Source organism: Pyxicephalus adspersus, chromosome Z, assembly GCF_032062135.1.
Source record: "Pyxicephalus adspersus chromosome Z, UCB_Pads_2.0, whole genome shotgun sequence".
NCBI classification, from domain to species: Eukaryota; Metazoa; Chordata; class Amphibia; order Anura; family Pyxicephalidae; genus Pyxicephalus; species Pyxicephalus adspersus.
The window spans coordinates 14,998,106-15,142,284 of record NC_092871.1 but is presented as its reverse complement, the minus strand read 5'-3'; the positions used below and the strand labels follow the sequence as shown (position 1 = coordinate 15,142,284).

The 144,179-nt window shown below is 38.2% G+C and overlaps 5 protein-coding genes and 4 pseudogenes across 6 annotated transcripts in view; 4 read left to right on the top strand and 5 right to left on the bottom strand.

Annotated features, from left to right (window-relative positions):
• Positions 1-4,608: 4,608 nt before the first annotated feature.
• Positions 4,609-4,732, bottom strand: LOC140344663 (U2 spliceosomal RNA; annotated as a pseudogene).
• A 3,622-nt stretch (positions 4,733-8,354) lies between these two features.
• LOC140343575 (olfactomedin-4-like) lies at positions 8,355-13,380 on the top strand. Its single transcript, XM_072430289.1, has 5 exons — positions 8,355-8,510; positions 9,665-9,811; positions 10,337-10,549; positions 10,863-11,013; positions 12,222-13,380. The coding sequence occupies exons 1-5, from the start codon at positions 8,454-8,456 to the stop codon at positions 13,058-13,060; spliced, it is 1,407 nt and encodes a 468-aa protein (XP_072286390.1). The 5' UTR covers positions 8,355-8,453; the 3' UTR covers positions 13,061-13,380.
• A 5,403-nt stretch (positions 13,381-18,783) lies between these two features.
• LOC140343310 (olfactomedin-4-like) lies at positions 18,784-24,136 on the top strand (annotated as a pseudogene).
• A 3,886-nt stretch (positions 24,137-28,022) lies between these two features.
• On the top strand, positions 28,023-33,138 carry LOC140343906 (olfactomedin-4-like; annotated as a pseudogene).
• Positions 33,139-34,624: 1,486 nt separating this feature from the next.
• Positions 34,625-91,680, bottom strand: AXL (AXL receptor tyrosine kinase). Its single transcript, XM_072429378.1, is given in 20 exon segments — positions 34,625-37,905; positions 39,957-40,093; positions 42,907-43,066; positions 43,355-43,464; positions 43,620-43,741; positions 48,247-48,339; positions 49,040-49,117; positions 51,693-51,788; positions 55,029-55,120; positions 55,215-55,350; positions 56,168-56,185; positions 56,266-56,410; positions 56,495-56,634; positions 58,720-58,915; positions 66,634-66,749; positions 69,133-69,213; positions 75,769-75,951; positions 78,176-78,276; positions 81,367-81,571; positions 91,217-91,680. Coding segments are annotated over 20 exon segments (2,679 nt in total). The 5' UTR covers positions 91,281-91,680; the 3' UTR covers positions 34,625-37,499.
• A 6,385-nt stretch (positions 91,681-98,065) lies between these two features.
• LOC140343902 (large ribosomal subunit protein uL2-like) lies at positions 98,066-105,841 on the bottom strand (annotated as a pseudogene).
• Positions 105,842-112,277: 6,436 nt separating this feature from the next.
• Positions 112,278-124,584, top strand: LOC140343638 (uncharacterized). Its single transcript, XM_072430412.1, has 5 exons — positions 112,278-112,384; positions 117,552-117,810; positions 119,720-119,753; positions 122,031-122,151; positions 122,222-124,584. The coding sequence occupies exons 1-5, from the start codon at positions 112,336-112,338 to the stop codon at positions 122,515-122,517; spliced, it is 759 nt and encodes a 252-aa protein (XP_072286513.1). The 5' UTR covers positions 112,278-112,335; the 3' UTR covers positions 122,518-124,584.
• Positions 124,585-126,387: 1,803 nt separating this feature from the next.
• On the bottom strand, positions 126,388-132,436 carry LOC140343584 (cytochrome P450 2G1-like). The gene is made up of 6 exons (XM_072430299.1): positions 132,213-132,436; positions 130,920-131,082; positions 129,884-130,033; positions 128,731-128,891; positions 127,213-127,389; positions 126,388-126,841 (listed from the first exon to the last, which is right to left on the bottom strand). The coding sequence occupies exons 1-6, from the start codon at positions 132,381-132,383 to the stop codon at positions 126,614-126,616; spliced, it is 1,050 nt and encodes a 349-aa protein (XP_072286400.1). The 5' UTR covers positions 132,384-132,436; the 3' UTR covers positions 126,388-126,613.
• A 6,542-nt stretch (positions 132,437-138,978) lies between these two features.
• Positions 138,979-144,179, bottom strand: part of LOC140343583 (cytochrome P450 2G1-like) — a 40,138-nt gene continuing 34,937 nt past the window's right edge. For both annotated transcript variants that reach the window (XM_072430298.1, XM_072430297.1), the window contains exons 7-9: positions 143,222-143,409; positions 142,461-142,602; positions 138,979-139,420 (exon numbers count right to left, since the gene is read on the bottom strand). In XM_072430298.1, the coding sequence (XP_072286399.1) occupies positions 139,239-139,420; positions 142,461-142,602; positions 143,222-143,409 (512 nt within the window). In that variant the 3' untranslated portion in view covers positions 138,979-139,238. The remainder of the gene's footprint in view (positions 139,421-142,460; positions 142,603-143,221; positions 143,410-144,179) is intronic.

Sequence of the window (144,179 nt, the reverse complement as noted above, 5' to 3'; positions counted from 1 at the left end):
TTAATAGATTTCTTCCTACCCATGAATACTATCTAATATGCACTTTTGTTCTATCCCTTATGATGTCATAAATAATGGTGATGTTGGAGATAGTCATCGCCCCATCTTCAATAACAAGAGGACCATTCTAAGCTTGAGTCATTAGTTGTGAGTTCCATGTACCCAGAAACATAAAGAAGCAAAACAAGTAACACAAATCTTTTAAAAAAAAGCATATTGAGCCATAAATAGGAAATGATAAGAATCAAATCACTGAGCAAAGCTGTAACAACATGGAGTCATCTTCACTTAGAAATCAAGATTTTTTTAGGTTAAGGAAGGGATGTAGGTCTGATGGTGATTAGGTACTCAACCACATCTGTGACTGGTAAAAATTGGATTGCAGACCATACAATTTTTACTGCCTGTACTCATAGCTCAAGTCATTGTTTACTCACCCATTGTTATCATGATTGGCTTTCTATGTATTCATTTCACAATGCACTTTGGCCAAGTTTCACTTCTGCAGGGTGCTCAAGTTTTCCTGGATACCTTTGGGAACATTGAAAAATTTTGTGCAATTGACACGCATATAGGGTCATGTCCAGACCGTCAGTTCCTGTTTTGGCCACGTGTTTGGATATTTTGGGTGAAAGGCATATTCAACTTCCCATTTTTGTACTATTACTCATAGAAGCTCTAAATAATCTTTCATTTTTCTTTATTTGTTGCCTAATTCTAAAATCATTTAAGTTCTAAAATGTGTAGAATTCAAATGTGAAAATCCAATGAAAACTTTCAAAATTGGTGCAATACATAATTCCTGCTGTTATTGACTATCGAAATAAATGTGTTTTTAAGTGAATGAAAAAATAAATATTTTTCTTAACTGAACAAATTGGGGGATTTTTACAATGAGGTTAAAATACTAAGCAGGATCCACATAGTACTTTGCACTGCCATGCTATAGGATCAGTGCTGCATAAATTATGATTGCAGTTTTTGGTACATTTTGTACTACGTAGTGTGGGGCAATGCACCACAGGTTGGGCAACTAGGTGCATTGGGTGCCATTTAGAATTAGTAAGGGGCATTTAACTTGGCTTAGTAAACCTCTGCTGCCTTGAACTATCCAGTCATGTGCAAATAAAGTCTTTGAATAATCACATTTCTCTCCCAGCAACCCAGAATGGATAAAACCCAGGAAAGTTGATTGCAGGTCAGGTACATGGTAATAATTACAACAATGATTAGCAAAGTGATTTAACCACTATCCAAATCTAGAAAAAAAGGTGTTTAGATATGATTAATAAACTAGTCCTTAAACTCCAGCCTATTACAAAATTGCTGCCATCAGTGTTCACTTTCTAATATTTCAAGTTGTATTTATGGCTGTTATATTAATTTTTTTCTCTGTTGGCTTTCTTTTCTGCCATGTGAACAGAAGTTTGTAATCTCAAACTTTTTTAGAATTCCATTATGTCGCCAGAGTAGGAATAGCAAAAAATAATTTCTGCTGTGAATCTCTTAGTAATTGCCTGACATTATACTATGATAACATCCTGCTTGGTTTATCCTAATAACCCCAGGCAAAAGGTTGTTTAATGAGGTTTAGTTCAGCAAAACTATTTTCTCTACTCATTATAGTGTAAATACAAAACTAAGATTACTGTCTCCAACAATTCTTTTTATTTGCTAATATATCTATAATGAGAATTTAACCTGCACTGCTCTGTTACAAAAAAAAGTTTTGGGTAGAGATTTGCTTTAGGTTTGTTCCTAACATCATGATGTGGTAACCCACGTGGTGCCAGTGATTCTTCAAAACAGACAATGGTACAAGCACTGTTTCAGGTGAGTTTTGGTGTGCTGAGAGCCCAGAATGTGCTGTGGATAATGAAAAGTACATTAATGCTCGGCATAACCTGCCTTTCCTAAGAATTGGTTGAACGATGTTGGGTAATTATATATTTTAGCACAGATAGGTTGTAGATCCACATAGCCTACTGCTCCTTATGTTTTAATACCCCTGTACACCTTTCTCTCTTTACTCATCTAAGTTTGGCAGGCTACCAGAAGTGTGCAATGCCAAAGGCAATCCAATGTACCAAGGCAATGTTTGATTATCTATTTTATAAAGCCCATTGTTTATGGTGGCCCTACTTTACAAATATGATAAACATGATGGATGGATGACAGGGGCACACACATGATGCACCATCATGGCAGACATTAGGAGGCTTTTGGTGCTCAGTGGATGTGCGGTACAATATTACACACATCTCCATGCAGTCCCAAGAGAGTCAAACAATACAGGAACACTGTACATTACCTTGACATTTGCCAATGAGGCCTGATTTATTAAAGCTTGGCTGAAGAGATTACACTTTCATCAGTGAAGCCCAGCTACATCCATCAAACCTGGAATGGATCTAGTCCAGGATTGAAAACATTTGCTAACAAATAGCAAATCCGTTCTCAGCTTTACTGATGAACGAGTATCCTCTACAGCCTTGGAGAGCTTTATTAAATTGGGCCCATATTCTTTAAATAATTATCAAGAACTTCTGGGACCTGTGAATGTAAATCATTTCTTTTTTACTATTGCTATTCAAAATGAATTGCTTCTGATGTTTCTAAAAATCAAAGTACTGTTTTTCATTCCATCATATTCCATATCTCTTTTTCTGTTTGCAGAAAGGTTAATAGTTTATAAACTCTTCTAACATTCACAGTTATCTCAATTTTTTTCTAAGATCTAGAATAAACCAGTTTAATCTATTCATGATCCAACAAAGGTAGTACATTGTTTCAGGTATTCAATGTATGATTGGAACACAGTCAAAAATAAATGGTTGCAGTGTAAATATATACATGCCAAAGCCCAACAGCTAACAAATAAAGTGATATTGTTTAGTTTGCTTTTAGGGTTTTGCTGAGGATTTTATCATAACTTTTTAAAGTTGTTTATCTATATATGTGTCTAGGCTATAGAAAGTGCAATTCAGTAAAACATTAATACCCAAATGTTACAAATGGGACTGGGACTACCATATCTGTTCAAAATATAGTTAGAAAAACATTTAATTAAACACAAAAGTGATACTTATGTGGATTGAGAATTCAAGCAATCTGTCTAATCTGGCCCATATATAAATGTTACCAATTTGATATAACCAAAAGCTGTGAATACAGCAGAATATCTGCACCTCTGGTAAATGTACTTTATTTCTTATTATTATATAAGATTAGTCAGTATCATCTAAGTATATCACTCAATCAAAGCACAGGTGGTCAGAACCACTTTCAAAAAATTCTGTGCAAATGTAAATGTTGGTAAATGTTGGTAAATATAACAATGACAATAAAAGACACAAACACACACACACATATATTTATATATATATATATATATATATATATATATAATATTTACTATCAATACATTTAAAAACTAATGGATGGAGTCAACCACTGGCTTATATGTATCTTGGATACTTCAACAGTGGGATATTCCTTTTCTCAATCCTGTTTCTGTCCATGTGTTAGATTTAGATCCATCAGATCTCCATATAGCAAAACTGAATATGTAACATGGTCACTCAAGGGGTGCTAGCCTAGGAACTTAGCTTGGACCTTTCACCAAAAAGTCTTCACGAGATAAAGGGAAGTTTGTTTAACTCTCCATCATCTACCAAACACATAAATGCAGACTGATGTGTAAATTAGAGGTTTTCTTTTACATCTGTCTTTGTTGTTCACCTTAATCAGCTGTTTTACTTTTTAAAAGGCGAGCACCCAAAATAAGCAGCATGTTTTTTATCTCGTAACAAAAACCCTGTGCTCAGAAAAAAAGTGTAAGTGCAAAAACACCACATAAAAAAATGTGCACTGGCTACTATTTGTGATCCCTCATCCAAAGAGGAAGGGACACTCAATTTCCCCAAGCCCCCTGAAGCAAGGCTCCTTACGAGGGCTGGGTACAAAGGCCACCCAGCCGAAGCTGGAGTGGACCTACTAGCCCATCTGGCTGAAGTCAGACGGGGTCCTTTTCTCCATGGGACTGCATAGGCAGTCCCAACAGATACTAGGCCGGGAGCTCTCCCGAAGAGAGACTCCCGGTAAGGGAGAGTACCTGACCATAAGGCCAAAGTACTCCCCAAGATGTAAGGGCTAGCCCATGGGGGAATAGCACCCTCCATCAAAAGTGGCACACGAATACCACACCAGTGACAGTGACTAACAAAAAAAGACATAAAGAAAATGTGCTCAGTGCATAATACACTGGGCAAAGATAAAAAATTGCCCATCTGCACTAGCCGCAGCTAATGCAAAATGAAAGCGATTGTGCTAAATCAGCAACGTGACATGTCTGTGTACTCAGAAAGTGAGTTCACCACGCCCAAAGTGATTTTAGGGTACCCCTAGTTCGCCACTCCAGGGGGACGACACTCAACGAGACTCGGCCCGCTCTCAAGACCTGGTAGCCAGACCAAGGGTTCCCTGCTCCAACCAGCGGGATAGTCCACTATCTGGGAGCTCCTTATCAGGGCAGGCTGCATGCCTCTCTCTGGTGGACGCTAGCCAAATGAATTAGCATAGGGTGGCCCCTTACAGAGCTACACCATCAAGCAGTCCATCCTAGCAGAGGTACTAGTGCACTGCATTCTGCCAGGAATACAGCACCGTTCCACCCTGACACTGGAAGGATTAGGTACTACACTTGATCTTAGCCAAAAGGCAGAGAAGCAATTACATAAGCAGCATGGGGACAAGTGATGATACCTTTCACTTTTTTTGTGGATATGGAAATCCATTTTAGCAGTCCTATTTAAAGAATTATAGTTCCTGCAAAAGCAATCACAGCTGTACATTATACAATCAGCATGAATAGGATAGGTGTTTGTCCTGCCTTAATACATAACAATAGTAGGAAGTGTATTGTTTGGTATGAATCATGCATATAATAAACAAAGTTACTTCTGGCTAATTGAACAACAAACAAATAAATAAATTACATTTGAGGGTTAGATTTAAATTTGATGGCTATGTTTAAAGATGTGACAATGTATCTGCTATAACACAGGGTATGTCTGGCAAATTGGGGAGTACACAAAAGAGAATTCAGATCTAGATTTAAACTAAATGTTATAGTGTGACAAAATGTCTGCCATAAGCCAACTTGAGCAGCTAAAGGAAAGAGAAATAGCCAGCAGTTTCTACAACAGACAAATAAGATTAGGTATAGGACATTCTTACCTATGAGATTTATATGATAAACACCTGGATTACCAATTCGGGTATACAAACATACATTGACTGCCCATAGGGGACCAAACAAAACATTTCATGTGGACAGCAATAAGTTTAAAGTATATTTCTTTATATATCATAGGACAGCATATTTATAGGAAACTCATACTGTAAAAGATATTTGACTTTGCATTTATGACAGTCTTGAAAAATCTGCAATCCATCGTGTATACTGGTTAGAATATTGGGCAGAAAATGTGAAGGAGCCCTGTATAGGGTGCTAAAGAAGCATCAGCTGGAGGTATTTGGAAATTGTGTAGATAGAATGAGGTCCACAGGACTGGACTGGTAGATAGGAGGTGGTTGGGCCCTCAGATTGCCACTGGCTATTAGTGTGAGATTTACATTCAGTGTAGATTATCTCTTGACACAAATGAACTCATTCCTGGTGCTTGGGGCAACCTATTTCCTAGGAGTACATGTGTGCAGGTTTGTTGCTTGAAGCAAAAGCTAAGAAGTCTGGCTTACAAGATAACCAACATAATGATAAGGTAAAGGAAAGTAATTACCCTTTACATTTAGGTAAAGCATATACATAGAAAAAATGTTTTTACAGAGCCACCAATGCTTGTTAATGATTTACTGTGCCACTGGGGAGAATATTAGTGAATTTCCTCTGGGAAATCTGCCTACAGGAGCTGAGGCTTTTCAAAAAATAAAATAAAAAAAACATGCATGGGTTTAGCTTTTCCCTATTGCATTCCAAATTCAATAACAACTATACTATACATACACCTATATATGGTTGCTGGTATATTCTGCAATACATAGCTGTTTTCTGTTGGGTTAAAAACCCAAATACATTCTATGTGGCATACAAGCAGACAGTACTGAGAAGTCTTTCATATCAAGGAGCTCCTATCATTTTATTATCAGCAATTTATATATAAAGAGCTCAGCATACCATTAGCCTTCAGGTCTAATGTGCATTTTAAAGAACTACCGGTCTGCAAATTTACAGTTTTTATCTGTGTTGAAATATTAGGAAATAAGTTCAATATTCAATATACTTGTTCTTTTTTAGGTTTAAGCTCTGTAGGGAAATCAATACAGGTTTAAACCACATGCACTGTTTGCCGGCATTCACCCTCCATATACATTTATGTAACTAGTTGTATTAATGGAAATGCAAAGTTATGAAAATCAGGCTTCTGTAAGAGAAAAACAAAAGAATTTCATACCCAGCACACTAAGGGCTATTTTAATCTACATGTGCAGTAATGGGTCACACCAAGTTAACTGTCACACCATAATGCGGTCACTGAAAAACAGGCCTTTTGTGAGTTGAGGGGCAACGCCTTTGGCTAAATTTTTGCAGTGGGCTGGAAGATAATAAATAAGAACAAAAACAAAAAAAATCCACAGAGCCCCCAATTTCTCCAGCGATGTCCTTGTTTGGATCCCACTGCCTTCGTCCTGGCGGGTGCTACCACCTTCCTCTGTCTTTTTCTGGCTACGTCACCCGATCTCGCACTAAGAAGGCATGAGATCGGGTGACGTTGACTGCTGTAAACGGGGAAAAAAGAGTGCCGATCGTACTGCGCAAGTGTGAGATCAGCATTTTTTGCCCATAACAGGTAAAAAGCCCCTTCTGCGCATGCTCAGCCAGAAGCCTCCTGGGATGTGTGACATACACCACCTAATACATGAAAGATGATGAAATAAAAATATGGCTTTATTTAACAATGTGAGTACTTAAGACATAAGTATTTAGGAAGAATTTAAGTACGAATGTGATCGCATTTTGTAAAACCAAAGATAAACCAATTAACAATCAATTCTGCTAAGATGCTGGTTTACTGCTTTGTGCAGAGGAGGATAATTGGTGACATTCCTTTACATACAAATAGATGTTATTCTGGACACATAGCCTCTTAGTACCTGCAGGGCTACTCTTTTGAGTTTCAATAATTACAGGACAAAGGAAAATCCTCACAATTTTGAAATCTGGACATTTCCAGTTTAGTTTTCATTCCAATGCAACCTCCTGTGGCTTCCCTGATTATAGATACCCAGTAGCTATTTTAGTTGGTATAACTACCCTGTATGAACCATTGCTCTTGGTAAAGCAGTTTAAACCAGCTACAAATCTTGTTATCTATTTCTCATGGCTATGTAGGGGATTCTGTAGACATGTTTGTCTAGAATATAATGGCACCAGATCTTACATTGTTTGCACTAATGTGTTTTATAAGCATTTGATTGTTACCTGATCTACCTAAAAAATGCATCATGAAACTTTCAATTAATTTTTTATGCCTTTTTTGGCTATTTGTGGTTACCCTATAACAGTAAGTGCCTGGAAAAGCCATTCATACCATAATCAGAAGGTATCACTTTAAATCAACAAATTGATGTTTCATGTTGAAACTTGCATGGGGTTTTACTGATGGGGTTTATACCTAATTTAATGTAAAATTAAGCTTCTCTGTCCACACTCCATTGCCGGCATCTTGACCCAGGTTCAGGTCTTAAGCCATCTAGATTGGTCAGGTTGGAATGGTGTGATTGCAGTTTATGCACATGGGAGTTCATTCATTCCCATAAGCCATGCACGCCAGGATCACACACTAACATGCACATTTGCAGCTCTGTCACCATTAAACAAAAGACTAAAAACAGGCAGGGACATTTGTTTTATTGCAGAAGAGTCATAGCCTGTCCCTTCTGCAATAAAGAGGTTTACTTATGCTAAAAAGTGTGCACTAAACTTGTGCCAAAGAACAGTCAGGGCACCTTTAAGCGCTAAATAAGAATGGACCACGTCAAATTATTTTAATATATAGGTTTCACTATTTACATAGCTGTGTCTCTCCTGTAATTTGTATCTTTTATATGCATGTGCTAGAAGGCTGGATTCCAGGAAACAAGAAGGTGGTAATTCCCAGACATGATACGAATTAAGACAAAGGTTTACATTTTACTGCACACATATTTCATATGCTGATTTGGAAGGACATTACTACACCTATGTCAACAGTGTGATTTCTCAAGACTTGTGCACAAAACAGGGTGTGTGTGCCTTCGAAAGAATCAGTGGGGGGGATGTACAACTGTGGGGGGAATGTGGAAATTCCGAATGGTCACTCCTCCCTAAAATTTGTCCTTATAAATACACCAAGCAGTGTCCTAGGACATGACAGGGACCAAGAAAGGACAAGATGCTTGCACTCCTGATCTTCACTGTGGGCTTGCTCCACGCTCATGCAGTCTCTATGGTAAGTTTCCAGCATATCTGCCAGACTTTAAATCTTATTTTAGCTTTCTAACAAATATTGGCTGTCTTGTTATGTTAATAGTTTCTAAAATACACTAAGAGTCAGTCTAACAAAGAGCAATATTTTAACTGCTAATATTTAACATACTATGGCATGTAATATTTAACATGTTACATGCCATAGAACAGTTACATAGCTCTGTGTTTCGATTCCTGGCCAGCGTATCTGATTAATAAGCTTATTCATTAGGGTCCAAACTCCTATTTTACATTTAGGGTTCCACCACAGATCCACCACCACCCTTTGTTCTGTTTTATTGAGTTTATTGCTACATTCATGGTAGATTCCATATGATCAGCTACTACTGCATTGTGAATTATAGAGATGACTGTCAACTGCAATAGATGCCATAAGTTCATTATGCATTTAGGAAATAGTTATATTACTGTATCACCATCCATTGGACCAAACCCTTGTAGTGCATTCTTGGGAACAAAGCTAGAAGCTATGGCAGGGAACTCATACTGCTGAAACCCCCATGTGTTAAAAATATTTACTAAATGGCTTAACGGACTATATCTATATATGAATTTGTGCTCTTTGATGCACTGACCCATGCACTTGTCTTGTCTTGAAAATCTATCCAGAGTTACCTGCAGCTAACTGTGAATGGTTCATTAGCATCATATTTTAATTAGTCACAAGCAAAATTTGAACAGTTGCAATCCAATGGGAATTTAGTATGGTGGAACACCCTTATAACTTTTTCAAAGTTTTCTTTTCCTTGTAATATTATTCTATACAAGCATGAAGAATGATGGGCTTATGCTTTATGCATCAGTCGACCTCGAATATGGTTTGGACAAGTGCAAACCCCAGTTATTTAGAAATTTGTTTTACCATCCTATTTGCTGCAGAACAAAAAGCCAAATTTAGAGAGAGAGAATACAGCTTTTCCTCTAACACTATATAAAAGGTTTCTACTTTTACTAAATCCACTCTTTAAGATGATTGACCAGACCTGATGATGATCCTTATATATGTGATTGTACACTCACTGGCTGAACTATTTAATAGGAAATACTAATTTTAGAATAATTTTCGGATAAATATTTTACTTTATACTACCTAATTCTTTACATTTTCTTACGCAGATGAACAGCACAGGTACGGTGAATGAAGAGGGAGTCTGCCAGTGTTCTGTCATTCTTCCCGACAATACATTCCCTGCAGATCGTCTTGAAGTTCTGGAGGTATCCAGCAGAGAGTTGAGCACCAGTGTCCACCAGGAGATCATCAAGGTAAGCTTATGGCTACTAAGTTCTTTTTAAATTTTCAATTTTGTTTACAAGAGCATTGGGCTATTTAGTGTTACCTGATGATGCATTGTAAAAGTTGCCTAAATTAGAACTGAGCTTCTGCCAAGGGTCCAGAAGCACCAACTGTGACAGCTAATTATTTGTTGCACAAGAAAAATAAATGTGTGGAATTTTATCATGTGTCACTACTAAACTGATAAATGTCACGTTGTCTTACGAAATAAATATCCCTTTGTATTTCTTGTACGAGTACTTGTTTTGTAGAAACTTTAAATACTAAAGAAAAATACTAAAGAAACAAGATCAGATTTACAACCAAGCAGCGGTCTACACAAAGGTTCTGTGTTGACACCCATTGGCATTACAGCCTGGTAACCAGTGTTTATGGGTCTTAGATATACTGTATTCATCTTTATTACCACTGATTATCTATTGCTTTAAAATGCAATTCCTATGAGTTCTAGCTTCAGTTATACAAAGCAAATAATAACTAATTTTCTTTCCTAGATACAAAACTACCAAGCCACATTGACTGAATACATATTTAAGCTGAAGAACCTGACACGGCGTGTGGAGATCATTGAGCTGGGTGGTATCTCTTACACTGAACTAGACTTTGAGCTACTTAAAATAGAGATCAGAGAAATGGAGTCTTTAGTGGTCAAACTCAAACAGTCTTTCAATGGGTCCAGCACCTTGGTGGAATCACTCTTTGTGGAGGTAAGTTGATAAGTGCATCAGATTTTAAGTGCACTTTTTGAAATAGGAGATCCTCATCCAGTTAAAAACAATATTTTTTGTTTGAGTAAAATATAAGCACATTTATTAGTCATTTTATACTGTGGCTTCTGTCCCAGTTTTGTAGATTCCTTTTACATTCTGTGTTATCACTGCAAGTTTAGGTTTATCACCCGCTTATCTATACTGTGCATCTGTCTTCTGTTCTTCTGTTCCTATACACTGCACTTTGTCTTATCCATCTACTGTTTGATCTGTCTTTCTTGACTGAATTCTTGCTTTCTTTTTATTCAAGATCCACAATATCGCAGCCATGGTGAACCAGCTGGAGTCATACGACAAAAATAATGTCTTGGCCGTAAGACGGGAAATTGCTTCTCTGCGTAAGAAACTGGAGGATTGCAAGAAGAACCAGGATATTCCAACTCTACCTCCAGTCAGCTATGGTGAGTCAGCATCTCTAAACTTTTTATTAGCCTTCAGCTGTCTTGAGAATCTAAAATCATTTTGGCTGGTTTATGCCTCTATGCAAGTGCAAATTCTAACCTCAAACCTATAATTTGCTCTCTGTAGTTTATTGTAAATCACAGTCATTTGCTCACCTTTGGTCTTTTAGAACAAAATACTTTCAATTGACTTTTTATCTGTTCAGAAGGTTAAAAAAATATCTGATCTTGCCAGATATCCAGTGAGCTTGTAACTGCAGCATGAAAAAAAAAAAAGAATGCATCTATCATATTAAGACGATAACAGTAGTCCTAAACTGCAATATATTAAATATTTGCTCTCATGTGTACAGATATTTTAGTTCTATGCTAGCAGTATTGCTGACATGACAATAAATAAAAGTCAAAGGGTTGAAATACTGATAATCTCCGGAAAAAATACTATCCCTAGTGCTAGATACAGGCGCATAAACCTAAACTTTCCACATAATCTCTGCTAACAGGGGGGATAAACCAACCAGAACTCTGTTCTTCTCTTTCAGCAGTTAGATATGTAAGCTTTAGATTACACAACCAAAAATACTGATTGTCCAAGGTACATACAATATATATATATTTGTCCATGACATTTTTTAATCTTTATACTCATATTACTCGTTATTAATCTAGCACAGTACCATGGCTAACACAGACTTGGGCAACCATTAAAGAAAATTTAAACTTCAACTTTTAGACAGTTGTCCTCATCAACTGACACCCTGACCTGACTTTGTTGGCTTGGGACACTTTTTTTTCTTCCTACTGATCAAACAATGGCACCCTATTCCTTCCAGTGTGGCCAGCGATAGGGCACTATTCACTCAACAGATACCAAGGATGAGGCACTATTCCCACAAAGATGAAGTATTAATTGTTGTACCAATAACGACAGGTGCTACTTCATTTTTTAAATGAGCACTGAGCCTGGAGGATCATTTACTACCACTGGCCAACTTTCCTTAGAGCATGTTTTACTCTCACTGACAATAGCTCGGGCCTTCTAAGGCTTTAAGGACAATAAACTGGCCCACTGATTAAAAAGTTTAAATTTGATTTATCTCATTAGTTTCTTCTTTCTTTAAAAATGATAAATATTGTACACTTTTTCTATTTGGGAAATCAAGAAATTAATGGAATGAGTATAAATATATTTATTTTTTATTCCTCAGGAACCTGCAATCATGGTGGCCTTAAAAACATCAGTAAGCCATTTGTTGTGCAGTTGAACTGGCTGGGATTCACATACAAGTTTGGAGGTTGGGGCAAAGACACACTGGTAGGTGCTGGACAGGATTTACACTGGATGTCTCCTCTAAGCACAGATGCTCGTATTATGAACATTATACGATCCTACCCAACTTATGAAGATCTGTTGCTCTACAAGAGACCTTCAGATATGGTCCTCAGCAAAACGTTGCCCCGCAACAACATAGATTATACTAGCTGTGGTCAAGGCGGAGGTATGATCTTGTTCAATAACTCCATGTATTACAACTGTTACAACACAAGAGACATCTGCAAATACAACTTAAACACTGGTACAGTGGAGAGGAAGACTCTGACCGATGCCACTTTCAACAACCGCTTTTCCTACTCATCATCTCTCTGGCAAGACATTGACCTGGCTAGCGATGAAGATGGGTTATGGGTCATCTACTCTACAGAGGAGAATTCTGGAAACATAGTCATAGGTAAATTAAACCCAATCACTCTGTCCATGGAAAAAACTTGGGTTACTACCCAGTACAAACCTGCTGTTACCAATGCTTTCATGATTTGTGGGGTTCTTTATGCAACTAGAACCCTCAGCACCCGACAGGAAGAAATATTCTATATGTATGACACCAAGACAAACAAGGATTTGAAAACTAGCATAGTTTTTGACAAGATGATGGAGAATGTACAAAGTGTAAACTACAACCCTAATGATCACAAGCTCTATATGTACAATGATGGATACTTGGTTACTTATGATCTTTCCTTCAAGCCAAAGGAAAACCTGTCATAAAAGTTGCCAACTTTATAATGACACTGCATTTCTTTTATTACAAGTCTCCTTTAAGGATCAGCATCTCAGCGCCATGGTTTGGCTAAAGTCATTTTTTGGGGTAAATATGCTTTCAGTTGTGGTTTTAACCACTATTGATATATCTAGTCATTTTCATTAAATGTAATGTGAAAATGTTGTTTACTATATTGTATCTGTGCTTTCCGAGTCAGAACACTGGAAGAAAAAAAAAGCCATTTTCAATGCATGAACCTTATAGTATACTGTACAAACAGGGTAATTTTGTTCAAATAATAATAAATAAACTGGTATATCCCAAATATCTCTTTGTTCTCTACATTATTTTTATATATTGAGAAACCTATTCTTTGTCTAACAAAGGTTATGAATTGCTTTATACCATTTAATGTATGATTAGAACACAGTCAAAAATAAATGGTCACAATAAAATGGCATGCATGCCAAAACCCAACATACTACAAATAAAGTGATATTGTGTCTATTGCTTAGCTTGCTTTTGGTCTTTTGCTGAAGCTTTCTTTACAACATTTTAAAGCTGTTTATCTATATATGTGTCTAAGCCGTGGAAAGTGCACTTCAGTAAAACATTTACCTGAATGGGAACATTTTGCAGAATTGGAATTACAGTTCTGCTTCAATATAAGAAGAAAGTTTGTAGTCGGACTGATACAGACTGAAGATCGGACTGAAGTTAAACACAAAATTGAAACTAATTTGGATTGAGGATGCAGGATTTGACACATCTAAGCTGCCCAGTGTTAAAATGTAACCAATTTGATATAGCCAAAAGGTATAAATAATGCAGATTCCACAGTAATGGTCTCTACAATGCAACACGGGTCAATCAAGTTACCAGGTGGGGTTAAATGTAATTTATTTTTGGTTTACACTTTTACTTAAGATTAGCCAGTATTGTGTAAATCAGCGGTCACCAACCAGTGGTCTGGTCCGTGAGAAAATGTTGGTGGTCCATGGCTCTGGTCCTTCTCCTGACCCCGCTTAGGGGGGTAAACATGCCAGAGCCGTGGACCATGTCTCCCGTATGGATCGCAGGCTCAGGGCGCAACCCGTCTCTCTGGACACAACCTGCCCACTCTCTTATCGCAGGTCCAAGCCTGGGCAGGTTCTGGTATCATGACGTCACGATGAGGGACGTTTCATGCCCTTTGAGTGACACACGGCTCCACGCGCATGAACGGTACGGAGCTCGTAAGTTTAGTGGTCCGTAGATCCGAAAAGATTGGCGACCACTGGTCTAAATTATATCACTCAATCAAAGCATAGGTGGTCAGTACTACTTCCCTGGTGAAGAGCCAGGTCTAAATGTAACTACGCCAGGCTATTAAGTAAATGAAACACAAAAACATAGATAATGCATTTTTACCATCACTATACCCAAAACATAGGTGCAGCCTGGATGCTGGAGGCAACCACTGGCTTCTATGTATCTTAGGTTCTGTGTACCTGGAAGATTTAGACATTTCCATTGTGTGTTTCAGATCCTGCCATTATATTCTCTCTAATACAAAATTGAATAAGCAACATGGTGGCAGAAGGGGTGCAGACTCTGAAACTTTTAGATATATACACCAAAAGGGTCTCCTGGAGATAAAGGTAAGTAGTTTTAAATTTCCACCATCTACCAAAAATTGTCTCTGTTGCTCACCTCAATCAGATGTTCTTCCATATTTGTTGAGCAGCTCTGAAGCCAACCATGCTTTTTTGTGCTGCTCCATTTTTTTTTAATTTTTAAGGGTGACCAGTGCACCCAACACGGGCAGCATGGGGCAAATGGTGATTTAACTTTTTCTTTGGATGTTTAAATCCACTTTATTGGGCTTATTTCTTTATTACTTGTTCTGCAAATGTGATCATATCTGTACATTATACATTCAGAAAAGTATTGTATATAGGAATGTCTTTTTCCTGCATTGTTACTTAACAGTTCTAAGAATTGTGTTGTTTGGTATGAACCTTGTGTTTTATAAGCAAGGCTTTGTCTGGATACTTGGGGAATGAATAATGGGTTACAACTAAAATTAGATTTCAATGAAATAACAAAGGTGTGACATAATGTGTCTGCTATAACACAATATGGTCTGCTGTGAGTAAATAGAAACACACAGCAGTTGCCACAAAAGTTTTGTATGATAAACACCTGGACTTACAATTCAGGTATGCAAACAATGGCCCTGATTTATTAATGTTCTCCAAGACTGGAGATGATAGAATATCATGGAAGAACCTGGGTGATTCAGCAAAACTAGAATGCATTTTCTAAAAATTAATTGGCTTTAAATTGACAATTTTTTTCACGTATGGACCGGATTAATTTCAGGATTGATTGATCATTAGGTTTTCCTATGTTAGTCTACATTCTCCAGTCCCGGGCAGCTTTACTAAATCAGGTACACTGCCCCTGATTCATCAAACAAAATCGGATTATCGGTCGCGCATTCGTATTAGCGATCCGGAATCGCGCGCGATCGCGCTATTCAACAACCGGAAAAGCTCGCGCACGGAGCCGCGCTTATCCGACAGCTTTTTACTCAGAAATCCGGCCGGCAGATTCAGGATGCGAGTGGACGCGCGCACTCGAGTCCCGGACCGCGGTAATCCGCGATCGCGGGTCGCGCGTATTATCGCGCTTCCCGCGATCGCGGATTTCAATGATGAATCAGGGGCACTGACTCAGCATGGTGTACCAAACAATTAATTTCCAGTTAATATAAATATGTTGAAATTATTCAAACAAAAGACAACCAATTTATAGGAAACCTATACTATGAAAGAAATGCAGGTTAGAAGTTCTGACAATATTTTGAAAGTATATAAATCCAGTGTGAACATTAGTTTAGTATTATTTTCTTCTTGGGTTTGGGTGCTAGTAGATGTAAATCCTAACTGAATGACATTTTGTTTGCAAAAGCCCCATGCATTGTTTGATATATAGCCCCGTACAAGAACTATTATTAGTTTTATCAGCCTTTTTTCAATTCAGTAGTTGCTATTCAAACTGCCTATCTTAAGCAGTCTCTTGTTGTGTACATCCACTTCAGCACCGGCTGCATAGTATTTCCCATGGTGGGTTTCTTAATATAGAGAACAGAGGACTATGTATGTCTGTGTATGTGAATTAGCATGGGTGCTCATGGTCTACAATAGGCACATATTGGTAGAAAGGGAAAAGGTGTTTTCACTCTATATCAGTAAGTGCTTGCACAAAGTCCTCCATACTCAGGATGGGCAGGTATCATTTTAACAAAATCCACAATTTTTTTCATGGTAAAGCTTCTAAGATGTTTAAGAAACTAGGTATATATCTACAACACGTTTGAAGTTTAATCAGCTCGTTAGTTTGACACAAGGTCACATCCCTAAATCTTTGAACAAATACACGATCTAAGGAATTACCACTGCAACTGGGACTTTTAAGGCCAATGAATATTGATTACAATATTATAAATTCAAACCAAAATTTTATTGAACATCATTAAAACAGACATCAATTAAAACTTTTAAAAATGTGAAGCAAATATTGTTAAACATTCCTGTCCGGGTAACCTCAACAAAAATGTTACCCTGTTGGTTCGACACATTTCGCGGGGTGTATCCGCTTTTTCAGGAACAGAAAACACAGGACCATAACATCTGATACATCCAGCACATAGAACTTACCTAGCAGGTGAGGATAGCCAGGGACAGTGACTTTAGGGCTATTTTTCAATCAGCAATTATTTCCAATATCGTGCCACCATTTTCTCTTTTAAATATATCCTTTTTGTGGGAGCTCCTTAGAAGCACACCATATCCATATAGTCCTTAAATCACCGGATCAACCTACAAGCTTGTTACTTGCCAATATGTAGTTCAAAATAGCTATCTTCATATTTAACAACGTTTCCATTCCAATCTCCGGATGTCCATGCACGCCAGGATTGCTTACATGCACATGTGCAGCTCTATATGCACATTAAACAAAATATTGCCTGCTTGCAATTTCTTGTTTTTAAAGTTTATTTCCACTTAAGGCTAAATGATATATGAGACATTTTTTAATCAAACATCCATTCTGAAAACTAATATCATTTAGATTAGATCAATTCTTTTTTGGGTGAGATCATTTCTGAGGTTTATAAGACATGCAAGGATTTATTTTTGCTGAAAATTGTTCATTAAACATTCTGTGTCAAAGTATTAAATAATGAACTGTATGAAAGTTTTTTTTATAAAGCCATTTACCCTTAAAATATGGGAATATCTTTTAAGTATATATATGTTTTGGTAATTTTCATAGCACTTTTGGAATTTGTATTTGTTTCACTCTCAGGCTTGGTTCCAGAAAAAAAGTAGGTGACAATTCCTGAAAATAAAATGGGTTAAGACAAAGGTTTACATTTCTTTCTGCACACAAATTTCATATGTAGATATGGAAGGGCGGTAATACACCTTCAACAGTGTTACTCTATAGATTCTGGCACAAACAGGGTGTGTGTATCTTTGAAAGAATCGGTAAGGGGGAGTGTCACTAGTCACTAGTCACTCCCAAAATTTTTGTCATAATTTCTCATAAGTAGACCTGGCATTGTCCTGGCAGGGACAGCAATAAGAACTAAGAACAGCACAAGATGCTTGCAATCCTGATCTTCACTGTGGGCTTTCTGTACACTCGTGCAGCCTATGTGGTAAGTATCTAGCATATCTGCCCTGTTTTTAGATATCATTAAAGCTTTCTAGTGATTTTGCCTGTCTTGTTCTAATTTAGGTTTCCAAAATACACAAAGTGTCAGACTAACAGAGAGGAATATTCCTGCCTGGCCTGTGTACCTGCTTAATAGGCTCATTCGAAGTAGGGTCCACTCTCCTATTTTACATTTAGGGTTCCACCAAATGTGGACACAGATCTACAACTACCCTATGTTTTGTATCTTAGAGTTTAATTTTATATTCCTGGTAGATGCCATATTACCGGGTGCTACTAGCATTGTGAAATAAACAAATCCCACTGGCTGTCAACTGCAATGAAAGCCAACATGTTTGGATTTTACATGCAGTTGTGAAATGGTTATAGAACTGTGTCACCGTCCATTGGACCAAACTCTTGCAGTGAATTTTGTTGCATTATTTAGGAACACAAAAATTTTGCGATGACTAGGAAGAACGTCTAGCCCAGTGATTTTCAACCACTGTGCCGCGGCACACTAGTGTGCCATGAGAGATCTTTAGGTGTACCGTGGGAAATTATCTAATTACCATTGTCGAGTGTCTGTGCTGTAGTGACTGGCAGAGTAATGTAATACTCTTCCATGTCAGTGGCAGTAGGTAACAGTTTTCTTGTTTATTCTTAGAGACAAAAGAATTAGCTACAGAGTGTCATTTTGTAACATTTTTGATTTGTGGTGTGCCGCAGGATTTTTTCAATGTAAAAAAATGTGCAGTGGCTCAAAAAAAGTTGAAAAACACTGGTCTAGCCCTTTTGAAGAATGTCAAGTTTGCGTTAACATCCAATCAGGTGCATGAGAACATTTTGGAGAAAGAGAACTGGGTAATCATTCTCTACACCTGTAGTAATTCTACTTTTTAAGATGACTGATCAGCCCTGATGATGGTCCTCATGTTTGTGATACAGCCTGGCTAAACTATTTTTTAAGAAATACTAATCGGCTGGGAAAAATATATTTACATGCATTTTCCTACACAGGTGAACACTGCAGGTATAGTAAATCAAGAGGGAGTCTGCCAGTGTTCTATTGCCCTTCCTGACAATACATTCCCTGCAGATCGTCTAGAAGTTCTGGAGATATCCAACCAGAAGCTGAGCACCAGTGTCCATGAAGAGATCATCAAGGAAAGCTGAGGCCAACTGGGTACTTTTTTAAAATTAAAGTTTGTGTACTAGAAGGTTGGGCTACTTTGTGTCACCTAAGTTGCATTGTAAAAGTTGCATTGATTAGGACTAAGCTTCTGCTAGGTGTACTCAAACCACCAACCATGACGATTAATTTTCTGTTTAACAGGCAACAGTGGAATTTTATCACATGCCACCATAAATTGCTAGATGTCATGTTGCATTATGTATTGGATAACCACCACCACAATGTAGCTTTATTCTCACCTTTCCCTGATCTAGAAACTTATTACTGAGGAGGCTGAAAACAGCAAATTTTCCCTACCAGGTGAATACATGATCTCTGCATGCCCATTTATTCATAAAGATAGCTAATCGAAATTAGGTAATTTTGATTGGAATAATGGGAGAGCAAAAGTAGTGCAACATGCATACGCGTTCTGGCTCAGAGTGCCCTGTTGTCTTTCCAAGGATATTATAATTAGAATGGGGACAAGTGATTGAAGATTGATGGTGGAACTAGGTGTCAGGTGGAAGGACTGGGAAAGCAGTGCATTGCCACCAAAAGGTGGGGGAAACTGAAGGCCTGCCATCACTAAAAATGCTTGTTGCACAGCTGTTATGCAAAACAAGTGTACAGATCAGAAAAGCTGCAGAAAAGTCAGGAGTTTGTGTCTGTCTACTTGTTTTGTAGCAACTCAAAATACTGAAGAAAGAATATCAAAATTATACCCTAACAACTTTCTTTACAAAGGTTCTGTGTTTTGAAAAGACACCCGATGGCATGACAGTCTGTCAACCAGCATTTCTGGAAAAAGTCTGTTTGTGTGGGTCCTAGATGTACTGTGTTAGTCATTAATAACACTGATTATCCAATATTTTCTACCCTTATTTATACAGAGTAAATAGTAACTAATTTTCTTCCCTAGATACAAAATTACCAAACAACATTGACTGAGTATATATCTATGTTGAAGAACCTGACGCGGCGTGTGGAGATTGTTGAGCTGGGTGGTATCTCTTTCACGCAACTGGACTTTGAAATGCTTAAAATGGAAATCAGAGAAATGGAGTCTTTGGTGATCAGACTCAAAGAGTCCTTCAATGGGTCCAGCACCTTGGTGGAATCACTCTTTGCGGAGGTAAGTTGACAAGTGTAATGTGTTTCAAGTGCATTTTTTAAATAGGTGATCCTTTAAACACCCCTGTTTTTTCCTAGGGTCTTTGTCCTAATTGGTTAAATTCCTCTTACATTCTGTGTGATGACTGAAAGTTCAGGACACTGTAAGGCCCTGGTCCAGCACCAGCGCTCACCAGTCCCTCAATCTAGCTCACCACTTTTTAATATAGTTGAAGAGTGGTGAGCTAGAATGCAAGCGCCCGCTCGGGTCAGTCCCATTGGCATACAATCTCATAGTAAGGTAACAGGTAGAATCAGCAACAGAAAATCCAGAAAGTCCATCAAATCCTAGCAGCCAATGACACACAGAATAAAGCCAGGGACTAATCTAACCCTAATATCCCCTTCAGCTGTGCACAGCCTCATAGTGTCTGCTGTGGATGCACAAAAAGATACATCTCAGGCTGCACAGCTAAAAAGAAGCAGAGGATTTTGTGAGCTGCTACACAGAAGCCAGTAGTTGTGTTCTACTTGCTGCTGCGAGCGACACCTCTGGATCGTCCAGATAAATATTTCCAGTCAAGATGTTCAGTTCAGTTAGTCAAGATGCTATCCTACCTAAACCAATGTATTTAATTGTGACTAATGGGAAATTATATCTTTCATAGTCACCAGTAAGGATGAGCGAGCAAGAGAGATTTTTAAACTTGATCTAAACTCGATCTCGCTTACCTAAATAGGAAGGGAGAACTGCTGGTGTAAATTCGCCGATAGAGATTGAATTTTCCTTAAAAATAAATTTTTTTTCTAAAAAAAATGTCCTCCGGGCTGTGCTGATTAATGAATTCAGCCCTGGGAATCCACTGCGATCTCTGGGCACTAGAGGTTAATTAACCTCTAGTGCCCGGGGATCGCACACAGGAGGATTCCTGGGAATCCTCCTGTAATGATTTCCTGGATCTTCCAATGGGTCCGCGAAATCTGTTCACGGACATTTCATGGACTCATCGGAAGTTCGAGGAAATTTTGCGAGAATGCCAGAGGCACACTCATCCCTAATGACCAGCTTCAGCCTTCAGTTAAGACTGCAAACAATATCATTATGCTAACCAGTCCTACAGCTATCATTACAATGTTCAAGTATCTAGGTAATTAGCAATGAAAACAAATATATAGGAGTATAAGACCCTGTTGGGCCTTGCGCAATTGCATTACTCTCCTTGTTCTTCCTACAGGCAGCTCTAATTGAACCAGTTGCGAAATGAGACCCACACACAGTAAACACCTAAAGCTGTTGCTGTTTTTAACCTAAACGTAAAACATTAGGTGAAAGTATGCAGTCTAACAACACCAGACAGTTTACTTGCTACCAGTTTAAAGCATTATTAGCATTGTCAATAAATACATTTTCTCCTTATTTCTCTTTTCACTCTACTTTTTTATATTGGGCATCTGTCTTTACTGATCCTCTGTACTCTTACAACTCATTGTGGTGTGTCCACTCTTTGATTTTTCTCTATTTCTATATATTTTTTATTCCAGATTTACAATATCTCAGTCATGGTGAACCAGCTGGAGTCATACGATACAAATAACGTCTTGGCCGTAAGACGGGAAATTGCTTCTCTGCGTAAGAAACTGGAGGATTGTGAGAAGAACCAAGGTGTTCCAGCTCCACCACCTGTTAGCTATGGTGAGTCAGCATCTCTAAACCTTTCAATTACCTTCCACAACCAATAAGAAATGATTAAGGTTTATTTGATCCAATTAGGTTTTACTGACCTGGGAAAATAAAATATTTTTGGCTGGCTTCTACTTCTATACAAGCCTGAATCCTAACCACAAAGTCTTGTAATTTGCTCTCTTTTGAGCTACACTACTTCAAGCTGCACTATTTCATCCACAGATGCCTATGAAAGGCAACTTTTGTTTCCTAAAGATACCAGTGATGGACGTTATTCATCCAACTGACACCAATATTAGGGCACTATTCCTCTTATTGACCAAGTGATGCGGCACTATCCCACTGCTGCTAGTGATGTGGCACTATTTCTTCAGCAGATACTAAGGATGGGGAACTATTTGTTCTACCAGTAACCACAGGTGTTAGATAATTCCTGAATCTCTTTGCTTACCATTCCTTGTGAATTTTTTTGATTTTTGCTGACCACTGAGCCTGGAGGATTGTTTTCTCCTGGTGATCACTTTCTTCAGGCCCTGTATGGTTTTAAGGATATATATTTGCCTACTGATTAGAAATTTCTAGGACTTTTACTTTCAAATAAAAAGTTTTCTCTAATAATTATGTGAAATGTAATTATAATATAAATCACTTGGGTTGTGTTAGATATACTTTAACTCATAGATTCCTTTTCTAAAAACAAAAAAAAAAGGATAGTAACTTTTTTTTCCCAGAAATCAAGATATGAAATTGATAAATTAAGTATAAATATTTTTTTTTCATTCCACAGGAACCTGCAATCACGGTGGCCTTAAAAACATCAGTAAGCCATTTGTGGTGCAGTAGAACTGGCTAGGATTCACGTACAAGTTTGGAGGTTGGGGAAAAGACACCCTGGTGGGTGCTGGACAGGATTTACACTGGGTGGTCCCAGTGATCCCACAGATTCTCGTACAATGAACATTATACGATCCTACCCTACTTATGATGATCTCTTACTTTACAAGAGGCCAACAGAAAAGGTTCTAACCAAAAATTTGGCCTACAACAAAATAGATTATACCAGCTGTGGACAAGGTGGAGGTATGATCTTATTCAATAACTCCATGTATTACAACTGCTACAACACAAGGGACATCTGCAAGTACAATTTAGACACTGGTACAGTGGAGAGGAAGACTTTGACCGATGCCACTTTCAACAACCGCTTTTCCTACTCATCATCTCTCTGGCAAGACATTGACCTGGCTAGCGATGAAGATGGGTTATGGGTCATCTACTCTACAGAGCAGAATTCTGGAAACACGGTCATAAGTAAATTAAACCGAATCACTCTGTCCATGGAGAAAACTTGGACTACTACCCAGTACAAACCTGCTGTTACCAATGCTTTCATGATTTGTGGGGTTCTGTATGCCCTCAACACCCGACAGGAAGAAATAATCTATATGTATGACACCAAGACAAACAAGGAGTTGAAAACTAGCATAGTGTTTGACAAGATGATGGAGAATGTACAAAGTGTAAACTACAACCCTAATGATCACAAGCTCTAAATGTACAATGATGGATACTTGGTTACCTATGATCTTCTCTTCAATCCACTGAAAAACCTGTCATTCAATTTGCCATGACTATCTAAAACATAATTGCTGTTGTTAGTATTTGGATAGATGATGCTTGTGTGAACCATGATTGCAATGTAAAAAAAGGTAGCTTGGTAACGTAGCAAAAGGCAAACAATTTGTATTGAAAAAAATGCCCTGGGGTGATCTCACTGTACATAGGAACCCTAATTTTAAGAATGATTTTTAGTAACAGCCACTATTGAAGCCAACCTAAATAAAAATATGATAGTTTTCATTATTGACTTCTGAAGGTGCAGATTCAGGGATGTAAGCCAGCTCCTGGGTTTGCTAGATAGTAAGTGACCTAACTAAAAAAGAATGCAGTTCAGTGAAGGTGAAAAATGTCTGAATTTTACCTGTTCTTTCCTAGGTATAAAAGCCTGAATCATAAAGACTCCAAAACCATAGTAAAAGTTGTTGATATGTATAAAGCACCCTGCATGAGATTTCAGTGCTCCAGCTGGGTCATCCTGGTTTTCTTGCTTGTCCCCTTTCACACATATTATAAAAGTCAGGAATTTCTTTTCTTACAAGTCTAATTTAAGGATCAGCATGATCTGTCATGGTTTGCCTAAAGATACAAAACCAATCCAGAGCAGAACATAATCATTCTAGCACAATGCCAGCTGATGTTCAGATATGCTATATCTGGTCAGTTAAATGTAATGTGAACAGGTTTTTTACAATGTTTTATCTGTGATCTGGAAGAAAAAAAGCCTATGGGCATTTTGAATGCATGAACAATATACTGTATTATACTGTAACAGAATAATTTTGTTAAAATACTAATAAATAAACTAGTATGTGCCTTATATCTCTCTAGTCTGTGCTTTATCTAGTTCTATATATTGAGAAACCTATTCAAAAATTAGTGAATTTCTTTGGATCATTTAATGTATGAATGGAACACAGTCAAAAATAATTGGTATACACGGTATAAATATACATACACACATATAGAGAATGCAGGCGTTTCATCTGTTTAGGCTGGCCAATGTAAAAATGTAACCAATTTGAAAAAGGTAAGAAAAATCAAGACAAATGCCACACAAGGTAACATGGGTCCTACAAGTTAGCAGATGGTGGTAAACATACTTGATTCTGGTATAAATTTTCACTTAACATTAGCCAATATTGTCTTAATGATATCAACCAATCAAAGCATAGGTGGCCAGTACCACAACCCTTATAAGGAGCCATGTGTAAATGGAACTACCCCCAGGCTTGTAAGTTTAACAGTAGGAATGAAACAAAAAACATTGATAATGCATTTTTCCTATTACTATACCTAAAACATAGGTGAACCCTTGTCTGTGGAGTCAACGACTGGGTTCTATGTAACTTAGATACTCCAGCAGTTAGATATTCTAATTCTCAACCCAGTTCCTCTCCACCAGGGGGAATTAGTTTCAGATCCCATCATTATATTCATCATAATGCAAAATTGAACATGCAACATCTTCACAGAATGGGTGCAGATCCAGCAGAACTTAGCTTAGACATTTATTCAAAAGAGTCTACAGGAGGTAAAGAAAAATTGGCCGAACTCTCCACCATCTACCAAGAACTGGAGCATAAATGCAGACTGCAGAGTTTTTTTCACATCTCTGTTGCCAAACCAGCTGTTCTTCCAACTGCTGAGCAGTTCTAAAACCAACCATGCTTATTTGTGCTGCCCAAAATGTAGCTCCATGTACATTGATCAATAAAGAGCTTCAATAAAGAGCTGTCTGCTTGCAAAATCTTGCTTTTAAAATTTACTCCACTTTGATTTTCACCAAAATGAAACCTCCATTCTGCAAACTAAAATACTTTATTTAGATGAATTATTTTTTGAATGCAATCATTTCTGAGGTATAACAATATAACACATGCAAAAGGTTTGTTTTTGTTGAAAATTGCACATTAAACCTCCGGTGTCTTTTAGCACTAAATAAGAATGGACCATGCCAAAGGCCAAAGTATTATTTTTTATGAAGTCATCTAACATTAAAAGCTAAAAATGACTTTTTAATATATATATATATATATATATATATATATATATATATATATTGTGACACCAAGGCAGAGTTGGAGGTGGAAGAGAGTTTTATTTCCCCAGGATTCCTCTTGTATGTGAAGAATTTTGCCCAAGATTCCTGTGTGAAGTAGCAGGTGGAAGACTCTCACCTGTGAGATATTTGATGAAAAAGCTCTGAGGTTGGGGATATAACATAGAGCCAGGAGCTCAGTCAGGAGCTTAACTTGGAGAGACACAGACAGGGGTCTGTGCGGGCTGAGCTAAGCTTGGAGAGACACAGACAGGTTTGTGTCAGTGCAGCTCTATTTGGAGAGACACAGACAGGGGTCTGTGCGAGTTCGGCTTGGTTTGGAGACACAGCCAGGGGCACTGTGTAAGTGAGCTCTGCTGGAGACACAGACAGTCAGTCTATGAGGGAGCTTGGCTGAGAGACTCAGGAAGTCAGTCTGGGTGAGTGAGCTGAAAAGTGAGCAGAAGGTTGCTGAAAGCTTTGTTTGGAGCTGACAGGGAGAAGCCCTCCAGCTGATAGACAAGAACGTCGGATGTATAGTAAGTGCCCGACAGGCGAGGTTTTCTTTTGCTATTTTTGTTATTTTATTTGCAACCTTCAAATTAACCTGACTACAAGTCAGCTTAACACCTTTACCTCAGTGTGTGACCTGAATTGAATGAATCAGACAAGTGTCCTTTGACCCCAGCAAAGGGGATCCTGAGCTTAACCCCTCACAATATAAATATATATATATATATATTTTTTTTTTTTTTTTTCCTGTATTTATTTTCTTTTCATTTACCTGGCTGTGTCTCCCTGTAATTGTATTTTTCATATGCTTTCACTCTCGGGCTTCGTTCCAGGAAACACGTAGGTGACAATTCACAGACATAAAATGGGTTAAGACAAAGGTTTACATTTCTTTACTGCACACAGATTTAATATGCAGATTTGGAATGACATAACTACACCTATGTCAACAGTGTGATTTCTAAAGACTCAGGCACCAAACAGGGTGTGTATGTGTCTTTGAAAAGGATCAATAAATGGGGATGTACAACTGTGGGGGGATGTGGATTCCTAATTGTTGCTCCCCCCAATAATTGTCCTCATAAATACACCGGACAGTGTCTTAGGACATAGTAGGGACAGCAGTAAGAACCAAGAAGGGAGCAAGATGCTTACATTGATGATCTTCACTGTGGGCTTGCTGCAGACTCATGCAGCCACTACAGGGAGGTGCTGAGAAGTTCCTGGCTTTGCCCCCTTCCAGATGAAATAGAAAAATGAGTGTGGGGGAGTATGGCATCCTAATATCTTAGTATGTAACTGTGCAAATATCAGGTCATTGCATTTCCTAAAACTGTTTTTTCTTTTAGTGAAAAGCTGTGACGGCAGAGGCACAAGCATGTTTCACGTCGTTGGACTTACGGGCCGTCATGAAATTTTTGTTTCTCCAGGGAAAGTCAGCAAAGGACATTCACACTGAGATGTCACAAACACTGGGGGAGAAGTGTCCTTCTTAAAGCACTGTCAAAACCTTGACATCTCGTTTCAAGACTGGGCATTTCACTGTTAAAGATGAGCCCTGCAGTGAGCCCCCCCCCCTAACCTCAACTGACCCGGCAACCTGCGTTTTGAGGACATTTCTGACGTCAAAGATGCCACTGAGAGCTGGTTTGCAGCCCAACCAAAGTACTTTTATTTCAACAGTTTAGTAAGGCTGCAACTACGCTGTACCAAGTGCATCAGTATCAGGGGGGAATATGTTGAATAAATGTGTTATTTCATAACTCTGGCTCTCTTCTTTTTGGGAAAAGCCAGGAACTTTTTAGCACCCCCTCGTATAGTAAGTATCCTGCATATTTGCATCTTATTAGAGCTTTTTAACAGGTATTACCTGTCTTGTTCTAGTTTAGGTTTCTAAAATACACAGAGTCAGTTTAACAAAAGGCAATATTGCAGCTATTATTATTTCACCCCCCAGCAGTTGCATAGCTCTATAGTTCAGTTCCTGGCTTCCATACCTGCTGAGTAGGCTTTTTCTAAGTAGGGTCTACTGCTACCCCATGTTCTGTAATATTGAGTTTAATGATACATTCATGGTAGATCCCATATTCTCAGATGCTACTTGCACTGTCTTATAGTTGTGTATTGAGCAAAGCCTTTGGGTGTCAACTGCCATGGATGCCAAAGTGGTTGGAGTTCACATGCGGGTATTAAAAAGTTACACCACTGCATCACCATCCACACGAGTAAGCCTTTGTAATGCATTTTGTGGCAATATTGTGAACAACCAAAATTTTGAGGTGACCAAGAACAAAGCTAGAAACTATGGCAGGGGAATCCTTCTGCTGGAAACCACCATGTGTTAGAAATATCCACTAAATGGCTGAACAGACTTTACTTATATGGGATATCATACTTTTGGGTGCTCTGCCCTTTAACCATCTCCACAATATTCATATTGTCATGAAAATGTGTCAACAGCACCTAATTATGAAGGGTTCGTTAGCATTATATTTTAATTAGCCACAATCAATAAGTACAGCCCTGTGACCGTGGGAACCTGCACTTCAATGGAATTCACAAAATCGGTCCGCTGAACTTTTGCGGACCCATCGGACGTTCAAGGAAATTTTCGCAAGAATGTCAGAGGCATTCTCGCTCATGCCTACTGATGATACATTCTCTGCAGATCGGCGGGACGCTCTGGAGCTATCCAGCCAGAAGCTGAGTGCCAGTGACCATGAAAAAATAAATAGGGTAAACTGTGTTTTTTTGTGTACCATAGCATTGGGGTACTTTGTGCCATTACAATGTTGCATTGTAAAAGTTGCTTTGATTTGTTTCTGCTGGGGGACCTGAACTCAAACCACTATTTATGACAGTTAATATTCTGTTGCAAAAGAAAAAGCATGAGTAGAATTTTGCTATATGCTGCTATTAAATTGCTAGATGTCATGTTGCCTTATGACTTATGATGACCCTAATTCCCTCCTACCCAGTCCATTTCAGTATTTTACTCCTAATCCAGAAACTTATTACTGAGGAGGCTGCAAAACAAATTCTCAAAATAGTCCCACCTGGCTCAATACAAGCTGTCTCCAGACCCATTTATTCCTATGGGGAGCTAATTTAGATAAGGGGATTTTCATTAGACCAATGGAAGGGCAAAAGTAATGTTCACAAACTGTTAAGCTCAGGGGATCTCTGCATGTGCCCCTGTGGTTTTTCCAAGGATATTACAAATGGGTACAGGTGATAAAAGACTGATGGGGCAACTAGGGGTCAGGTATGGGGACTACAAAAAAAATGCATCACCACAAAAGGTGAGAGAAAAAGAAGGGCTGCCATTGCTAAAAATGCTTGCTGCACAGAAAAACAAGTGTACAGATTAGAAGCTGGAGAGTAGCCAGGAATCCTTGTAACTGTATTTGTTTTGTAGCAATTAACTGAAGAAAGAATGCCAGAATTACAGACTAGCAGCTTTTGTTCACAAAGGTTCTGTGTGTTCAAAAGGCTCCCATAAGCATATTAGTCTGTCAACCAGCACTTTTGAAAGAGTCAAACTGTGTACTGTACTGTAATGTAATGTAATATATGAATCATTAATAACACTGATCATCTATCCCTGTTACTCTGGATGAAGTCTCCTCTTGTCTTTCAACTTCCCCATCCACTTCCTGTCCGTTTGACCAAATCCCCTCTGATCTACTCGGTGCCCATTCCTCCACCCTGGCCCCTGCCCTAACCGAACTATTCAACCTCTCCCTTACTACTGGTATCTACCCTTCTGTATGCCATTATTCTTCGTATCCTGAAGAAACACTCACTAAACCCTTCCCTACCTTCCAGCTACCATTCTATCTCTCTTTTCCCATTTGTTTCCAAACTTCTTGAGTGCCTTGTCTATAAAAGATTCAATGACTACCTGAACAGCAACTCCCTCCTTGATCCTCTCCAGTCTGGCTTTTGATCTGCCCAATCCAATTAAACTGGCCAATGACCTTGTCAGAACTAAGTCACAAGGCAACTTTTCCCTCCTCCTCCTCATAGATTTTTCCTCTGCTTTTGACACTGTTTATCACCTCCTCAACGTGAAACTCAACCTTGATAAAACAGAACTCATTATCTCCACCACCCCCCTCAATTTCCAATATCCCCTGACATATTTCTCAGTATCGCCTCGGGCATGTTGTCTTGGCGTCTCCTTTCATTCTGCCCTCTCATTTAACCATATTAAGAGCATTTCCAGGTCCTGTCACTTTCACCTGCGCCACATCTCCAAAATCCACCCATACCTGTCCCCAGAAACCACCAAACTCCTTGTACATGCTCTTATGATCTCTCGTCTGGACTACTGTAACATCCTCCTCTCTGGTATTCCAATAACCTGACTCTCTCCTCTACAATCTATTATAAATGCTGCAGCCAGACTCATCCATCCTTCAGAACACTCGTCTTTTGCTGCCTCTCTTTATAGTTCTCTTCACTGGCTTCCGTGTTAAATCAAATTCAAGCTCCTGTACTTTTTCTTAAAACCCCTTTACAGTTCTTGTCCCACTTACCATTCTGACCTGATATAAAAATACTCTCCCAGCTGCTCTCTTCGCTCCTTCAATGACCTACTGATGACTTACTCAAAATTTTGTCATACGCACAGCTTAAAAACTATTCTAGAGCTACTACAATTTACTAGAATGGTCCTCTTTGGCTTGCTCCTACTTTCTGCTCCTTTAAAAGAGCACTCAAAACCCATCTTTTCAAACTAACCTACTTCTTCTGTATCCTAAACCCTCACTACGTAGCCACTATTCCATATCCCCCACCTTCTGTGTGCTACTACCCCCAATTCTTAGAATGTAAACTCTTCTTAGCAGGGTTCTCTCCTCCTGTGTGACTGTATCTGTCTGTCATTTTCTCAGTGCTGCATAATATGTTGGTGCTATATAAATACTGTTTATTATTATTAGTAATCATAATAATAAAAATGTTATTATTATGAGTTCTAGCTTCAGTTTTACAGAGCAAATAGTAATTCATTTTCTTCTCTAGATACAAAATTACCAAGCCACATTGAATGAGTGTATTATTAAGCTGAAGAACCTGACACGGCATGTGGAGACCATTGAGATGGGTGGTTTGTTGTACACTGAACTGGACTTTGAGATTGTTAAAATGGAGATCAAAGACATAGAATCTTTGGTGATCAGGCTTAAAGAGTCCTTTATTGGGTCCAGCACCTTGTTGGAAACACTCTTTGTGGAGGTATTTTGAAAAGTGTAATGGATTTCAAGTGCACCCAGTTAACAAACAATATTTTTGTTTCAGTTTTGTGTAAAGTTTAAAACACTGTAAGGCCCTGGTCCAGCGCCAACACTCACCAGACGCAAGTTCCCTATTTAGATTCACACTCTTCATCTATAGCAATTTTTGTCGTTTTGTCTGTTGTCATCCATCGTCCGTGGATCCGCCAGGACGGTCGTTCGGATGATGGACGACACCGACTGTACACACGGCAGATTTTCGCCCGATATCTGGCCGATGCTGATTATCGGGCGATAAAAATCTGACGTGTGTACGCAGCTTTACCTTGAAACATCTTGCTCGGCGAAGTTGTTAATTAAGTTTCTTGTTACTGACTAACTACTAAGTGTCTTCCACCTGGTTGTCTGACTATATAAACTGTGATGTGAAAATAAAGTTCTGAGACAGGATATAACTATATATGCTTAAGTTGCGTGTTGTGTTAATCACTGCTCCCAACGCGATGAAAACCGAGGTCACGATAGAGAGGGAAATATTGGTCTGGGATCAATAGGAAATCGCCTTAACAGTCAGCAACTCTCCAATCAGAATGAAATTTCTATAGATCTAACCTAAGAAAATAAAATCTTTTGGCTGGCTTCTACCTCTATGCAGGCATAAATTCTAACCACAAACTTTTGTAACTTGCTCTCCTTTGGTCTGTTGGTATAAAATGCTTCCAATCATATATTTGTCTGTTTAGAAAAGTAAAATGATATCTAATCTTGCCAGAATTCAGGTGAGCTTGTAACTTCCTGTTGGTAACTGGCAATGCAGAGGGCTTTTATTAAAGATAGACTATCATGGGTGATCCAGCAAGACTGTAATGGATTTCTTAAATTCATTTGCTATTATTTGGCAAGTTTTATTTTTATTCTTGGGCAAAATCCTTTCCAAGTTTGCTGGATCACCTAGGTTCTTCCATGATTGTCTTTCTTCTCTAGTGTTGGAGAGCTTTGATAAATTAGGAACAGTGTATCCACTGTCCTGAAATCCCAAGGCATCTTATTAACCATGACCATATTACCTCTGTTGACTACAGGATACTTTTTTCCCCTATATCGCAAGTAAAAATAAAAAACAAACAAAACGAAAAAGCCTGAAAAACAAAAGAGCACACCTATCACATTACAGCACATGTTAACTACAATATATAAATTATTTGCTTTTATGTTTGCATAAATTTTACAACTGAATTGCTGGAATTATTAAATAAGTCATAGGGTTGAAATACTGACGTTCAAAAACATAGGCTGGTCACATAATCCCTGCTACCCTGCTTTGCACATTTTCATATCATTTTTTATACTCCTTTTACCCATAATTAACCTAGCACTGTACCACAGCTAATGATAAACGTTTAGGTGAATGTCATTTTACGACAGTCATCCTCATAAACTGACAGCCATGGGTCTAATTTCACTGGCCCTTGGGAATCTATTTCTCCCACTAACGCCAATGAAGGACCATTTTTTCGCCTAAAGAAGATAAGAAAACTATCCCTTAAATTCCCACCAGCAATAGGGCAATACTTTGGATGGGGCACTATTCCAACAAAAATGAAACATTATTTGTCCTACTAATGTCTGCAGGTGCTAGGATTGTTTACTCCCACTGGCCATTTTCCTCAGGGCATTTTTTACTTTGACTGGCCCACTGATTAGAAAGTTTCAGTATATATAATTTCTCATTCCACAGACACCTGCAATCATGGCCATCCTAAAAACATCAGTAAGCCGCTTATGGTGCAGTTGAACTGGCCGAGATTCTCCTACAGGTTTGGAGGTTGGGGTAAAGACACCTTTGTAGGTGCTGGACAGGATTTATACTGGGTAGCTCCTCTAACCACAGATGCTTGTACTATGAACATTATTTGATCCTACCCAATTTATGATAATCTCTTGCTCTACAAGAGACCTTCAGATATGGTCCTTAATAAAATTTGCCCCGCAACAACATAGATTATACTAGTAGCAGTCAAGGTGGAGGTATGGTGTTGTTCAATACCTCCATGTATTACAACTGCTACAACACAAGGGACATCTGCAAGTACAATTTAGACACTGGAACAGTGGAGAGGAAGACTCTGTCCGATGCCACTTTCAACAACCGCTTTTCCTACTCATCATCTCTTTGGCAAGACATTGACCTGGCTAGCGACGAAGAGAGGTTATGGATCATCTACTCTACAGAGCAGAATTCTGGAAACAAAGTCATAAGTAAATTAAACCCAATCACTCTGGCCATGGAAAAAACTTGGACTACTACCCAGTACAAACCTGCTGTTACCAATGCTTTTATGATTTGGAGTTGAAAACTAGCATAGTTTTTGACAAGATGATGGAGAATCTACAAAGTGTAAACCACAACCCTATGATCACAAGCTCTATATGTAGAATGATGGATACTTGGCTACTATGATCTTTTCTTTAGACCACAGGAGAACCTGTCATAAACATTAAACATCTAAATATATTAAAGTTACTAGATTTTGGGTTGATGATGTTTGTGGGAAGCATAATTACAATAAATACCAAATTACTATCTCTCCCAATTTATAGAAAACAATTGCCCTGGGGTGATTTCACTGTTAGTGGGAACCCTAGCTGATTCTAACAATGATAAGTAACAGCCATCATTAAAGTGAACCTAGGGAACAATCATGTGATTTGCCATTATTGACATCTAAAGGTGCAAATTCTAGTGATATTAGCCAGCTTCTGGCTTTGCTAGACAGTAAGTAGGAATGAGCCTCTGGCATTCTCGCAAAAATTTCCCTGAACTTTAGATGGTTTTGCAAAATTTCAGCAAACCGATTTCACGAAACCATTGGAAATTTTAACCGTAGGATTCACAGGGAATCCTCCTCTTTGCAATCCCCGGGACACTAGAGGCCGCATTCATTGCGAAGATGTGTGATCCCCGGCACTAGAGGTTAATTTTTAAATATGACCGCGATAGGCGAATATACACTGGCTGTTCTCGCTTTAAATTCAGTAAGCGAGAATGGACGAATTCGCTGCGAGATCGAGTTTTAAAAACTTGCTCGCTCATCCCTAATAGTAGGTAACCAACTGAAAGAAGTATGCAGTATGTGCTGAGTTTTATCTAGGTTGTTTCAAAGTTAGGAAAGCCAAAAGCAGGACAAAGAGCTAAACCCGAAAAAAATCGATTGATAAGTATAAAGTGCACTATATGAGTTTTCAGTGCTCCAACTGGTAAGACAGTTGGGCCACCCTGGTTTTCTTCAAGCTTGCTTGTCCCCATCCACACACTATTCACAAGTGATTAAACCCATCATATATTTTGGATGAAGAAAAACTTCAGGGAGTGGGAGCGAGCAGACATGCAGTGCTAGAGCTTTGATTTCTTAGAACTTATTACCAGGAAAATTGTGAAAAGTGAATGCACGTCTTTCTGGTCACCAGCTGGTTTCTTTATTTAACATGACAGTAATATTAAAACAAGTCCTTATACGTCTCCTTTAAAGATCAGTATGATCAGTTATGGTTTAGTATCAAGACATAAATATAGTTAATCCAGCCTGATGCAGATTTTGGGGGACCTTCACATGTTTAATTATCTCTTGAACCACTAATGTTTAATTAGGTCAGTTTCGCTAAAAGTAATGAATTCAATTTATTTAATTTACATTCAATTTACATTCAGGTTGAATGACTAGTTTAGGACTAGGAAAACAATTCAGGGTAGAAAATGAGTGGCACAAGACATAGGGTCTGGAGTGAAGACAAAAAATAATCAATAATCTGTAATAGCTTGATCCTACTGTCTTTCAATATATATATAATATAAACACAGGTTTATTAAATTAAAAAAAAAATTATTATACTGAACACCATTTTTACAGGTATAAACCCCATTAAAAGAAAACACATTTTGAACAATAGTAGGCCCCTAAATAATGCCAAGATTTTCAAAAATTGATGAAAAATAAGCATTTATTCAATGTTTTAAGCTTTTCTATTAAGAAAGTGTACAGAAATATATATTTCATTTAATATACAAAAAATAGGTATGTACAGTACAAATTATATCAAAACTGCTTGTAAAAAAGTAACATTTTCTACTTCAGGATCATTTTATCTGTAACATATGTCACTTTGTCCCAAAAAGGTGTTTTTTCTCTCACGCGTATATTTTCATTAACGTGGTAACAGCTAATCAAATTGCACTCGTGCCATTATTATGGTCAATCAGTCCATTCAAGAGACATCATTAGGTTTTGGATAGAGCCTGATCGGCTGATACCTACTGGCTTTTATATTTTTGGGTACCGGTGATAAGATCTCGATTTCCCAGCTTTTCCTAACTACTATGGAGACCATGGACGACTTCTCTGTCATGAATTATATCTGTCATTGGATTTTATTTTTTTCCCTTGAGCAGCCCAACAGTACCTTAAATATCATATTTCGGTGGACTGGCTCATAAAAGCATTGCATTGTATGCACACAAGTATTTTGACACAGCCTAAAAAAACAGTATTAAATGCAACGAATCAACCGACTATTGATCGGCAACATAATAGGACTAATCACTGATCTGTATAGTGTAAACATAGTGATTTGGAAAATTTAAGTGCTCTTCAATAAATTTCTCGCGCTATTTTTCTAGTGCACATTAAAAGCTAAAGCTAGGAATCTGATTGGTCCGTCACTTATCCCCTTCTTCCAGTCTTACAGAAAGCCATTGTTCTGAGACTTTAATCTCTCTTACTCTATGTACTCGGTAAAAACACAAAAGTAATTGAAGATTGAAGGTACTTGGACCATGGCCTCCATCTCCATTTTACTCACATGCTGGCATCTTTTATTACTCAGCTAGTGATACTTTTCAACTAAGTTTCATGTAATGGCCGTTACAAAGTATTGTGTTAAGGTTCCTTAAAGGATTCTCCAAAACATAGAACAAACAAATACACCTTCAATGCAGACACAAACCGCAAGGGTATAATCACCAAGTTACATTAGATGATGGTGGACCTTTAAACCCGTTGGTGCTTGGTATTGATTGATATTGGTAATAATCCAAAAGGGAAAATGTAGTAAAGGATACAGGCTAACAGTTCAGACTTGATGTTTTTTCCTATAGAGGATGTTGCCTCTCCTGTTGTATGAGTATATCATAGTTTTTAGCCATATCTCCACTGTTTCAATTTCCTTGACAGCAAATAGGTGAGCTTTTTAATACATTGGGGTTGAGTCCATCAAGGGCTGATTTGTATGTTGAAATGATATAAAGACTCCTTTTAGCTTTAGGTTTGTCAACTTAAGTAACAGCTTAGTAAATGTACTTGTACTCCCAGCATTCCTAGCCATAGGATAATAATGGGTTTCTTCGAAGCAGAAGGGCTGAAGGTAGCCCAGGACTGTTGTAAACATTTTAATCCTGGCTGTAAAGATTAATGAAATAAAAAACAAATACTGGAACCCAAAAGGGTTCTGGGTATATGGCAGTGTTATTGAGCTGGTTTCACCTACGCAACTCTAATATAAAAACATGGAAATAGAATACAATCATTGCAAGAAAGAATAATTAATTGCAAATCATGAAGTCATAGATACAGAAAGAATGTATCTCTGTCTTCTGCTGAAATATGTCATAGATGAGATTTATGAAATATGAAGTTTGATTTCCCAATGTAGCATGACACAAGGGGAGCTATGAGACATGGAATCTGTCCCCTCCATTGCAGGGTGACACAGACAGAAGAAATCTACATGGACATAGACACATGGAGTCTATCTCTCACACAAGAGGGTTATAGGTAGAGGATAGAAAATAATTTAATTCTGTCCCACCAACAGTGATTCTAAAGTAGAAGCAATATAAAAATATATTCTTTTCTTTAATGTCATTCCCTGACTGCATTTGTTTATTGCCATGGTAGAATGTGAGAAATAGTGCAATATCAATATCAGTGTAGATTGTGACTATAATACTGAATATTATTGTGCTCATAGAGGTCAACTAGGAAAGTGACACAACTTAATTTCTTCAACTAATGTAATTCCCACTATCACTCCCTTTGATCCCTTATGTTGTACAAAGATTCTGGCTGGGTGTATATACATGATCAATGTCAATGTAGGAACAATGATCGGTCCGAGGCAAACAGTTTTTTGAAATGTTGGAAGTGTCATGTTTCTTTTTACCAAGTCAGAGTAATTAGTAATTAGAACCAATGGCTAATCCACTAATTCTCAAACTTAATTACATTCTTGAAAACACATAAGTAGAAACTGGACTATACAAAACAAAAGAAGTGCTTTTTAAAAAAAAAAAATACTACCAAATTGGTAGACCAATCTGGATAACCAAGTTGGAAGCCCCATTGTGACAATATTCAGTTCATTTTAGTGCGCTGTAGCTTGTAATGTTCTGTACCTGTTCTGTTTCTAATCTTTAATCATGAAACATTCTAATAGGAATGTGAATTTGATCGTTTTAGCAGAGATACATATTCCATTACATGGTTCTTCATACCACGACGTTATAAAGAGTTGTCCAGACAGCACCATCATGGCTGCTTAGGCGTCACACTTGGTCTTTGGTCACATGTCTCTGTCCACAGAAAATGCTAAGGCAGTATATGTCCTTTTTCAACAAGGATGATTGTCCAAAGAGACTATAGTTGGAAGACCAGTGAGACTTTTTGCTACGTAATGCCTCTGTGGAATGAGGATGGCTGGTTAAAACGTAAAAACTTTACTAAAGGCTAAAACTCCATGAAAATGATGTTAGAAACATATTGTCAAGTCTTGTAAAAAATTGACTTGGTCAAGTTTCAGTTTATTATCTGAATCCTTGACCAGCCAACAACTCCTCCAATGTCCCTTCTTCTACAGTTGAACTGTAACGTGGATGATCCATTGTTGTAATCAAACGCGTTGCTTCATGTCCTGGACACATGACATACCGGTTGGTGTTCTCAGGCTGGTGAATCTCTGCAGTGACCGAACTAGGCTTTGAGAAAATATCATCTCCAAAATCCTTTGTGTCTAAGCCACCAACAGCTCCAAGTTCCCCATCATCGATGAAGGAGGAAGAAAAAGGCTCTTCCATGTTGACATAGAGAATCTCCTCAGGATCTTTGGCTGGGGGTAAATTCTTGAGGATTTTCTCCAATTCTCTGTGGAGAGTCTCAAATGTGGGACGGTCTTTAGCATTCAGCTGCCAACAACTGGACATTAATTCATACCTTGGGAAGAAAACAAACAATACTGGTCACATCAGGTACAATTTGACTAGATGTTACATTAAATGTAAATATTGGTGAGCAACTGAAATGAAAAACATCATTCTGCCTGGGCTCCTAAATGGGACCATTTGGACCAACCCCAATTATAGTTTTGGCAATGGGGAGAAGTCAAATGTTCCAGTTTTCTATTTTGTCTGAGATACTTTTGTTTGAGTTTTTGGATCTGCACAGCTAATGTTGTCTTCATAAGGAGCTTCAACTTTCATTGTTGGATTAGTATTTAATACTATGAAAAACAGAACAGGAGAAGTGGAAATCCAAGTAGATGTTACCACCCAAAGTCACTGATAGGTGGTAACAAGGCTGGGAGCTTTGATCTCTCAAAGAAACAATGTTTATTTCCAATTTCAAGACATATAGTATGACCAGAGGTGAGAAGAAATCTTCCTAAAGTAAAAGTAGACACCACCTTGGATAGCTGTCAACAAAACAGCATCGCCATTGCGAGCTTGCCCTCTACTCGTTTACTCTAAATACTGAATTTAAGCAATAAAAATTGTAACTGTTTGAATTATCCCTTGTTTTGGGATATCTGAACGCTCCTCAACAGGAGGAGAGATGCTAATAAAAACCCAGCATTAGTTTTATTCTAATGTGCTTAGAGTTGCAATTAGATTATTTGAAAAAAAAAACTTATGAGCAGTTCTAGCAGGTGCACCCACAGGTTTATTTTTTATATTACTAAAATAGTAATTATTCTACCATATTCAGACCACTGCCAATCACAGGAAGCTTTAGAAGTTGTGGCTTTCGGTGAGTCACCATGGATAACATTGTGAAAGTGATGGCAACAAGCCTTATTGTGGATAAAACCACTGAATCAATAAATACACTTACTACTGGTAAATATGTGGCCTGGATTTAAAAAAATACTGCCGGCAAATTCTTGTCAGCATCATTCCAGCATAGGAAGAGGATGCGGTCTGTTTTCAGAGCGTGAATGGAAAATTTCATCAGTTGGCACTGACCCACTGCAGATGGCACTTGCTGGTCTGACCCATCTGATATCAATTATGGTGTAACTATAAGTGTTAGGAAGCTTTCATAACAATTATCTACTACAATATTATGAACACAAAGTATATGAAATTCTCATTTGTAGGAAAATCTATAGAATGTTCAAAATTATTGTATAGGGTGAATGAAGAACTAATAGAAGACATGTTTACGTTACTATTCATATTAACATTTGGGAATTTCAAATTCCACAGGGAGTATTCTACCAGTGCCACTTTATTATATATAAAATGATTATGTCACTGTAAAAAGCAGGCAATCATGCATGATATAATAATTGTCACTGACAATTAATACATCATGCATGATTGCCTGCCTTTACTGTTCTTGTATATAAAAATACTGGTCCACGGTAAATGTAGCTCTCAATATCACCACTAGGAGGCAGGAACAAGCCATTCTACTGCACCAAATGTTTTATGGAATTGGCACAATTATTTCTTCTCAAAGGAAGCCTATACTGTTACTATTCAGCACTTACTGATTTTTCCTTTTAAATATGCTAAATGTTTAATTGTTGTTAATCCAAAAGCACAAAAAAAAAAAAAAAAAAAAATAATACCATAACTCCCTGACCTATATGCAGATAAGCAGCTATAACTTATAGTAGTTGCCAGGATTTGTTCTAGGTGACTTTTTGACTGCTTGCTGTGGCTTTACCTTCTGTATTGAACCTTTTTTATTAATGTATCTCAAAATATTTTCAAGGCTGATTCATAACAAGTAATAGTGCCCCTTACACAGGCCACGGATGGTCTCTAGCACTTTATTGCCAACCTGCAATTGACTGCAGGAGTAAAACTGTGGTTGTCAGAAGGTGACTGGTGGTTTCTACTGGTTGGGTAATAATAAAAGCCACAGCTAGTAAAATAGGAACCATTCAATGCCACGTGAGTTCCTTGAGAACAGTTTATGAAAAGCATCCAGCATATATGTATTATGCATGACAAATAGTGCAATAATACATTACTTACAATCCATCCAAGCAATCTGGAGGTTGCTTCAGACGGTTTCCTTGTCTCAAGTAGTCATAAATTTCACTGTTCTCCACTCCAGGATAAGGCGTTTGGCCCCTTGTGGCAATCTCCCACATGGTGACACCAAAGGACCACTAAAAAGAAGAAATTCTGGTTAGTCAATATATCTAGTAAAAACTTACATTAGATTGTAAGATTACAAGTTTACAAAACTATATGTGGTTAATAGTCATATACATTCAGTATGTTTACCTTTTTTTATTCTATAAAATATAACAATGACTGCAATGGCCCCCTTTTTGCACAAGGTTTACAGTGAATCAATGCATTGCACATACAGGTTCACATTAGTGAGTCTCATTCCCCTTCCACTCCCCTTTTGCTTGCATACTAAGAAGCAGCTTTGAAATGAAAGTGTCATCACATGCCATCATGTTTCGGGGTTTCACAGTCCTCTTCATCAGGGCATTAGCAGCAAGCAAGAAGGAGGATTTGGATTAGATGAAAACAGAAGCAATATAAATTTTGTATTAGCTGAACTTTGAAACAGGGGGAATGCACACTTAATTTAAGATTTATATTAGTCCAGTTTGCACATTATCCACATTCCCTCCTTGTAACCTATGACATGATGAAGGGTGACTGAGGAGTCCCTGAACCATGCTGGCCTGCATGTTTATATATTCTTTTGAAATAAGATTTACACTGGACTTTGATTTAAACTGAACTTTAGTTTGCTCATGTCAAAGCTGCCTACCTGCATTCCAATCTTTCCATATGCAAGGAAAATTCATATCTATTTGAATTGTAACAAACAAAACTAGTTTAATCAGTTCTAATTATACTTTTTTTCCCACTTTCTCCCAAAGGACAGCATTATTGTCTGATTGGTTGCTTAGTCAGCCAATGAGTTGGAGCAGTGGTCCCCAACCATTTGGAGCTCACTGATCACTAAATGCATTAATTCCAGGCCGCTCATGCGTGGAGAGCCTTGTGTCACTCAAAGGGGAAGAATTTTCCCCCCAGAGTGATGTCATAATACCAGAACCCGTCCACTCTTTCATCGCAGGTCTGCCCACTGCCCTGAGCCTGCAATCCATACAGGAGACGTGGTCCGCAGCTCTGGCTGATGCACCCACCAAAGCACAGTCCTTCTCCTGACCCCACTGGGGGGTGCACCGGCCAGAGCCGCGGCCCACCTGTCAGACAGCCCTGGGGTTGGAGAGTCATCAGTCTTGTATGACCTTTCTTGCTGTGAACTTGTGATTAAAGTGGTGGGATTTGAAGAATAGATAAATGTAACTAATCGGTGAAGCTGACATTACAGTGAACTTTTTGCACTGTTAAAGTAGGAAAACTCATTAAAATAAATTAATGAAAATTAGTTTTATGTGCTGCAAAATTGAAAGTACATGTAATTGTTAGCACCGAATCTTGTAGGAAGTTGAGGACTGTTTGAACTGGTGTTAAAATAACAAGAAGCTATAAAAATCCAGTGCAATCTGAAGTTTTATGATCTCACAGATAAATGCAGTAATTGTGGATATAATATACATTTCACAAGTTTATCTGATTGGCTGCAGGAACCATGTTTGTTTTTCTTTCCACTAAAGTTGAAGAGTTCCAGGCTCTATGACATCATCACATACTTAAACCAGCCAGAGATGGGCAGATTACTCGCTGAGCCATGGCAGGTCAGACATCTGTCTGTTCTTTACACATGTCTGCACCATCTTGACCTGAAATGATTTTCCATTTGACTGCATTTATAGATGTAAACATGGTATATTGTTTTTCCCTTTAGTTTCATACAACTATGTTTGTGATCAGAAAATGTTTATACCTGTTGGAAACAGTTTTATTACCCAGTAGGAAACTCTGCTTGGTCTGACAGGTGCCTGCAAATTGTCAAGCGCTACTTGAACTAAGCCTATTACTTCTAACTATTGATACACCAGAAGACCACTTTTCTCTGTAGGATCAGATAGGATGGGGAAAAGTTAAACTGCTTAATTATATTCTTGTTAATGTTTCTGTTAGGGACATATCCCCTCCAGGTGAAATACAAATAAAGGTTGATTTCCCTATTGGGACATTTTTAGATGCAGACCACAATACAAACCTGATCATCTTCATCTGCTTTAGGTAAAGCAGAACTAAATCAAAAACACAAAACTCACACTCACCTTTTTCTTCCACAGAGCAAATGGGGAAAAAAGAGTGCTGATATCACTGCGCATGTGTGAAATCAGCATTTTTTCACAAAAAAAAAAAAAATGCCCTTTCTGCCCATGCCTGGCCTGGGAGAATAAGCACCCACAAGCCTCCTGGAATGCGTGACATAGGTATCTTGAAAAGGCTCTGCGCTCCCATTCTGTCTTTATCTCTGTGGCTATCAAGACAGAAGAGGAGGGGCTTTACCCTTTTTGAAAAAAAAGGGCTACAAAAATAATAAAGAAAAATAATATAATTTGTTTTCCACCTTTTATGTAAAGTAAAAATTCTGGTGATAGGTCTGCTTTAAATACGTGTACAATGGTAACCAAAATGCATTTCAGGGACATTCCATCTTATCAGCTAGCAAGCAAGAGGAAGAAGCTGGGATATAGGTGACTGTGTACTGTACCTTTGTCCATTAACGTTTTGTCCTGTACCGTTTAGGTCACCGATCTCGGAAGGGATGTTGATGGACATATGTTACCTTAAGAGATTTAACTAGCCACTACACATCTTTCTTTTTGAGTATGAGTATGTTTTTTCCAATGCACAAAAGTTCGACCTGGAGCTCCCCTTTCAACTTCCATCTAGTTTTTAAAAGCTGCAAATCTCCTAACTTCTTTTTTGGTACAGGCGTAGCTCACAAATTTTAGTTAGAACTAAAGCCAGAGGTTGTTTTGTCTGTCTAAATAGCCAGACCATTGATCCATCAGTAGATTCTTGTACTCACCACATCACTCTTGGTGGTGTAGACACGATCTGCTAGACTTTCTATGGCAATCCATTTGACTGGCATTTTGGCAATCCGGCCTTGGCGGTAATAATCGCCGTTGTAGATTTTCTTGGAGAGGCCAAAGTCTGCCACACAGACATTCATGTTCTCATTCAACCTATGTAGAGAGAACATAAATTTTGAGACATGATAGTCCAGATAAGAGTCATGTAGGAAATGTAGGGTGGAATCATGAATAACAAGTCTGGCCAACAGAAACACTGGGAAACTAAAGTTTGCCAGAAATTATGTTGTGGCTGACAATGTTTGTTGTTCACTGCCTTAGTTCAAAGCTTTTGGACCACATCTATTAATTCTTTAAAAAAAAACAACTTGCATCCTATAAGCCAGTTAGAGGTAAACCTGGTGACCAACAACAAACATTTCCTCCTCTATATGTCCTTACATGCAGTTTCTGGCTGCCAGGTCCCTATGGATGAAATTCTTGCTGCTCAGGTACTCCATGCCACTAGATATATCCGTCATGAACTTCACCAGCGTCTGGGTTGGAAGGAACTGTAAAAAAAAAAAATTGGGATGGTTTTAGTATAGATAAATATTACTGTTCCTCCAAAGAACAATTCTTTTCAGCATTAAGGTGGCTAATACTCGCCCCAGATTATACACAGAGCCTTATAAATCCAAATGAAGGTGTCCAATCATATACCTACCAGTGGGGCATCACCCAGTCGTGAGTATAGCAGAAAGCTGTGCAGATCTCCATGTTTCATGAATGGCAGAATGACCACTGGAGATGGATAGCCTTCATTTTCTGTATTCTGCAGACACACACCTGTAACACCAAGATAGGGCAGAGATCAACCAACAATCTCAGTTTTTAGCACTTTGATACTTTTATATGGTCTTAAAGTGCCTATCATACCTAGTGATATACAGTAAGTCTTATGTGCCCTAGAAGTGCCATGCAGATATGTAACTTTCTGTATCCATTTCAACAAAAGTTAAGTTCATACAGTGCATTTCCTTTTAGATACAACAAATACTTAAAGGTCTAATGAAACATAATAAAGACAATCAAAGAATGCAATTTATAAAGTTGATGAAATTACTGTTCTGACTTAACTTATAAAGCAGGGAATCTGAAATCCTCTGAAACATTCCCTGGTGGAGAATCAGTTACTGCCACTGAAACACATGGGTATGGAAGAATCCCCAACAGGGAATGCTTGAGGGAATGTGTGGTTTCCCTTTTTATAAATATAGCCCAAAGTATATCCAAATCCAAGAACTAAAGGTGCACAAATTGTAGCTTTCCAGGCCTTGCATATGTGGCTGTATTAATTTCAAGACTTCTTTACATTTCTATCTAGTGATCCTGCTAGTAAACAGCAAATAAATTATCATTTTATTAGATTAATGGCAAGATTATTATTAAATATTATAAAAATAAATATAAAATTATAAAAAGAGAAGATTGTTGATAGTGTTTACATATACTCTTAGGTATAAGATGGAATAAGTTTTATTTATATAGAACAAATGATTTTTCGGGTATTTTTTAATACATTTCTTTACTTATTTTTTGCACTATATAGCACAGATGTTTTTATGGCATGTTCATGACATTATTACTAATCGTTATGTTCTGGGATGGGTACATTTTCTGCGTAAGATGATGTTGTAATGAAAACACATCCTGGTTGAGAAAAACACTGTGGTAATGGAGACCCACCCAAAATCAGATGGTTCTAACCAGAGAAATATATTTCAGTACAATCTAGGGATCTGCTCTGGGAAATGATAGATTGCATTGAGGAGGAGGGTGGACTGGGCTAATCCACTGGCAGATGTTGGATTACAGCAGCAGGAGTAGTACTCGACTTCTGTCACGAGATGGCAACAAAGGACACACTTTTCTTGCCCCCTCCCTCCCCAAATCCAAAAATGAATACTGCAATATGACATTAGCACATAAACTACATAGAGATGCTAGATTTTTGTTGCATCGTCATGATCGTCCCAATTTGAAATCTAGCATCTGTATGGCTGTGTCCTGATATGGCTTAGTGATCCCTCCTGTCAGATCAGCTGCTGTTTTTTATGGAACAGGGCACAGCAGGGCGCCCCTTTCCCATTCAACCCTCCCCATAAAACAAACAGCTCTGTCTGAACAATGCTCATTCATTCCTGCAGTGATCTAACATGTGTACAAAACTTTTGAAATCTGTGGCATTTCACAATTTTTACCACTACGTATAATCATTTCCAATCATAATGAGTCATTTTAAAAGATAACAATTTTGTTTTTATCATCTGAACATGTTGGTGTTATAATTGGGCTGATACACCTACACTCAGCATGAGAAGTCATTTTGCGCACTGTAAGCCATTTTTTTTGTGTTGTGAAAGCTGGTAAAAATGTCATGAGTTATATTAACTGCATTTAGGAGGGGCTGTATTGGGTGATTAAGTATTATGGTCAGAGAAATGGGCCATGTCAGTTCCCAGAAGTAGAAAAATTTTGTGAACTTTTTTGAAGTTAAATATTTAACCAGCAAGCAGCTCAGTAATTCACCAGACCGGGCAACGTTACTTGTGTTTATTGGAATGCGGTCTATAATTCCGAGCAAAGTGACGGTATTGCTTAAAATATATATCTAAAGACATTTTTTTCAATGTAAATTGGATAGGGAAAAGCTAAAACCCTTTTAGGGTTTTTTTTCCACATCTGTGTCCCATAGAGGAGTTTTCCTTCCCTTGTCCCAATAACGCAACAGGCAGGGAGAACTTTTTCACCTTCTTTGAAATACACTATAAGAAATGTGGCTGCCTCCAGTTATAACATTGCAATGCTGACCCCATTTATTACATTAACTGGGGAATGAAAAGAAATGTGTGTCCCACCACATTATATATAATGAGAATGTCATACATTGCTTTTTGTGAAACGTCTGATGTATTGGACACTGTGGGAAGTCCACTGTACTGCGTCACACTACACATATAAAAGCATTATAAAAAAACTTCAGTTTTGGACAGAAATGGGATGATATAGAATGTATGCCATGTTTTAAGTGCTTTCCTTGTATGTCAGATGTCCTTTGGGTTTCCAGAGGGAAATTTTCTCCCGTCTTCCTTCCCCATGGGACTCATCACTTGAACAGGAACTAGGGAGATTCCACAATTCAGATACAAACAGCAAAAAATGTTAATGCTGGATTCACATTGTTTCAAGTATGTGTTGGAGTGGTAATGCAAGTTAGTAAGCTGTTCCTTTCACACTAAACCGCAGCGCAATAATGTGAACCAGCCCCATAGAAAAGAATGGAAAGATATTTTCATGCAGAGTATGAATAGGCTCTAAAAGAGGTCCTGACCCTTCCCACGCTCCAAAGCCTAAACTAGGCTGCCATTGGGCTCTAATGATGTCTTTGTAGTAACCATATTGAGAGTGGCAAGTGAATCCTTTACATGGGATAAAACTAGTTACAGCAACCAGATTTAATTTATTCTGCAACAAGTGTCTGCAAAGTTGAAGTACCAACTAGTATAAGACTTCCAAAAAGTGACGGCAAAAACTAAGTCACAACATCCTTTCCAGGTTAAACTGCAAAGAAAAACTCTATTCAGATTCTATTCAGATTGGGATCATGACAATAAATCTCAAGCTTTCCGTGTTTACCACTTTTCAAGGACATAGGAGCAAAAAAAAATAGATATTTTCTCATTTCTGTACTATCACAGTACTCAGTGTCCTTGGTAATTTATCTCAGGGAACACACAGATTAATAACGTCTTTCCGCCGTCTCCATGAAATTCAGTCATTCAGCATTTTGAAGACTTCAGAATTTATGTTAATATGATTGATTTTCTCTGCTGTCAGTCAGTGTGATTTGTGATATGATTTGGTGTTAATTAAAGATTTTTATCTGGCATATAGATATTTGATATGGCTTTGATATTTCACATTACAATATGGTCAGGAATTTCAGAGAAAAAAAGCAGCTGAAAATATGTAGCCGTACAAGAAACGTCAAGATTAGCATCTAACTTCAAACATTCGTATCTTTGAATCTACTTATTTCACTGAAGGTCAATTCTGTGGATGCATTCTATTGTAATTTGCTCAGGTTTTTGACAGGTTTACTATTACAAATTCTTTGAAAACACTACCTAGATAACTTCTTACATTGTCTTCCAGACTGTCTATCAACATTGTTGTTTATGTATCATTTATTTTATTTATATGCCAGTAGTGCTTACAAAACATTATGTCATCCTTATTGTCTGAGAAATCATTATACTTTTAATGAGATGGGTACATCATTTCTCTTAAATACAGGAAACACCTCTAATAGGTTACCAGGTCTTTTGTAAAACACCAGTCCACAAACATTTTCTGCACCCTTCTAAGAGAATTTCTATGTATAGTGAGTGGACCATTAACCAATGTTTTTATAACATTATCTTTTACCAGGACAAGTTCCACCATGATTGGTGTGTAGATAATAATGCACATATAAGGGTAGTAAGGATGAAGCTTCAACCACAGGCTAAAAACACACAAAACTTAGTGTGGTCACCATGAGAAATTTTTGGGTCCTATATTAGATAAGTTTTTTGGGACCCCCTCTCCCATGTGTAAAAGTTACAGCATTGCAAAAGTCAAGCTTCTTTGAGTGGGGCCTAATACAGAAGTACCCCTTGTACCCTCCTGATGGTAATTAGATACGTTGTGCAAGCTGGAACCTACACCATGGGACAGTTATTAGTGGAGTATCACAAGGTTCTGTACTAAGCTTTGCTCTTTTTAAAAAGAACACAAACTTGTTGGTGGGTGGTGAGCTTTTGCCATTAATTGGTACCTTCACACTGATCATGGCACATACTAACCCATGTGCATCTGCCTTACTGGGATAACAGGACCAGGGCTTGGTAGGTGCCATCCTTGGTAAGTGCCATCAAGTTTGCCTATTGGATGGCCACTAAAATGTTGCACCGCCAAACTCCAAGGCAAACTCTACACTACACAGCAAGTGACTTTAAATTAGTAGGAGACAAGTCCGAAATTAAAAATATTAATTTTTTAAAAGTGTAGCTAATTTTTTGAACAGACTTCGCTCAGAGTCAGTAAACCTTAAGCAAACTCAAACATTCTAAGACAAATATAAGTTTATATTCAGAAAAAAAATATAAACCTTCAAGTAAAACAGAAACATGCATGGAAAAAAAAGCAAGCAAACTTGTTGGACTACTTGGTCTTTTTCTGCAGTCATTCCCCTATGCACGCTCTTATAAATGTCTACGTAGTTTATGGATCAATGCCATATCACTCACCAATGAGACGCATGACATTGGGGTGATCAAATTCTTTCATACAGACGGCTTCACTTAAAAATTCTTCCATTTCGGTGCGGGTACAGATGGCAACTGGGAGGACAAAAAACGAGTTTAAATATACAAGGCATAGCTCCTATTGGATGTTTACATATACAAGTTGTAAGAAGATGAAATATGTAATGGCAAATTTGCAGGGTTTTTGGCTTATTATACCCCTGGAAATGGATAACTGGGACTGGATAGGACCATAATTATTGTATTGCTGCAGAATTGCAGCCTTTTATTTGAGATCCAGGCCTGGAGTGTCCTGGAAACATTGGGTGGGCCAGGCACTCCTCCCTTGTTTAAAGGCAGATAATGCCAAATACCCTGCACATTTGGTTTCATATATTTCATCGTCAAGAAAAACAGACATATAGATGCATTCACAGGTAAATCATAACATAATAAATTGGTCTTAAATATAATTATTTTCCATTAGGTCCCTGTTAATGGAGCAGGGTGACCCAGACTTCCCTTTGCATGGTGACCCAGACAGAAGTCATCTAAGGAGGCTATAGTAAATGGAGTATGTCCTTCCAACTGTGGGGAGAGATAGACAGAGGGGCACAAGGAGATATGGAGTCCGTCAATCACACTACAGGGTGATACGGACAGAAGGGAGCTCTGGTAAATGGGAGTTTTTCTATTCCACTGCAGAGTGACACAGGCAGAAGGGATCTATGAGACATGGAGTATGTTCTCCACAGTAAAGGGTTACAGAGACAGAAGGAAGCACACAGCTACTTACTCTTCATGGTCTTCACAGCCACCTTGAGGATGTAATCATCTTGGTTTAGCTGGCCCTCCATGACTGAACCAAACTCTCCTGTGGAATAAAATAAGTTTTGATTATATACCTGCACCACAACATACCTCTGAAATATATATTCTTTCCATGACCATACCCGATTTTTACCTATGAATGATTATCTGTGCAAAAATAACTAATTTAAATGAGTTATATTAAACATAATTCCAGCCCAGCACCACCTAAAGTTATTATACAATACATTATAGCCTTTGAACATATCTACATACGTATTACAACAAAGCATGAACATTTTGTAGCACTATACAGTGTATTCAACAATCCTGATGTACAACTTTCAAAATAAAAGCAATCATAGGGTTCAACATGGATCAAAACAATACCTTTTGGTATTGCTATTGGCTAAGGCAATCCTGGAGGACAGGACATCAGAGCTAGCCTAGTAATGTTGATAGGGCTGTCCTAAACTGCACAGACAAAGACAAGTGCGAGACACCCTACTGCATCCTCCACCATAGGACAGCAGTTTTCCCTGCTCGACTATGGCTGATCTTTAAATGACCACTGAATCATTGTACACATGCTAATTTTTTTACCAAGATGATCCCAATTGTGTCTAGTGACAATTATATAATCTGTGTAAATAGCTTATTTTTTCAAGTCCAGAGGACACAAATGTTAGGACTATAAATTGCTGCAAAATCAACAAATATTTTCTGTGCTGCAAAATATGTTCTTAGCCTGTAAAAAGACAAAGGACTGGTAAGTAATAGTATTATTTTTGGGGGTTGGATAAACTTTAAACAAATCCTTTTTCCATATAGAATCATATTTCCATATGTCATAGAAATAATAATAAAGACCCAATTCCCTTTACAAAACATTTCTTGCTTGTCTTGGGTCATATTGCCTTAAATTGGCCCCTGAGGGGTTTATACTCTTTACAGGCAATAAACATACCTGATGTCTAATACATATGGTGCAGATTAATTCTAGCTAGAATGGCTATAAATAACAGAGTTACAGTAGCTGTCCCTATTTCCTTTCTTCCTTGGGATTTATAAAAATTCAGCAGTCACTGAGTTAACAAGCTGCCCTGAAAGAATAAGAGGGGCAAGCCTGCCTGGAGTCCATGATCCCAGGAGGGAGACAGAGGAAGCCATTAGAACAAGGACTGTTTTCCGATTGCTTTTCCAGACTGTGTAGGATAAGACAGAGAACGGAAACAGAACTTTTGAGTCTCGTGTTACCGTGTGACTGTTCCCACACATAGGAAAACATACTGCAACAGACAGGAGGGATTCATCTCATTAAAATAAAATGTCTATTTCTAGAGGAAGTTTAAAAAGCTAAACAGATGAATCCCAGCAGCTCTTTCTCTGAGCAAGTTGCATTAAGGATTATGAAAAATGTGAATGAATATTATTCAGTACAAATTTTTTTATGGGACTAAAAAATGTTAAAAAGTATTTTTTGTACGGTAAATATATTGCTAGATATATGAACATATATCTATACAAATAGAAACATTTAAAGTAGAACTAAAGTTTTACTTTTAAGTTTGTAAGATCAGGCAGGTCATTGTTGCAGAAAGCGATGTCCCTTTTGCAATAATGCATTTTACCTGCCTGATCACTCAAGGTTTTTGCAATCAAAGCTAAGCTGCACGTGTGCAGTGCCCAGATGCATGCCAGGGTTATGTCATCCCGGCACTGCCAATCAAGATGGCCAAAGATCGTCCAGAAGGGGAAGATGGTGGTGCTTGGTGCTGGAGAGCGAACAGATACATTTTCTGGGTTTCGTTCCACTTTATTATTTCCTATTTCTAGCCAGCAGGTTGAGCTTGAAGTTCCTTTCTATAGATTCACCAATCTGGTGGTCATTGCTTTGCTGCACAAGCCTGCTCTTTACAAAAATAAAGTTAACAACAAATCATTGCCCCCCAAGGGGGCAAAATCAAGACACCAATGACAAGCCTGAGGGGAAATCCTCTATTTTTAAAATTTTGCTTTACATTCTTGAACTATATTTTAGTGTAGAAATCTAACTTGAAGATAAAGTGATTCAGCTTCATTTCACAGGTATTCAGAGGGCATTCATCACCCGTGTCTACTTGCACAATCCTTTTACTTCCCGACTCTTTTAAAATAGAGTGTATTCTCATTACAAATGACAAAAATCCAAAAGATGTCACCTAAGGAGACATAAGTCTTGATGCTTGCCTTCCCACAAATTTCGTACGCTGATTATTAGCAATTTGGTCTAGTTACCAAAAAAATGGGATTAGTAGGCTCCAAATGTTGCCCCATTTTGCACACATGTAAATCCGGAATAAGGTTGTTGCTTCAAAAGGTATTTATTCCACTTGTATACTATTTTTTCAGAACATACAGAGCAGACCTTTAGTAAATGTTTATCTTTAATAAAGTCTGCTCCAGGTAGCTGGTCACTAGGATAATACCATGGCAAAAAAAAGCATGTCCAAATAAATTCTACCCAAGGGTCATGGACCACTTAGGTTTTAAATTTGAGTGTAAATGCTTTTAAATAGCTCAAGAATTTTCTTATTGCTCTACCACAATGAGCATATTGGGCAATTATGAGAATATTTCTTATTAGTGGTTTTACCAACCTTCTCCAAGTGTCTTTCCAAGAGTGAGTTTGTGCCGGTCCACCATAACATCCCGGAGCTTCTCTTTCAAGTCATGGCTAATTCCAAGTCGGTTCACTGAAAGTTAAATAATTAGTTAGGGATTTATTTTTAAATAGGATTCACACACCTTTTAGCAAGGATACCCACAATTTGTAATTGGAATAAACTAGACAAATATGGTCATCTAGGTCTAGGTGACAGTTGGGTAAGTCTTGAGTGCAGTAGTTATTTGTAGACAGATTTTCCAGAGGAAAAACAGATGAGCATTATCATAAAGAAACATTTTCAAAAATTAATATATATTTGAAATGAAATGGGGAACAGGGATTCTTTATTTTTAAAACACATAGCTGATTTCATATTTGGATCTGGTTTAGACCTAGGATGGTTTAGATAAAATGCAGCCCTGGGCAAATATGAAGTGGTGGTTCCAAATGCCTTTAAGTTCCCTGTTCCCCTGCCCTACCCTAAAATATGGTTTTATAGTCATATCCCACTTCTTCAAGAGACACCAGACTTGATTGTTCTCAAAAACTTTAGTTAGCAAGGGAAGAATTTAACTAAAAAGCTCCGGAATATGAAATATTTTGTATCTTTTATACATGGTTAACATATTATACAGCTTTTTACAGTATATACCATTTCATTTATTCTTGGATGTCATTGTCTTTAAATAGGGTGCTGTTGATATTGATCAGTATTAGGATACAAAAAGCTAACTAAACTTTTGTAAAGTAGTTATATCTTCTCAGTATTACAGTAACATCTGGAAAATGACTATAGAAAAACTGATTTCTGTTTATTCACAAAAAATCCCCCAATTGCTTCTTAGTTTACAATATTTATTTCCTAGAAAACCTGCTTTCTGCCTATCAGAAGCCACATCAGATGTTCAATGAAGTAACGGGGTGACCATAGCCGGGAGGAGGGTTGCTCAGTAACTATGGAGCTGTCTCAGTCCCATTTCTAAACACAAAACATTAGCAGGAATTTCCTGATGTTCAGCCAAATGGCCTGAGTGGAGACAGATTCCCTGCAGACTCCTACAAATCTTTTGTCCATGGATCTGGTCTACTGGGCACCCCACCTATCCCACAGCTACGTTCCCCATAAGTCAGTACTTCTCTAAATACACTCATGGATCTATCCTGACATCTGGCAATGACCGCAGTTCAGAATAAAATATTCGTATCTTATGTAAGACAGCATTTGACTCAATTTTGCAATTCATTTTGTTGGAAATAAACAAAATGTTCTCAATGTTTTTACTGATATTTTGAAGCCTAATCTGTAACTAGCTGACTTCATCCTTGAAGGTATTTAGGCTTAACGCCAACGCAGAAGTAATTGGAGACTCAGCAATTAACAAGGACATACGTCGTCTAAAAAGTTTCCTCCCTGCACTACTGGATCACTTCTTAATATCCTTCAATCAGTCCTGTTACTGCTGTGATTATGAAAGTGAACAATATTTAAAATTATTCTATCAGGTTGTCTACCGTATACTTTCTGCTTTTCTCTGATTTCAGTTTCTATTCACCTGGTTTCACCCAGATGACTGAAGAGTTAAACATATGCAAGCACTTCATCAATCTTACACATGGCTTTCTCCTTGCCCCCAAATATTGCCATTGGTGCTGAAAAGGGGAAATTAATTGTATACTTCCCATACCCAGAAATACCAGCCCCCCCAGGTGACCAAGAATAGATAGAATGTAAGAAAGGGCATAGGTTACTACTCGGGTCACATTAAAGGAAACCAGTTTTTGAGCTCTGCATGGGCACAGCACATTTTGACTCAACTTGGGGCCATTTTAAAGTTGCAGGTTGACTGCAGCATCCTACCAAAGGTTCAACCATGCTTCAAACTGCTCCTACACTGAATAAGGGATGGCAGTTACCAGTGAACTGGTTGGTCATCAAATAACAATGGCATATGTCATCCATGAAATTTCTGCCCTCAACTACTCGATAACTTCTAACCATCCTTCAATCAATCATGTAACTGTTGTTGAATACAATAGACCTTATTGGCTCTTAAAAGCTCTTACTCAACAGGGAGCCAGCTTTTTAGGGGAGCTGTTTGTTTTCTGATGGACTTTACCAATATTCTGTCAACTGACACTCAAGTAGAATGATGATTAGAATAATTGAATACTTTTTAAAAAATATTACTTATTTTAGAACAAATTAACCTAGTTTTGGATGACATAAAAATATAACAAATATACTAATAATAAGCCCACCCATATCTGTGATAGAGTGTTTTTGTTAAATTGAGGCCAGAAGCATCCTGGAAGTCTCACAATGGCATCATCCTTTAAAATCCTAGAATATTCACATTGTATTCCTTTTAGAATGGTACATAGCTAGTATTACATTGTATTCTAAGTCAGAAAAAAAAATCCATCACGTGCTGTTTTCATTATTGCTTAGTCATGTCGTGGAAATAGTGTGTTATTTCCAAGATAATGCGTGGGATGCTATTTTGCTGCCATCTGTATGTCATTGACCCTAGCTGAAAGAAGAGTCTGCCAACTCTCCATCATACAAATAAATGGAAAAAATTCTAATAATGTATGTAGAAAATATTTTTCAGTTGACATAGCACTTATTGATGACATAGTTAAGAAGTTTGCAGCTGTATAACATACTGAATTGAAGGGCAAAAAGATTTCACAGTAACAGGGAGATAATAAATGGGTATGCCAGTAGGGATGAGCAAGCAAAATTTTAAAATTCTATCTTGCAGGGAATCGGGACATTCTTGCTTACCGAACATGAAAGCGAGAAAGGGCTGCGTGAATTCGGCCGTTGAGATTGAATTTTTTGGGACCTGCAAGAGCAATCAGGGGATTGCTCTTGCAGCCCAGTAGTATGTGTTCTTGAATAGAGATTCTCTATCCAAGAACACAGGAGTCATGTGACTGTGCTTATAATGAATGAATGCAGCAGTGGCAATCACTGTTATTATTCCCACGGCTTTATTCATTGATGAGTACAGCCACGGGACTCATACTGACAGGGGGAGTACCGCGGCTGCATTCATGAATGCAGCCACGGTATTCCTCCTGTAATGATTTCCTCGATCTTCTAATGGGTCCGTAAAACTTGTTCACTGAAATTTTGTGGAACCATTGGAAGTTCGAGGAAATTTCCGCGAGAATGTCAGAGGAATTCTCGCTCATTCCTTTATGTCAGTGTTCCCAAAATTCGTTATTTCTCCAACTTTATAGTTTTAGATAATGCTTGTAATGCATACTCTGGAATGATTTGAAAGTCACTCATTAGACTGAACATTTAAGGCTGACTTACATGTAGCTTCTGTGGTTCGTCTGCTATACGACTTCTTCACGCGATATCGCACCACAAGTTCTCCTTGTTCCACAGTTGGTTCAAAGGCCTCCCTGTAGATGTACAGAAACATCATCAAGAATATATATATATGTATCTGTGTTATGCCTCCTTATTTCATGTATACCCCAGATTATTAACACTTACCCATATCGTGTTTCTTTCCTTCGAAGACGAGCCAGAAAGATAAGAAGCATGATAGCACCAAATACTGCCACAGCCACTACCAGAACCACGTACCACCAGTGCCAGGAAAAAAGGGAGTTTAATGAATCTCTGACAGCTGTGAGAAAAGATAAATGTTCTATGAAGCTATGGGACACAGTTTTTGTCTTTTATTATTATTATTATTATTATTATTTATAAATAGGATTTATATAACACAAACATATTTTGCAGTGCTGTACACTAAATACGGGTTGCAAATGACAGACAGATACAGATAGTGACACAGAAAGAGAGGACCCTGCCCCAAAGAGCTTACAGTCTAGGTGGTGGGGGAAGTAACACACAATAGGAGGGGGGATATGTAGTGGTCCGTGAGTAGTAACGGTTTAAAAAGACAAAAAGATGAGTAGGCAGGTTTGAAAAAATGGGTTTTGAGCGCTCTTTTAAATGAGCAGAAAGTAGGAGCAAACCAAAGTAGATGAGGAAGACCATCCCAGAGAGTTGGGGCAGCTCTAGAAAAGTCTTGGAGCTGTGCGTGTAGTAGGAGGAACAGTCTCTTACACTGCAGAGTGACGCAGACAGAATAAAGCAATTAGAGATGGTGACTGTCTTTCCAACCACAGGGTGATATGGGAAACTATGAGACATGAAGTCTCTATCTTTCATCTAAGGATGGAACAGATATACGGGTGAGATGTGGAGTCTGTTCCTCCTATTACATGATGACATAGAAAGAAGGGGCCACAGTAGAAAGACACAAGAAAGGGGGAGATATGAGGCATGAAGCTTGACCTTCTCAATACAGAAGGTGATATAGAAGGTAACTGCAGATCTGAGGCCATTCTACCCATTACAGCCAGCTATAGTGACAAATGTAGATGCTGAATTAAAGCCCACAGAAATACAAATTCCCAACTCACTCTGAACCTCACCTTGAGGAGAATTTGAATCTGAAATAAAAAAATATATACATTAGACTCTATAAAGCAGAAAAGCAATCATAGAACATTCAACAAAAGATAATATTTACCATAATTTTGGAAGGAAGCAATGATAGGATCACTCCATGGGCCATCACCAGCAATGGTATAAGCCGAAACTCTCACGGTCAAATTGTCCACTGGATGCATAATTTCCAAGGTCACTTCACTATTTATCCCAGCGTCCATCACAACCTACACAGAATTTTATGTGAAGGTCAGGAAAACATGCAGCCAGGTGTAGTAGCACCAGTCAAAGTACCAGAACCGAATGCCTACCTCAGGTTGGTCCTTGGTTTGATATGCCAGCTTGTACCCTTTCAGCACACCGTTGAGTGGTGGTCTTGGCTCTTTCCACTTTACAATTGTAACAGTCTCATTCTTGATTGCTGTGACATTTTCAGGTGAACTAGATGGAACTTTAGAGAGAAACAAAAGACTTTTATGAGTGTGGGATTTAGCTGTAAAATGTGCTTAATCAGGAAAGTCATACAAAGAGTAACTTTGAATGAACTGTATGATGGGTTGGCCCCCTTTATCTACTTAGAATGTGAATATTTCTGTAAATTGTTCTCCAAATTTACTATAAGGCTATGATAATGTTGCAAAATGTGTTCATAGTCTGCTTCATTACTGCCAATCGGAGTCATTAGGTGATCAGAAAAAAGAGCAGTTCCCATAATGCACAGATTGCTTTATTACCTAGATTTATGGATAGATCTTGAAAATGTTACCCATTTATTTACTTAACCACACAATTTTAATGATGTGCACAGCCCAGAAACCCATGGAAGTTCACTGGTTTCTGGTGGCCATATCACTAATCTATTGTGTCATTTGTCTGGACCCTTGTAAGGTTGGGTAGACATCTGCCTACATACTCTGACCACTTTCTATGCATCTAGTCAGCTTCTCTCCTTCTTGGACCTTAAACACAAGTGTGAACATTTATATATATATTATATATTTATATATATATATATATATATATATATATATATATATTTGTGTGTGTGTGTGTGTGTGTGGAGAGGAGGAAGATGTGCTACAGATATTTTCGGTGCTAGCTAATCAAACATGGCAACAGCTTTCCAGCCTGTCTGATTGCTACTATCCTGGCAGTGGTCTAATGATCTCCCAAAACATGGCTAGAGCAGGAGTATCATTTAACATATTTGGACATTACCCTTCACACTGCCTTATCAAATAAACTATGCCTTGAATTGCATATACGTCATAATGAAAGAAAAAACCACTTGGTGAACCTGCCAAGTATGAGGTGGCATATAGTGTATTTAGGTGACCTGCTAAACTTAGCACATGTCCTTATTGCACCTTAAAATATGTCTAAGCACAACAGGTGGGGAATCTTAACTTGCCCAAATACTCTCCAAACCAACTTTACTACTGTGCTAAACTCTTTTTAACTTTCTGAGACCTTGAATTCCATGTGTTGTGTATCATAATAACAGCTAATTTCCATTTTACATTCTGGTCACGCATTGAGTGTAAAAATCTGGAGCCTTGGAAAGGCAGTGAGACTGAGAACAAAGACAAGTGGTAACAAAAAAAGCTGAAGTGAAATAAATAGACATATCAGAAAGAGAAGTGGTGAGACGCTGGGCCCACCACTGGCGGAATTGTGGCAAAGGGTGCTGACACAGACAGAACTGCTTGTGTCTTGTATACTAATTAACCTGGGGGCCCAAGCTGAAAAGAAGCCCCTCTGAAGGGTTTAGTTGCTTGGCTAACTCTGCCAGGAGAAACACAGACACCAAGAAAACATAGTTACAGAGTTACAGGAAGCCTGAAACTGAGAGGGAAAGGTAAAAAAACTCGAGATGACACCAATACATGGAAAGAATGTCGAGTGGTACAAAGGCAAGATGGTACACCTATGGAAACAGCTGGAAAATCAATAAAGTGGTGATTTTAAAAGAAGCTGTGAAAGCAATTGAAAATAAGCTTATTTTTAAATATTATTAATGGATGGTCTTGATTCAGTACCTGGTTTCAATGACTTGTCTCGGGAAATGTCTTTGGGTTTTGAAACTGAACAACTAAGCCTAAATATACTTTTAAGCATTTGAAGCTGCAGAGAAATCCACCAAATCAGTGCCCCCTCCTCACCCTAAAATCCTGTATTACAAGAGGAATTATTTAACTGTAGGAAAAACTAAAACAATAAGGATCTAAAATCTCAAAAAAAGATCCTCCAGACTTTACCCCATCTATCTAAAACTTACAAATGTATATTTTAGGTTATATAGGAGGCAAGGTGGTATCTATTGGGAATGTTATTATTATGATGTGGTTATTATTGATGGAATAATTGCATTAAATTAAATGAAAACAGTTAAGCAATCTCTAAGCTTTCCTTAAAAGAAATATTGTTAGCCTCAGCAAAGTCAAAGATAGACAGTCAAAAGATTTGTTTGCAACTACTACTACTGAATTTCATGTATAACCAAACACAAGATATTTCAGCATAGGTATATTCATACTTCCTTCCATTGTTTCAATTGCCACCCAATCAGTCCAGTGGGACACCCCTTCGCTGTTCAGACAGGCCACACGGACATCATATTTTGTGTAGGGAGCCAAGCCGCTGATCACATGGCTTTAAGGGGGCACATTGATGTTTTGGTTATAGATCTTGTGATGTGGCTCTGTTCCAAGATGGTTGTGTGGTTTGGTAGCCTAAAAAAGAAAAAAACAAGAGTAATTTACACATCTCAAACAACACTGTAAATATGATTGGTTAAACCTTTGCAAATGAAGAAGATGACATCCTTCTAGGCTGCCTGTTCGTTAAAGTTTAAAGTTTTGTTGATGAGTACTATACTATTAATTCATTTTAGCTTTTTCTTTGGATTTGCACCAATCCTTGTGAAGATGTTAGTCATTCTGTCAAAGGCTGGTTTGCCAAGTAATAGTACCGAGTAGTACGGTTTAGAACTATAGAGAGAGGAGAGGAAGGAAAAATGGGAGGCACCTTGCTGAGTCCTTCTCCACAGGATATGACAACTTTCATCCCTATTCATTCATTTATTGATCCACCAAGGCCAATCACTAAACAACTGAACACATTTAGCCTTGTCGATCGTTCGTCTTGTGAGATAATCATCTAGGATGTGTTCATACATAAAATAAGTATCTTCCTTATCTGAATGGCTTTAAAATTGAACTACTTTAGATAATACCTTCTAAGCTCACGACTAACTTGTCCAGACAAAATTAAGCATTATAAAAAGGTTGTAAAACTCAAAATTGTATTATAGTTAACATGAGTCCTACCCAAACACATACATTAAAAGAATGCTGGATTCTGGCTTCTCTACATTCTATAAAACTCTTGATTATCTGACTTCTACATAGTATTGCATAGATTCTGAAGGTATTGTCAGATTACTGAATAATTTAAAGTATATGTAAAGTATATGCATATATATATGCAAAAACATTGTTCTTTAAGCTGAATACACATGTCAAATAACTTAAAACCTGCCATGTATACAGCTGTACCCAAACATCATCATGGTGAATTGCTAAATGACCAATCAGAATTGACCACTGGTAACTGCTATGGAGGAGCACTGTGGGATGCTGCTCACTCGTTCCTCCTCCACCTCTCTACATAGAACAAAACAATGCTGTGTGCACACTCACAAAACATTTTTTCCAGGGACAGTGATTTTACATGTGTATATAGCATTAGTTTTGGATGTGAGAGAGGGTGAAAACCTTATCAAGTTTTATTGTTGTGTTTCAGTTAAGAAGATTCATTACTCAATTTCACCTGGTACCCACTTTCATTGAATCAGAAAGTGATGGGAAAATCAAAACCGTGTCATCAGAACAGAAGTAAAACTTTAAACAGTGGAACCAGCTGCTGTGATAACTGTTTAAGAGGGGAATTCCCATAACTTTGGGAAATTTCCTATAACTTCCTATTTAATTTCTGGGACAGGAAGTGAAAATGATCCCAAGATTATACAGCAACAGTTAAGGAGATGGGTTTCAAACCCTTCCCTTTTCAACCTAAAAATGGGTGGCTACACTTGCAAAAAAGGAGCATCTAAAAAAGCATCTATAAAGCAGTTAATATGATATTCTCCAAAAATTCACAGTAGGTCAATCTTATAGATGTATGTGTTAAAAATAACAGTAACTGACTATCAGTGAATGTTTAGTGAAAATAACATTCATTTATTTTAGGCCCCTTCGGCACATTTCTTTATTTTGTGTAGTTTAGTATAAGTGATGTCAGTAAACCACAAATGTTGACTGACAAATTGCTATTATTAGAATACAAAGCAATTGTTGTCACTCTTCCTCTTACTGTGCTAAGATAAATTTTGGTAACATTAAAAAGTCCCAGAGAAACCAAAAAGGTTCTGCTAAGGAGGAAATGCCAGTGCCAAGGAAATCTTAAATGTAGAATTCAACATTTTCTAAATATTGGATGAATGTGTCATAAACATGCTGTAAATTATCGAGTAAGAACATTCCTGTTCCTGAACTTAAAGACCTATTTTTTTTAGAAAAACTACAAAGATGTAACACAAATCAACAAAATACAACAGTTTCCTGGCTAATTGAAGTGCGTTTATTGCTCCTGATTATTTTGGTATTGATTGATTATTTTGGTATTGATTATTTTGGACATGATTGCAGTACAATTCTATCATAGATTTTATAGCAGTTTTTCTGGACATTTATAACATGGGGAAGCCTTGAAATATCTTTCAGGTCTTCAGGGAACCTCTTCTATAAATACTAGATCCACAGCTCACACTACATTAAGCTGCGTACACACTTCCAATTTTTGTCGTTGGAAAGGATCTTTCACGATCCTTTCCAACGACAAGGGTGTGCACGATGCATGAACGGTGCTGTACATACAGCACCGTTTATGCTCTATGGAGAGGGGAGGGGGAGAGCGACGGAGCGGCACCCTGCTGCGCGCTCTCCCCTTCCCTTTCATTAGGATCGGCTGTCGTCCATCGTCCTTGGATCCGGCAGGTCGGTCGTCCGGACGATGGACGACACCGACTGTACACACGGCAGATTTTCGCCCGATAATTGGCCGATGCCGATTATCGGGCGATAAAAATCTGACGTGTGTACGTAGCTTTAGTGTGATGGTCAGTGAGAAGAATGCCTCCTACATTGTTGGCCAGTGGAAAGTTTATCACCCTTACAGATAGCCAAAAGATCGCTGGTATCAGTTAAACTGACCTGAGAGAACCCTAGAATTCCACAGAACCCTGGTTGAGAAACACTGCTCTATAGTCTAAATACACTGAACATCTGTATCAGGGCATGGCACTGGAAAGGGTCATAAAACTAAATAATATGGCTCCCTTCTGATTGATGGGGTGAACTGCAGGACTATGCTGAAGATGATTCTAAAGATAGTAGCTACCAACCATTCATACACATGAAATGACTTTTACTTGAGTGATATCTACCAACATCTCCAATTGGTTCATGTCCATTCAAGTACCAAAAACTAGTGCCTTCCAGTTGGTCTGCTACTGAGTTTTACTTAAAGTAAATTGTGTTCATTCCAATCAGATCGTTGAGTGGAACTAAAAATCGTCCTGTGTGTACAAAGCCTTGGGTCATTTTATAAAGGGGCATTTGTGATGATTCACCACTGTTTACCTCCACCACCACTTCCATTGTGATCTAACCTAATCCCTATTTAATGTACAGGGTAGATCAGAGGATCTGACATATATTCACCCTACATTTGTTTCACAGCTGTCAATTTCTGTCACTTGTCATTTGCTAAAGGAAATCCTTTTCAAACTTTGCATTATTTGGGCTGTAAATACTGGCAATATTACTAAGTGTCAACAAATCTGCTGCAAATATTGTTATTCGTGAATAAAACCCTTGTATGATTCTAGCCCATTCTATAATGACATAGACAGTATAATATAACCAACCAGTGTTTGTGATCCTAAAGCAATGCTATTATATCCCCTAAAGGCCTAAAACATTACTTATCCAACATAACCTGACTACTGGATATGATCCTGATACAATTGTTTCCTATACAAACTTTAAACACTACTCCTCCAATATGACCTAACCCATGATGTAATAGCCTAATACAACTCTGTTATATTTTACACAGATAAAGGACATTACTTCTTCAACATGACCAGATAGCTGGATAGAATCATAAAAAAAAATGTATACCGTATAAAGACTATAAAAATTATATCTCCAACTAGACTTGACCCATGGATGTAATATCTTAATACATTTCTTTTATACCCTATATAGACATTGGGTCTGATTTATTAGGGCTCCCCAAGACTGGCGAAGATAGGCCTGGATCACTCTTAATAGTCTATTTTCTCCAGTCTTGGAGAAGAAACCAGGCCCATTGTGGTTGCTCTTCCAACATTATCTCACCAATGGATATATTCCTAATGCAACTCTGTTATATCCTTTTACTGACATAGAACAACATGTCCATGGAATATGATCTGAATATTTTTGTATATCCTATACAGAGTTTGAACATTACTCCTTCAACATGACCTGACCCATGGATATAATATCCTAGCATAATTCTGGTATATTCTATGAAGACATTGTTGTTGCTTAAACAGACATAGGACATTACTTTTCTAATATGACCTGATCACCCAATATGATTCTAATACAACTGTATGTGCTATACAGACATTGAACATTGGTCCTCCAATATGACCTGACCCATGGAAGTAATATCCAAATATAATTCTGTTACATCCTATATCTTTATAAAGAACTGACCAACCTTATATATATCTAATACAATTCTGTTATATCCAATACAGACATACAACATTACATCTCCAACATGACCTGACCCATGGATGTAATATCTCAATACAATTCCGTAATATCCTACGTAGACATTGTTGTTATTCATCCAACATAACTTGACCAATGGACATAATCTTAGTACAATTCTGTTCTATCCTTTACAGACATAGTACATTACTCATTTAGGACGAAAACTGGATATGATCCTAATATAATTGTATATCCTATAGAGACTTTGAACATTACATCTCCAACTTGACCTGACCCATGGATGTTTTAACCCTATATATTTTTTTTATATCTTACACAGATATAGAACATTACTTCTCCAACATGACGTGACCATTGGATATGATCTTAATACAATTTATTCAATATGACCTGACCCATAGTTGTAATATCCTAATATAATTCTGCTATACCATGGACAGCTTTGTTACCAATATAATCTAACATAACCCCAATACAAATCCATTGTTTAAAAAACAAAAAAACATAAAATATTACACACCCAACAGGACCTGACCACTGGATATAATCCTAATACAACTGTACAGACTTTGAACATTACTCATGCAACAAACCTGACCACAAGACATCCCAATAAAGTTGTGTTATATCCTACACAAATATTGAGCAGTAATTCTCCACCTTGACCTGACAACTGGATGTGAGACTTACACAATTATTTTACAATTCTAACAAACAATACACTTATAACATGTCTCATCAAATATTTGTCATGCAAATTTGCAAATTCCTAATAGACTGAGATGACATCTGGTACATATTGCACAGAACAATTTCCTAAAAACATGCTGTGCTCTTTTTACAGGACCCCGAATAGTTTCATTTTTCACATGTCCTGAAGGAATGCAGAAGTAAGAAATTGCAATCAGCAATAAACATTTCCTCTTTCATTGTCTGTTTACACACGAGAACCTATGGCTTTGTAAATTCAACAGATACACAGGAAATGGTCGGCTCACCAGCACTGCAAAGTATATCAACCTCCAAATGTTATAGATAGACATTTTTTCCCCTGTTTATGGTCATTTGAGAGATTACCCTTTAACTCCTGTCCAAGAATCATAGTTGGAAGTGAGAAAATCTCTAGAAAGTTAGTTTTTCTACTGGTGACCAGGGCAAAAAGAAAAGGTGAATTACACCAGCAAGAGTATATACAGCATTACATGGCATGATATTTGATGCCTTCTTACTTTACCCAGAAAAAAAAAGTTTTATATACACTTATATAAACAAATTTTCAATAATCTACAAAGTTGTCTATAACCTTCAGGTAAACGCTTGGCGATACTTTTCTTCATCTACAGCTTGATGAAGACTTGGTGCTGAAAGTCTATGCATATATTCCAGTGCTATACTATTAAAACATTTAGCATTGCTTCTCTGATCTGGGCCTAGAAAATCAGGATTCGCTGTGGAAGGATAAAAGGCAAATAGTTTTCCTCTCCTTAGGATACCTCATTGGTCTTGTTTTCTGGTGCCCCTGGGCAGTGGACCAAGCCACAAGGCAGTGTGACTAATATTGGTTCATGCTACCTATATTTTATGTTGTTGAAATAATATGAATATGAGGCAGACAATATGGGGATTTTTTCAGTATACTGAAGATCCATATTATGCAATAAACTAGGCAACCTGTTGATGGAGAATTTATGAGCTGAAAGAGAACCTGTTTACAGACCATTAATTCCAAAAACAATCTTCCAATAAATGTATACATTCATGTTATGTAGTTTATGAATATTGTTAACCTCTATGTACCTACTTTCTGCAAACCTCATATGTTGATTTTGATATAATTTGACTTCTTTTTGAAGAAGTCATATTTGCTAGCAAGTTTAAAGACACATTTTAAATCAATAATAAAAGCATTTGTGGAAATGAAAAATAACACATTGAAAATATTTTTGTGTCTTTACCTGTAATTTGTTTTGGGTTGGTCTCCCTAAATAGCAAAAATTGATGTACTTCACAATTAATTTGTGTATCCAAATATGCCCTAAATTGTCTGTAAAGATCATTCAGATTACACTCATCCTTCTTCTAATTCCTAAACCTGCCAGCCTGCAATTATGTCATCACCCCGCCCTCTACACAGTGCTGAGAATGTGTTAAAAGACAGATTACTCAAAGGTATTTGGTAACACTCATCAGCAGGCACCATTGTTACCAATAAGTAATGATGTTCCCTGTCTCACAAATTTTATCTGTACAGCTCACCAGAAACTTGTCCCAAGGAATGTGACGGGGCCATTACCTCCCATTGTGTGGCATGCAGCTACTCAGTGGAGGTGCTTTAAATGCAGAAGGCAAAGGTTATGCATTTTAATGGCAGGTCAAGTGTTGTTTCCAGGAAGTTCTGACAAATTAAACTTGCGCTGTCCTCAAACTCCACTCCGGATCTAGGGGGACCCGGCAAACTCTAAGGGGTTGTACACATTGGCTGATTTTTATTTCCAGTCCAATGAATATTTGATAAAACGATCACATGTGAAGTGCATTTAACATTTGAATGATCGACTAATGATCAAATCAGACGTATTGGTAAATATTCTGCAAATCTGATTAGGAGCTTTTATTTGTCCAATTTGTCAGTGACTGATAAACTGAAAAACTGGAACAAACTGGAAAATAAATTAGACTCATCAGTTGACTGGAAAATTGTCAGCAGATTTGCTTGTCCGTAAGACAGGGAGTATGATACTAGCAGGATCTCAAGGTAAGCATAAAGAAAAAACCCTTTATCTTTTGATCCCACCAATATCATTATCTTGGTCCTAGGGACAAAGGAACAACATAAAGACTGTTAAGCTGAAATATAATACATTCTGGTTCATGGGTTTAGATATCCAGTGTCACAGTCATTAAAACACTCCGTTGCTAGAAGCAGAATCATATACAATGAAGAAAAAATACTAGTGTTGTTTTTTTAACTAATCCATAATTCACTAATCTCATTGAATTATTTCAATAAAAAACACTAAATTGAAAGGACAATACTATGATTTTTTAATGATAATAATAGGGTTGGGTTTAAGGGTTGATAATTTGCTGTACAACACATCTAATGGCTTCCCCCAGTAGGCTTTCTAAAATTGCATGCAACCCAATTGAAGTACTGTTTGAACATGGGTTTTGTAGAGATTTAGGATTAGGGTCTGAATACTAATAATAGGTAGGATGTAAAAATTTCTTGAAACTGACTTGACTTTAGAAAATGCAATAAAATGTAATATAATGTATGTATATGAAAAAATATAGCTATTATACTAGGGTTTCCCAAACTTTTAACTCCACCCTTGGACATAAATTTTCAGGCATAAGTGAATTCCTATTAAAATTATTACCAAGAGGTTAGTGGAACCAATCCCGGCTAAAAGATTTTTGATGTCATACCATTGGGTCTACCAAGTGGTGCTGGACTCAAAACTAGACAACCACTATTAGATGGAAAGTCACCTCAAGATGGAACACCTCAAGAAAGCTTTTTGATCTTTGGAGGAATCCTAAATTCAGCAAAACTGATTGTGAATGGCTGGTCCATATCAAGATGCCTTTACCTGCACAGTACACACGTACACCTGGTGGGCTCCACTCTTTCCAGGTAGCCATGATATCTCTAGCTCAGTAGTACTCCGTGTCACCAGTCTTAGGTCCACTGGTTTCCTTGGCAGAACTGGAATTGATAGACACATGATAATTGCTTAATAAAAATTAAACATAATTCCAAAAAACAAAAATGGTACAAAATATTCTGATACTATCAAGAAAACAACAATGGGTAAAAGTGTAAAACAGGTTTGGTTTTTGCACATAACAGCCAATATGGTGCCATGTTTCCATATAATGGAAACAAATTATAATCTAAAAAGAATTATGATTGGCTACTATAGGCAACTATACTATGTCCATGTTTAATTTATCAGCCCCAAAACTCATTAGCCCACAGTGGCCAATCACAAATCGGCATACTGCAGTCAAATCAGTGTAAGTAGACCATTAATGGGAGAAGAATGGGGGGCTGCCATTGCTGACATCTGTCTGAAATAGCAAGTTCCTGACCAACTCTTTCCAATGCTTTCTCAATCGCTTACCTGAAACAAGTATGCAGATTAGGAAATTTGGAGAAAGTCAGTGTCCTTATCTGCATATTAGCTCTAGGTTCTTGTTATAATAAAAAAAGTTAGAAAATCAGCATAACTGCATGGCAACCAGTATTTTTAGAAGGCTTCAATAGCATCCCTTATGTGTTCCTTGTATAATATTTCCATGTAGAAATTCCTGATCAGTCGCTACCTTGTTGAACAGTCTATTATCTATATCTACTGATATAATACTGAATGTTTTATGATAAAATAACATCTAATATATCCCAATACTGAGGCACACCCACACACTGTTCTGATTATGAATTCTTTCATACGATTTGCCAAGGTCACATTTTTGACTGATTCTTCCCCACTGATGGTATTAAAATATTTGGCAAGTCAGTCGGTGAAGTGAATCCCATACTGCTGCTGGTTCATTTATTCAAATATATTTCAAAGCTGGGAGGCAGCAGGTGGGGAGGGAGATCACAGTTTAGAACAAATCCTTGTGAAATAGTGATATAATGAATCACAGAAGACAGTTATTAGTTAACAGAAGCCTTCATCCTCCCTCCTTTCCTCCCATGGATGCCAATGGAGTTAGTGGGCACTGTGTCAGACCACGTTGGATCTAAACAAATGAATCAGTCACATTTTTCCTGCAAGAATCTTCCACAGAGATGTGTCACCAGCTTTGGAAACAGGTGGGAATGATTAGCGTGAAGCCGCAGGTCGCGGGTTCATGAAGCGGTCTTTATACCACCACCTTCATGTGTAAACCATAAAATCATACAGAGGAGCTCCGACTGCTCTGTAATCATGGTATCTCTGACTCATCTCCCTCCATGATATAATCTACATCTTAAACCTCTTTCCAGGCTCTTTATAAGGTTTTTTTAAATATTGGGGATTGAATGAGATCTTTCTTAATGTGTAAAATGTGGGACCTGATCCGCCCACTGCATAACACTAGACCTTAACCAACTTCAGCATCACCAACTCAATACCGTACCAGATAAATTGTAGATACCTACCAATCCTCTGTGTAAAATACAAGATCTAACCTAAGACCTACCCATTCGGTACAATAGTGGATTCAATTCACCTCTTTACCTACTCACTCTGTACAATACATTATCCAATGCCCCCCCCCCCCCCCCATCTATCCACTATACAGTATGGGATCTAATGCCCCAACCTATCTAGCAACACTGTACAGTAAACATTTTTAATTCTATTACACCCATGTTGTACAATACAGGATCTAATGGGACTTGCTGCATACCCACACACTTTCTAGGCCTCCACCTACCCACCCGCATAGTACAAAACAGGAACAAATGCCCCTTGCTGCCTACCGACACTGAACAGTACAGGCCTCCATCTACCCATCTGCACTGTACAATACAGAATTCAATTCCCATTGCTGTCTACCCATACTGTATAAAACAGGCTTTTATCTACCAAATAACACTGTACAGTGCAATATCTAATCCCCCAACCTATCCACCCATACTGTACAATACAGGAAATATTCCCGCACACTGTACATAACACCATACACTCACCCACTTTGTCTAATAAATCATCTAATGCACCTATTTACACTGCCCTGTACAATATTAGACCACCTGCATACACAGACTTTGTATGTTTTTTATTTTTTTGTATATTGTGTACAATTAGTCTCTAATAGGTAAGCAAACACACAATACAATGTGTAAATTAATTTTTCCCAACCCCAGATATCCCTACTGAAAGTAAATCAAGAATCAACTCCCCCCCTCCCAACCCATACACACACTGTTCAATACAGAAACTGATCTATCTCTGAAACCTAATACAATAACTGATCTGAAAACCTCCAAGTAAAAAAACCTCTGTATTATACTAGTACCCCATATGAAATATCAACCAGTTACATGTAAACAGTGCCGTGTTGTGTAGGATCTATCAGACTGTATGGCCTACCTTTAATGGTTGCAGTCCTGGATGTGGTCACCCCTTTATCATTATGAGCTTCACAGGAAAACAAGGATGATTTATTCAGACCTAAAGAGAGGATAAAAAGATGATAAAAAGTTTTAATTACTGTGGTGTTCAGTATTACAATAATATAATATTCCTAAATCATTTCCATTCCTTTCAAGGATGAGAAAGAAATGGTAGGGATACTCTAGGACACCTCTGCCTCCCAAAAACATGGTGGTGGAGGGGAATGATTTGTAGTCCACCAGTAAAACTGAGAACACTGCAAATAAATAACTGCAGAGGCAGAAATCAAAAAATGTATCAGTTTGTGTGGTTTCTGGCCAGATCAATGGATTGCATTTGTCATACAAGTAAAAATGCTTTCAATCATATATTTAAATTATATACATAACCAAATGGGATGCAATACATAATTACATCGGTAGGGAGTGCATTCATTAGCAAAGCAGAATATGATCGTGTGCAGACGACTACATTTAAATATCAAGCAGTGAGGTCAGCATTGAGATCCTTATCCATATGACTGTATATCATGTATTAGAATAGCTCGGGCCCTGGAGCCATAGACTTCTCCTCTGTACATTGCTATGTGTGGGAGGCTGGCACAACCTGCACCCCTTCTTTCCCTGCTCTCTAAATGAATATTAGTTTTGGCCTGCCATGAAAATGTTAGGTCTCCTCGGGGAAGGGATATTGCTTTCAAATCTTTCACTAGGAGGGCATGTGTAACTGTTCCATTCAATATGATCTAATAGCTGAAACATTCAAAGACAAACTATTAGTACGTCACTGGCTGGATCAGCCTCCGCAGCGAGGAATGGGGAGGACCAGACATGTAAAATCTCAACACAACACAGAAGAAAAAACCTTTACTGATAATATTTGTGTAGTACGCCCCAAAAGATGGGGTTGACACCCACCCCCTCTGTGTGGGGTCTCCCATTGCCTTTTATTAAATATTTATTAATATTCCTTAATAACAATATCAACCATAACACCAATATATTAAACAAAACAACACAATAACAATCACAGATTACTACCCAACCTAAATCTTATCTGGTTGCAGGTCCTGGAAGGCCCCACTACCCCTGCTCTAACATAATATGATTGCTCCTGGCTGCCAATTCTCCCAGTTTGGGTACGATATCCCCACTGAAATGCAGACTTTCGCCATATGTGTATACTCAATTCACAACCTTTTTACTAATCAGGAGACTCCACACCAAAGAAAGGTTCCAAACCCCATGGAAACCTGTGCAAAAAATCACACACCCCTCAACTGCCCCATAGTACCCTACTATTCAATAAGCAAATTACCCCATGTGCTACCACAAAAAAGGGGACGGAGGAGGGGAAATTTTCTCCTGCACCCCGTATAATCATGTGACCTCACCACTTTTTTTCTTCCTAACCTTTTATCACCTTGACCCCTCCCTTACCTTCTCCCCCTTACCAATCCCCAAAGTGACCTCCTAACCACCCAAAACAACTTTTTAACCCTATCCTGTCTGCTTCCTGTCTGCCCAGTCATGCAGGCCTTCCACTCCAGGCCTGTCTGAGTATTGCCCTCTCTGAGTTTGTAAATATGTAGGCTACTATTGGTGACTGCCCCTCTGAGAACACTTGTAGCCATTGTAGTGTTGGTTTAATTGCTTGCCTTCTTGCTATGACAAGGACCAGGTATAAGCATATCAGTAGTTCTGACTTTATTATTATTATTATTAATATTATTAATAATTTTAATAATAAACAGGATTAATATAGCGCCAACATATTACGTAGCGCTGGACTTTGCTGTGACTTTCTAATACACATGCTTCTCCTGGATTTCTGACTTAGAAATGACTGAAACCAGAGACAGCCAGGAACTAGCAGTAGTAGTTTGTGCACTTCAGAGTTTTTCCTTAATATTACAATTAATATTTGTTTGTTAAGAATGTTTTCCATACTAGCTAGGAGTTCATCTATAAATCAGTCTGTAGCTGGAGCGTCCGCCTTGGTATGTGCACATTGTCTGTACTATGCATTGTTATATTAATCATTACCATGTGGAATATTTGGGGTTAATATGATTGTCTTTTATATTTTTCCTATTTTTCCTATTAAACAGCAATTGCTGTGTGTATATTTAGCTGGGAGGAAATGCTTTTAATAATACTGTGCCCAGAGAGCGTGAGATTGAGAAAATACCACAGAGAGAGGAATGCGGATTAGACAATGACTGAGAATGAATGCAGGGAGTGCAGAGTGATGGAGAAGAGGGATACAGAACAACAAGGGACAGAAGGAATACACAAAGCAGGCACCATGTATATCCCCCTGTCACCTGTACTGGACATAAGACTCCAAACATACAATCCCAGGAACGGATCACCCCTCAGCTGGGCACCAGATTCTCTGTTCTCTGCCAGATGTGCCGCAGAGAAACTGGAACATCTGGAATTGATCAGACCTTGGTTTACCTCCCTCCTCTCCATAGACAGAGCAACAGAGACAACAACACAGCTGCCTTGTGGTCAGCTCAGTGACATCACACAGGGAAGAGAACTCCCAGCATCCCTTTACTACGCTCTTATATAATATTGTTGGCCTGTCCGAGGATAAGGCTAGCCAAAAAATATTTTTTTGTGTGCTCGCTTTGTATGTTTAGCACAAGCCCCCAACCTTTCTTAGCTGGTTAGCCAGATTACTAAAAGGGCAATTACAGACCTGCGGTGAGCCCCAGTGTTCTGCTACAGTCTCAAGTGGGGTCCCAACCACTCCGATTCAAGTGAATGGGATTGGTTTAGAAGTAGTATGTGCATGCGGCTGTAGCAGAAGCCAGCGCAGTTCCTCCAGTCACTTTTGGCTGCATGGTTGAACTGTGCTGTGTGCCTTCTGCCATATGCATAGTGGTTACTTAAGGTGCAATTTGCTGCTTCATGTCACACATCAGCAGTTTACTTTACATCTGGGTGAGGCCAGTTTTTCACAGCATGTATGAAGGGGCCTAAGGGCCCAAGTTTGTAGATACCTAACAATTATACAATATAAGCTTGTTGGACATCCCATCCCCAAACAAAGAGCATTAATATGGAGTCCCCCTCCTTCCACTACAGCTGTAATTGCCCCTGGAAAGGCTTTTCATTATATGTGGGAGTGTGACTGTAGAAGTTTGTAAATCAGCCAAAAGAACATTTGTTGGGCCAAATATTGACGTTATGAAAATATCCGGTTGCAATCAGTGTTACCCAAAGGCAACCCAAACGTGCTTAGTATGGTTGAGGTCAGGATTCCTCATGTTATGTCATGTTATGGACCTGGCTATGTACACCTGAACTCAATAATTTCAATGTCAGTCACAGGTAGGAGAGTGGAAAGCACCAGAGCTTAAGGCTTTGTTGCCAGAAGCTACCATTTGCAAGGTAAGTTCATTGGTTTAACTGCTGCTGGTCTCGGAGCAATAAATAAGGTAGGGAATGGCACCTCTTTTTGACTGGTTGGCTTATTTATATAGCTTTAATCAATATTGCAACTTTATTTGTGTCTGGCCTCACTTCACAGAGCCATAATGACCAGCACCAGAGTTCTCCTCTATTCTACTTCCCTCCAAACAAGACTCTGATGTTCCTGCTAGGCAGGGGTGTAGTGGGGGAGGCATTTTTTCGGAAATGGGTACACATGCCCACTATTATTTTGCAAAGATCTCTTTGGTGGTCCGTGGCTCTGGCTGGTCCTTCCCCCGACCTCGCTGGGGGGCGCACTGACCATAGCCTCCGACCACGTCTCCCGTATGGAATTGCAGGCTCAGGGCAGTGGGCAGGTTGTCTCTCTGAACAGAACCCGCCCACTCTCCCATTGCAGGCTCAGACCTGGGTTCTGGTATCATGACGTCACTCTGGGGGACGTTTTTTTCCCTTTTGAGTGACACATAGTCAGGGGTGTAGTGGGGCAGGCACGTCAGAGATAGTACCTTGCCCTTTTTTCATGACTACACCCCTGCTGATAGGCTCCTGTGTTTTTACGTTTTTGCGCTGCACAAATAGCATATGTGTAACTATTGTGAATTATTGTTATACAGACACTTTCCTTTATTCCAAGTTTTACTAATCAGCCAATAAGTAATTTTTTTGCAAGTTAAAATAATGAAAGCTGATTTGTAAATGGCTGTTATTAATTATGGCTCCATTGTTCTTCAAGCTTTCTTGAAATAAGATTATGCATATTTGTAAGTACCAGATCTCCTAATTAAGCCAGTTTGCAATTATTTGCTGGTCTTTTGTTATACAATGATCTGTCCCAGTAAACATTGAATTTAATAATAAACTTTAGTATGACTCAGATATTATTATAGTGGTACACAGTGCTCATCACCATAACAAACAAGGTAAAGTCCTAGAAAATAAAAAGAGTCGGAGTTCATTGACGTGTCTTATCCCCCAGACAGGCAATGTGCTTTTGGTTTACATTTTGGGTTTTGTCTCCCTCCCACTTGCCAGCTCTGCAGATTTTCGGCTTCCCTTATTCTCTGGAGACAGATGTCAGTGGAAATTATGAATTTTCCCCAAAAAACAGACAAAGAAATACAAGCTCTAAGAATAGGATAAGACGGAAAAGTCCCTGGAAGGCAATCACGACATGGAACTAGAAAGGAGAATGTAAGGCTTGCTCTCCTGTCTTCCCTGACCATCCTAATTGTTAGCATCCCTCTGGATCTCAGCCCATTATAAGAACCTCCAGTAGGTCATGATTTAGTAAATCTCATAGGAAAGTGATGGCCTTAGTCAGTTAGATAATTCCAGCTGATCAATGCTAAGGAGAGTATTACATCATTAAAACCCCCAAATGATCTGCCAAAATGATTTTGCCTTTTGTGTTGTTCAACTCTCTTGGACCCTACCAGTGGGCCTATGTCAGGACGTCTAGGAGATAATGTTTCATGTATTATTGTAATAAAACAGAACGTATTTAAACTTTAAATTAATAAGCAACTTTATTAATGCTCAGCTTCCTAAACCCTATGGGAAATCCAGTGTTAGAATCTTCTTGACTGCTATAGTTATCTCTCTAGTTTTCACACTTAAAAAAGTTACATAAAATATATTTGAATCTTCCAGCCATGTTGAATATATTGTATATAAACAATAGATAAATCAGTTGGTCAATACCAAGGTCTCAAAGAAGTAATCTTTTTCATCTTAAATCACTAAAAGGGCTCTGTTTACAAAATCATGGAAGCTTGGAGAAAATGGTCACCTGTAGGTCTAATACTCATCTAAATTACCTCAAAAGCATCTTAAACTAGTAGAGTGCCACTTAACACGAGCATTTGCTTATAAACACAAGTCCAAAGCCGAACCACGTAATCACTCAAGTTGCAACTAGAATGGAGAAGGGCTCCGTCAAGTTTTTGATGTTCCTGCTGATGAAATATTGCTTTGCTTCTGGTCCCATCACAAGGTCAGGAAGCAAGAGGAAATCTTCCTAATGGGGCAAATACACCAAGTAAGGCACTATGTTACTATAGTTTGCTAGGGATAGAACCTCTTCTACGTTTAGCACAGATTATAGCTTATACCATGGTGTCCAATTCTCCTCCTGATTCATAGGACACAGACAACATTTAAAACCCGGTATTTGGTGGTGGAAGACTCAACACCAAGCTTGGTGGAGATTCTTAATAAACCAATTGAATGCAAAGCCTGGAAGAGTCTAAATAGGACCCTAGAAGAGTCATTTTGCATAGAGTAAAAGATGAGATTTCCATACTTCTATGATCGAGTCCATAAATACATCTTCATTTTTTGCAATAAGGTCTAACACAGATGGATAAATAGAACATTTTAGGGTTCAGTGTAGGCTCACATCATTAAAACAAAGAATTTAAAAGGGGAAAAGGACAGTAAGAAAATGTGGAAGCAGAAGGCAAATGACTTTATAACCTTAGTCAAAAATAAATCATATTAATGAAGACGTGTTAAAACATTTCCTTTTTAAATATGCAACAATACCATAACTGTTGAAAGCTGGAAGTTCTTTTTCATAACAATCAGGGTAGCTTCAAGCTAAACTGTTGTGAGTCAGTGTATATGAGGTCACTAATTAGTTTGCTATTGTCAATTGAAATGGCATGACATGTTCCTACAAGACATAATAGAATGATGGCAAGTTATCAGAGCCCAACACACTGTTGACTTTCATGGTATGTCAGTGCTTAAGGAATGTCCAACGCTGTTACCAAAAATGAACTCATTATTTAATTGCTTTCTTAAAATGGTAAATGTTTGCTACAATTCTAAAACTAAAAATAATATTCATATTCATTGTTATACACCACTGGAACATTTTAATATTGAATGGGATCTTTTATTGGCTAACTTAGTAATGCAAGTTTTTGGGATCTGTAATGGCCCTTCGTTAGAAAAGAGAAATATGTGGGTTACAAATTTTTGAATTTGTTTAAAGCCTGAAGAAGGATCCTAAAAGGTCCCCTAAAGCATATTTAACTACTAATATGTGCATCACTCAGCTCCAAATTTCTGCAATAATCTTTGGCTAACCTGCTACAAGACTACTAAAACTAAATATAACCAGAAAAGTCCACATTAAACTAGATTTGTTCTTCAAGCTCACCTCTGACTTGAAGCAATGAAGGTGTAAGTGCCAGCTCATCGGCCAAGGAGTTCAAGGGCATACCATCTTGCAGCCATATTACCCGCACAGGGTCCGGAGGTCCATGAGCATCACAACTCAGATTAAAGTGTAGATCGGAGTAGACATGCATGTCCTCTGGTTCATCGATGAAGACTGGCAAACCTGTGTGAACCAAATTATGATATTATAGCCATAATGCACCCTCCTAAAAAAAAATATTTTTTTTTTTAGTTTTTTTTTTACTACAAAAACATTAACATTAACCAAGGTGTAACTAAACTAGTGTTTTTCCAGGTTGCCAGGGGTTCCTTGAGTTTGTGCCTCTCAGGTCAGTTTAATAGATACCAATGATCTATCTGTAAAGTTGTCAGACTTCCCACTGGCCAGCAATGTAAGAGGCATTCTTCCTACTGATCACAACACCAATGTATTGTGAGTTATGGATATATTAATCATAGCAGGGGTTTACCTAGAGACCTGTAAGTTGTTTTATGAGGTTACTGTATGTTAAAAAGGTTGAGAAACAACAAACAAAACCTAAACTAAAAACTTTTTGTCTGACTGTTTTTTCCCAATCAGTCTCTCTTCGCTGATAGTATTTTAAGATCCTTAATTTTCTTACAATATAAACAAAAGTTTTCCTTGATTAAGGACAATTACTGAGAAAAGTTGAAGTGAGGATATGCTATATTGTACCCTTGTGGCCATCTGCCCATCCATATCTGGCACCTAGCAGCCCACCATAAATCCACAATAACTCCAAAGCACTCAACTATCCCTAATCCTACTCAATTGTCCCCCTTTTGGTCCTATATATAGACCTTGAAAACAATGTCTTTAAATATTTTACAATTAATCATTTACTGCCAAGGACAATCGGCCCTACATGAATGCATTTGATATTTTAAAAATTATTTTTGTAAGATTATTAATTCATAATATGTAAATATTCTTTATAGTTCCCCTAAATGGGGGCATAGCAGGGGCCTGTCCTTTGCCTACTGTGAACCAAAAGTTTCCCCAGTTCCCCGAATTCATAAAATTAGAAGATAACTAACTTATTTACATAGTCTGCAAGCTTCTCCAAACTTTTAGCACTCTTCAGTGTAACATATGATAACATAGACTTTTGTATGTAAGGCTACATACACGCGTAGGACTTTTGTTGTTGGAAAGGATCTTTCACAATCCTTTCTAAGGACAAAAGACTGAAAGATGCATGAACGAGCGTTGTACATACAGTTCTGCTCTATAGAGAGGGGAAGGGATAATAAGCGAGCCACACCAGGCTACTCTCTTTCCCCTTCACTTCCATTGTGGTAATTTGTCGCTCATCGTTCCACCAGGATGGATCCATGAACAAGATCGGACAGCCACTGTACACAAGTCAGATTATCATCCGATACTAGCCCAGAATGAGAATCATCTGACATGTGTACGTAGCCTAAGGTTTGTGAAAAAGCACCATAGAATAGCCATTGGATTAGAGTTTGGCATTGTTTGTTGCAGACTTGAACATATATAGCATTGCAAGCAATGTAAAAAAATCCAAAGAAACTGGGTTGATGTGTAGTATACTTTTTAGGTGAAGCAAGAAACCTTCAGTGGAAATATTGTAAATACTCTCATCTTCCTAGATCCCATGAGAAAAGATGCCAAACATAGCAGTTGCATGACAGCTAATTTTAGAAGAGAATTCGGTATAGTGGAAACATTTTAAATGATTTTATTCAGAATAGCGTGCCTCTAATATTAATAACTTTATATTTTTCCTATAGGACCTGTTTTTTTCATGGGTTCATGTATAAAAGAATGATTAAAGCCAAATCTTTTGATAGTATATGGTTAAAATCCTTATGCAAATCCTTTTAAGGTTTCATTTTGCCAAGTGGATCTCATTGGGAAGATTTGCCTACACTTTCTATCCAGTGGTCATAGTCAGAGGTGCAAGGAAAGTAGTTTACTTTGTATTACCTGATTGAAGCTCTCCAAGATTGACTATTATGGGATAACCTGGGTGATCCAACAAACCTAGAAGAGACTGTCCAGGATTGGAGAAATGTGCCCACCATTTTCCCATGATAGTCTATCTTCTCCAGTATTGGACATCTTTAATAAATCAGGTCCATTGTGTTTCTTGTTACTTTAAACCCCAATTAGAGATTCATATTTTTAAGACATTTGCCCTCTTTTTAAAAATTAAGTGTGTTTCAAAAGTAGATGTAATGTATAGCCATATGAAACTATACATTTGGAAAGAATGCCCCGGCAATTAAAACATAATATATAAAGTATATAATAAAAAACCTTTGTTTTAGGACAATTTCATGTACAAAGCCAAGTGCTGGGTCTATTGACTTCTGATTAAACAGACCCCAGGTCTTACCTTCTAGTTGCAGATATGCTGCATCAGATAGCACTGTATTTTGCCCAACAAAGACAGAACACTGATACAAGCCTGAGTCTGACAGCTGAAGAGAGTGAATACTGAAAAAGAACAAACAAAACAGCATAATGCAAAAAAATAAAATTTGTGAAACAATTTTAGATTTTTTTTATAATAGGATGAAAGTACTATTATATAGGATGTATAGTGACATATCACAAGATAAAGGTACAGGGACAGAAATGCGAGTAGGGCAAAGATGTTTGGAAATACAGCACCAAGGATACAATAGTTATAAACATTTAACTAAATTGACAATATACTAATTATATATTAGGTGCATTGTATGAAAGGTGCTGGCACAAACATTAACAGTAATAGTTATGGCACAATAAAAGCTGTATATGGGAAAATAGCCAAAAAAAACAAAAACGAACAGAGTGACACAAGTTAATTGAATGAGCTACTTAATCCAATACTATTTAGACAGCGTTACCCTGTTTTTGGCACACAATTATTTTTAAACACATTAGATTTATTGTGCTGCAGATGAAGTCACAGCCAAAAATTTAGATTATGAGATTAGGATTTCAAGTGTAGTTTAGCTCTTACGCTAAAGCTACGCACACACGTGCAATAATTGTGAAAGATCCTTTCCACCGACAAATGACTGTATGATCGTTCATCGTCCATCTTCCGTGGATTCGCCAGGACGGTCATTCGGACGATGGAAGACGAGCACTGTACACATGAAAGATTCTCGTCCTATATCAGCCCTGAGCTGATTATCAGACGAGAACCATTGCACATGTGTAATAGGCAGGTCAGGGACACTAGCAAGATGGAAAAGGCCAAATGCACTGTGAGACTTGTTGTTTTTATAGAAGGGATCTGACACCAGTTGTAGAACAGAGAATATGGTAATTGAGGACAGTTTACTGGAAAATCATTTTTAAAAAAACTTGAAATTCCTTAAGGAAGCAGTCACAAGGAAAATAATGAAATAAGAAAAATAACAATAGACGCTTAAAAAACGGAGAAGAGTAGAAGCCTACCCTGTGGCTAATATGTCTTAACTTTATAAGTAGAGGAGGCCCCTTTGTTGATAGGAAACTCTCAAAAGTGACACACCGAATGCTTTGGGATCCCTGATGTACCATGTAACATCTCTGTGAAACTCTCTGTTGGAGGTTGAGACCAAACTTTGAATTGAAAAAAGGAATGATCGTCGTGTGCTGAAGGTGCTGCCTACAATGCATTTTTTGGCTGTTATGCTTGATGATTTATAGCCTGAAAAAGGTTTCTTTAAAAAATGTGCGAGGGGAGTTTTATCCAAAACAGACCAATTTCATAGGAAACACATCAATGGCATGGCTGGACCATAATGGTCCAGTTGCACAAGGGGCCTTTGCAAATTATTAGTCTTGGAAGTCAATATATACTAGATATGCAGAACTTTTGAGCTCCCTTTTGTTGCAGATGCATTGTCATGGTGGAGTTCAGGCTGACAATGCTTCTAGGATGTCAGATGCAGACTAAATATGCCTTTCATTCATAAATGTGGAGGGCTGACAACAAGGCTAAGAATTATGGGATGCTGCTATACTGATTTTGGCCAACCCCCAAGAAATAACACAAGCACTGGCAATATAAGCAGGTAAAACAAAAAGAACACCGAATTCGAACAACTTGTATTCTAAATGATGTTTTAAGGAAAGTAACATGTTTTGGAGGAATAATTATTGGCTATAGGTTGTTTTCTACTTTATTAGAAAACTCTTGGGGGGATCCCAGCCGATACAAAGATAAAAGAAGGACATACAATGTGCTGGTATTGGAATATCTTCAGTGCAACTTAAAGTATGCTGACAGTGTAGTGTTTGGTTTGTATGAACATCAAAGTGGAAGGAAATATAAAGGATGGGCAGTGCATGTTTATAAGTATGAATAGAATCATAGGGTCAAGTGTATGTCAGGACCAGCCCAGAATCAGCAATTCATATTGCTTCATATGAGCTTACTTCATTTTCCTTCCACATTCTGCTCTGACCTCGTGTCCTTTACTTTCTCTGAAATCCAAGCCTCTCCAGCTTCCTTCCCAAAGTATTTATGTTTACACGACTGAAATTCTCTACTCTTAGATATGCTAATACTTACATTCCAGTCCCGGATTACAGAATTCCAACATAACATACAGCTAATCATAGTGCCCGGGCAGGTTGATATTTATGGCATGTTATGTGCCAGGCACTAAGATAGTTACCCAACAAGATATTAAATGATATTTATGACACTCGACCTTTTCACCCAAGAAATTAAAACACATCACATATAATTCCTGTGTCAGTATAGTTCTTAGATTGGGATTTGACTGTACATACTGTGTTTTTTAAAGAATTGTTCTGACAGCAAAAATTTGTCAGCCATTCCTGATTTTTACACTTTACAGTATCATCTGCCTAGCTGTTATGTGTAAATCCCCGGGCATTGGTTATTTTTGAGCCATTGACCCACAATTAGAATCCAGATCAGGATTTATTAGTTTACTAGCTATGGGCCTGTGAAAGTATGGAAGCCATTGGATCAGAAGCTGCCATGGCTGGCCAACACCTGAAGATGATATTTGCATGATGCAGTTACCCACTGGCTTTCCGGGCTTCTAAGACACTGACACAGAACAGGTATGCAGACAGGAAAAGCCACCAAGGTACAAAGCAAAAGGTTTAACATGACAACCAGAAAACTAGTATTTGCAGAATTAGAAGTAGCAATGGAAGCCTATGTTTCTCCAATATTTCATAGAAAGTAAATAAAGTAAACCCTTTTTTTGCAATACCCTATTTATATCTATGTGTCAACCTTCACAATATTTTTTGTTTTTTTGCCTCATAACTTCACAGTTTAATCGCTGTTCAAGGTTTGGTAAATGCTGCTGGGAACCTGCATAACTGTGTATTCTATGGCATTCTAACCTTACCCCCAACTAAAAAAACACTAAAATTATAGTCTTTTTTGTTATGTACCAAACTTTTTGCCATCTGTAAATACAAAGTAGCTTCATTTGAATTTATGCAGGGATCTTCCAAAGTACAATATTGGTATTTCAATAATAGGCATTCAGAGTTTTAGAAAACTGATCAGATTTCCACCAGAATGACTGACCCAGCCCTGGTCTAAGAAATTTTACTTACTTTAGTTCACTGATAGAAAGCCATTTGTCATCACCATCATCTTGAGGAATCTGAATTTGGTTGATATCGGCATAGGCCAAAGTTTCTCCATCCCTCAGCCATTCCACATCTGGAGGCTCGCCTTCTCCACTTGCAATGCATCGAAGAACAATATCCTTCCCAAGTGAGGAAGTGACATTGGTTGGATTTGTTGTAAAATAGATACCTGGAATGCAGAAATGGATTTACTATATCAGTCCATGCAGAACATTATACTAAAACATTATTCAAATATCAATGAGCTCTTGGTGAAAAGGTGTTTTGGGCAATGTAAATATATTTGAGGAATCTCATATACACTAAACTCAGTCAGACTAAACACTGGAATACAAGGTACATATAGAATCACTTTTCTCCACTATGCCTTTCATATATTCTTATATTAATCTTTGTGTTCTTTTTATTAAAGTCATTGGGCCTGATTTATTAAAGCTCTGCAAGGCTGGATAGGATACACTTCCATCAGTAAAGCTGGGTGATCCAGCAAACCTAGAATGGATCTGGTCCAGGATTTAAAATATTTGCTAGCAAATGACTTTGAAGAAATCCATTCCAGCTTTGCTGGATCACCCAGCTTCACTGATGAAAGAGTATCCTCTCCAGCCTTGTAGTGCTTTATTAAATCAGGCCCACTGACTTCATTACTGACAAATGTGACAGGGTGGCAATGTGAACGTATAACTCTAAGTCTACCATAATCTGCAAATATGCTGTGCCTAGGTGCAAAATATTGCAACGTTTGGGCATGATCCCATTTTAACATTACATTCCGCATTTAGACCTGGGTTTAACTTATTTAGAATGTTTACAGTTCGGTCTCATGAACTTCCAGTGGCAGGCTTGCAGCGTGGACATTGTGTGTAGAGAAGTCATTGTCCCGGAGTAACTTTGTGCTGAGGTCTGGAGCCTTTGACCGATAACTCTGTGAAGTTGAATCACTCCTTTCTCTCCAATAATGAATGGGTTTCCTCATCTACTGGCTGTGTGTGCTTTGCCAAAGTCCTACTGACTCATTCAACATACACTGCAGGCTGATTGTCTATTAGTTTCCACACTATTCTACCTATAGATTACAACCAGTACAACAGATGCAAAGACTTTCTATTGTGTTACAAAGCTGTGTGTTTGTTGGGACATTCAATAGGCTGTTATTATCTTGTTATGACATAGAACAGAGCTATGATTATCAGCACAGATATGTTGTACTATTATATAATATGGTGTAAACTTATCACCATAGATAACAACTTAAGGAAAAGTTTTTTTTCTGTTATCACTGTCTATTGAGTAGCATTCTATATCACAGATATTAGAGGGGCCTCACATGCATTCCAGCGCTCCTCTGAATCGATGTAAGATTTATTCATTCTGTATCAATAGGTGAAAGTATGCTTTCAATGTTACTCATCAACCAAGTTCTTGAGTTGCAGTGAATCTAATACATTAAAGCTTGGCATGTTCACAGAGCTCCCAACTGTCCTTCATTTGGAGGGACTGTTCTTCGTTTAATCCAAATTTAGCTCCAGTTTTAGAGATCTCCAAAAATAAATGTGCTATTTAATTGCCGAAGCTATTAATTTAGATCCAAACCTAATATGCCCCCTTCATTTTATTGCATTGGTTATTTTTAAATGCTAATAATAATTAAATCAAAGTTGTGTTTAGAAAACTTTGTTGGTTTAAGTATTTATTCTTGTGCTTTTATCCACCATGGTCATGACATTAAAGGTCTGGTAAGGAAGTTTCCATTCTATGTCTAATGTTCTGTGTGCAATGTTCTAGTATTGCATGTTAGGCAATATGACATAGAATATCTATAGATTCACTGAAAATACAGTATAATACAGCAATAATTTGCCTGACTGGATATTATTGGATGTTTAGAACCTTGCATGATATATCCAGGCAGTGCATTCAATGGCTGGGTGCCATTCATTTCACATGGCACCCGAAAGCTCCTTATGAGCACATTTCAAGCCTGAACTGTGCCACTAAACCATTTATCAGTGTAAGTCGATAAAAAGGAATGAGTTGCCCTAAATCTCTTTTCATAGAGTGAGTGGTGTTCTGTAGTCCAAAGAAGAGTACTTAAAACAATGCTAAATGAAAGTGGTGCAGAACAGTCAGAGAACAGAGACAGAGAAGTTATCAGCTCACAAGAGTTTTGATGGATTTTTGGTTAGCAAAATTTCCAGGAGGTCAGTAGTGACAGCCCCTGTGTTTCTCTTATAACAAATATAACAAATATACAATCATAGCTTTACCTTAAAGATTTTCAATGGGAATTTGACATATACAATGGAAACCCTATATTGCATATACAGTTGATTTAGTCGAAACTGAGTCACATGAAGTTTTGAGGTTGAAAAACAACTGAAAGAAGAAGTAGCCATTATGCAATGTTTTCAGTTTCATGTGTTGCTTTTTTATTGATTTTAAAGGATCCTTGGGTCTTTGCCTGCTCATCTTCTATTGGAGGAATGCGGACCTCGACAGTAGTTTATTTGCCTATCAGCAGTAATATATGAAAGCTTTCCAAAGTCTAGTGCAAATGTAACACGATTCAGCCCCCATAGGAATGGGACTTGTCAAACTGGTCTTGGTAGACAAAGGATAAGACAACATGGGAGCGTCTGATGCCTAAACCTGATAACTGCAGTATTCAGAGTTAGATTATGGTGCTTCATGAATGAAATGAGAAATGATCTGACTCCAGCAATGAGAAAAGAAATCTCTGATTTCAATCTCTGAAATCATTACTGACCTGAATTGCTCCCGGGTCAACCTAGGCTTAGGATTATGAAAAAAAAACTCACTGCATCTAGAATTGCAAATAATAATTAGGAAATAATTTAGGAAACCATTCCAGATTTGCTGGAGAACCTGGTTTCTCCCTTGGTATCTTCTCCAGTCTTGGAGAGCTTTAATAAATCAGAGCTGATGCCTTTAGTAATCTTCCCTGGACTCCCTGGCTTTATCTTGCCAATATTAGAAATCTTCTTGAAATGTCCAACCTGGTTCATGAGTTTTCCACAGATTACTTAGTGGTGGGGTAAAGTGGTGGCTGGATAATTCTGACTGAATTTGTTTCAGACCTTGATTGGAACTTTGAGCAATCTGAGTCAGTGAAGATGTAGAACTGGACATGCCAGCTGTCAACGTCCACTGGCCGGCTTGCCTTAGCCATGCTTTAGCTGTCATTGACAAGTGTTTCCTTTTCTATCCATAACTAGGTCGTTGTTGGTTGATATAGGTCCTTGTTTGGATTCTTGCAGAGGCAATGGGGAAAGCTACACAACCATCAATTTTGATGATATTGGCATTGGCAGCCAAAATATTGCAAATGTCAACTTACATACCCTCACCCCCACAGCAGTGCCAACATCTTCACTTATTGTATTTCTGGGATTTGGGGTCGTTGGCCATCTTGATTGGCGAGGCTGGGATGATGTTGCTTCTGCAAAAGCACACAGGAGTGTATTCATTCCTCCAGCAAGGTATGCTGGGGTGGTCTGAGCTGCACATGTGCACTCTTTTGTGTATATTCTACAGAAGATTGCGAACAAACAGGGAAGCCTGCCTGCTCCCAACTTTTACTTGCTTTTTTTACATGGTCTGGGGAAAGGGCCCTAAGGGGGAACCACTGTAATCATAAAGTTTAACTCAACTGTCTAAGGCTTTTTTAAGACATACTTGACCAATAGTTTTGCTCTAAATCAGTCTTTATTTACTTTTTATCCTTTGAGGAAATCCTTACATAAATTATAGGTTTTAGACAATCCATGTTTTAACCAAGTCACCATAAATTGGTGATTTTTAGAATACTTTCATGGACATCAAAATCATCATTAGCTTCATGAGGCTGGTTCTACCAAGTGGTGTTGACCCAAGAACTATGCAGACATGATCAAATAGGAGGTCAATCAGCCAGTTTGAGGAATCTCTAGCAACCTCTGGAGGAACCCCAAAACTCATCAGAATCCTGGTTGAGAATGGCTGTTCTATATCAAAGTAAGTGCTGTTCTGATAAAAGTTTCTAGTTTCTGAATGAATAATCTTGCAGAGATTGTATAACATTCTTCTTCACATTTCCTCTTCAGTGATTTTGGCACACAACACAACAGCAGAATGCTTCGTACCCTATAAGGTAGAAAGTCTTTTTTTGTTAGATTGGTTTGGAGATCCCCTAAACCGTGAAGCCCCTAGGAGCTTTGAACTGGAGATTTTGGGAGAATGACTCAGATCCGTGGCAGAACACTCAGCTTGTTTGCATTACTCAAAAATGACTAAGATTTCTGTGACAATGCCATCAGTGCACAAAATGTGAACCACTATTAAGATGAATGAAATAGTCTCCATTAATAAAATGAATCTCTTGTGCTGTAATCTCTAAAGTGCCACTGGACTGCAGAAGAAACTATGAATAGTGTTTCTGTTCTGATTCATATTTTGCATTCGGTCCAAACTTCTGACATTTGATTTAATTCTATTAGAACTGAGCAAACCTGTTGCTTGACTTATCTTTTTTTTTAGCTCAGTTTTAGTACTCAGCGGGCAGCCTCTGCTCAGTGCATACATTACCAACAGGCTCACAGCCTTACAATCTAACGTCAAAGCTGACTTAAGCTACGTACACACGTCAGATTTTTATCGCCCGATAATCGGCATCGGCCAATTATCGGGCGAAAATCTGCCGTGTGTACATGTTACCCATGACAATGATTAGCCAGGGGTATCTAAAAACAAATGCAAACTAAAGCCCCATTCAGACATCAGCTGGACATCAGGGTAATAATATTGTCTAAAGCACAAAGTACAGACGTCAAATTTATGTTGATTTTTGTGATGTTTCAAATGACAGAAGTGGACACAATAATGCATGTGCAAAATTGTGCAAAGAAATTAAGGAGCAAAGGTGTCAATGGAACCTCAGAACATTGGCAGCTTTATTTGTACGGACATCTGCAAATGTATAATTTAAGTTGGAATGCAAATCCCCCAACATACTGGGCTTTTCTGCAGAAATATTTAGCAATATTGAAACAATTCCAAGGCTAAAGACCCCCCACATCTTGCTATGGCTATCTTTTGCTACATTATAACCACCAAGAGCGTACTAACATTATTTAAAAACAAAGCAGCTGGCCATGAAAACTTACTTTCCATATCTGTAGTTGAATATATGGAGAAATAATTGTGATAAAAAACAAACAAATCTAAGCTGAAGAATAGGACATGGCCCTAAAACACTTTATAGTAGTATAGTAGTATAATAGGGCACTTATAATAATAAAAAAAAGTTATTGTGGAATTTCAGGACAACTTTTTGTTTTTGTATAGAGAGTAAAGTGTTCAAACTTTTTGTATGCATTTTCTGTTAACTAGGTTTCCATAGGGGAGATTTTTTTGGTGTTTTGGTCCCAAGAGAGAGTCTTTTCAACAGGTTCATTGGCAGTGGTGAAAAGCTCATAGATGCATTACCGTATTGTATTACACATATGTTTGTTAATGCTTTATGTCTCTTTTAGAGAGAGCACCTTTCTTGGTGACTATCGTCATTTTGGGTCAAGTCCCAGCAAGCTGAAACATGGCTGTGACAGTTTCTTCTTTTTATTTAACAAAATCTACCTAAAGAGACACTAAGGCTCTGATTTATTAAAGTTCTCCAAGGCGGGGGAGTATACACTTTCATCAGTGAAGCTGGGTGATCCAGCACACCTGGAAAAGATCTGGTCCAGGATAGAAAACATTTGCTAACAAATACCAAATGACTTTGAATAAATCCATTCCAGGTTTGCTGGATCACCCAGCTTCACTGATTAAAGTGTGACTTTGCCAGCCTTGGAGAGCTTTAATAAATCACGCCCTAAACCTTTACAATACCCTAATGTTATACCTTCTTTTGGGTACACAATTATATCAAAACTGTATGCCCCCAAAGATTGGCTACATTGGCTACACAATCTTTTTAGAGGGTTAGTGTAGCCACCATCTAAGGCATACATGCAGAGTGCTAGATGCCAAATCTAGGCATTAAAGTCTGGTGCTAGCTAGACATGACCATAATACGAGAGACTGAGACCCAAAGTTCAGGAACAGTGCAGCAGTGGGGTGAGAAAGGTGAGATGTCTGCACAATGAAAAAGTGTTCACACCGCTCATTCAGAAGAAAAATGAAGGTGTTGAGTATTAATTAGAAGTGATTTGCAGGTGTTTTTTTTTCTAGGGTGGCGTCACTTGAACTGGTCTACAACAAATCCCACACAGGCTGCCATATAAGTGCACATTTATCTTCAACCTTCGACTATTGCCCCTCACCTCCCTTTTGTCTCTAAGGTGAAGGTAGAATGTAACCTATGTCCAGATGGACTTTAACCACAGCAATCACCTTGTCACTTTAAGCCTAAGGTAATAGGTGAAGGGTCACAGGGACAGGGTGATGACAAAATTTGAGATCCATGACCATTAGTTCAGTTCTTTTTCTGAATACTCATGTCCTTTACCAAGCACAATCCCCGTATTGTTCAATGATTCCTCTGTGCTGTGCCAAATAATCACAGCACACACACCACCATGGGCACAAATGAGGCATCTGTATACGTGTACCCTGAACTGTATCCCAAAACGTTATATTCATGTACGGACATGAACAATAATACTGAGTATTTTTTTTGCACCAGGGGGCTGGCACACATTAAAATACAGAAGAATACACAATTATACTTTTTTAGTTTTCAGGAACCTAAACATTTATCTAAACCCTAAAACTTTGTATACTTCTGTGCACTGTATTGAAATCTCAAAACAATATGTTTCTCATCTGCAAGCTACAAAATAATGACCACTTATGTAATGGAGATGAAAATAGGTCAGAAAGATTTCAGCCAAAATCATAAATGACTGGCCAATGGTTCCAGTGCTATTTCTCCATAGATACAGTATAGTGAGTGAGTTTTGTCACCTTAACTAATGGACCACACACATCTAAAGTCTGCTATACTGCAATATATTACATTTTTGTGCTTGGGTTTCTTTGCATTTTTTATTATTATTATCATGGGTAAGTGTTATAACCACACCAAATACATACTAAAGCTGTGGTGCAGCGGCACACTTTTCGCTGTCATATATCCACCCCTGGATACAGCAATACTCAAATTTAAATATGAAATGTTGTTTTTTTCCCCATGACATGCTTTTATGCTCGATCTTCAAAGCCCCAGAGACCACACATATGATCAATAGCCTAAGTTCAATACTTTAATGTACCTACAAAAGTCTGTAAAGGTATGTTTTGTACTTTTCCATATCTTAGCATCAATCTAAGGAAGATCAGGTGTCCCATTGCTGTGTATTCAAAAAAGTAAAGGTCTGTGTTACATTGGATGTGATTTCACATTTATGTATGCATGGATATCAAGGCTATGTACACACGTGCAATGGTTCTCGGACAATAATGGGCTCAGGGCTGATATCAGACAAGAATCTTGCGTGTGTACAATCGATTACGATCGTAATGCAGGTGAAGGGGAGAGAGCACAGCGGGGTGCCGCTCCATCGCTCTCCCCTCTCCAAAGACAGAATGGTTCATGCATCGTGCAGTCATTTGGAAAGGATCGTGAAAAAACTTTTCTAACGACAATTATTGCACATATATGCATAGCCTAAGAGCCTATCGTCTCCGAATGTGAACAATGGCAATAAGCTCATACTAGAGCTAGATAGATAGATAGATAGATAGATAGATAGATAGATAGATAGATATAGATAGATAATGGATAGATAGATAGATAGATAGATAGATAGATAATGGATAGATAGATAGATAATGGATAGATAGATAGATAGATAGATAGATAGATAGATAGATAGATAGATAGATAGATAGATAGATCCACAAGCAGGAACCAACCAGGAATAATTCTATTTTCAATACATTTGTTCTCAGTTGTTCAGGTTAGTCAATAACACTTTTGCACCATGATTACTGAATAGGTCCACTGTCTGGATGAGTTCAAGGCTTTGAGCAGGCCATGGTAATACCTTTTGTTGTTGCGCCAATCCTGACACCAAACAGCAAGTGTTCTCCTTTTTCTGTGGAAACAGAAGAGCAGTCGCTGATTGGTTTCAGATTTTTATCAACCTGCTGGAAAGAGACAACAAGCACATCCAGTGGAACAATGGTGTCCAGTGCTTACTGTTGATTATTTAGTGATGTTCATGTCACTTGCAAATATTGGCTAATGGATGACTACCCTTTAGCTGGCACATTTCTAACCAAGAATTGAATTCTGTGAGAATTTTGTCACCGCTGTGCCAACAATAACACAATGCCTTCATTCTGATTCATCTAATTTTATGATGTGACACATGCACTGTGAAACACTGATTCCATTTACTGAGAAAAAAAGAAAATCACTGGTCTATTGAAACAATGATTAAACATGAAGAGTAATTTCTGCATGTGAGAAGAAATGCTTCTCGCATTTAGAAACAGCAATAATCATACTACTACAAGCATTGGATGAAGCAGCAGTGATCTGATTTGCATATTCCTAGCCACTTTAGCCACTATGTAGGGTTCATCATAAGATATTTGCCCTATGTTTTCTCTTGATTCCACGCAGTAGGAATTCCAGTAGGATCAGCCGCCAAAGTTTTCATAGACACCTGGTCCTTCATAGTATAGAGGTATTTATGTATGGCTTCCCACAATGTAGCAATCTTTGACTGAGTGGCCAATTGTAACATATTCAGAAGGTATCCTATCCTGCCTCCAAAAACTATACATAGGTGGCAACTCCAATACATAGTAGGTATATAAATATAAAATAGGAGGGGGGCAGCTTGCCGAGCCATGTGCAAATTTCATTTTTTGAGTAAGTTGAAATTTAAATAGGAATTTTAGAAGATCCAATTGCAGATCCTTGCACTATGGGTGCATGTTGGGAGTATGTTGGGCTTTCTTTTATTACTACAAGTTAATTTTCATCCATATATAAATGTAAATGCATATTTTTTGGTGTAATAACAATGTCAAATAGCTGCTTGCACAAAGTTCAGTAGTACTATCAACCAAGGTGCAACTTAAGGTATGTAAATCAGGAAGCAGTTTGAGTCACAAGGAATATAAAGGAAATAGTGATAATTTAAACAACAATGAACTTTTTGGTGGAATACACATCAGCCCGGGATTATCTGAGGAAAGGGGTACTTAAGGAAGTTAGTCTTGTTTGTCATTAAAGTCATAATTATTTTACCATACAAGTCCTGTGAAAGTCTTCAGATGCCTTCAATACAGATATATATCAGTATAATAGTCGTAGAAATGTATACACCCTATAGATATACTTACGTTTAAATTGCCTAAAAATAGAGGTTAGTTTATAATTGCTCAAGGTGACGGAGGAGACATTTTACCAAATAAATAGGTGTATGTGCGATGATCAATTTAATGCTTTTGGAAGTCATCACCTGAGTTGACTGCCCAAATCTGTAAGACTTCCCATCTGTATAGTTGGAAGAAATTGATAAATGTGCTGCCACATTGTTTGGCATGATTCAGTTTGCTTGTGTGTGCCCAGGGTGATTCAGTTTGCCCATGTGCGGCCATGGTGATTCAGTTTGCCCATGAGTGAGCAGGCTATGTCCAATGAGCAAATGACAACCTGAATAACCTCATACCTGTATACAAAAAGTAGGTACAAGTTTTTTTGAGGATAAATAGTTTGTCTTGTCTGCACATTCTGCACAGTCTCACTGTCACTGGTCCTCCAATCTGATCGGTGCACAATAGCTTTGTTTGTACTCACCATTCTGTGCCAACACAGCCCTGAGGATTCCCAGGAGAAAAAGCACCCCAAACATTAAACCCATCTTGGTGATGAGGCTTTCTCGCCTTCTCGCCTTTCCAAATTCCCACAAGCCGCTGCTGATGTTAACTCTTCATGGAGGACAAAAAAAAAAAAAGTTCTCAAGAACTTTCGAAAAATGATGTATTCAATGAACTCACAAGTGCCTCAAAATCCAAAAACACAGCAGAAGAGAATGTTAAGGACTCCAGAAAGGTTTTGTAAATCCAAATTACAGCAGTTCTAAAATACAGTAAGTCCAAAAAAAAGAGAAGAGCACTCTGTCAAAGTTTTGAAATGATGAAACTTAACCTTTAGCAACAAAAAGAAACTATTAAATTCTCCCTGTTTCCAATAGCTCTAAAGTTGTGGAAAATGAGTTGGGGAGTGCACGGTTAGATGGGGCGGGAGAGTGGGAAGGGAGGATTGTCTAAGCTGGAGTCTGCCCTTCCATTTGTGAGTCACACACTCCCACTGGAAGAGTTTGTACAATAGCAAAGGAAGCATTCCTATGTAGGGACTGAAGAGGGGAGGGAGGAGGCAGAGGAATGAATATAACCCAGGAGATCAGAGGCACTACATACCATTCTTCAGTAACACCAATGTGTCTTGGAGCCATCTGTGCATTTCTCAACATGTTTTACAGTTTACAAGGCGGCATATTTCCGAAGTATATCAATATGGTCTGAAGTGTAATTGGGTTAGTAATGCAGTTACACCTGGCAAATAGTCAAAAATGGCATTTTTTAGTTCCCATGTGCATGTCACCTATATTTTACATTTAATAATTTTTATTCCTCAATGGAAACATTGTTCCCTATCCAGCGATCTCCTAGCTGCAATTAAACAGATATACACAAATTAAGTTAAATTCGCTATGCTTACTAATTCTATGTAATTTGAAGTTCTTTTGGGCAGAGTCTCCCTCCTTCTGTATCATTGTTTGTATCTGTCTCTCATTTGCAATCTCTAAGGCTTCTGTGTATTATCTTGGCACTTTATAAATACAGAATATTAATAATGACCATGTTGTCCATGCTAGGAATAGTGCTCCTAAACTGCCGGGGCACGTAAAAGGCTATCATTCAGGTAAAATTCAGACTAGCAGTATTTTACAATGGCGTTTACCACTCCAGAGCGCCTGCTATCAAACATGAGGTACGCAGGAGAGGTATCAGGCTTGAGCTGTTTGTTTTTTGTACACATTTGGAAGTGTCAGACAAGTGGTTTTAAAGCAGAACTAAACTAGAACTAATAATGCACGGAAGACATCATTTTCATCGCTGGCTCCATGTCGGTCTTCCATGAAGACGGTGATCCTCCTCACTCATTAAATTTTGTAACCTCTGCACATGCAAATAGTTATATAGCACCAACGTGATAGGCAGCACTGTACAGATCCATGGACGATGGATCCATGGCCTATCCATAGACGATGGTTGAGGAACGATCGTAATGGAAGTGAAGGGGAGAGAGTGCAGCAGGGTACGGCTCCGTCAATCTCCCCCTCCCCTCTACATAGAGCAGAACGGTGCTGTATGTGCATGGTGCAGTCGTTAGTTGTTGGAAAGGATTGTGAGATTATTGCAGGTGTGTACATAGCCTAATTCATTTTATTGATAACCAGGACATTGGGGTAGTTGATAACTAGCCTGCAGTGGCAAACAGCAGCAGATTCACTTTTAAAAAATGCTCATCTCAACTTAGCCCTTCTATTACAAAAATGAATACAATATTCATAAAAAACCTGACAAAGATCAGAATTATCTTTTTTGCAATTTTTGTCATTAGCCACTATTTATATAGCGCCAACATATTATGCAGCGCTTTACAAAGTCAATAGTCATGTCACTAGGTGTCCCTCAAAGGGGCTCACAATCTATGTCCCTACCATAGTAATATGTCTATAATACATTCTAAGGTCAAATTTTAAACATACTGTATGTTTTTTGGATGTGGATGGAAACCAGAGTACGCAGGAGAAACCCATGAAAACCCTGTAAACTCCTTGCAGATAGTGTCCTGGCCAGGATTGGAACTTTGGGACCCAGTGCTGCAAAGGCCAGAGTGCTAACCACTGAGCCAACCATGCTGCCTTATGCTGTGCATACTTCCCAACTATGGAACATTCTTACCCCAGGACCTGCACGCATGAAAGGCATCATCTTCACCATTGGCCGCATGTCAGACTTTCGTGAAGATGGTAATCCTCCACGTTCATTAAATTATGTAACCTCTGCACATGCACAGGAGTTACATTATCCATGGTGAGCTCTAAACTTCACGACCCATGTGGTGCACAGAGCTAAAACAAAAAGCCACCAGGAGCCAGGGAGTAAAGCTGCGTACACACAACAAATTTTTCTCTCCCGATAATCGGTATCGGTCAATTATCGGGCGAAAATCTGCCGTGTGTACAGTCGGTCGTCGTCCATCGTCCGACGACCGTCCTGGCGGATCCATGGACGATGGACGACGACCGATCCTAATGAAAGGGAAGGGGAGAGCGCGCAGCAGGGTGCCGCTCCGTCGCTCTCCCCCTCCCCTCTCCATAGAGCATGAACGGTGCTGTATGTACAGCATCGTTCATGCACCGTGCAGTCTTTTCTCGTTGGAAAGGATAGTGAAAGATCCTTTCCAACGAGAAAAATTGCAGGTGTGTACGCAGCTTTAGTTATTTGACAAAAGATACATTGTACATTTCTTTTGACAAATAGTACTGCCTCCAGGTAGTTTATTGTTTTTTCAATGTTGGTTTTGCATTTGTAAGAAGCACCAATTCAAGTCTATGCAGGCAGAAAAGGCAACAACCTGCCCCTGAACATTACATGTAGCGGCAAAAAAAAATTGTGACAACATTGCCACCTCCTACTGCCTGTCAAATAAGTGAATGAGCCTATTTTGTACAATGTTAAACAGGTTTTGCAAGTGGTTTTGGCAGTAAAATGGCAGTAAAAAAACCCTAGTCTGAACTTAGCCAACTATTTTAATGCTTCCCCAAAAAAAAAGTTTTAGGTTTTCAGCAAACATTTCTTTTTACATAAGTAGAATTCCTAACTGTAAAAAAATGATCATCAAATAAACAATGCAATAACTGATACATTTACACCATTGGGTATGTAACATATACAGCTGCTCAATATTTAAAAAAAAAAACCCTAATATTTTATTCCCAAATTCTTGTTCCTGTAACTATTGCAAAGGTAAAATTTTCAGAATGGATTTTTCATAATCTACATCACTCATCATCAATCTCATTGGTTTATTTGGATTGTTTATAGGAGGGTTGTTGATTAATATGCTATAACTTCCACAATTTCTAAATAACTGAGTCTTTACAAAATGTCAACTGACCCTATTTTGGAAGGACATTTTGGAACCAAGTCCCTGTCCCTCTCTTCTTTTCAGCTTTCTTTAATTTGATACACCGATCTCTATAAAAATGGGCTTTATACCTATTATACTGTTATACTAAACTGAACCTTTCACCGACCATCTAATATTGTATTAATATATTATTATTACTATTATTATTATTGTATTACTTGTTATTATTTTGCGGTCAGTGTTTTAAGATTTTCCTAACTTGGGCATGGCAGGAATGTGTCTACATATTAAAAGCCATTCTTGGAAGGTTCTTATCTCAGAAGGTTAGGAGAAATGAAACTTTTGTCAGTTCAGTCTTCAGAGAAAGCCATGAATGAGTTAGGAAACATTGTGACTAGCAAAAAAAAATTCATTCAGGCAACTTGTTTATGTTTATCTTCCTTCTTTGAGTTTCAATTCATCTCAAAAACACATTACGGAACTTCCAGTTTTAAATCCAGTATTTGATGATCTTTCTTTCTCGCACGCCAAAAAAGCAACAGGTTCAATATGGCAGCAAGACAATGTGAATCTCCAAATGAGTTGTAATCATTGATAGATTTTTTTTTCCCTTGGAAACAGTTTTCTCTGATGCTTTTTCAGCCACTGACCCCATATGAAAACAGAAATGTAGACTTCTGATCTGAAAATTTGTCCTGGGTCAGTTTTACAGAGTGTATTAAAGACAATGAATTAGAATACCAGCCAGCTATCAATTTTAGAAGAAGAGGTCAGATACGGCAGCTTTCATATTTCTCTATTACAAGTATATTTAAAATGAACTCATCTTTCGTTGTTGTAGGCATCCTTTAACTACTTACACATTCCAAATTATTGTTGCTTGAGACAAACTATTGTGATCATTTTGGACAAAAATCAAGCATGTGAACAGTGGTCTCCCAATGTCCATCCCAGTGGATCAATGAATGATTAGAGACCACTGCTGTATTTTCTAATAGAAGAGAGTACATTAGTAAACCACTCATTCATCCTCCCCTATTCCTTAAAACTGAAAAATCACTGATTTGAAACATACACAGGGGGCTAAGCAATCTTGGCCACTCAACAAACACAAGAGATGTCATATAGGAGGAAGACTTTTGTGTCCCCTATATACAAAAAGTGCCAAGTATTTCTCTTTAGTCCTAGCAGCCAAGCAGAGCAATAGTGGATGAAATGTAAAGAGAGTTGCCAATGAAGCTACCAATAAAGTCATCCTGTTGCTCTACATTTGCAATTACAGGATTCTTTGATTCAATGTGTCATGTTTGGTCCACTATGATAAGCCAATTTTAAAAAGTTAGCTGTACAAATTGGTTTAATAGTCCAATCAAAATCTAATTGTGTATGGCCAGCATGTGCTCTGAAAGTTAAAAAAAGTGAAGTTAAACTATTAAACATGACACTTCTGTATCTGTTACTAGACAGATCCTCTCACTAGGTGACACTGATCTATTGACCCCATAGGTTATAACAACATGATTAACCCTTTTAGCAAAGAGTGTGAAAGATGCCTGAAGCAGGAAAAAAGCTTTGAAGCATTCCCTAGAGGTAGAGGGAGATAGTGTCCAAGCTGGAACTGCAAAGACATCTCAGTCATACGATCTTCTAATTGACTATAGAGTGAAGGGACATCATGTGTGGCATTCTAAGGACTTAATCCTTGGACTTGCCTGACAAGAAAGGTCTGTTAGTCATTAGGAATCAGAGTGACCAACATGAATTAGGACGGATACAATATATGAAGTAAATCTCTTCATGTTTTTTTTCCCAATCACTTTGCCGAATCTCCTTTAATATAGCCACACCATAACTATTAATATCGTTCCCCATGGAACATGGAATGTGTCCAAATAGTATGGCATGCTATTGCTTCTCACTATGTTCCTGATTTATCAAAGCTCTCTAAGGCTCGAGAGAATATACTTTCCTCAGTAAAGCTGGGAGATCCAGCAATCCTGGAATGGACCTGGTCCAGGATTCAAAACATTTGCTAGGCAATAGACAATTACTTGTCTATCTTACATTAAATCAATTCCACATTTGCTGGATCACCCAGCTTCAGTGATGAAAGTGTATCCTCTCCAGCCTTGGAGGGCTTTGATAAATCAGGCCCAATATATCTATTCCCAAAGTTCCTAATTGTTGCTTCCTCATGGCTTTATTTGTATTTATTTGTAGCTACAGTCACGCAATTTTATAAAAGTTTTAATATATTTTATAATTATAATGCTAATTGCATTGCCCCAAAAAAACAAAAGTTCACCAAATTCAGTACTGGTTTTCTCTTAGGTTTGGCTATGTACACATGTGAAACGGTTCTCATCTGATAATCGGCTCAGGGCTGATATCGGACCCGAATCTTGGTCCTTCTCCCCCTCCCTTCTCCATAGAGCAGAACAGTGCTGTACGTATCATTCATTTGTCATTGGCAAGGATTGTGAAAGATCCTTTCCAATGACAATTATTGCACATATGTACTTAGCCTATGCAATGCCCTTAAGAAAGGAAAACTTTAATTAGGACACCGGTGATTGTATCACACCCAGCTGATCTTTTTTTGTATGTAATGCAAGCTCTTGAAGTAAAGTTTACAACTGTCTTTCTATTGGAGGAACCAAGCCATATTGGTGTGATGTGGAGACCTTTTTATTACTCCAACATCTACTACATTTGTCTGTGCACTCCTCCATAGAAATGAACAGGGGTCGTTCCTGAACAGTTGTTTACCAATCCTCCATGTGGACCACTGTACACATATCAGACTTTCATCTCAAACAAGCATGACCATTCATTTATGGTGACGATTATCTGATGTTGATCTGATCTAGTTATCTGCTGAGTCTACTTACAAGGCTTTAAGCTGGGTACACACGTGCAATAATTGTCGTTGGAAAGGATCTTTCACGATCCTTTTCAACGACTAAGCACTGCATGATGCATGAACAAGTGCTGTACATACAGTGCCGTTCTGCTCTATGGAGAGGAGAGGGGGAGAATGAAGGAGCGGCATCCGCTGCGCACTCTCCCCCTTCGCTTCTATTACGATCGTTTGTCATCCATCGTCCGTGGATCCGCCAGGACAGTCGTTCAGATGATGGACGACGGGCACTGTACACACGCCAGATTCTCGTCTGATATCAGCCCTGAGCCAACTGTCAGATGAGAACCATTGGATGTGTGTATGCAGCCTTAAGCTATGACAGGTTCTCTTTATGCTTGTGTCAGTAGTCACTACAACCTCCTAATGTTTTACATCTGTCACTGAACATTAGTCAGGGTTTCTGAGTTATTATCGTGGGGAAGTTCAGAAGCAGGGAGAGCTGAGAGTTTTATGCTGAACCTGCTCCTCTGACATACAGGTGAATTGTGGGCAGGGAGAACAATAGACAAAGGGCCATGACTAGCTATAGGGTGAAAGGAGAATGGTGACTCGGCGGAGGTTCACACGCGTCTCCTCTGACTCAGCTTTCCTGGATGTGTGCTGGTTGGGACAATGCCACTAACTGGAGGCAAAGACACAGCTCTACCCACTCTGTGTGCTAACAAACATTCCCACAGGGACACTCGTAGGACTATACAGAGGGGCTGTGAAAAGAAAGAGGGAAGTTTTTTAAACACATTATACACATTCATTCAGCACATTCATTCCTACCCAACATGATCATGTAAAGAGCAAATAATATACATCAATATTCTGCTGCAACCAATCAAAAATAATCAAGATCAAATATTTACCTATATTCTAATAAACTTTATTACAGTTGGCACAGTGGATAGCTCTCTGGCCTTTGCAGAGCTAGGTTCCATGTTTGAATCCTGGAGTCTCTCATGGAATTTGCAGGTTCTCCCTGAATCTGCGTGGGTTTCATCCCGCATCCCACAAAAAATGCAATTAAGGTAATTGGCTTTCCCTCCAAAAATTAACCTACCATAAAGACATAAAGACATATGACTATGGTAAGGACATTAGATTGTGAGCCCCTTTGAGGGACAGCTAGTGACATCACTATGGACTTTGTAAAGCGCTCCGTAATATGTTGGCGCTATATAAATAGTGTCTAATGACAATGATTAATAAAAGATATCTGTGATCTTTGTCAGGTTTTTTATGAATAATGTATTCATTTTTTGTAATAGAAGGGCTAAGTTGAGATGAGCATTTTTTAAAAGTGAATCTGCTGCATTAGGCTTATGAATGTGAAATAGGCTATGTACACAAGTGCAATAATTGTTGTTGGAAAGGATCTCACAATCCTTTCCAATGACTAATGACTGCACGGTGCACGTACATCACCGTTCTGCTCTATGGAGAGGTGGGAGGTGGGAGATTGACGGAGCGGCACTCTGCTGCACTGTCTCCGCTTCGCTTCCATTAAGATCGATCGTCAACCATCGTCCATGGATCCGCCAGGCCATTGGTTTGGATGCTGGATGACGAGCCCTGTACACACGGAAGATTCTCGTCCGATATGAGCCCTGACATGATTATGGGACGATAACCAATGCACGTGTGTACCTAGTCTTACACCAGAAATTGGCTTTCATGATCATCTCCAGAGACAAAAGGGTGACAGATGAGCGAATGAGTGCTGTACACACAGTGCTGTACTGTTCTATGGAGAGGGGAAGAGGGAGAACTAGGGAGTATGTGTGTACATATGAACTATAGAATGCTTGCAAATCAGTGCCAAGGGGAGGTGTACAGCATGGTTGACAAACACCCGCTTCAGTTTAGCCTGACAAATATTTTTTATTTTAGAATGTATGCCCTGAATACTTTTTTGACACATGAAGACCTGTAGACACTCCACACAATGTCATTCAATCCAACTATAGAATCCCTCACATTCCCAACTGTCACTATCCAAAAACAAATACAAATCAAAAGAAAACATAATAGGATTTACTATATAATTTAATATAATACCTAAAAGATACAAAGTAACATCAAAGATTACTACAAAGACATCACAGCTGATTTAGTAGCAGAGAACTGCTATGTATAGCTAATGGTAGCAATTAACAGTGTTTTCAAACAGCAATTTGTAGCTAAGCTAAGCAAATGAGCTACAAATCACTACAAAAGTTAGTGATTACATTTTTTTCTGTAAATTAATGGCTGGAGTTACATGGCCCCTTGTCTACTTCTGAGTGGCAAGGAGTATTCAGTGCTGGAGCAGGAACAACAAATAAGAAGCCCACCCATTCCCAGCTCTTAGTCAAGTATCAGTTTCAGCCTGGAACATATAAAACATTGTGCAGGTATTTTATTCTTTGTAGCAAATGAAGCTCTGAGCTATTTTCACATGTGTTTTTCTGTCTTTTTACAGTTCTGTTGCAAAAATTCTGATGCTTACATTCCTCAGTAGCTGAAGCTGAAAATTACATTTGCATGCAAAGTTCTTTTCAAACCTTTTTTTTTGAAAATCATGATGTATTATGTATACATTCAACTTAAAGGGGGTGGTTGGAAACAACTTTGTACAAGTGTTTGCAGCTGCAATGGGGCTGTGGCATGGTTCCTGGAAGCGACATGTTGCTACTGGCCGTAAGTTTTTTTTTTTTCTCCTCTATAGGAAGAACCAATGCAAGGGGAACACACACAAATGGATTTACCTGCAGTATGATTTGCCATTCCACCATAGCAGCAGTTTGCAGCAACTATGTAGTTTTTGACCGCAAGTTTAAAAGGGGCCTAATTAGGCCCAAGCACTGACTCAAAACTCACAGTTTTAGTTCTTAAAGAAGAACTCTGAGCTAACCTTTGACTTCCTGAAATAAAAATAAAAACACAGCTCCACCTACAGCCATGGTTCAATATTCAGTACTGAATGTCCTCAGTCTTTCTGAATAGAATGACCCCCAGCATCATTTACCCCAGAAGGCTGAGTTCATACTGTGAGTACATTTTGTAAAAGACCTGTCCTTTCAGAAGAAGTCACCATTGCATAGTGCATTCACAGTATAGTGCAGGAATAGAGCTCTCAGTAAACTGTAATATATATGTTTTCATTTTTTGGGGGTTTTAAATGCTTTAAATCACACTTAGCTAAAAACAAAGATTTGTTCTGTAACTCCCCTATTGCAAAATGGATCATCATAAATCTTTATGTGGTCACTTTACCTTGGTATAAACAGCAGCTAGAGAGAGGACCACCCTGTGTCTAGACATAGTTTAGAATTGTTAGAAGGATCAGCCAGCTGCTATAGACAGTAGGTCACATTAAATCTTATTATCACTGGTGGGATGAATTAACTTAGGCATTCCAGTGCACACATTTCTTCCAAGAGAAGTATCAGGTCGTATATGAGGCTGACAATAAGCATGGAACAAACCTTATTTTCTGGAAAAATACTGCTGAGCAAACAGGTATGACTACCCAACTCATCTGAGATAAAAATATAGGAATATTTATAGGGTCAAAATAATATAAACCTTTTTCACCATTTGTATACCCTGGTTAATGTAACTAAAAAGCAGGAACATTAAAAATGTGTGCAATATTGAAATATGTATACGGCTGGCTGAACATTTTATTCCCAATTGTCGTCCAATAAGAAGAGCAGCAATAGGACTGTCTTTGTGACCAACCTCTCTCCTGATAGTAGATGGTTTGCAATCTGCTGATGGTTACCACCACTGAAGGGGTTCAACAGGATTCATAGGCACAACACGGATACGTGGCCAGACGTTTCTCTTAACCTTGTATTTGTAGTAAGTACAACCATGATGGGCTTGTCTATACATCCACCACCAGCAACAACACCAACAATTGCTCTGTTTGCAGTAGAGATCACTTTCCTGGAGCCAGAAGGCAGCTTTATTCTGGCCTTGGTTTCAGGGTTATGGGAGATGACTGTGGCATAACTAACGGATGCATGGGCCAGCTTGCCATGATCACATGGTTTCTCTTCTACACAACACTGAATGGATCCTTCAGGTATGATTCCAACAGGGAGGGCATTTCCAATGTTTAGCTGAGCTTTTCTGGCACAGTACACAAATTGACCAGTATGGCTACCTTTAGCTGCACTGAAAAGTTTAGACCTCTTTTTGAATCAGTAAGGGTTGCTTAACCTTCCTGGTGGTACAAATAATGAGGATTTTTAAAAGCAGTACAAAACGGACAAATTTCATAGCTAACGGTCCTGCCCACGAGCCCAAGACTGGCAAGCAGATGTCCGGTCAGCATCTGCTTTCCCTGGCCCTGCGTCCCCAGCGTTCACACGCCGGGGACGCAGATTCCTGCCGGGCATTGCAAGGTTACAAAGATGCCCGGCTGGTATCGCCAGGGGAAAAGGATGCTGGGCATCGCTGGAGGAAGATGCGGACAATGCTGGAGGATGCTGCTGGAATGTGGGAACTAGGTAGGACTTTTAATCTTCATGGAAATTCCACCCTGAGTGTGGTTCAGGGTTACCACTTTTGGTATGGAAAATCCATCCGAGCCACAGTCAGGAATACCACCAGGGAAGTTAAAGCAAGTGAAGCACCACGGCTCAGATTGTGGATAATGTCTTTTACAATGCTTTTATTGTAGCCATGATGTTATGCAAAATCAACACCCCCGGGCTTAGCTTAGCTAAAGCTTTACCTGTGCTTGACATTTGCCATGAAATCAGATCTTGTGCCTTTTCTCAGTCCCCTGATCACGTCCCATAGTGCACTAGGCCCAAGCTGTCCGTCAAGACTGGAAACCCTTTTTAATGTTAATGTAATCTATAAATATAGCTTAATGATAATAATAATAATAATATCATTGGGTTAGTGGCCTTCATAGGCGGCTGTCTAAACAAGGCTAATAAAAAAAAACATATTGTCACTTCTGAGATCAGATTCAAGTCAAGTATGGGATCTGGATTACTGACTTCACTCCAACTTCACTGGCTACATCCTCTTGGTCCACAGCTCACAACTGTTAGAGGATCAGGATGACAAGCTAACATTTGCAGAAATGTCGGTCTATATTTTTTCACTATTTACACCAACTTTGCTTCAAAGCAAGAACACAACACAAAGTGATGTTTATATGTGTAAGTGAAAAATATAAAAAGTCATATAATATAGAGGTAACTGTCATTGGGTCATAGGTCTGCGCAGGTATGACGTGGTGCACATATGCAGAAATGTAGATGGTGACTTTATATCATATCAGTGATTCACCGCTCAGATGTAATCTACAACAATTTGTAGGCTAATTGAAGCAGTAAGAATGCATCCAATTCTACTGAACGCAAGACACCAGGTCTGCACATGCAGCTGTTTACATTGCTGTCCATAGCGGGAGGTGCTGTGGACTTTTATGAATATACACCAAACTTTGCAATTAAATCTGCTGCTCCTTTAACTGTACATCCCCCTTCCCTCCCCACTGTGAATAATTTGAGAAGAAGAATGCAAAGAAAAGGAGGATAATCAGGGAGCATATAGGGCCATTAGGAAAACAAAACATAGGATTGATGGGCATGGGAGCAGGTAAACAAAGAGGAGGGCAGACACACAGGGTGGAGGCTGGGGGGAGGATTGGGGATAATAATAACACAGGGTTTGAGAACTCAGCTACACACACAGATCTGACCTAGAAATTCCTCAGTATGTTGGGAGAGTATGAGAAAAAAAGCCTGGAATAAAGGAGCAGGGGGCCGAGCAGGGAGGGAGCGGTAAACACACTGTGTGCTTGTGTGGGGATGTATTATGTATGCTTTTGTTATGTATGCTGGACATAATTTTGCTTTATTTCTGTATGTATGGTCTCTGCACAGTACCACTTCTCTTGTCCTGTACCCTGAGTGTAATTCTCAGTATCTGTTCTTATTCAGTATGTATGGTCTCTACACAGTATCATTTCTCTTGTACTATACGCTGGGTGTAACTCTCAGTATCTGTTCTTATTCTGCATAAGCTGTGTGTTGTTTTTAAAAGTATGTCACCTTTTATGATCATTTCCCCTGATGGTAGAACAAATAAGCATTGGACATCAGTGTGCTGTTCAGTTCTACAGAGAGGGGAGGATGAGCGGGAGGCACTCTGCTGTGTAGTCCCCCATAGAAAATGGGAGGGAAATGAGGGAGTATTGGTAAAGAGACACCTGGAACCGAGGGGACCAGGTGTGAGGTCTCCAGAATGATAAGAGGTTGCAGGAAGTGTAAATATGGTTTCTATGTTGGTGAAGGGGCTGCATTGTGGAAAGTAGCGTTCCCAAGTCAGAGTGGTGCATCTGGGGTCACATAATCTAGGGCTTTGCACACCCTATTTGGATTCTGTTGGAGGAAGACATCCTTGAGGACCTAGAGCAACATGTTAGGATGGATGAAGGGTACTGGTATCACTTTTGGTTACCTAAGGGAGGGAATGTTATGGTAGAGTTTTGGGATACTTATGTGAGCAAATGTACAGATACATAACCGTAGTATATGTATACTATGTTATACTATGTATAACTATGTATAGTTACATATATATATATATATATATATATATATATATGCATAAAAACAGTTAAGTAGCTGCTTCAGCCATTTATTCAATGAGTCTGTTCATTATTAGGGTTGCGGTTTTGTGGGGGAGGCTACAAGGCTGGCCGACACGGGTGGCTATGCAGCTAGCAGCGGGGACTGGGCATCTGAGCTCCCATAAACATGTGGGGATAAGAGGGACATGGGTGGAAGCCATCTACCAAGACATTGTGATGTTTTCCTAGAAGAGCTGTCTGTGGCTGTACCCAGGTAAGCCATAAAAAGCATTTGTTTTTTGAAAAGTAAAGCTTTCCATTCCCCAAACTCATACACCCAGTGATGGCCACAAAATCTGCTCTATCAATTGTTTAAAACATACCTCTTTGTTTTCCAATGTGCAGCTTAAGTAGACTAAACAGCAGGGTTACTAATATCCAGGGGTGTAGTCATAAAAAATGAAGAGGGGGCATTGCACGTGCCTACACCACTACACCCCTGCCTATGTATTACTCAAAGAGGAAGAAACTTCCCCCAGAGTGACATCATGATACCAGAACCCGCCAACTCTCTCATAGTAGGTGTGAGGCTGCGATGGGAGAGTGGGCAGGTTGTGTTCAGAGAGACACCCCACCGGCCTGAGCCTGAAATTCCTTATGGGGGACATGGTTCGTGGCTCTGGCTGGTGCACCCCCCTGGTCCTTCTCCTGACCTTGATGGGGGGCACACTGACCAGAGCTGCAGACCACCAAAGAATTGTTTGCAAAATTACAGAAAAAAGTGAGGGCACAGCGTTCCCACCTGTGCCTGCCCCACTGCACACCTGCTAATATGCAAATTTTGACTTTTTGTTAAAAAGTCAACAACTATACCTTTATCTCAATCTCCTCTCCCCCAGGACATTAATGTACACAGAATGTGTTTTCCATGAGAATAAATCCCAGCCGGGCTTCACCTTCTCTGCTGCATAAGAAGGATGGCTGTGTCCAGTATGGGAATTATGGCGCCCTAGGAGGCAGACTGAGACTTTGTAAAGCAATCGCTCTTCGATAAGCTGAATAACATATATTTGGGAGCAGTTTCTATAAACATTGGCAAAAGGAAGGATTTCACTAATCATGTACTATAATTATCCAAAGAATTGTTATGGAACTCAAAAATGTTAAGCATAAGAGTTAGAAATACGTCTGACAGAAGCTGCTGTATTTGCTATACATGTCTTGATAAAAAAAGATCAAAGTAATCCAGCCATGTAAACTTTTTCTATTTCTCTTCCACTTCCACAGTTATCAGCGTTTGGAAAGTCTACGTAATCACTTACAAAGCTGAAATCCAGACACATATAAAACTCACAAAGGAAAGCAGACTGGCAACACATTTTGTAGTTCCTTGTACAGCAGCATTCAGAGAAAAGGAAGCCTGGAAGGCAGTCAGGAGGGCTGTAATGCAAATATGATGATAAAGAAAATGCTGATAGGAGGACAGAGCAAAAGGAGCCAAGAAATGATCAAATTTTTCTTCTGCTGCCCTTTCGCTGTCCATTCAGAAGGCTGGAGGTGAAAAGCATCTGGTACCCAGGCATTGTGAGAGGGTTGTAATGAGATTCCTATGGTCCCAATAAAAAGGGAAAGTTAAACACGATAGCATGATGGTCTCTGCCTAAACATACCATGCCACGAAAATGCATATACCTATAAAGATAAAAACCAAAATACTTACCTGTATCCCAATCCACTGAATGCCACTCTGTTGCTGAAGAGACATGTTCAGTTAATGACACTTCTGGAAGTGTTGGTCCAGTAACAACATCAGGTCAGCAGGAGAAACCAGTGAGGACCGGAGATCGCCTCTCCCAAAAGTGTTAGGGCCATTTTAGACCCATGGTGAGTTGCAGCATTCTGCCACAAGCTCAACCATGGTCCCATCCATTCCAATTCAAGCCAATGGGAGTGGATGGGAACCTTTTATTTGCATTGCCTGCACATGGCTGGAGCCGATCACTTTGTGGTTCCAAAAAGCAGCAGCGTTATTGCTGTTTGAACAATCTTGCCACAGTTACAGCCATGTGCATATCTGGTTACCAGCAGTGCCCATCACTGCTCCCAGGTGTACAGCAGCTATTACCTGTGTGCCCAGGAGCATCCAATTGCTGAATTCTACACTGCCGGTGTGAAAGGGCCCTTGGTTCCCAGTAGGTTTTAGGAGAATATTCTTCAGCAGCAGGGCATAATTCAGTGAGATAAAGGAGAAATAAAGTGTTTGTAGTTGAGATTTCATAATTCGTTAGAAGGATTACCGTAAATTTGGGTTTAAAGGTATAGAGGGTAAAGTATTAGGCCAGATGAAGTTAAATATTAATGTTTTTTGGAGAGTGCTGTATGCAAATACATTGACATAGAAACTTGTCCCCCCAAATGCTTTTTTTTTTAAGCCCCTCCCTTTCAATCTTTAGTGCTGCAGCGGTGTAGAATCTTAAAATTGCTGCCATCTCTAGTTGTCTGTTAGATACTAATCCATCAATTTGCCAAGGTTCTGGGTTCAATTTGTCAATTTGTCAACGGCATTCATGTGGCTTCCTGGCAAGCAATTGTCAAATGAATAGCACCGTCAGCAGGCATTGTTGGGTGAATTTCTGACTTTCTGATTATAAAGCAGTTAGGTGTTTTGTAAAAACCAAGAAAGAAAAAGTAAACAAAAAATACTAAAATTGTCCCCAAAGTATTATAGTTTAAGATTAGGAAATGCTAATACTGGAATATTTAGGGGTTTATTTAAACAGCAGTGAATCTGACATTCACTGAAACATTCCCTGGTGAAGAATGTTTTATGATATGTTAGATTCACTGCTTTAAAAATATACCCCTTACTGTAGGTATAAACGGCAAAGGCTGTAAGATTCCTTTTCGTAACATTCACCGCTCCAAATCTAGGTAATCCAACAATATCCCAAATATTCCCTATGGAGATCTGCACCCCCCCTGCAAATCCACATCTGTTGTTCATTTGCTGCTAATCCATCCAACTATTTGGATCCATCACCTACTCATTCACTGGTAATCCTAATAAATCACAAATGTAGGATCGGTGAATCTAGATCCCAAAAACATGCAATTAGGTTGTAGTTGGCTTTGCCCCCCAAAAAATAACCATAGAATGTAAAAATGGCATATGACTATGGTAGGGGCATTAGCCCCTTTGAGGGACAGCTAGTGACATGACTAAGGAATTTCTACAGCGCTGCGTAATATGTCAGTGCTATATAAATACTGTGTAATATCAATAATAATAATGTGCCTCAGTTTGCCTATTTTTCATAAATATTTTTTAAGTATTATTCAGACCTGAATACCTTTGTCTTTGCTTCTATAGAAATGCTTTTACATCTCTTTATCTGCATTACATTGGCCATATTGAAAGTCAAATAATCAATTTGATGCATTGATCTGATTAACCTTTCCAGTAGCACCAGTTGTTTCTTTTCTATGTGAACCATCTAATGATCGATGTGCTTGTTTTATTCATGATATTGATTTTATTATTATGTGTATGGACAGCAATCAGAGATCTTCAATGATATCATAAGGCCTTCTGATGGTTAGGGCCAGTTGGGACCCAGGGTGGGCCGTAGCATTCTGTTGCGGGCTCAACTATGATCCCAGACGCTCCCATTCACGTAAATGAATATGAATGGGGACCATTTTTGCAAGCAGATTGCAGCACAGTTCCTGAAATTCCTTTATTACAAGGTCTGTTTGCTGTAGGCAGTGCATTCCTATAGGAGAAATTTCCCGAAAGTGACAAATCACATGCAAATATGTTTGACTGCAGTGCAGTTTGTCTCCACCAGGGCTTAGCAGCAGTTTGCCATGGCCCCTGGGAACTGCCGACTGCACAGTTTTACACTGTGGGTCTGTAAAGGGACCTTAGAGTGTAGTGATTTCAGATCTCTGGTATTTAATGACCAAGCCGGGACAGGGTTAATACACTGCAAGGGTCTCCCTTAAGTCATTTGGGTGGGTCAGCAATCCAACATCTGAACGTCACTCCTGACGGGCTGTAAAATAGCAGTTACACCCAGTTGTGATAATGCCCTGCAATTCCTAGGAAGAGGACACAGATTTCTTTAAAAGAAAAATCAAAAGAAACCTATGTCGTCACAATGACTGCTTAAAGTGGCTCGGTCACCATGCTGGGCAAACTGAAACAGTCTTTGCAAAAGAACTTTACTGATCATTAGAGCTTCCTCACTATTTCACCTTCAAGGCCAACACTAAAATAACTGATTAGTCTGTTTGACTATAATGAAAAAATGGAGCATGAATCGTATTACAACAGAACCAAATAAAGCTCAATATGTCTTTTATTTATTAAACATAGTTCCAAAAAAAAAATGTAACCAATGCATTCTGGTGCCATTGCTGAGTTTGACCTTGGAATCCAGGCATGGAGAAGCAGCCTGAAGACATTAGATGATAGCTAAAAAAGGATTTTTTAAGGATTTGCCATAACACTCCTTCCCTAAATAAATGTAAATTTGTTAGGGTGGTGGAGCACAATTTTTGGTATGATCACACCCATACACCCAGCCACCCTCTTTAACATGGGGGAACCCTTGAAAATACTTTTAGGTCTTCAGGGAATCCCTTCTATAATTACTATATCCGCAGCACACAGAATAGCTCCTACATTGCTGGCCATTGGGAAAAATGTCACCCTTACACATCACTGGCGTCACGTAAACTGACCTGGGAGTCACAAATTACTGATTGCTCAAAGAACCCCCAGCAACCTCCGGAGGAACCCTGGTTGAGAATCACTGCTCTAATGACTATAGGTGACCTCTGGGCCTTTGTAGACATGGGAAATCCATTACATTTTCATCTTGCATGCATTTGACCTACATGTGAGCTGCTTTTGACTTACCTCCGGCCTGATTGGCTTTGAGCTGTTTTTTTATTCCTATTATTCTTACATGTAAAGAAATATTTGCAACAAATACACATTGTCGTGATGTGGAATTATCTATGTTTGATAAAAGATTAAAGGATAAGGATAAAGAAGTAAAATGATTTTAGGCCTTTCTGTTCCATAAACTTTTTTCTGGTACTACTGGTGTTTGTTTACTCAGCAATGTGGTTGTGTTGCTTAGGGCCCATGAGGGCTCCTCAAAACTTTCCAGAAAATGTGCCTGGGAAAACTCCTTTTGGCAAATCATTTGTACATGATCCAGAGTATACAGCTGAACCTGAAAAAGTGTTGCAGGCCTTGTCAGCCTTTCAGAAAGATAAACTGGGCTTGTTGCTGTGAGTACAGAGATTTGCTACCATGTTTAACTCTTAGTTTTAATTGGTTTTGATTCGCATTGAATATGATGGACGCTAACAATGCACTAGTAGGGATGAGGCTCAGATCGCTGCTACTGCTTTGGATGCAGACAAACTTTGGACTTTGCCATTTTAGCAAACTTTGGGTGTGATTTATTAAAGCTCTCCAAGGCTGTAGAGGATATACTTTTAGTAGTGAAGTTGGGTGATCACTGCTGAAAGTGTATCCTACCCAGCCTTGAAGAGTTTTACATAAATCAGACCCACTGGAACAGACTAACTGGGTTGCAAATAGTGGCCAGTGTCACCACTGGCCGGTGGTTCTAGGGGGTAGGTTATGGTTTTCCAGGAAGAGGGTTAAAGAACATTTGCAGAACTTGTAGCAAACCAAACCTGAGCAACTATACCCCTCACTATTGTTGTTATTATTAATATTATTAATATTATATTGTAATTACATAGCACCAACATATTACGCAGTGCTGTATATTAAACAGGGGTTGCAAATGACAGACAAATACAAACAATGGCCCAAGAAGAGGAGAAGACCCTGCCCCAAAGAGCTTACAATCTAAGGGGAGGAGGAAGGAGCACACATTACTACACATTAACACATAGCCAGGATACCATTAGCTCACTCCATCACTGACTGTGGAGGGGGAAAATCCTTCTGTCCAATAACGTATGGTAGCAAAGACTTCAGCTGTGTTACAGTTGAAGAAATTTAAAAGAACAGGGGAAGCTGAGCAGCGTTTCTTCAATATGGAAGTCTATAAAGCATTGTCAATGTGTTCTTACCATGCTGACTACATGGCTAGCAATATAGTATATTTCTTATGAAAATGGAAACATTGTCCGAGTCAAAGTCCATTAGCGACCAGTATCTTCTAGGTCTAATGTTTTTTTTTGATTGTGGTGGTCTGTGAATCCATATACATGGCCCATTTAAGGAAAAAAATGGCACATTGGCAGCCACTTTAGTATTATTGTTAATATTATTAATAAACAAGATTTATATAGCATCAACATATTATGCAGGGCTGTACATTAAATAGGGGTTGCAAATGACTCACAGTGACACAGGAGGAGGAGAGGACCCTGCCCAGAAGAGCTTACAAACTAGGAGGTGAGGGAAATATCACACATTAGGAGGGAGGGTATGGAATGGTGGGTAAGTAGTGGGGGTTTATGAGACAGATGAAGATGGATAAGTACGTTTTAAAAAATGGGTTTTGAGTGCTCCTTTAAGTGAGCAGAAAGTAGGAGAAAGCCAGGTAGAACAAGGAAGACCATTCGGAGAGTCGAGGCAACTCTAGAAAAGTCATGGAGCCGTGCATGTGAAGAGGTTATGAGTGAGGAAGTCATTAGTAGATCATTGGAGGAATGAAGAGAGCGGATAAGGGAGTATTTTTCTATCAGGTCAGAAAGGTAACTGGGACAAGGACTGTGGAGGGATTTAAAGGCAAAGCACAGGAGCTTAAATTTGATTCTAAGGTGAAATGGAAGCCAGTGTAGAGAGCTGCAAAGAGAGGCAGCAGAAGAGGAGCGGTGGGAAGTATGGATGAGTCTGGCTGCAGCATTCATAATAGATTGTAGAGAAGAGAGTCGGGTTAGTGGAATACCAGAGAGGAGGAGGTTACAGTAGTCCAGAGGAGAGATCATAGGAGTGTGTACAAGGAGTTTGGTGGTCTCTGGGTATAGGTAGGGGCAGACCATGCTCATCAGGGGTGCTTTGATGCTGTATATAATTCCACCTGTGTTTTCAACCAATACTTCTGTAATTGGAACAGTTTAGGTTGGTTTTTACTGCTGGTGTGCTTGGACCTCTTTTTTTCCACTTGTGTATGTCCAGTCCATGGGCACCTTTTTACATCTTAATAGTTTTGAACAGATCAGAACAGCTGCCATTGTGGGTTTCTGTTTTTTTTGTGGACACTGGAAGTGTTTAGCTGCCTTTCAAAGCCAACATCTGGACATATTTTCATTTGAGAAAGAAAAGGCTTTCCCTATGTGCACCTGCCATTGTTGCATTGGAGTATTTATGTCCCACGGCTGGGAACTCTGTAATGTGAGATTCCCTTATATTTGAACAAAATTCAACCAAAACCTTTGTTGTTACCCTATGTAGCTAAAACAAGATACAAATAAAATAAAAATAATGATGGATGCCTTTTTAAAATGTTAAATAGGATTATCAGCATGATTTGTTAATAAATGTGCCATTTTGGCAATGGACACACTTACCAACTGTCAATATGCTTAAAGCAGACAGAATTATTCGCCGGCCCCCATTCCCTCACAGGGCACCACCATATTATTCTTTCCTCATACCCTCTATGTGATCTTTAGCCCTCCTGATTGGCCAAGCTAGGATCACAAAACCCCCGTGCGCAAAGTGACCTAATCCAAATGCATGATCATGTAATCCTAAAAGTAAAACTTTGATTCTGCCTTTTTTTTTTAACATATTATGTTATTTATCATTACTTTTTGGCAATAAAATGTTAAATATATTCAGAGCTTTTTATTCTTCATTGCCATGAATTACAGTGCAGATCTGTTGTGTTTGTTTCAAATGCATTTTTACTACTTTTGCCCTATTGCCACCGTGGTGATAAATGACTTTATTAAAATGAATGGAGATTCTGATCTTTGAAGGTATTACCCTAACTGTTTTCTCCAGGGCCAAGTTATGGAAATACGCCTCAATCTGAATTAATAAAGAAACAAGATGCAGATAGATGTAGTAGTAGTGACATGCCCTCCATACAGCTGTGTTTGCAGTGTTGATGTGAATCAGGTTGGCAGTGATGGGGGGGTTGTGTTGCCTCTGTGATAGGATACCAGTAGGATTAAGAGATCAGTCACATTGCTGCATCCTTGTGCTGCCCCCAGCTCCCATCTGTTTCTCTCTGTTTCTGATGGAAGATCTGGATGGAGATGGATGCGTCCCCCATACACCAAGGCTACCTCAAGAAATATGGTGAGTGAGCTGGTCATCAATCTGGGGGCATTCCCAGGTGATGATCATTGTGATTGCACTAGGTTGTGTAAGCATGTCTTCTATGCTGTTTGCATAGCTTTCTCTGGTTCTCAACCAATGTATTCAGGGGATCTAAATACCAATTTGTGCACAGATGCCAGCTCTCACGTTGCTGGTTTGATAGTGTAACTATTAAAATAATATTATTTCTGCAGTCTGGGGGCCTTGATTTATTAGGTAATATAGACAATTATAGGACTCTAAAAATGAATTATTGTAAAACTGATTTAGGAAGTCTGTGCCAGTCACAGCTGGTTGATGATAGACGGGGGTGCACTTATTTTTTAAGAATCAAGTCTTGCTATTTCATTCCAGATTTTTGCTAGCCTGGGGGTCTGTGCAGAATTTCTATGCAGGTTTGCTTAGATAACGTATATTTAAAATCTTGGGAAATAGTCAAACCCCAAGCCAGTTCTTAGTTTTCAAGTACATTGATTTTCCAATCCTTGCAATACCTGGAATCAATATATATTTGCAGTTCTATTGAGGTCCTGTGGGTACCTGAATTACTCTTTCAAGTTTCAGCAAAATATATTGATTATGCATTCAAAAATTCTTTTATATTCATGCCACAATCTGAATATTACTTAATAAGAAGGTAAGCTCTTTGCTGCCTCTCCTCCTTCTGTGTCACTGTCTGTATCTATCTGTCATTTGCAACCTCTATTAATGTACAGCGCTGCGTAATATGTTGGTGCTATATAAACCCTTTTTTTATATTATTCATAATAATAATAGTAAGAGGGCCATCGTGAAGAACCATAGCTTATAGTAATATTTTATCAATCGTTGATATTACTATATTATTCTGACTCGTTGGACATATTTAAAGGTTTTCTGGTCTGCTCTTATCACCATATCATCATTTTTTGATACATTATTTTTTCCATTGTATTATTATAGGCCAGCTCTAGACATCTAAATGCATATAAATGAGATGTATTTCAAGCAACGCTTTTGAATCTCAGCTCAAAGACATATTGGTATAGTATTACACAGCATCACCTATTATTTTGCAGATTTGCACTTGGAGGCCTGGGTCCACATTCATTCATTTAATTCACATCCATTCATTGTTATGTTTATAAACTATTAGCTTTCATAAATGTATAGATTATGCTAAAAATGACAACATTTTTGTAGTCAGGTAAAGATACAATATTGCATGCAAATACTTATTATTACAGAAAGCAAGTGGGACTTGTGGGCTTATAATGACAGGTTCTTTATTACAGAACAGACAGGCTATGTATTTTGAGCAATAAAACAAACCTACTCGCCTCATTACACACTTCTTTATAATGCACACTGAGCTGCACAAAATGGCATAGCTGGCTGCCAGGAATACATGAACTCCTCTGAGCATGTGCAGGACTTCAGCTGCGTACACAGGTGCAATAATTATCATTGGAAACAAACGACTAACGACCATTGGTTTGATAATCATTACCAAAAAATGTGTTCAACGACGCATATGAACGAGGATTGTCACCGGAAACAAACAACCCTCCCGGCGGATTTGGTTTGGCAATGATTGTTTGCAATCTAATGTGTGTACCGCCGTTCAGTGATGGTGGATGGTTCCGCAGTACACTTTCTCCTGTACATGTCACTTCCTGCATCGTTCAAACGATCCTATCTAGCGTGTGTACATTATTGGTGGATTATATTTGAACGATCGTATTGTTACAGCATGTACAGAGTTGTGCACAATACGATTGTTCAAAATAATAATCATTAGTTGTTTGTTTTCTAATGACAATTATTGCATGTGTGTACCTAGCTTTATGTCCAGGCCTGGCCAATCAAGATAGTTGAAGATCCTAAAGATGTTGGTGCTGGTGATGAAACAAGGAGAGGTGAGTTTAGTTTAATAAGGTTTTAAATTGTGAACAAGCAGGTAAGTTTATTTTATTGCAGAAGAGAAATTGCCTGCATAAAGAACCTGTCTGCTTATAATTCAGTTATTGTAAGTTTTAGTTCAGCTTTAAGATTTCCTTTTACGTGTTAATTTAAAACGATAATTTTAACTGCTTCCTTGGGTAAAAAAAAATGTTAAATGTCTAAAGCTCAGATTACACAAACACAACAAAAGTCTAACTAACTTATCTGTCCCCTCTGAACAGTTCTATGCATAGTTTCAATTAGGAAAAAGTAAGAAAGTACTTCTTTGCTCTATCAAGAAAACCCAGAATGTTCTGCAAAATCATTGTCATGGGTACAGCCTTTATTAAATGTATATTTGTAAAATGTATATTTTACATGAGTTGATACAAAATATACACAAACAACAAACAACAATTTATTTTAAATATACATTTGTATTAAAGGTTTTCAACATATACAGAAAGAAAATACAGATACATACAAAAGTATAACAGAACTTTAGGAATTACAATATGAGCCAACTTCCAATTGAAGTACGGACTTCATGCTAAGGGGTCAACAGGTACATACATCACAGGTATTATTATCCATAATATGTAAATTTAAAGGACATCATTCCTGAACATTCAGAAGCTTCCATGCATAACCTTTCTCTTAAAATTATATTTATCTAGGTATTATAAAACTTGGTTGTAGATTTGAAAATCAGCAATGACCTAAGTGGTACACAGAACCACTGGTTTTAGGTATAGCTATCTTTAATTAATTAATTAATTAATTAATTAATTAATCTATCTATCTGTTTATCTATCTATCTATATCTATCTATCTATATCTATCTATCTATATCTATCTATCTATATCTATCTATCTATATCTATCTATCTATATCTATCTATCTATCTATCTATCTATCTATCTATCTATCTATCTATCTATCTATCCATCTCTCTCTCTCTCTCTCTATCTATCTATCTATCTAGCTATATCTATCTATCTATCTATCTATCTATCTATCTATCTATCTATCTATCTATCCACATTTTTTTCTTGCAGCAATTTAAACCTTGCCACATAATGTGCTAAAAGAGATTGAAACCTTATTGGGAAAAGAACACGTTTTAATGTACTTCCATGTCTCCAACAGTCATAGGCATGTAAAAGAATGGAAAGACATTTTCTTTAGTATCTGTACAGAGGTTTCTGGGTGGACTAGAGTTGCTTTGTAATGGCAATGACACTTTTTAGTTAAAGGTATGTAGGCAAATTATATACCCCTGCTGCATCCCCAGTTTGCAAACATAAATAAATGAATATGATAAAAATAATTGGTTGAACCAAGTGCATTCCTTAAAATTATATATGTATATTTAGGTCAAATGTGTGCCATATGTGCCAAAAGAAAGAGGCACAACATGGTGGAGAAAACAGGGAAAAGGCACTTGGACACGAAAGAGGGACAGTTCCTCCAAATTAGGGACATTTGAGAGGTATGTTTTAGGCAGGCTTTATTTCCTATGTACTTGTATGGGATTGCAAACAAAGGTCCATCAACACAGACTATGAATTTGTTCAGCTAGTCATTCCTTACTAGTCTTTCTTACTGAGAATGTCTCTGACCTCACTTTTCACTGAGGAATACATGTTCCTCAGTGAATCTGGGTGATTCAGCAAACCTGGAATGGATTTCTTACAGGTCATTTGTTATTTGTTAGCAATTGTTTTCAATCCTGGATCAGATCCAGGTTTTCTGGATCACCCAGTTTTACTGATGAAAGTATATCCTCTCCAGCCTTGGAAAGCTTTAATAAATCAGATCTAGTGTGTTTATAAGATCTCTCAGCCTTTGACTGTCTATTCAGCCCAGGATTTAGAAGAACCCCCTGTATGTCCAGGAAGTGGAGTAGTACATGATTCTGTATCATCTGCCCACTCGTGTTCAGTGCCTGGGTATATTGTGTACCCAGCTGAAGATTAGTGTCACTGCTACAGATATAATTGCTTTTTAATCCATAGAAACTGTTCCCTGAGAACGACATGTAATCCAAACATGTCTGAGAGATCAGACTGAGAAAGAGATGGCAGTCAGAGTCTTACGGGAATAGAAAGACAGACAGATTTCCTGATGAATACAAAGTATACCTCACAAGAAAGCTAAAATCATTAATACATGGGTAATATGATTCAATTATGGCTAAATGTTGCATTCCATTGGAACAAACCACTTAATCTCGAAAGTCTATCTAGACAAAAATAATTGTTTGCAAGGAAGAGGCCATATAGCATCCATGATGTATTATGCTTATTCATAAGGCATATGAAGATTTTAAATATAGCAACACAAAGTGCAATATTTATCAGAGAAGAGCAAGCCTTTGTTCATGGCAGAGGCCACTGGTACACCATTCTGCAATGATTAGAGGCCCTAACGTTGTAATCTGTACACCTCATCCTTCATGGTAAGGTCAAAGTTAAACCACAAGCTTTGCCACAATATGGGTCCAGCTGATCAAACCATGGAATATAGGCTAACTTGTTGACCATTGTCCATTGACACTGGACAGATGCTGTGAACCTAAAATGTACATACCACATAAACTAGTAGGGAGCATATCAGCATTACCAAATCAATTTATTATTTAAGCAATAAGGATTTAACTTTTTCTTTCCATTAAAAAAAACTAATTTTCCTTAGCTCCCAGCTTAGGCAGCCTATGTCACATGGATTCTGCCTTCTAATAATAACTTCATATTCTCTTGATTGTTTTTAGTAGGCAATAAGAGGATCAAAAGGGCTGCCTCATATACATCAATAAATATGGACTATACATAGAAACAGGGTTTAAAAGAGAATGTGAAGTGATTGTGTAGACATTTATTTATTTATTATAGCCAAGCACTTTACAAAGCCTATAGTCTTATCACTAACTGTCCCTCATAGAGGCTCACAATCTAATGTCTCCTCCATAGTCATTTGTCATTAACATAGTCTAGGATCAATTTTTAGGGAAAAGCCAGTAAACCTTCCTTCATATTTTTGAGATACAAGAGTAAACCAGCATGTTTTTATTAAAGCGGCAGTATGGCAAAGGTATAGTGATACTACTGCTTTATACCTGGCCTTCTTGATGAATTCTGGCATGGTCTACAGGTTACCATATTTTACATAAAAACTAACTTGTTTCTTGTGTTCTTAAAGTGTTTGTATCTTTCTTAATAGGTGGATTCCTTTTCAAGCAGTGGAAAGAAAGATATCTCCAGCTTACACAGGAAGGTAGCCTTCTCTTGTCCCGGGATCGTGATTCCTCAGCTGATCTGGAGATCCCATTACTTTCCCGATGCCAAGCAATATTAGAGGGCATAGAGCTGGGAGATATGCCCAAGCTGCCAGCTGGCATGCAGAAGAGCAGCTGTTTAGGATTGTCTCTGAACGATGGGAGGACACTACTGCTCCTTGCTCCAGATTCACAGGAATGCCGGTAGGTCGTTTATTGGTAGGTCTTCTCTATTCATCCGAGATTGAAGGACTAATGCCAACTCTCGATGGCTTTCCATTGTCAATTGAGTATCTGGGCCATATTCGCAGATTATTTTTTAAAACTGATGCTAACACTCATTGGCTTTCCATTGTCAATTGAGTATTTGAGCCAAATCTACAGATTATAGTTTAGATCTTTTAGAACTGATTATAACACCCATTGGCTTTCTTTTGTCAACTGAGTATCTGGGCCATGTCCACAGATTATTTTTTTAGAACTTTTAGAACTAATCAATTATTTAGAATTGATGCTAACTATCTTTGGCTTTCCATTGTCAATCACGTATCTGGACATATCCACGGTGTATTTCTATTGGAATTTATTTCTTGTGTTAGACATGGGTTTGGAATGCACTACAATCTTGAAACTTAATTGAACAGTACACATGATGGTTTACAGGTTGTGCTTGATCTTTTATGGATGCAACATGTCCTTTAAAAGTTAAACTCCAAGCAAAGCAAATGAGGTCAAATGCCTTGGAAACAAAATGCAGCATTTGATTAATACACATGTTAACATGAACCCTTAAAGTGATCCATGAGAGTCATTTCATTCCTGCCTCCACAGTAGTAAATAGTCCTAATTTCTTAAAAACAAGTTGCTCTTTATGGCCATTAATGTGAAATATGGCTCTGTCTAAGCCCCAAAACACCTTGTGAAAGCTCATTCAGGACTACAGACTCTTTCCTTGACTCTTGAGCTGATCAAGAGGCACCCATCACTATCACATGGGAAAGGGAATCAAATGGGAAAGTAAATCATATGCTCACCTATAGCCAAAAGTCTTGATATTTAATTGTGGTCCTGGTGGCTCTATGGACACAGTGACAAAAGGTGAGCATGTACTAATTCAAGGCGGAGAATGGATTAGGTGACTTTTTCTTTGCCCTGAATACTTTAAAAAACATGTCATGTCAAAACAAACAATCCCTAAACACATTTATGATCTTACAGCCATTTGTGGGCCTTTTACCAGCATTTGCTAAGCAAAACATTTCAGCTGAAGACTAAAGTATAAAGCTAATGCCAGGGAACTGCTACCGATAGCAGCTCCATAGAGAAGAATTAGGAGTGGCAGTGAGCAGTACTAGTACCACTCACTGCCACCAGCTGGTAAATGGGCAGACTCTGGTTCTATAAGAACCATCACTACTGTGCAAGTAGCTAGCAAGGTGCCAACCGTGAAGAGCCCTGTGGGACCCCTTGACCCCAAAGCATGTCTGGACCTTCTATTAACCAAAAAGACCTGAGATACGGCATATCACCAGACCAAAGTGGGAAGTAAGGAATTAAGGCTTTTAGTTTAATGAATAATTTTAAATATTTGAATAAAAAGTTTAGATTAGGTAGGTGGCATGGAGTGAAAGAAGGTTTTATTTTCTCCTTGGAGATGATCCTAACCATAAAAGCCAGAGCAATAATTCATCTGTAGCCATCTGTGCTCCTAATCAATGTCCCATATGGTTTACATTTTGGCTGTGCAGCTGAAATTTTGATATATGAGGCTTTAGACTGGTGGAATTGTAAGAATAAAATGGCGTAGATTTTTACTTGTACCTAATAAGTTGAACTGAGGTTGGGAGCTAAGAATGCTATGCTTGTAAAATGTGTAGATCTCTATCCGTAAGGAATAATAATTGTTTTCAAAAAAGCAGGACCGATCATATAGAAATATTTTCTGTTTTATATATATATATATATATATATATATATATATGACACTGTACACATCCTAACCTTGGTGTCCAATATTGTAATGAGATTGCAGAATCAACTAGTTAGTAGCAGTTCAGTTAAACTACCTGGCAGATTTGAAATTATTTTTAATTTTCTACTGTTTGCTTTGTAGGAAGTGGATAAATATTCTACGGAAAGTGAAAGAGGTCAGTAAACACATTCTGCCACGCTGATTCACTTAAGCTTTTGTTAATGTAATATATATATATATATATATATATATATATATATATTAGGCTTAGTTCATAGTAATCTCAGCCAAAAGTAAGTGTCAATAAAATATTAGTATTCATGTGTGTTAGTTTTGTAAAATGAACCTCATGTATATTATTGTGTCTTTAAATATTCAACCCACAGGCAGTAGAGCTAAAAGTTATTTTAGCCTCATCAGGATAAAACAAACAAGGAAAACCCACTTTTTGTCTCTGCAGTCAATAAACACAACCCTATTGTGTCTGTGAGTGAATCTGGCTCTAAGTACAAGTAAACATGGGTGGAACAGGTCACCCACTGCTTTAGTGTCACCTACAAACTTATGGTCTTTACAGTTGTGTTCTAATTTAAAGGCTTAATTACGGTAAGCATTTGGCTTGAGAAAATCATTCATGTCTATATCTTGTTTGAAAATGTAACTTCAACACACACCTTCCCAGGTTGTTGATTAGCAATTCATTGTACCATATTGGTAAACAACGGATAGCTTATGAGACTATTTACTCCCCACAGCAGGACACCTACCATTCATCCTTAATTTGCCCCTCTCCATAGAACAATGAAACTGTCACCATAAATAATCACTAATAATCATTTTAAGTGAGTATCTGTGCAAAGCTCTTAGGGATCAATGTGATTGAGCTGCTGCAATAGGCAAACTTGGGCATGTTTTTTGACTGTAAAACTTTCTTTGTTTAGATATCTGAAGCCCTGAAGCTGCTGTAGGGCTATGCCAAAACAGGTGCCACTCAAGCAACACTATAGTATTCCTTTTCATATATGCACCCACAAGTATATAAATGTATATGGAAGTAGGTCAAGGAAGGGTGGAGTTGCTGGGCCTTTACAGGGAATAATATCTCCCCTCCTATTGTGTGTTACTTCCCCCCACCTCCTAGATTGTAAGCTCTTCAGGGCAGGGTCCTCTCCTCCTCCTGTATCACTGTCTGTATCTGTCTGTCGTTTGCAACCCCTATTTAATGTACAGTGCTGCATAATATGTTGGTGCCATATAAATCTTGTTTATTATTATTGTTATTATTATTAATATTATTAATAATAATAATTAGGTGAAAGACATAATGAGCAAGAAGGAAAGTTTCTGTTTCTGTTTGAAAAATTGACTTTTCCTGAAAAATGTCAAATTTGCTAAAGAGTTTAATTGCATATTGCAACTAAACAACAACAATAAATACAGGAACATAACTTTATATTACAGGATTCCATAGCAAAATGTTCAAAGGGGCCTTTTAGCTACCACAGTAATTTGGTACAACAGTCTATCTGAAATATGTGATAGAGCAATTTAACATAACCACAGTTATGTGTCACAGACCTTGGGCTACAGCAGAAGGATTACCCTGGGTTTGGTACCAACCTAGCCTAATAAAGCATTTTGATTCTGTATGAAAAAGAACCCTGACAGAAGTGTGGCTATTTCCTAGGCTATGTACACATGTGCAATAATTGTCGTTGGAAAGGTTCTTTCATAATCCTTTCCAATGACTGCATGATGCATGAACGAGTGTTGTACATACAGCACCATTCTGCTCTATGGAGAGGGGAGGGGGAGAACGACGTGGTGACACCCTACTGCGCTTTCTCCCCCTTCAATTCTATTACGATCATTCATTGTTCATCGCCCATCATCCATGGATCTGCCAGGACAGTCTTTCGGACAAAGTATGACGAGCCCTGTAATGCAAGATTCTCGTCCGATATCAGCCCTGGGCCAATTATCAGACGAGAACCATTGCACGTGTGTACCTAGCCTTATTCATCTCCTCTTTGAGGTCATAATGAGCCTTGTACATAATAGCAGTCTGACCAGTTCACCCCTTCTAGTGTGGAAGAAGGGCCCACAGCAGACTCATGAGCTGCTATGGTGGTATTGATGCCAATATAGGATAAATGATAGAATTTATTCTACATAACTGTTCTGTGCATTTGCCTGCATTGTTTAGGTAGGTGAAAGGTTCTCTTGAAGCTTAACTCTGTACCTTAATGCTCTAAATAATGTGTGAGGCTCAGACAAATGGACAAATGTCTCATTATTGTGTACTGCAAATCCAAATAATCTACATGGGAACAGAGACAAATGTGTAAATATTATATCCTTATTCTTTAAAAATGGTTGGATAAACTAGTTAGCATTACTTTTACTAGTAATTGCCTTTCTCTATAAGACAAACCTCTAAACTTTCTTCCAGAGCCTGTCCCAACCTCCGCTCTCTCCCACCAGCTGTATGGTCCACACTACATCACCCATCCGAAGATGCTGTTTTAGTGAAGTTTCTGGCCAAAGTAAGGATAAAACCCAAGAAAAGGAAGGTGGGTGATACCTCTGCTAAAACTTTTTTTTTTCACAGAAGCTGTTATTAACTTTTGTTGTTTCCTACAGGTAGGGCAGCACACTGCAAAGACAAGTGCCCCCCTCACTGCCTCCGCCATGGATCCCAACTCCATTGGGGTGTGAAGACAGCATGTGTGCTCATGGGTGGAGCTGCAGCAGGACCAACTCTGGGATACATGGTTACCTCAAGTCATGGTGCCCGTGTTGTTGAACCGGCTTCTCCTGATTTTCGGGAGCTGGGATATCACCCATCTGCAGATGTAGAGGGCGGGCAATACGATGTGGATTTTGAGGGCATGGACCAAGATTTTAATGGTTTTGATTTTAGTGGATTTGCCTTTTAAGTAATTTCTGTTTATAAACCCCTAAAGAGACAATGCTGTTCTATCTGGAACCTGATATTGATCAAGCAACAGTGGACAAAATGTTTTTCACATCCATTTTTCTTGACAGAGGTAAATATTTGTTCTAAACCTTAAACGCATTGTTTTCCTAACTTGAAGGATTAAAAATTACTTGGCTGTTTTATAATTAGCAAACATAGCTCTAGTTTATTAACATTTGGGAAACAAGCAGTCTCTTTCTAGGTTCAACCAATCCTTGCATTTTTCCCACACCTAAGACTTTTCCTAAGCCCTAAATTAAATCAGAGGCAAAGGTGCAAAGTAGGGATGAGCGAGCAAATTTTTTAAATTCGGTCTCACAGCGAGTTGGGCCGTTCTCGCTTACCAAACATGTAGGCGAAAACGGGCTTTGTAAATTCAGCCGGCGAGACTGAATTTTTGGGACCTGCAAGACCAATCAAGGGAGCAGAGTGGTCAGCTCTGCTCCTCTGATTGCTGTTGCAGTCCTGCACTATGTGTTCCTGGATGGAGTTTCTCTCTCCAGGAACACAGTGTGAGTCTCGTTGGCTGCCCATAAATGAATGCAGCGTGGAAAAATCCTATGATTTTTCCCACGGCGCCTTTATTAATAAATGCAAGCTGCAAGACTTGGGACTCTGAGAGGAGAAGTATCGTGGCTGCATTTATGAATTCAGCCGCGATAATCCTCCTCTCAGTGAGAGATCTCCGGGCACTACAGGTTAGAATGAGGGCTTGCCCGGGGATCGCTATCTGACAGAAGGATTCCCTCAGCTGTATTTATGAATGCAGCTGCGAGATATCCCCGAGCACTACAGGGTAGAATGAAGGCTTGCCCTCATTCTGACCTGTAGTGCCCGGGAATCGCTCACTGACAGGAGGATTCCCATGGCTGCATTTAATAATGCAGCTGTGATAATCCTCCTATAGTGATTTCCGATGGTTTCGCAAATTTCGGCGAAATTTTTGCGAACCCATCGGAACTTTGAGGAAATTTTCGCAATAATGCCAGAGGCATTTTCGCTTATTGCTAGTGCAGTGTGCTGCTGCATCTGGCCCCTGGATCCTCTTTTGCAAACATGAGGCCCATAGTCAGTTTATGGATAAGGTGGGACTAAGTCAGTTCTGCACAGAAGCCCATTGTTGGCTTCAAATGCCACCAATGATCCATCATGATAATACCATCAGGTTTTTTGGGTGGACTGATGCACTAAGCTCTCCAAACTCTTCAAACTTCAAATTAAGCTCTTCCACAAGCCCCCCTTAGCCATAGCTGTTCCTGTTACCCCATAGCTTAAGTAAATGATGCAAGAGTGTCATGTCTGTATTACTTCCCACAAGATACTTAGTAGCAGGGAGGTCCTAAAGTAAATGTGTGCTTCCCCAATGGGCTGTTTTATCTTATAACCAAAAGTCATTCCACAGTCAACATGGGAAAAAATCATGTTTTGGTAATTTCTTCCTAAAATGTAATTAGACATGTATTATAAGTGATTGCAATAAACTGAGACATCTGTTCTGAGAGAATGGACAGGGTCTGCCATTTTGGATCTCCATCCAGGAATGCACCAGTAGTTGTCTGGTTGTCTTTAGATTCATCAACTTAAAGCATTCACATTAGTGAGTGAAAGCTCGTGATCTGCACACCTATTCTAGGGTATTGCATTGAAAAGCATCAAGCCTTTTGATCTTTATGAAAACCAGGCAACCAGTAGGGGAGTCACCAGAAACAACCACCAAATATTCTCACTTCTGATTTATTTAAAACTTCTATAACCCTCTCTATCTGTAGAAAACGGAACTTGCTATGTAAAACATGTCCTGTACATCTGTTGTGTACTCGTGGGAAACTTGTGATTTTTGAAAGTTTAGTGATGCCTTCTGGTTTGTTTTTGAAGTGAATATGTAACCATTGTGGGACAAAGGAATTGTTTCATATTTATGTATCCATTGACAGTACTCTATAAATGTATGTGTACAATGGGAGTTATACAAGCCTCCATGGTCGTTAAGAACAATAATTGCTCAATAAACTTGATTTTGTATGAATACATGAGAGGACATAGTTAAAACCGAAAGCCTCAAAACACAGGTGGAATGGGGATGGGGGAGTGGGAATGGGGGCTAGGTCACAAAACACTCACACACACAAAAAAAAAAAAATATATATATATATATATATATATATATATGTATATATACCTGTCTCTGTATGTATTGGTAGCAGTGGTTCCAACCTGAATTAATAAAAAAGTACTATTTATATTTGAATGCTTCTTAAAGAATCACATTGCAGCCAAGTGTGTCAATAAATATGGATTTATTTTACACCTATAGTATAGAAGAAAAACACAAGTCAAATGTAATTTACAATGACAATATACAACAAATGAAGTCAAGACAAAATTTTACTGGTGCGAGGAATAGCAGACATTTTATAGAAGCGAGGAAAGTGCCCAGCGCTGCTGACATCAGGGGCTAAGCTTAGATCTTCTGGTGGAACTGGTGAAGTCAAGGTGAACTTCTGGAGGAGTGTGGTGAAGAAGAGGAAAAGCTCCATGCGAGCAAGGCTTTCTCCTGGGCACATCCGCTTCCCTGTAGGTATAAAAGAATGGTGATAAGGTGTGGGTTAACACAACAAAATATATTTAAAGTGCATGTAAAGCCAAAAGGTAAGTCAAATCTCCTTTTTGGGACACAAATGGCAACAAATTGAAAAACGAAAAAAAATGTTCTGAATTTACATATTGTTGACCTGTCAATTATTAGAAAAACACTCAGAGAAGAATAAATATTTTGACATAATATTATTGTTATAACCTGTGTTCTCTCCCTGTCAGAGTAGCAATGCAGGGACTTCTACACATATCTCCTTCCTATGCTTGGACAAATAAATACTTTTTTATTGGAAGTTTTATCCTGCTCATGCACCCTAGTATCAGTCCCGAGTTTAGAATGGAGACAGGTTAGCCTCCATGGGCAATACAGCCTGACACTCAGCTGATATTTCTGCTTTTACCGGAAGAAAATTAGATAACAGAATACAGCTACTATAATAAAATGTTGGTTGAAAGGAGGCAGCTATTTAATGAGTGGGAAGTTTCACTTTAACATTACCGCTTTGAGCCTTCACAACTTATATTTATTTTTACCCCCATGCTCCACAATTGTTGGTGAAGTATGGAAAAATAAAGAGCTCATACTGCCAATGTAGTTTATAGTCATTGGAAATGTGTCAGTTTATGTTCTCAGTGGCAGATGTAAAAAACCTAAAACAGCTAGGATAAGAATGCTGTGTCTGCCTTGGGGACACTCAGGAATTGTTATCATGCCAGGGCAGGATGTCAGGAAATTGTTAAAAAGTAAGAATTACACTACTGGAACAAGGTAATGGTAAGCTACTATAAGATTAGTTTTTAGTCTATGGTAACCACTAACAAACATTGATTGATGGTACATTACCCAGTAACCTTGGTATGTATGTTAGATTAGGTATGTTTGAATGGGGAGGACTTTCAGTCGTACCTAACTCTTTAGCAGGAAGCAAGAGTCAGTAACAAAGAGAGGCCAGGGGTCAGGAGAGCATAACATAAAGAGTGCAGTGATGCCTAACACATTGTGTGCAGGATCCGGAATAAATATTGTACAACATGCAGAAGTTAGGGGTATGAAATAAACAGAGTACAAGAGTCAGGAGAGCATGATTCATATATTGCAGAGGCATTTAACAAACAGAGTGTAGGGATTAGAGGAATGTAATGCATGGGACAGTGGATAGAATATAACCAAAAATCATTCCCCTCCTGAAACTCATTCCCCCCACCCAGTGTAGCTCTACCTCCCACCCAATACAAATTTCCCCCAAGAACAACTTTCCACTGTTCTCCAGAAATGCATTTTTTTAAACCTTATATATAGCAGTAGTTCAAAGTAAGGAGATGTCTTCTGGGCTCATGTGAGCAGAAAGGAGAAGGAGCCATGTAAAGGCTCTGAGTTGCAATGCAAGTAGCATAGTATGGTATCTCCACCATAAGCAGTAACGGCCTACAGACTTGGGTGTCTGACATTAACACACGTGTTAAAGTTTCACCCCTGCTTTAAAATGGACCTGGCACCCCAGGCAATTATCCAGTTTGTGCAGTCCAAACAAATGTATTTTTGTACCTTGAATTTCTGGATATTTCAAAAGAATGAGTAAGCCATAGCGAAGGGTTGAACTGACAGTTTCTGTTCCAGCAATAAATAGGTTTACTGTTGAAGCCACAAGATTATCAATATGGAATTCTGAGTCCACAATTTCTTTATCCTGCAAGAAAATAAATGTGATATTGATTACTAAAACACTGTATTTTTAAGATTCTTCAACATGTATCTGAAGAAAAAAATATGTAATATATCCTAGCCATTGAAGCTCCCCACTCTCTCAAAAAAACCTCTTGGAGGTTTACATGAAATATATTTTCAGTTTAGCTAAATCAAATAAAGTGTATTTAAACCCCCAAACACAGTTTAATATAGTGCAAATTACCAGTCTTCAGAAGTGGTTAAATTATAATTTTTTTTGTAGTTTACATGTTTAGTAAGTTTATACTTTTTTATTTTCATCTGAGTTTTATATTTAGTACAAAGTGACTAAACAAGAAAACATCTTGCCATTGGGCTTATTGTTCCCATTACCTGCTGCATCTTTATCAGAAAACAATCAATGAAGTGGCGAGGGGATTGGGGGTCCAGGGTCTTCAGACTTTCTTCCACCATCTTATTAACAAATGCCTTAAGCTCACATAGATATTGCACCCCTTGTTGAGGAGGTCCTGGAATATAGCGGATGAGCCTTTCAAAGTTGTAAAGAACCTAAAATATCATAAGATATCATAAATAAGAAAAGATTCTGTATAGATGTATAGGTTTAAATATGTATGGCTATATCACATGGAAGAAGGACACTGTATATCTAAGGCTGCCTACACACGTTAGACTTTTGTCGTTGGAAAGAATTTTTCACAATCCTTTCCAATGACAAAAGACTTAAGGATGCGTAAACGAGTACTGTACATAGAGTGCCGCTTTGATCTATGGAGAGGTGAGAGGGGAGAACGAATGAGCGGCACCCCGCTGCACTCTCTCCCTTTCACTTGTTTTGGAGTCCTTTGTCATTCATGAATACGCCGATCAATGAACGATGTTGGATGGCCGCCGTACACACATCAGATTCTCATCCAATACTAGCCCTGAATTGATAATCAGATGAGAATCATCTGACATCTGTGCGTAGCCTAATTCTACAAAATTTAGCAGTTCCCATTATCTGACTCTCAAGATAGGCATGAGTAGTGACAATTCTCATAGTGAAGCTGAGTAGGTTCAACTTCCCCCCAAACCTATCCTGAAACTTCCAGACAAGAAATAGTAAGTGGCTTTAGGAATAGAGTTTTACATGATTTTTAACTAGTTTTGGATATCAGACGGGACATTTGAAGTACACAGCTTTGTGTGTATTATGCCTTGTTCTACCTACTAACCTTTCTTCCAATCTTTCAAACAATTCCCATGTGTTGAAATATAATAATACTGATAATTGTACTTGAAAGGAATGCTTAGAGTAAGTGTTAAGGCATCATTTTTGAGCTTGGATTAGGAGTTAGGTGGGGGAGGTTGAAGTGATCCTATATAAAAAGTAAAATATTGCCACCCCTAAGAAAGTTTTTCAGTTGGTAGCATGTCACTATTCACTTTTGAGATCTGCTCACCACCACTATTCAACACTTTTGGGCACAGTGGTCTTTCCCACTGACCTTTGCTTTGCTATTATGTCCCATAGTGACCCAGAGGCCTTTCAGGAGTTAAGAATTTGAAGGTAAGTGTTTTGCATTGTTTGAACTACTTTCCCTCCTCAAACATTGGGCATGATTTAATAAAGCTCTTAAAAAATGGAGAAGATACACTTTCATAGGTGAAACTGGGTGATCCAGCAAACTTGGAATATATTTCTTAAAAGTCATCAAGTACTCGTTAGCAAATGTTTTCAATCCTGGACCAGATCCATTCCAAGTTTGCTGGATCAACTAGATTCACTAATGAAAGTCTTGGAGTGCTATAATAAATCCCATTGTTGAAATCCAAAGACTGACCACATATAAACTGTGGGGTAACAAAACTCATTATCAGTTGATATATTCTCACTTTTATACTTACCAAGCCCCAAGCAGAGTTCATAATGCGAATAATTCCATTAATATAACTAAGCAGCGATAAGAAGTGTTTATCATTGTAATTAAAACGTCTCCCGAATACAATGGAGCAGATGATATTGGATACCGCACAGCTCAAGAAGAATGTTGGGTCAAAGGGCTCTCCTATCAACAACAACAAGATATAACATGTAAGTGGAAAAAAAATTAAAACAATACCAAATATTCAGACTTCTTGCTTAAAAATATTTTTATTGTCAAATAATAGTTAAAATGATCAGTGATGTGATTATTAGGTTCAAGAAACATTGCCAACATGTCTAAAAAAATGTTTATTCCATTGTAGCCACTTTTACATCTTATCTGTCTACAAAAATTTCACCTGCAATTTCACGGGTTTATAATCATGGGCATTTACTGATCAAGATAACATTGTTTAGTTAGCAGGACTTGCAAAGCATCCAAAAGAACTGAGCCCAAGTTCCACTTCTTCTAATGGATTCCACCTTCTTTTCCTTTACAAATTTACAAACTACCAAATAACTCAGGTTATCTAAGACTTAATTTGTTTTATTGGTTGGAGCTCCTAACTCACCATCACAGCAATTTATGTGGAGTGGAGTGGATAGCCACAAATGATAATTGACATTTTATCAAAGCAGAGTCTTTCTTCCCCAATGCCAGGTGATACAGATAAGGGTTGGCAGAGTAGCTCAGTGACTAGCAGACTGGCCTTGCAGAACTAGTTGCACGTGTCGGCCAGGACACTATCTACGTAGATTTTGTTTGTTTTCCCTGTGGTTGCGTAGGTTTTTTTTTCAGGCACCCTGGCTCCCACCCACAGCCCTAAAACATACTTGGCTTCCCTGAATATTTGACGTTAATTAAGACCTTGGACTATTGCAAGGACCTTGGATTGTGAGTTCCTCTAAGGGACAATTAGTGACATAATTATGGTTTTTATTTATTATATTTACATTAGCCATGATACAGAAAAAGTTTTTTTAGCTGTGCAAAGTGCTGTAAAAAAAAGAAACTAATCAAATATCATCATTAAATGATGGTGTGTCAGTAAATGGAAGCCGGTTGGTTCTGTAACCACTCACTAAAAATTTAATTGAAATTGTCCTCCTTACTGTACATAAAATGGTTTTTACCTTTAGCTTTTCTGAATTCCTCCACTAGAAAGTGAGCTTCTTCTTGGATTCTCTCCTCAATGGATCTCTTCCCCATCCCAAAATTCCTCAATGTAGTAAGAACAAACCGTCGCATTTGTTTCCATCTTTCTCCGTTACTAGCAGTAATGCCTACAGAAAACAAGATCATTTCAACATTCCTATTTAAAAATTATAATACTTAACCATATGCTAGAATTTTATTTACAATAATATAATGCATTTATATTGAGGCAGTAACTGCCACATTTCAATATATTTATATATATATATATATATATATATATATATATATATACACACACACACACAAAATTAACCAATGGTACATGTGGGACTTTTTTGGCAGAATAAGTTAAAACATTCAACACCTTTATTTACATATGCAATCCTTCTTAAAAATATTTATGAATAAAATTGTTATACCTCCCAATATACATACAACTTATTTTTTAAATCACAATGTATTGAGAAAGTTCAATAATCACCATTATGGCTCTTGTTTTGTTAGGTATGCTTAACAGACTCCACAAAGTGTCTGCTTTGCATACCCAGCAATAATAGAGCCATATTGGAGAGCCTCTCGTTGGACAGTTTGAATATGGTATGATTTAAAACAGAAGTAGTATGCACATTGGAGGTATAACCATTGTTTTATTTCTTGTTTAACACTGTATTTAGGGAGCTTGAAATGGATTAGGCCAAAGAGACAGAGTGAAAATAACACTAAGGATTGTCAACAAGATTTAGAATGCAAACCCATACATTTTGACTATATCTACACTTCAAAGTGCACCTGTGCCCAAACTATCAGTAAAGGCATGTGAAACAAACCCCTATTTAGCCCTGAAACTGTAACCTTAGTGCACGAGGAAATCCTAAAATTTCACTATAGAGCTATAGAAATCACATTAATTGCATGTTATATGGCATGTAAAAAAACTACTATCTATAGTCTGGGCACATGTGCACTAAATACTCTCTGCATCACCCTAAATTAATGGAAAAATCATCTTACCATAACCTTTCAGCACATATTCAACCATTGGCATCTTCCCCCTTGCACTGAACACATCTTTTCGGTCTATTAGAGCCTCTTTGACCACATCATATCCACATAAGATTACTACAGGTCGAGATCCAAAATATACAGTGAAGGTTGATCCATATTTCTCCTGGAACTGCAGGGAGCAAAAAGGGGGAAGAGAGAAAGACATAAAGGAAGAATGAAATAAATCAAGAAGAATAAATGAAGGGAGTATGAGTGGAGGGGAAACCAGAGAGTGAAAAGGTTATAGTGGGAGACCCAAAAGAAAAAGAGGAAAAAGAGAAAATGAGAGAGAGAGGAATCAGTAAATATGATGTTAAAAAATAATACAGACAACAATGATATGCTTTCTTTTTGCAGGTTTTTCAGTGGACAAATCACCTTAACCAACCTATTTAAAAGCTCATCATCCAACCAGCCCATGCTTCTAGTTTCATAGCCTAATGTACAAATTTGTGTGTAATATATATATATATATATATATATATGTCTTGTTAGTGAGGAATTTTGTTAGTGGCTTCATGTCACTATCAACGGTGGAATGTGGGACACCTTTTAGATTGCATTTGTAATGTAAATGTTCTCCTAATGCAAAAGTTGTGGCTCTATTTTCTATCTATTTTTATGTAAGACTGTATTTACTATATTTTTGAACTTCACATTCTGTATTGTTTATTTCTTTTTTCTATTTCTCAAAAAATATAAGTAACAACACATTTATTTATGTTTAAAGGGGTACTCTTCAGCTTTACAGGAAGGTGAATGGTGAATTATTGGTTCAGTTCCCATCAGAGATACTAAATATTTATGAGTCACCCCAATATGTTCCACTTTCCTTGAATAGACCAGTAGGTAACTCATGGACCTATCATTAATCCTATGCTCCCTGTAAAGTGATGTGCGATATGATGGGAAGGTTTTAGCAATGTTGGATACAGTAGGAAATGATTTTCTTGATATTTTTTGTTTGCATTTCATTTCTGTTCTGAAGATACAACAATAAATAGGAAGAAATCAATACAACGTGGTAGAAATCTGATAGCTGTCACAACAAGCGTCCCCACTTGAAGATCTCTACTTTATTCTTGTTTGAATGAAATGTAACAAATTGGATTTCTTATCATTTTCTGTCTTTGTGACACTGATCACAAGGAAGACAGAAAGGGTAAATATCCTCAATGAAACACATTTTAATTACAATTTAACATTCCTGACAATCATATCACTCTTATTTGCAAGTATTAGTAAAAACTGATTGCTTACCTTCTGCAGTGTTACCAGCAGCTTATCTGGCCTTATTTGGAGAATGTTACCGATCAGTGGCAATGGGGAAGGTCCGGGTGGTAGCTGTGTCTTACGCTTACTTTTCTCTTTAAACCATGCTATGCATATTAGGCATAGCAGGATAAAGACCAGCAAAGCATTGGACCACATGATGAATCTCTGGCTGTCTATAGATCTGTGTATCTACAATGGGCAAGGATTCCCTTTTTATGCTTTGCAGCAAGAGGTATGACCCCAAATTGTGACCTGCAGGGCAAGGCAGCAACAGTCACTGCTGGATGGTGATATTCCGCTTACTAAATTAGAAGGAATGTGCCTATTTTGTAATAGTGAGCTCACATTTCTGTCCAGAAATATCCTGTTTTTTTTCTTTTGTGTATTCAAATACGAAAAGCTCCAAAGGTAAATAAGAGAGGTGTATTCCCGTCCCTTTACCTTCATGGGCAGATCCACAAGTCAAATCAACAATGGATTTGGTAATGCAATCCAAAAAACACTGCCAAGGTACTTAAAGAGACATGATCTTCAAATTAAAATTGTTTGTAAAACTAGAAAATATAATATTTTAAAAGCTTACTTAGAATGTTCATTTTTTTCCATAAATATATGTAATTGTTGTGGGATAAGTGAAGGAGAATACAGATTGTCCCCCGGGTTACATATGAGACAGGGACTGTAGGTTTGTTCCTAAGTTAAATTTGTTTGTAAGTTGGAACAGGTACATTTGTTTAATAAATGCAATTAGGACAAATATTTGTCTCAACATATTATTAGGCATTGGGGTGTCAGTTACTGCATAAAATGCACTCTGTGAGCTAGCTCTTCTCTGATATGCAAATAAAACAACTGCAGAGTTTGTCTTCGTCATTAAAGAGTTACAAGAGCTTGCAGAAGAGCTCAGTCTAAGCTGTGTTTAGCAAAAGATTTTTTCTTCAAGTCATGCAAACTGCCCCCCTCCCCCCTCCAAGCTTCTGTCCTGCACAAGAGGGAGCAGGGAATCCTTGTTTGTGTCTAGGAGTCATCCGTATGTTGGATGTCCTTAACCCGGGGACTATTTTTACTATACAGTGTCATTCTGTGTCTTCTGAGGTTACTGACATCACATCCAAGGTGTCAGTGCCCAGTCTTGGGGTTTTTGGATTACTAGGCATTCACAGGTAAACTCCACACATAAAATATGTAAATGCACATTGTGTGAGATGATTTATTACATAAATGGTCTGTATGCAGGGTTTCTTTAATTCATAACCTGTTACGGGATACTCCAGTTAGGTCCGGTGTAGGTAGTGGATATCACATGTACATACACAAGTGGCTTTTTACAATTTGTTTGGGGCTCTTGCAATATGGAGACCTCATATAAGTCATGTGGTCCTGCACTCCACAATTTGTTGAGGGCACTTCGATTACCTAATATAGGCTATGCATTGATAAGGAAAATAAAATCCTTAGCTCACAGTGAAAGTTTTGAAAGTTTTTTTTATAAGTGAAAGTTACAAAGTAAAGGGGTAGAGATAGAAAAGCAAAAGATTATGACGCGTGGAGACCCTCATTGCAGTGTGTAGGGGATCTAACTTGATAGCCATATTGAAGGCTTATTTAAGTTAAAATTCTGGACAAGTGCCATCCAGAAGCTTCCAAAGATAAACATCTGACATGTTAAGCCATTCACTTAAGAAGTTGCAGAAACTACACATGAGACATTACAGCATAAGAGACACTAGTTCCGGTTATCTTGGGGCAGCTTATTTATTGACTGTCCTTCAGAGCTCCTCGGCAAGAAGACCAAACTACCCTTATGGAAACCAACAAGACATTCCAAGCACTTAGAGAACACAGATTTGTCCAATTAATTCTAGCAAGCAAACCTGTATTATATAAAGAACCCGCACATAGAATATAAGTAGAAAACCAATAATTAATATTTTCTCTGTCAGCACATGTCCTCTGAGTTGCTTGGAGGTGCATCTGAGTTTAGATCACACACATTGAATTATATTGAAGCAAACATAGAGCAAAGGTACATGCACTTTGTTATTCTGACTACAGTAAAATAAAGAAATGGTTTGAGACACATTGGGGTTCTATGCAATGGATCAGCTTTGATCCATCTATCTCTACAGTTGACATTTATAAGGATTGCAGTAGGTAGCAGCTGCTTCATTTGCATTGTTTTCATGGTATGGCCCATCAGACCAAGGCTTCTTGGTTAGTCATTCCCCAGCGTTCTTTTCTGCTTTCATTGGTTTCTTTCTACTGAACTTCATGACTGAGAAAAGATATGGAGGTCAACAGGAGAAAGCAATCAGAGGAGATCAGTAAGTCTAGAGGTGTCTGTTTCCAAGTAGACATTGAAGGACATATTCTCAGGAATGGAATGACATTTCTGTTAGCGCAGGATGCCTAAAAGTATTTACAGACTACCTATATAGTAATAGCTTGCCTTGAGAAATCTAGTATAGTGTTAATAATCTGATTGTGCTGAATCGAGGGGTCGTCCAGATATCATTCAGTAAGTAAACCAATATGCAGATGTGTATTTCCCTGTTTGCCTGGAGTCCAGTTTCAACATTTGCTTCTTCCAAGCTCATTGGTTTTTTGGAACAGGAGATACGCTACAAATATCAGACCATGCACATAGGATTTGTGTTAATCGTCTATGCCCTTCTTTCCCATTTTATCTGTTAGTGCCCACATTCCTAGCACCTGACTGAATGTGTAGAGCATGATAGGATTCAGATACAAATGGAAGACTGATAGCCCAAATAGTAGTTGTACCATGAATATTAGACCTACATGTTAGTCTGTTCCATTGCATAGAATTTTTGTAATGGAAAAAAACTGAACTCTGTGTAAATAACAGTAACACGGGAGATAACCTGTGATGTAATGACATCCGTTTCTGGGGAATCATATTTACCAATATTGTACAAGATAGATTAGTTAGTTCTTCATGTACATTCCCAACCTCATGGAATGAAATGTGTTTGACAGGTTAAGAATGTGTGTGCCAATATAACTGATTTCCCAATATACTTGAGGCCAAACTGGGTAACTGGTCAATGATTTGCTGCTGTTAACATCAATGTATATAAAGACACAGACAGATACTGCAATACCTGGTGTGCAAAAAAAGGATTAAAGTATTTACCAACAGCAATGGCCTCTATCTCTTATAAAGATCTGCACCAACACAAATATATATAGTATTGTTTTGTAGTTTAGCATTGTAGTAATATTATCATACAATGGTTAAAATCATGTTTGTTTTAAAATACATAGTATAGTATAAACTGATCCAAATTTGCATTGAGCCTGATTTGTTAAAGCTCCCCAAGGCTGGAGAGGATAAACTTTATCAATGAACCTGGGTGAACCAACAAATCTGGAATGGATGTGAAAACATTTGCTAAGAAATAGCAAAATACTTTTAAGAAAACCATTTCAGGTTTGCCGGATCACCCAGCTTTACTGTGGAAAGTATATCTTCTCCATCTTTGGAAAGCTTTTTAAAAAAATCAGGCCCATTGTGTACAAAAAAAATCAGCATGTCAGTTGAAGCGAATATTTGCCCATTGAACAGCTAAAAAACCAGGCCTTACTAAGCTATTCTAAAGCTGGGTACACACTTGCAATAATTGTCGTTGGAAAGGATCCTTCACAATCCTTTTCAATGACTTAGCACTGCACGATGCATGAACAAGTGCTGTACATACAACACAATTCCGGATCCACCAGGACGGTCGTTCAGAGGATGGGAGCTGTACACACGCCAGATTCTGAGATGATTATTGGACGAGAACCATTGGTCGTGTGTACACAGCCTAAGGGTTGTTTAGAGTTCCCTATGAGTGCACAGCCATATCTGAATCAGTTTATTGACTTTAGGATCGATATTTCACAATATTCGAGGTACCTAGTATTACCAAAGGTTTGTTTTTGGAGAAGTAGTTCACATTTAGGTGTGTTTTCTATGTATTGTTTGGTACAACACAAAAACTTATATTTTAGGTCATGCAAACTCACTTGAAGTTTGTATTTTAAAATAAAATAACTTTAGTCACTGTAGCACTGCAGGTATACTACATCAGAAAAGTCTCTTCCAGGCAGAGATTTCAAAGCAGACTGAGAGTTCAAGATGTGCTGTTTAGGCTCCTTTAATAAGATGCACAAAGAAACAGGCAATGTTAATGACTGTAGACACAGTGTTTAGCCAAAGAAACTTAGTGTGGCAGATGAAGAACACACCATGCTTACTTACCTTTGAAATCAGAAGATGTGAAGCAGAGCCATCAGCTCAGAACTGGCAGAAACCTGTGGGACCCAGGTACTCCTATCCACTGTTCAAAGAAGTCTGGCCAAAAGTGGTCTTCATGGAAAAAATTGTGACCCAAATGGTGTATATTTGACATGTTAACAAGGCCAATCAACTTAACTATGCACAGATCTGGGGTGCAGAAAATGGCAGCAGTGGCTCTAGACTAATGAGTCGACATTAGCCAGAATAATGAGTGTCTGATGGCAACAATAAAGCATGGTGGAGGTTCCTTGCAAATTTGAGGCTGCATTTCTACAAAAGGAGTTGGAATTTGGGTTAGAATTATTATTGTCCTTAATGCTGGGAAATACAAGCAGATATTTATTAATTGTGCAGTACCATCAGGGGGACATCTGGGCGGCCCCTAATTTATTGTGCAGCAGGACAATGACACCAAACATAATGTAATTAAAAACTATCTTCAACTTAGAGATGAACAAGGAGTCCTGGTTATGATATCACCTGCACAGAGCCCTGTTTTCAGCATCATTGAGTGCATCTGGGATTACACGAGACAGGAGGATTTGAAGGAGCCATCATCCACAGAAGATCTGGAAATCTAGTTCTCTAAGATGTTTGGAACAACCTGGTAAGTTCCTTCAGAAAGATTTGCAAATGTGTCTAGAAGAATTGATGCTCTTTTGAAGGTCAAAGGTGATCACACTAAATATTGATTTGATTTGGATCTGTTCATTCACTGTGTAGTGTTAGTTGAAAAAAAGTAAAAATATTACCACTTCTATTTGTGAGAACATTTAGATTTGTTCACCCTCTACAATTTGTCTAACCATCTGCAACCATATAGACACTAGTTTGAACCTAAATGTCTCTGACACCCTCTTAACCTCCTACATTCCCCTACAGAGTCCCCATTCAGTTATTCCTAAACCAAACTCCTCATGTACCCACCTCTCAATGCTTCTTTGCAACTAATTACTTATATGATCAATACATACTATGATTGCTTCACAAATTCATTTATCATCAATTTTACATGAGTATATTCTGCAATATACCTCGTAGCTGCATAGAGAACCAGATGAATTTGAAGCATGCTCTTGCTTTGCTTTTTTTACTACTTTACTTGATGTTGTATTTGAGTATTCTTTAACTGTGCCGTATGTTTTTTTAATTTAAAGTTTTATTAGGTGAGTACAACAAAGGAAAAACAGTTTATAACATAATACAGCACAATGAAAAAGTCCAAAAAAATCACTAGAAATCAAATATATAAGAAAATCTACGAAAAAAAAGATTGCTCAATGTTCCAGTGTCCTCATGAACTCAACCTTCATTTTAGTTTTATATATATACTAATGGGTAGGGTATTTATAGGATTGGAATATCTTAAGCATCGTAGGTCAAGAAGGGTAAAGCAGGGTGTGGGGAGTGAAAGGGGTCACTGATTCAATTGATCCAGGACTGAGAAATGTATCATCTTAACAATTATGTGTCAGATTGGAGATCTATATTCACAGAACATGATCCAAAAGAACCATCTTTGCTTGGCAGCCTGTTAGAAAGGCAGTGAGGTCTTCCATTAAATATAGTTTATTTATTCGCTCAAAGCACTGTGCTACTCAAGGGGTCCCTGACTGACACCACATTGCTGCTATGCATGCTCTGGCCGCATCCACCAGACGTATTAGTAGTGATTTGAAGTAAAAATTATTACAATGCAGGAGAAAAAATCTAGCATCAAAAAGTATTGGGTGGTCTAAAAAAATTGGTAACAACCTATGGGCAATCCCAGAAAATGCAAAAAAATGAAAAAATGCAAGAGGGTACCTCTAGCTGCACCTCATCTCCAACACTTATCTGATGTTTCTAGAAACATAGAATGTGGGAGTGAAGGCACCCTACACCATCTGGTGCGAATTTTGTATCCTGTTTCTTGGTATGTAGAGCTGATAGAATGCTTCTTATGTTTTATTTATTTATACATAACCCTTTTGATGTACTCCTGATATACATAAATAAACACTGACTGGTGGATGGGATTGCCCAGGAGAATAAGGCTACATACAAACATCAGATGATTCTTTATCAATTATCGCTTCAGGGCTGATATCGGATGAGAATCTGACATATGTACAGCGCTCGTCCGACAAAGTTTATGGATCTGTCCTTGCGGATCTACAAACTATCGCAATACAAGTGAAGTGGAAAGAGAGCAGCGGACGCCGTTCCGTCATTCTCCCACGTCTGCTCTCCATAGAGCAGAATGGTGCTGTATGTACAGCGCTCGTTCATACATCTTTTAGTATTTTGTCGTTGAAATGGATCGTGAAGGATCCATAAAAACCAGGTCACACTAACCAGAGAGCTCATTTGCTACCTCATTAGCCCAAAAACCACAGAATCTTACTTGCTAGTGAGGGACAGAAGCAGCAATGAAGCTGATATAAATGAAATTACTGTACAGAATTTATGTCTAAAATATTTTAATAGAATTAAGAACCGATGTATAACTAAATTATATAAAAACAAGATTTCACACTAAACAAAATGTCCCCCAAAATGACTCTATGAGCGCTATTTATAAAACAGGGAATTCGAAATCCCATCAAACATTACCTTGAGGCACACATCCAGATCCATGTTTCAATGGCAGTAATTGATTCCCACCGGGAATGGTTGAGGGAATTTCAGATTCCCTGTTTTATAAATTGAGCCCTATGTCGTATCTAATAAGGGATAAATGACATCTGAAATCTAGGAGTCATTTTCCCAACTCCACTGTATTCTGGTGATAGATCAATCTGATCAGGAGATTTATCAGAGCGGATGTCAAATTTCTGGAGAATAGATGTTAGGTAGAGGAAAAGCTCCATACGTGCCAGACCTTCTCCAGGACAAGCCCTCTTTCCTAAAAAAAGATAATAACAGACAGTAAGAAGTTATAAAAGACAGTATACCCATCACTTGCCATTTAATTAGCAATAAGAATAAATCTCAGTTTCCATTTTGGGGAGGTTGCACAGTAACAAGTGTACCTATTGGAGGGTTTCTTCTCGTCTGACCTCATAACTACTCAAAATTTTGGGATTTTCCATTAGTTTCTGTCTCTACCAATGGTTGCCAGATCAAATAGAGACATGGGTCTCCCCAGTGGAAACACAAGCACTGAAAACATTTAACAAATGGTCTACCCTCCTCCACATTTATAAATAAATTCCATGTTACTCTTGGGTAATCTTTCTATCAGTAAAATGAACAAATTGTACAATCAAAATAACTAAAAAACTCTACTTCATAGTATTAAAAAAAGGTCAGGTAAGGACAGTAAACACATCTTTATATACTAACTAATTTTCCTCCCATTTAAAATTTGACCAATTTCAGAGAAGAGACGATGGAACAAATAGGGTCAACCTAAACTGCAGATTCCACATCAGTGAAGTTAGCAAAGCTTTCAATGCATTTAGAGTATTACAAATCACCCTCTCTAATGTGCAAAATTTTTCTTGATATAGGTGCAGAGTACTTTTTTTAAATTTAATGTTGTATCCTGCATTTCATAACTTAATGTTTAATCTTGTGTTTATATTATTTTAAAGTTTCTGAATCATTAACCTAGAACACAAGTACAGGTCAGAATGATAACGGAAGGCAAATAAAGTGGTACCTTCCATAAGGTGGGTTTACTGTCCTTGTCTAACCTTTTTTCACCAATACTCTGATATTCTGATATAACATTTTTTTGCACTAGCGAGCTTGCCAGTTGAATTGATTTGCGTTGACACCAGAGCAATATAGGGGAAATTTTTCAATAGGGACATTTTATTTTTTAATCTTATCAGTTTTGAATTGGATGACTGTAAGGTACCATTTGACACCCTATTCTCTTTATATAAAATAAAGGGTGTGGCATTAAGTTTGGACACCTCTTGGATTAATTTTATATATTGCTTAGATTGGGTTAGCTATTTCCAATCACCCCATAAAAAATACTTTGGTTGTGGAGAAACTTTAACATTGACACCTATTTTTTTCTGTCCTGTCAAACTCAATTTTTAAGTTTTTGAGTGTTACTTGGACTAAGTAGGAATTATGCACTATTACGGTTGGACCTAGATTTATTTTAAAGGTTTTATTTTTTGTAATCTTTGCATTAGTTATGACTTGTTACTCATATGCATTGATGACTGTGCATTATAAAAAATTGTATTGTCCTTTTGAAGTTGTTTTTTGTGCTTGAGTAGTGGGTGCTTGGTCCAATTCATATATCTCATCTGATTTGTCCATAAATGAGCCTCATCAGGGAATAACCACAGATATCAGGACACCATAGTAAAATGTTCATGGTTCCCCCATCCACGCCCTGTCCCTGGCATGTTTGTGGAAATAGAACTATGACTATATATATAAGGACAATAAAAGGAGGTAAAAGGACAGCGGTCTTGCAGGGAATTGGCTTTTAGCCTACAGTATACTTCCCGGCTATCCACTCTGTCTTCAGTTACCTCCCAGTTTTTTTAGCATTTCAGATTTTAGGACCTTAATGTAAATTCCAAGCACACCCATCGCAACAGAAATCATGATGAAAACCAAAATGGCTGGTAGCAATCTTAACTATGTTGGTACCCTGTTTCCCCGATTATAAGGCACTCTCTTATATTTTTTGAAATGCCAAAATATGCCCTGGGTCTTATTTTCAGGGGATGTCTTATTTTTCCATGAAGAAGACTACAGTACACATTTATTGTTGAAAGTCACTCATGATCACTCATGTTTTTTTAAAAATCGGGGGTGGCTTACTTAATGGGGATGTCCTAAAATCGGGGAAACACGGTACTTACCAACATAGTTAAGCCCTTAACATAATCATTATGCTTAGGTGTTTTTTTATACAAAAAGTTGTAACTACTATTTACTAACCCAGGAATAGAAAATAAATATTTTTTGTAAACAACCAATTTTCTCTAGCTGAAACTCAAGCAGATGGTAAATACTGTGCTGCAAAAAGGGGGGTTCTTGCGCCTAAATCTCAGACTGTGCGTCATTCATTTTATCAGTATTTCTGCTGTGACGTAATATCAGGTGCTGGCTCAGGAGTGTCAATATCACTGTATCTGCTTTCCTAATATTCCTGAATCCAGCATGCCACAAAGGTCACTGACCTGAAAGACACAAAGGCAACCCTTCTTTCCATCTGGCAACTGAACACCTTGCTCATAATCACAGTGACTTTCAACCATGTTGGAAAAGTACTTTTAAAAATGTAAACAAATGTTTGGCTTTAAATAAAAGACACCAGAAGGTGCAAACTCAGCACATACTGTGAAAATAGAACATATATATTCCCCTTTGTGTTTTTAAATGCTGGTATTCATGCATTACACATCAGATTTATTTGAAAAAAAATTATGAATCCTAAGTGAAAGGCATTTCACACATTTTTTAATAGAATGCCATGTAAAAAAATGTACATTTTAAATAAAAGTTGGATAAAAAACATTTGTTTCATAGAATACCACACTGTAGACCTAAAGTATTAAAGCTATCCAAGACAGGAGAAGATAGAATCATCCAGGTTGTCCCATGAAAGTCTAACTTAGGGGTTTCAAACTCTTTGGCCTGCCGGCCAAATCTGGCGCCGCTACTAGGATTTCTAGCATCACTTGCGTCTAAAGACCAGCAGGCTCTCTCTGCCCATGCGTGACCCCACATTAGACTGTTTTATAGACGCAAGTAATGCCAGGAATTGTAGTAGCAGCGCTATTTCAATGAAGAGGGAGTTCAAGCGGCGGGCCACTCATAAGATTTAGCCCTTCATTGGTCGCGTCTGGCATTTCCAGCACTCTCCCTCAGCTACATGTAGGGGGTGCTAGGAGGTTTTTGGAGTTGCAAGGGCTTCTCGGCGACCCATGGCCTTATGTCATATAGCGGTATCACCAGTATCTTACCAGTAGAGAATGCCATGAAGCCTTCACTTTTCTTGAACAATCCGTTCTGGTCTAGAAAATGTTCAGGATAAAACTCTTGGGGCCTTTCAAAGAGTGAGGGATCATACAGCACAGAGTTTAGAATAGGGAAGATGATGGTACCCTGCATAGAACAGAACAAAGAAATAGCAATAGTAATATGTTCTGCTAAACAAGCAAAATGGCAAATACAAAAAATGAAAAAAAGCACAAAAAATTTTAAAAAATTAGGTGCAATAATGTAATCATTGTGGTAAAATATTCATCCTCTGAATTTTTGTACCAAACCAACTCAATCAATAATTGCTTTTCTCCTCACTCACTAACTCCATGTCTCCCCCCCTCTTCTCAATTCATTAACCAGATCCAATTGACCTCTACAAGAAAAAAAAATTTAAACCTAATTTACCTTTTCATGTAAAACAGTAAATGTAATCTGGTTAGTACAGTGTTTATCAACCAGGGTTCCTCCAGAGGTTTCTTGGCTCCTTGAGCAATGAGCAATTTATGCCTCTTGGTTGACACCACTGATCTTTTTCACTATCTGTAAAGATGACATTCTTCCTGCTTGGCATCAATATAGGATGCATTATTCCTAATGGCCACCATGTTATTATACTATGGGCTGTGTATATATATATTAATTACAGCAAGGGTTACCTGAAAACCTCAAAAAAGTGTTTACCAACATTAAAAAGATGGAGAGAGTCTTATCTGTTTAATATGTACGGTTGGTTGAATACCTTGGGCAGATTGTATCCTCTGAAGACAGTATTCTCGGTCACAGAATGAGGGATTCCAAGTGGAAAGAAGTCAATAAATCGCATGACCTCATGCATTACAGCTTCAGTGTACGGCATCTTTGTGCGGTCCTCCATACATGGCCTCCGGGTTCGGCCAATGACATTTTCTATCTCTGCCTGGACCTTTCCTAGCAAGATACACAAAAATTGGTATAGGATACATGTCGTGGTGGTACAGATTTTGTATTTTGAAAATCCAACAGAAACCCTACATTTTATTCAGAGATAATATTTTTGCTTAATCTGTTAATATTTTAGTATTTATCCACAATTTCAGTGATTCTAGTGTTGTTTATTTTGTATTATGGATCACACTGTTTAAAATGCATATATATGTACTGATTTACATGGCTTTGCTATTTTTTTCAGCCATTTTTGCAATCTACTCTTCTTTGTTATATGGCACGGCACAGTCTGAGACCACACTGTGGAGTTCATTGCGGCCAAGCAATATAGCCCAGTCCAAGATCCAGCTCAGCCATAGCGGATGTAGCCAGCAGTAGGTCCTGTGCAGAACGGACTTGGAGTCTCCGTGCAGAGGCACAATTTCCATATGTCTGCCCCAGCACCCCAGCATTTGATTGAATCTTGAATATACAGCAGCACACAGATATGTCTATCTCTATCGCTCCTCCTCTATGCATACACAGCAACATTTTTTTGCTTGGTTGACCTATTCTGAGAAGAAATTAGAAGAAATTTCACAAGAACCAACAAAAGAATTCCTCAATCTAATCGGATGGGTTGATATTTCGGATCGGTTGATATTTAACTTTATATTATTCCAATATTCCAATATTCACATTTAAAAAAACCCAAAACAAAGTCTATATAATTATAAAACCTAACTAAATAATGTTTGCAACTACTCTGTGCTTGTGCCAGTGTTTCAGGCTGT

Coding starts and splice junctions, on each gene's coding strand:
- LOC140343575 (XM_072430289.1), top strand. CDS start 8,454: ATGCTTGCACTCCTGATCTTCACTGTGGGCTTGCTCCACGCTCATGCA. Junction 8,511..9,664: donor ACGCTCATGCAGTCTCTATG/GTAAGTTTCCAG, acceptor TTTCTTACGCAG/ATGAACAGCACAGGTACGGT. Junction 10,550..10,862: donor TGGAATCACTCTTTGTGGAG/GTAAGTTGATAA, acceptor TTTTTATTCAAG/ATCCACAATATCGCAGCCAT.
- LOC140343638 (XM_072430412.1), top strand. CDS start 112,336: ATGGAGATGGATGCGTCCCCCATACACCAAGGCTACCTCAAGAAATAT. Junction 112,385..117,551: donor AGGCTACCTCAAGAAATATG/GTGAGTGAGCTG, acceptor CTTTCTTAATAG/GTGGATTCCTTTTCAAGCAG. Junction 117,811..119,719: donor CCAGATTCACAGGAATGCCG/GTAGGTCGTTTA, acceptor TTTGCTTTGTAG/GAAGTGGATAAATATTCTAC.
- LOC140343584 (XM_072430299.1), bottom strand. CDS start 132,383: ATGTGGTCCAATGCTTTGCTGGTCTTTATCCTGCTATGCCTAATATGC. Junction 128,892..129,883: donor GGAATTCAGAAAAGCTAAAG/GTAAAAACCATT, acceptor TGTTGTTGATAG/GAGAGCCCTTTGACCCAACA. Junction 127,390..128,730: donor TGAACTCTGCTTGGGGCTTG/GTAAGTATAAAA, acceptor ATGATATTTTAG/GTTCTTTACAACTTTGAAAG.